Raw genomic sequence first — 144,179 nt, forward strand, 5'->3', positions numbered from 1 at the left:
CTAGAGCTTGTTCCTCTTGGGTGCCTTTGGGCCCTAGACGGTTGGTGTTGTTCGGAGCTCAATCATTGTGGTGAAAAGCTCCGGGCAATCATCGGGGTCTCCAATTAGGTTGTGGAGATCGCCCCGAGCAATTTGACGGGTACCGGTGACCGCCCCCAAGGGTTGCCAAAGTGTATGGGTTCGGTGACGGCCCCCAAGGGTTGCCATTTGTACGGGTTCGGTGACCGCCCTCAAGGGTCTCTTAGTGGAATCACGCCATCTTGCATTGTGCGAGGGCGTGAGGAGATTACGGTGGCCCTAGTGGCTTCTTGGGGAGCATTGTGCCTCCACACCACTCCAAACGGAGATTAGCATCCGCAAGGGTGTGAACTTCGGGATACATCATCGTCTCCACGTGCCTCGGTTATCTCTTACCCGAGCCCTTTACTTATGCACTTTACTTTGTGATAGCCATATTGTTGTTTGTCATATATCTTGCTATCTCATACTTTCTTATCTTGCTTAGCATAAGTGGTTGGTGCACATAGGTGAGCCTACTTGTTTTAGGTTTTATGCTTGGCAAATTAACCGCTAGGTTTATTCCGCATTTTTTCAAGCCTAAACCGTAATTATTTTAAAGCGCCTATTCACCCCCCCTCTAGGCGACATCCACGATCTTTCGCATCTTGTATCTCATTTACTCAAGACTATGCTGATGCTTAATTCTCATACTTATATTCGTCTTCTCAAGTGCTTTGACGTGACTCACAAACATCGTTTTGGTTGTGCCTATTATTAGGTTGCCTCATTTACATGTTGCTCAACCATATCTTTGTTCAATTGCTAGGCTTCTTTTCTTATCTATTCTTGCTTTCAATTGTTTTGTGTTCCTATTGATTTTGGGGGAGTGATGAACCTATTTTGTGCACATGTATCCAAATATAAAAAATCTAAATAGTACACAAATCATGGGGAGCTTCTCTATTTTCCTTAGAACACTCCTTTGCTCAAATCATAATATTCTTTTATCCTTCTTTCTCGTCGGATATTTTGATTGCTTGCGTCATTTTGTGTTATCAAATGAGATCAATTTGTGCCATGTTCTTTGTGCCATGTGCCTTGCTCTTATGCTAGGCTCAAAGTTGTATAATAGTGTATTCACCTGTGGATATCATGTTCTTATCAATTACAACCTTTTTGTGTATACGGGTTTCTTTGTGGATACATATCATGATTATTATTGGCCACTCAGAAATTTTATACATAAGAAAGTTCATATCTTTCCTTGATATCATTTATTCCTTGTCGTCCACTTTGTGTGTTCCTTTTATTTGTATAGTGGCTTCTGTAAGAGGTTGTGTCGTGAGTGCTTGTATGCATTGCATATATCCTTGGGCACTCATGTGTTTTGGATGTATTTTGGACCCATACTTGACATGATGATCACATTGGATATTCCTATTTGATCTTGTCCAAAATATGTTCTTTGGATTTTTTGAATGTTTTCATCCCATGTTTAATCTTATTTTCATATAAAACTATCTTGTTGCATTCTAGATCCTAAATATGGGTTGAGCTCCTCAAATTTTTCATCATTGAATATGTGCATTTGATTTGACTCAGATTTTCATGATATGCACACCTTAAGGAGGAACTCATACTATATTAGTCTTCTATATTCTTTTTCATCCATTTTGGCATTTGTTGCCAATGGGGGAGAAGTTTTGAGGATTTAAGATAAGTATTTTTGTAATGCTTGTTGTCACTCATGCCTATCTACACTTATTATATATTCTTGTTGCATGGATGAATATTGTATATAGAGAAATCTTCTCCTAGTTTATGTCAACCAATATATGCAATGACATTCAAAGTTCATTCACACATGCATGTATTGTGGGGGAGTTTTCTCTATATACTATGGGTGTACTATCATCAAATGCTTGTGTAGTTTCTTGATGATAGTAAAACCATCCCAAGTATACAGTTTATCCTCGGATAAATTGCATTCTTTTTTAAAAATTCATTATATAAACTCTCTTGTTGAGATTGTCATCAATTACCAAAATGGGGGGGGGGGGGAGAGATTGAAAGTACATGTAGTCCCCATGTGTGGTTTTGATAATTAGATGACAATCCTATAGGACTAATGTTTGCATTGAGATATACATTTGAAGGTTAGTCCCATTGAAAAATGATTGAAGAATAATGGAAGACAACTCCTTTGAAGCAACAATTACATCGAGATGATCAAAATGGAGTTCATTGGAGTATCTTAAGAGTTGCCATGCTTAGAGCTATGGTTTGAGCCAGAATGGATCAAGATCTTAAAAGGATCATTTGAATGATGAATTCTAGGAGTGTCTCATAGATATGATCATAATGGACTCGTGTGTTGAGTCATGATTGAGCAAGCTATTCAAGTGAAGAATTCAATATACCCTTCATGACATCAAGATTAAACATGGAGTAGAGATATCGGTTGACCAAGGTGAAGCTCAGAGATCGAACTCTAAATGGTCAACACACGAGCACAAATGATGCACCACATAGGATCTCGTGGTATGATAAGAAATTATCAATTGTACTCTATGTACTAACCCATACTATGTGTTGTCTATGTTTTTGAGGGTTAGGTGATTCTCATGGGCTCGCATCGAGAGAGAGAGAGAGAGAGATCTCAAGTGTCCATGAGAGGATGACATCAAGTGTTGATGATCATGGTTGACAAGGGCAAGTTCAAGATAGCCATCTTGAAAGATTACATGCTTGAAGCTTGTGGATGATCACATGACGAACGTATGAAGATGAATACAATGCAATGCTCCCCACATGGATTATGGGGGAGCTATTTGAAGCCCTCACCAAGTGTCATGATCAAGATCATCGTTCTGACTTGAGCCAAGCATATACTTCAACATCAAGCTTAATTGGAATACTTTAGTCAAACGTATTAGTTCCTTTGGTTTTAGTTGTGAGGATCGATGACTATCAAAAGGGATATATGCTCAAGAATGAGTTTCTGGAAGCTATCTAGTATAGTTCTTTTATGTTTCTTGAGTTATAGGGATCCCGCACTATTAAAAGGAGATCAAAGGGCTTAGTGATAGATTTGCTCAAGTCAACATATTCTATTTCTACTTCCTCACGTCATATTCCAACATAGGCATATTTCACTCCTATACATCTACCAAAGAAAATCCAAAGCCAAACAGGTTACCCAAATACATGACAAAACCTTTGCAAAATTTGCATCCTCCATTTTTGTTGATCTTGGGTGGTCCTCTATGTGAGGACCTGGGATTTTTCCATAGCTTCAAAACGAGCCCAAGATAATCAAAACCGGAGTTCGGATGTGAAAGTTATACATGTTTTAGTTTTGTGGTTCCTATTGTTTTTTAATGGCCGGACATCCGGGTCTTGGCCAGATGTCCGGGCTTTTGGGTCGCCCCGGATGGCCAGGATCCTCCTGGAAATCCGGCCCTCAAATTCCAGAACCTATTTTCAGATGTTGGTTGTGCCCGCCAGATGTCCGGCACTTACCCATATGTCCGGGGCCTCAATTTTGGCCAGATGTCCGTGCCTTGGCCAGATGTCCGGGGCCTATACTTCGGCCTCTGTTTTTCACATGCGTGTGTGTGCTTTTCTCAGTTGTCAAATGTCCAGCCCTTGCTCGGATGTCCGGCCCAACGCTGTCACTTACTCACAAACGGCTAGTTTTCTAGGCCTTCTATAAATATCCCTCTACTAATCCGGTAGAGGGTTGACCACTTCATCCCAAATCTCCCTAAGAACACAAGTGACTCCCTCTCACTTCTCCTACACAAAATCTTAGATCCCGGAGAGATTCATGAGAGTTCTTGAGAACTTTTCCAACCCAGTGATAGATCCACTCCCTCTCCCTCTCTTGACCAAAGGAATTCATGATTTGAGAAAGTCCTGAGTATTTCCCTTTTGTTATTTTTACTCTTGGATGTTGGATACTCCTAGGCGGTAGGAGTGCTCCAGTGAGGAATCAACTTGTGATTTGTCCCACGGAAAGTTTGTGAAGGTTCAGAGGCCGCCTCAAGGTCTACCACTAGTGGTTGAGAATCGCCTTCATGGTGATATCTCATGGAGAATAGGGTGAGCCTTTGTGGCATTGGTGTGACTTTGTGGTAACATCCACCTCTCTAATGGTCACTAGCTTCCCTCCAAGGATGTGAACATCGGGATACATCCTCGTCTTCATGACTTTGGTTATCCCTAACCCTAACTCCTTACTTATTTTTTTACTTTGGTCACTTGACCATGCATTCACTATATCTTGTTGTCCTAATTACATGGTGTTAGCCATTCATACTTTCTACTATTGTTCTATCTTATACTTAGTGTGAATTACTAGCTTGTAACATTCATTTCCATATCTTGTGACATAACTTGTGTAAGCTTGTAGTGCTTACTTGAGTTTGCTTGTATCATTCAATTCCATATATTGTGATACAATTTGTGTCAGCTTGTAATACTTACTTATGTTGTGTGTATTATTCATTCCCAATATCTCATGATATACATTGAGTAAGTTTGTGTGACTTACTTGTGCTTACTCATATCCTCATTGTTCTCATCTTGTTTATCCTAAGTTATTGGTGCACTTAGTGAGCCTAGTAGATTTAGGATTTGTGCTTGAAAAGTATCCACTTAGTTTATTTCCGCATCAGGATATAGCCAAATCCGTAAAAGATTTTAAAATTCCTATTCACCCCCTCTAGGCGACATCGTGGTCCTTTCAATTGGTATCAGAGCCCGATCTCTCCTTATTAGGCTTCACCGCCTAGAGAGTAACGATGTCGACTAGTGAACTAGTGCACAACAACACTTTTGATTTGGATGGCACAAATTATCACCTATGGAGAATTCGCATGCTTTCACTTTCGGGCCATGGGTCCAAATGCTTTAAAAATTATTCTTATAGGAATTTCTATTGCTAAGGATGGACATTCTCCATCTATTGTGGATATGTATCTTGATTGTGATACTTCTGTTGTCATTCATCAAGCTTTAACCTTTCAAGTGTTTAAGGCAGTCACGACTTGCAAGTCGGCTCATGAGACTTCGACCAAACTGGAAGATATATATGGTGGGTCCACTCTTGATGAAGATAATATTCTATTTGGGGAGTTGATGGAGGAGTTCTCCACATTTTTAAATCATGAAGAGCTCTCTATTACTTCCACCTCTGATTACTTGCACACTTCAATATCTTTCACTTCACCAACATGTGGCGTGCCACAAGGTAATGACATGGTTAGTGAAGAAATATCTTGTGATGATGGTGTTAAGCTCATTTGTGATGATATGCACTACAAAAAGAAGACACATCCGTGACATATTGGGCTGAACGAAATTTTTGTTTGTCATGCTTATGACACTTCTATGATGATAATTGTGACAAAACCCAGTATCATCATAGATGTGGTGGGCTCCTACTTCTATGACAAAAAAAACATGACAGAAAATGGGCTTTTCGTCCTAGGCAGGCCGGAGACACAACTGCATGACATTCTTTGGGCCGTCCATGATGGAGAAAACCGTGGTAGAAGCGAGGGCAAGGAAAATATCGGGGAGTTCTCGGTTACGGTGGGTGGTCTGGGGCTGAGCAATGTGCGTTTCTCTTGTACACGTAGGCGCATGGGTGCGAGGCATTGGGCTCTAACTGAACCCGAGCGATTGCACTGTAGGCTACGCGTAACTGAACCCGAGCAATCGATCGATGGCTGTGAACTGAACCCGATCGAGCGATTCCTTCGCTACTGCTGCTAATTGAAGCCAATCGAACACTGTTGCCTCCTTCCCTTGATGAATAGTGAGCGTTATTGGGGGGTTTGGATGAACAGTTCCCGGTGGGGGGTTGGATGAACAGGACCCGTGGTAGTAGAGGTCGTTGTCGCTGGATGAACAGTACCCCGATCGATCGAGCCGATGGAGTGCTGGATGAACAGGACCCCATGGAGGGCTGGTTGAACAGTAGCCGATGGAGGGCTGGATGAACAGTAGCCCGTGGAGGGGTGGTTGAACAGAACCCCGTGGAGAGGGCTGGTTGAACAGTAGCCGGCGGAGGAGCACGCGGTGGAGGCTGGATGAACATGAGCCCATGGATGAACATTCATAGGTGGAAGCTGGAGGAGGTCGACGGTGGATGAACAGTAGCCCATGGAGGATAGAGGAGGTCGACGGTGGAGATGAACAGTATCCCGTGGAGTCCCGTTTTGCGGTACGCCACACCCCTCCCGATGAACAGGACCCCCATTTTGACCATAGCACTCCATCATAAGTCCGTTTCCTTCGTTTTGCGGTACGCCACACCCCTCTCGATCAACAGGACTCCGTTTCCACCGTAGGAGGTCCGTTTCCTCCGTTTCACAATACGCCAGACCCCTCCCGATGAACAGGATCCTGTTTCGACCGTGGCTGGTCGAACACAAGGCCGTTCCCTCCATTGTGCGGTATGCCAAGTCTCGTTTCCATCGGCTGTTCCGTCCAAGCCGGTTGGCTCCCGATGAACACGACAGTGCATTCCGTTCCGACCCAGCCGGTTGCCTCCCCATGATCATGACGATGGTGCAGCTTCTCTATTCTGACCCAGCCATGTACATGAGCCCTGGTCGTATGTATGCGTGAGTAGGCATTTGAGACCCCGCCTGTATGTACGTACGTGGCCATATTGACTTTCTTGCACCCTAGCTGTTGTACGTACGTGTACATGCTACGTGCGCGCCTCTACTATGACATGTGCCCTACCTTACACGGCCACGGTTCATCGCTGCAGCCTACAGACAGACCGATCATATGTATGTACACGTTCACGACCAGAATGAAAACACTACATACGCTTCGACTGGGTGGGTCCCGACTGTCAGGCACTTCCTTGCGTGTGAAGATGTAGCTGGTGGGTCCCAGTTGTCAGGGGGAAATGTTTTTTGTGAAATACGATGGCCCGTCCAGTGGGTCTGTGCTGTCAGGTGGAGGACTCATTATTTTCTGTGTAATAAGGAGGCACTTCCTTGCTGCGGCCGTGGACCCAGCTATCAGCCTCTCCACGTACAGTACTCTTTCGATGGAAGTCATTCCTTGACCATGTTGACCACGCCATGTCGGGAGCACCAGGGCGGTGGACGATGACGACGCCTAGGAAGGGGACGACGAGCGGGGGAAGACGTCGTAGTGGATGCCCACGGGGAGAGGAGTACGAGGGTTCACTGGTTCGGCTTCGGTGTGAGGCTACCGTCACCGTAAAATAACAGGGGGTGTGGGTGAGTGGCGGGATGGACTAGCCAGTGGTGGGAGTAGTAGGGGGCGGTGAGGCCTCTGTGGCAGCACAGCCGGCCACGGGAAGCAGGAGCAAGCGGCACGACCGACGCTGCTTTGGGCGGCTGGAGCAAGTAGACCAGAGGTTGAAGAAGCACTGCATCCGTTGGATGGACATCGTATGGTCGCTAGAGCTAGAATCGTTCATATTGACTAAGTTGACAAAGCCCTCCGTCCCCGTCAACTTAGTAGGCCCACAAGTTAGCCTCCCACTATGCTGGGTCCCAGCTAGAAGGGAGAGTATTCATTTTTTGTGCATAATAAGGAAGCACTTCCTTGCGTGCGAAGATATAGCTGGTGGGTCCAACTTGTCAGTGGGGGGAACATTTTTTCACGAAATACAGAGGCCCTTCCAGTGGGTCCCAGATGTTAGGTGGAGGAATCATTATTTTGCGCGTAATAAGGAGGCATTTCCTTGTGTGCGGCTGTGGACCCAACTGTCAGCCTCTCCACGTACAGTCCACGTCTGATGGATGTCGTTCATTGACCACGTTGACCACGCTGCGCCGAGAGCACCAGGGCGGTGGACGACGGCGAGGCCTAGGAAGGGGACGCTGCGGAGCCGGGGAAGATGTGGCAGTGGATGCCCACACGGAGAGGAGTACGAGGGTTCACTGGTTCGCTGCAGTGTGAGGATGCCATCGCCGCAGAATAACAGGGGGTGTGGGTGAGTAGAGGGATGACCTCGCGAGCGGTGGGAGTAGTAGGCGGCGGTGAGGCCTCTGCGATAGCACATCCGTCCACAGGAGGTAGGAGCAGGCGGCACGACCGGTGCTGCTTTGGGCGGCTGGAGCAAGAAGACCAGAGGTTGAAGATGCACGACGGCCGTTGGATGGACATCATACGGTCACTGCAGCTAGAATCGTTTATAATGACTAAATTGACAAAGCCCTTGGTACACGTCAACTTAGTAGGCCCACAGGTCAGCCTCCGAAACGATGTGCCCCAGATGTTAGGGGGAGGAATCATTTTTGGGCGACTAAAGATAGAATATCCGAGATTGAAGAAGAAGCATGACATCCGTTGGATGGACATCCAATGGCCACTGCTGCTAGAACTGTGTGTTGACTATAAGTTGACAAAGCGTTGCATACTCGTCAACTTACTTTTTTATGGGACGTGTCAACTTAGTAGGCCCACAAGTGTGTGGCAGAGAACTTATAGCCCGTCGTGGGTTTGTCACGATAGATGTCCTCGTGAAAGGACTTAGTCGTGGAGCCATCGCAACGGGTTAGCTTAAAGGGGTTAAACCGGACAAGGGGACACGGGGAGTTTATACTAGTTCGGCCCCTTCGATGAGGGTAAAAGCCTACGTCTAGTTGTGATTGGTATTGCTAGGGTTTCGATGACCAGGGAGCGAATCCACTTTGACTGGCTCTCGAGTTGTGTGTCCCTAAACCGCTGCCGGTCGTCCCTTTATATACATAGATTGACGCCCGCCGGTTTACAGAGTCTCGAAGCCGGATCATAAACGTGTCCGGTTCGTCTCTATACTTCCTATCTTACAATGCAAGTTACATAATAAGGTCGGTTTACATCTACAGGCCTTAACTCGCCTCTGGGCCTTGGGCCTTCATAAAGCGCCATCATTCTTACATCTTCATGGGCTTCTAATCTTCATAAAGTTAATCCGGCTACTCCTGGCCGGTTTACGTCCAGTAGTAGTATCCCCAACATTAGGCCCCAGATTGGTTTGAACTTGTGCATGTCGATCTTCAACACTTAGAAAAATTCCTCCCTTTGCGCCTTCGCATAGATCTTGTAAACCGTCGTGACGTCATCGATCTTCCTGCTCCCATGTACTGTGATGGTCCCCTTATGACCTGGCATTTTGAGCTGTAGATAAACATAACACGGCCTCGCCATGAACTTAGCATAAGCCGGTCGCCCGAACAAAGCGTGATATGGACTTTTGATTTTTACCACCTCAAAAGTCAATGTTTCTGATCTTGAATCATGATCATCTCCAAAAGCCACCTCTAAGGCTATCTTGCCCACTGGATATGCGGACTTACCTGGCACCACACCATGGAAAACGGTGTTTGACGGTTTAAGATTCTTATCTGTCAACCCCATACGACGGAAGGTATCATAATATAGAATGTTGATACTACTTCCCCCATCCGTGAGCACCTTAGTGAACTTATATCCCCCAACTTGAGGGGCCACCACTAAGGCCAGATGACCCGGATTGTGAACCCAGGGGCGGTGATCCTCTCTACTCCACAAAATGGCTTGCTCAGACCAGCGCAAATACTGGGGCACTGCCGGTTCAACAGAGTTCACTGCCCTCTTGTGAATCTTCTGATCCCGCTTACACAAGCTAGTGGTGAAGACATGATATTGCCCACTATTTAACTGCTTAGGGTTGCTCTGATAACCCAACTGCTACTGCTGCTGCTGGTTCCCCTGATGGTTGTAACCTCCCTGGTTGCCATGGTTCCCTTGATTACTGTGTCCGGTTTGATTGCCCTGGAATCTTGAACCGGAGCTGCCGCCTCCGTAACCCGGCCCGTGGAAACCACCTCTTGAACCGCCGGGCGGGCCATTATCGTACTGAAACATATTGGAGTTCTTGAAATCCCGCATGATATAGCAATCCTTCCAAAGATGCGATGTTGGCTTCTCCTTTGATCCATGCTTTGGACAGGGTTGGTTTAACTGGCGTTCCAAATTGGGGCCTGAACCTTCGCCCCTCTGGGGCTGCTTGCCCTTACGGCACCGACCATTCTCCTAAGCATTAGTGTTAGCCACAAAGTCCAAACTGTTGTCGGCCTTGCGCCTACCATTGTTCCCATGGCCTGCCGGATTATGCTGCTGACCCTTGGTGTTGCCGTTCTTTTTCCCTTTCCCCAGTTTCTCCTCCTTTGAGTCAAGGTCTTTGGTATTATCTGAATCGGCGTATTTAACCAAAGCGGCCATAAGCGTTGACATATCATTGCAGTGACGTTTGAGCCTTCCTAACTTCTGTTTGAGCGGCAGAAAACGACAATTGCCCTCCAATGTTAGCACTGCGGTATCTGCATTGATACGATATGATGAATGCAAAATAGCTGAGACCCGCTTTACCCAATGGGTCGTGGACTCCCAATCCTCTTGGACACAAGCGGCTAGATCCACAATTGACATGGGCTGCTTACAAGTATCTTTGAAGTTCTGGATAAAGCGGTGCTTCAATTCGACCCATGATCCAACAGAGTTAGTTGGTAAGTTTTTCAACCAAGTACAGGCTGTTCCTTCCAACATCATGGTGAAGTATTTAGCACATACTGCTTCATCCACATCTAACATCTCCATTGCCATCTCGTAGCTTTCAACCCATGCCTCTGGTTGCAGATCGGCGGTGTAATTGGGTACCTTACGAGGTCCTTTGAAATCCTTGGGCAGTCTCACATTACGCAAAGTGGGTGTAAGACACGGCACCCCTAAGGAACTGAATACCACCCCTGGCTCTACTGACGCGGTAGGGTGAACCGGAGTAGGTTGACGGGCTCCGTGCAGAGCTGCTAACTCGGCCTCTCGACGTGCGCGACCATGATCCACCACATCCTGTGTATTAGCACCTCCCCCTGCCGGGTTGTGCCCTCGTGGCGAATTATGGCGACGTGCACTGCTTGATACGGCCGGTTCATCCTCAACATGCCTGCTGTAGCTCCGGCTTGGACGGGGGGTGCAATGAAGATAGAGGCCCGGTTTGGCAGATTAGGGGAGTCCGGAATACTATTGCCCTCAGAACCTCCGCTAACCCAGCCATCCTGCAACTGATAGAGCGATTCGGTCTCTCCAGAAGACTCTTCATCGGAGCAGACGACTGTTTCTCCATCGGATGCCGGTCCGTCCTCATATTCTGCTCCATGGATGACACCTATGAAAACATGCTTTGCCATGGGCTGAACCGGGGAAGGGCTTGCATGCTGAGCCGTCTCGATGATGTCAGTGCAAGTGTCTGGCTCAGGGCCCGGTTCGCCAATCTTGCCGATGTAGACATGAATCCCACCAAAGGGGACCCGGTACCCGTATTCGATTGAATCGGCCTCAGAGCCCCATCCTGCGTTGTCGATGTAGAGCTTGCCCCGACGACTCTTCGTCATCCGTCCCACAGCGTATCCCTTGAGTCCATCAAAGCTGCCCTTTAAAAACTCGAAACCATCGTGCGATAACGCCACGGTGGGCGCCAACTGTCGTGGGTTTGTCACGGCAGATGTCCTCGTGAAAGGACTTAGTCGTGGAGCCATCGCAATGGGTTAGCTTAAAGGGGTTAAACCGGACAAGAGGACACGGGGAGTTTATACTAGTTCGGCCCCTTCGATGAATGTAAAAACCTACGTCTAGTTGTGATTGGTATTGCTAGGGTTTCGATGACCAGGGAGCAAATCCGCGTTGACTGGCTCTCGAGTTGTGTGTCCCTAAACCGCTGCCGGGTCATCCCTTTATATACATAGGTTGACGCCCGCTGGTTTACAGAGTCCCGAAGCCGGATCATAAACGTGTCCGGTTTGGTCTCTATACTTCCTATCTTACAATGCAAGTTACATAATAAGGTCGCTTTACATCTACAGGCCTTAACTCGCCTCTGGGCCTTGGGCCTTCATAAAGCGCCATCATTCTTACATCTTCATGGGCTTCTAATCTTCATAAAGTTAATCCGGCTACTCCTGGCCGGTTTACGCCCAGTAGTAATATCCCCAACATAGCCCATTTGCGATTTGTAAGAATGTACATACCATTTTTGAATTCTAATGGAATTTACTACAGCCCATTTATAGTTTGTTAAAAGTACAGCCCATTTACAGTTTGTTAAAAGTACAACCCATTTTCTAGCAAGGACAACGATTAATAATTTGAACCAACCGTTCAAAACTGAATTGAAAAAAGTTCCCATATTTTAATGGGATCCAAAATATTTTTATCCCGAAATTTCCAGTAAGATTAAATACAATTTCTATGTTAATTTGTATTACGTAAAAATCCAACGAAACATTGCGCGCGCAACAATTAATGAAATTAAAATTTTCAAAATCCAAAAATAATATTTTATAAACTAATTACGTGTTTGGTCCATTTTTTATAGCTACTGCCCAGTGTTTATAATTACATCTGATTTAATATTTATCAAAGCCCATTTTCCTATTAAGCCTAATGTATCAAAGCCCATGCCTCTGGTTGCAGATCGGCGATGTAATTGGGTACCTTACGAGGTCCTTTGAAATCCTTGGGCAGTCTCACATTACGCAAAGTGGGTGTAAGACACGGCACCCCTAAGGAACTGAATACCACCCCTGGCTCTACTGACGCGGTAGGGTGAACCGGAGTAGGTTGACGGGCTCCGTGCAGAGCTGCTAACTCGGCCTCTCGACGTGCGCGACCATGATCCACCACATCCTGTGTATTAGCACCTCCCCCTGCCGGGTTGTGCCCTCGTGGCGAATTACCGCGACGTGCACTGCTTGATACGGCCGGTTCATCCTCAATGTGCCTGCTGTAGCTCCGGCTTGGACGGGGGGTGGAATGAATCCTCTCACGACTGTGTGAATATGCCTGCTGCTAGTTTAGAGCTGTTTGAAGGAGATCCCTGGCCCGTCGTGTCTCAATCGCAACTGGTGATTCGCCGTCGGTTGGGAGGGCTGCCAACCGGGAAGCAGCGGCCACAATGTTGTCCAACGGGTTGGAGTAATGCCCGGGAGGTGTTGGAACATACTGTGGCACAATGTTGTTCTGACGAGGTGGGTCCGTCGTGCGCGGCTGAACCGGCGCTCCTGTTCCTGGCGCCTCCGTTCGGTTTAATATTGGCTGGTTACTCGTTGCTACTCCTGGCGTATTGAAGAGATTTCTTGGCTCATAACTCGGTAGGAGATGCGATCGGTATCTTCTTCTCATGACTTCCTCTGAAGCATTCTGATCCAGCCTAAGCCGGTAGGCCTGAGCTTCCAACTCGGCCCGTTCTGTAGCCATCCTAGCGTTCTCTGCTGCTAGGTCCGCTTTAGCCTGAGTTATCTGATCCTTTACCTTTGCAATCTCCGCGTTGTGCTGATCTCGGGCTGCTGCGTCCACTTCCGCGGCCATCAATGTTGCCAAAGCGTCGAACAAGTCAGACAGAACTTGAGCCGGAGGTGGCGCAGAGCTCCCTGCCCCCGCCGGCGTGGTTGTTGCTGAACCGGAGAGCATTGCTGCGGCGATTGATGAGTGGGGCGCTGATTGTGTACCGGCCATGAAGATAGAGGCCCGGTTTGGCAGATTAGGGGAGTCCGGAATACTGTTGCCCTCAGAACCTCCGCTAACCCAGCCATCCTGCAACTGATAGAGCGATTCGGTCTCTCCAGAAGACTCTTCATCGGAGCAGACGACTGTTTCTCCATCGGATGCCGGTCCGTCCTCATATTCTGCTCCATGGATGACACCTATGAAAACATGCTTTGCCATGGGCTGAACCGGGGAAGGGCTTGCATGCTGAGCCGTCTCGATGATGTCGGTGCAAGTGTCTGGCTCAGGGCCCGGTTCGCCAATCTTGCCGATGGAGACATGAATCCCACCAAAGGGGACCCGGTACCCGTATTCGATTGAATCGGCCTCAGAGCGCCATCCTGCGTTGTCGATGTAGAGGTTGCCCCGACGACTCTTCGTCATCCGGCCCACAGCGTATCCCTTGAGTCCATCAAAGCTGCCCTTTAAAAACTCGAAACCATCGTGCGATAACCCCACGGTGGGCGCCAACTGTCATGGGTTTGTCACGGCAGATGTCCTCGTGAAAGGACTTCGTCGTGGAGCCATCACAATGGGTTAGCTTAAAGGGGTTAAACCGGACAAGGGGACACGGGGAGTTTATACTAGTTCGGCCCCTTCGATGGATGTAAAAACCTACGTCTAGTTGTGATTGGTATTGCTAGGGTTTCGATGACCAGGGAGCGAATCCGCGTTGACTGGCTCTCGAGTTGTGTGTCCCTAAACCGCTGCCGGGTCATCCCTTTATATACATAGGTTGACGCCCGCTGGTTTACAGAGTCCCGAAGCCGGATCATAAACGTGTCCGGTTTGGTCTCTATACTTCCTATCTTACAATGCAAGTTACATAATAAGGTCGCTTTACATCTACAGGCCTTAACTCGCCTCTGGGCCTTGGGCCTTCATAAAGCGCCATCATTCTTACATCTTCATGGGCTTCTAATCTTCATAAAGTTAATCCGGCTACTCCTGGCCGGTTTACGCCCAGTAGTAATATCCCCAACATAGCCCATTTGCGATTTGTAAGAATGTACATACCATTTTTGAATTCTAATGGAATTTACTACAGCCCATTTATAGTTTGTTAAAAGTACATCCCATTTACAGTTTGTTAAAAGTACAGCCCATTTTCTAGCAAGGACAACGATTAATAATTTGAACCAACCGTTCAAAACTGAATTGAAAAAAATTCCCATATTTTAATGGGATCCAAAATATTTTTATCCCGAAATTTCCAGTAAGATTAAATACAATTTCTATGTTAATTTGTATTACGTAAAAATCCAACGAAACATTGCGCGCGCAACAATTAATGAAATTAAAATTTTCAAAATCCAAAAATAATATTTTATAAACTAATTACGTGTTTGGTCCATTTTTTATAGCTACTGCCCAGTGTTTATAATTACATCTGATTTAATATTTATCAAAGCCCATTTTCCTATTAAGCCTAATGTATCCCTGCTAGGAAAGATTTGCAGCCCAGCAGGGCAGAGAATAAGAAGTTGACCTTGCCTTGGTATTCCTCAAAAAACAGTATAGCTGGGCTAGCCATTTTCAGGTTGAAAAAAATTAATATCTGGGTTGAATATCTGGCCTGGGCTAGATGGGCCACATCCCACCCAGTTAATACCCTACTCTCCTGTGAACAACAACGGAAACATCGCTCAAGAAAAACTCTGTAGTGCTCACACCTCAAAAACACAAATACTGCTCGGGCTGCTTGGTCCCAGTTGTCGGCCGCTCCTTGTGCAATTCTCTCATTTATTGACTACATAGAATGACAATGGTGTGAGACCGTGATGTCAGGAAACCAGGAGGAAGCAAAAAAATATATAGTTGTACATAATGAGGCACTTGCATACGTACGGCTATGGCCCTAGTGGGTCCCTACTATCATCCAGTCAAAAAAGTCATCTCCTGAATCCTCATGTTCGTTGACCATGTTGACAATGCTCGGTGCCACGACAAGCGCAACAACTCGAAGGATGACGGAGAGGGCCTCGCGGGCCCTACGGATGGTCTGATACAGCGTCCTCTACTCATTCAGGAAGCCAGGATCATCGGACACCTATGAGCACCTTCGAGAGACTGATACGGCATGAAACGGTAAGGCCGCGCTTGGGAGCTCTGGTTTATTTCACACGTATATTAGGATACAAGTGTAATTTACTCGTCATCGGAAACAACACGTAAAATACAGGCGTAATGAAACTGAGGTCCCGACGTCTGTAAGTAAAAACGGCGGGTTACGCGTGTAATTTGAGAGACTAGTGTATATTTTACTAGTTGAAATCGACCAACCAAGCGCTTCGCCCGAGACCATCTGCTTTTATTTACAAGCGTTAGTTTTACAAGAGGTTTTGGTTGGAACACGATGATCCAATCACGGCCTAAGATGATGAGTTGGTCGGAAGATCATATGATTTCACCTCCAACCTACCCGAGTTGCCCTATAGGCTATGAATGAAACATAAGACAATGAACTTCTTAAGCACAGAAACAACAGAAGAGGATGACCTTCTTAACATGCAAATCATGGGCATTAGATCAACATGCAAAACAATATGAAGCATTATTCATAGGAGGCACGGTGAACAGCTCGTGATGCCGCATGCCACAGCATTCCAAGCTCAACTTTGCAATCAAACTGACAAGGCCTGGCATTACATAGAAAACATTTAGAACAAACTCTTAAAATACCTTACATAAGTCAACATTCATGTGACTATGCATCTCACCAGAGTAGATATTTACTTCTGAACTAAAGACAGGAATAGGAAAAAACGATTGATGTTGATCATAGCAAAGGGCGTCCCACTCAAAAATATCAAATGCATATCTTTTGGCTCACATGAGTGAGAAAAAATTGACAAGGTTTTCCAATTCCAATATATTAAACTAATGTCTTCTTGATAACATCAATGATTAAACTTTGACATGCTTTTCCCATTCAAAATATGTAATGCCTATGATTGTGGAACGGGTAGGGTTTGTCATCAGTTTGACATCTGATAGTCCGGTGGCTCAAGGTGACGACGAATGATTAGAGAACCATTCGATATACTGTGCATGATGAAGTATTATGGAGGACACGAGCCATGTGAACATTTTGTGTAGTTGCACTAAAATTAAGCTGGGCATCCCTGTGGATTTCGTATTTATATGCTGCCAGAAAACAAAGACACATCAGCACACACATGAATATTGGCCCCAGTGTCAACCCACCAATCGGTGGACTAACAAACTGAAAGTACGGTAAACAGATTACCATACCCAGATGCCCCATCATTGTTTCTTAGAATGACATTGACAGATTTGGAGTCCTGTCCTGGCTTCTTGTACTTGTTTGGGCACTTTTTGCTCAGTGCACTCCACGTTTTGTAGAGTTTCCTATGCTCTCTTCAGACTAGTCATGTCACTAGCGTCTACTAATACTCTGTAAAGCTTCTCGATCGTTCCTTGTGTAATTTAGTGCAAACATCGACTACTTCTTTCTGCAAAGTGGTAAGACCAACTGGACCTACTAATGTAGCAGTTTTCCTTAGACACATTGGCTCCTTTTGTGTAGTTCAACTAAAATCAAAGTCGGAATAAAACCAAGCTTTAATTTTGATATCCTTGTAAGCAAGAATAGGTATAAGGGAAACAATTACTGAGAAATAATGGTTGATGACTTCTACTCCCAGAATAAAAACATCTACTGATTTACCTTATCTTAATGGGAAACAAAGAAGGAGAGTAGAAATTCTCAATCGGTGTGATTCATTCATATTAACTGAGACATTATCTTAACAATTCCTTGTTTCAACATGTATAAAGAACGACAAATCAGAAAAGTACCATTCATAAAACAATGCGACTGATTCATTTTAACAGAGACATTATCTTAACAATACCTTGATTAAACATGTAGAAAGAACTACAGAGCAGGATAGTACCATTTGTAAAACATTGTAACTGATATATAATAACAGAGACATTATCTGAACAATATATTTCTTAAACATGTACTCCGGCCGATCCCTAACAGAAATGGTACTCCTGCCGATCCCTAAGAAGTGTTGCCGTTTTGAACTAAGATTCAGTAGTTAATTCTAAGGAAAGTCGGTACTGACCTTTCAAGGCCAAGATTTGAAACAACTCGTTAGGAAGACCTAAAAGAGATCTCAACACATATATGGAAATCCGGTCTCCTTTTGTGCAGTTCCACCAAAATTAAGCAAAGCAAAATGTCGCAATAGCAACAAGTTGAATAGATATCCCTATTTTAACAGAGGAAAAATGAATCAATTACTAGCCAATAAAGGAGGATGAAACATGCAGCCACAAAAATGGTAATCTGCCAATCCCTAACAAGTGTTGCAGTTTTGAACTAAGATTCAGTAATTAATACTTAGAGTGGCTTTGCTTAATTTTACCAGCGACACTAGATTAACAAAAAGCATATACAGTTCTAGGGGAGAGTGGGTGCAACAAGAACATGTGCTTCCATCTACTTATAAAGGGGGTGATGCAGAGTTTGTTGTAACAAAGCAACAAGCATCATGCCTGGGTTGGTCCCATTTTTGTTCACTACTTAATGGGAAAAGACAGGAATACAATAGCTTCAATTCATCATTTATTTAAAATAGTACCAATACAAGTAGCACAGCATCTGAAAGCACACTGCACAATCATGTGGATGAAGGCCTGAACCGACCTTTCATGAGGCGACCAAGATAAAATACGAATCTACCAACATGAATAGGAAATGCAATCTCATTTTGTGCAGTTGCACTGAAATCAAGCAAAGTTGCCTGTGTGACATTTAAGTTTGCTATAGCAACAAGTTGAATAGATATCCCTATTTTAACAAAGGCAAAAAAGGAAACAATTACTGGCCAATAAAGGAGGACGAAACATGCGGCCACAAAGAGAAGCATCTACCTTATCTTGATGGAAACAAAGTATAGGACATTAGCATTTCTAAAATGGTTGCATTGATTCATATTAACAAAGAAATTATCTTAAAACAGTTCAGTAGTTAATTCTGAGAGTGGCATTGCTTAATTTTACTAGCGGCATTAGATTAAGAAAAAGCATAAAAGTTCCAGGGGAGAGTGGGTGCAACAATACCATGTGCTTCCATCTACTTATAAAGGGGGTGATGTAGAGTTTGTTGTAACAAAGCAACAAGCATCATGTCTGGGTTGGAACAATTTTTGCCCACTTAATGGTAAAAGACAGCAGTTCAATTCAACATTTATCCAAAACAGTACCAATACAAGTAGCACAACATCTCAAAGCACACTGCAGCATCATGTGGATGAAAGTCGGCACTGACCTTTCTTGACCAAGATTTGAAACAACTCGCAAGGAGGACTTGAAAGCCAACACATATATGAAAATCCATGATCTCCTTTTGTGCAGTTCCACCAAAATTGAGCAAAGTCGCTGGTGTGACATTCAAGTTGAACTACACAAAACACTCTTAAAACAAAAGAGTTTCATGTAGTGAAGCAAAATCTTGCAATAGCAACAAGTTGTATAGATATCTCTATTTTAATAGAGGCAAAAATGAAATCAATTACTGGCCAATAAAGGAGGATGAAACATGCGGCCACAAAAATGGTAATCCTTCCAATCCCTAACAAGTGTTACAGTTTTGAACTAAGATTCAGTAGTTAATTCTGAGAGTGGCATTGCTTAATTTTACTAGTAACATTAGATTAACAAAAACATAAACAGTTCTAGGGAGAGTGAGCGCAACAACACCATGTGCTTCCATCTACTTATAAAGGGGGTGATGCAGAGTTTGTTGTAACAAAGCAACAAGCATCATGTCTGGGTTGGTACCATTTTTTGTTCACTACTTAATGGGAAAAGAGAGAAATACAATAGCTTCAATTCAACATTTATTTAAAATAGTACCAATACAAGTAGCACAACATCTCAAAACACACTACACGATCATGTGGATGAAGGCAAGTACCAACCTGTCATGACGCACACAAGATCACCTATGAATCTGCCAACACGAATAGGAAATCCAATCTCGTTTTGTGCAGTTGCACTGAAATCAAAAAAAGTCGCCGGTGTGACGTTTAAGTTTGCTATGGCAACAAGTTGAATAGATATCCTTGTTTTAATAGAGGCAAAAAGGAAACAATTACTGGCCATTAAAGGAGGATGAAACAAACTGCGACAAAAAGAAGCATCTAACTAATCTTGATGGAAAACAAAGTAGGACAATAGAATTTCTAAAACGGTTGCATTGATTCATATTAACAGAGACATTCTCTTAAAACAACATTCTTTAAGAATGTAATTTACTTTTAACAGTGGCATTGCTTCAATTTTCCAGCAGCATTCTTAGATTAACAACAGCAAAATAGTTGTATGGGAGATGGGACATGGGACATGCCAGAACCATGTGCGTCCACACCTATAAATGGGTGATGCAGAGTATGTAGCCAAGCAGCATATCTGCATTGGTCCCATATTTGTTCTCTTTGGACATTTTTCCTATCTGAGGGCAGCAAATCTAGTCCTGCACAAACTACATGACCCCCTAGTTTCTTCCCCTTTTCAACAAAAAGATCGGTTCCTTACAGATGTGTGTACTGGGTTAACCCCTTTTTCCCTTTTCGACCAACAAAGCGGATGGATAGCAAGTCTATACTACTTTCCCTCCCTCGTTTCCTCATTGAACCACGTCCTAGATTCATGCTCCACCCCACCGCACCCTTCTTTCCTCTTTGATCCAAGACCTAGATTCGCCTACGGAATCGAAAGAGATCCGCATGCAGCTAGAGCAATGACGCTTTAAAAGAAACTTATACCTTAGTGTCGTCGGGATGTGGCAAGGCGTGCGGCGGGAGGCCGGACCTGCCCACAGTACGTACGACAGCAAGAAAGAAGGGGTCGGTGGCCCTCTCGCACAAGTACTGCGTCAAAGAGAAGAGCATAGCCGACAGTGGATTGCCTCCCTCGTCGAAGGCGATAGAGTGAACGCTCGGGATCCGGACGCCTCCTTCACCAGCTGTGAGGGGGCAGAGAGAGACAGAGGCCACAACACAGTCTTGTTTAGATCTGGTGAAGAGGGTGGGGAGACTGTGAATATAGCAAACCCTAGCAAAGGAATGCTGAGCCTCCAGCGTGCATATATATATGTAGCCCTAGTGAACAAGAGCTGAGGCTCTAGCTTATATAGTGTCCTACATATATACTGTATAGCGGACTGAGCTCCGGTGCCTTAATTGCACCTGCCCTTGGCTGTATGACAGGTGGGCCAGCCACATTTTGGGCCCACCTGTCATACACCCAAAGGCAGGTGCACTAAGTCAATGAAGGTGCGTCCATAACAAAGCTGCGTCCATATATAGCGGAGTGGTTTTCTTGTTATCTCCATAACAATCGTTTTAAATTGTGTAAGTACGAAACAAAACTCTTTATTTAACATACCAGTGAAGAAAACTACTACTTCCAACGAACTAACGATCCACGCGTCCTGGTCGGACTTCCTGTCCTTCACGTGCAGTACACTACCCTCCCTTAAGTGAACAACCACACATGCACCAAATTATCGGAAACATGTGAGAGTGTGTACAAATAAAGAATTTTAATTACAATTATCGGAAAGGTTTGAGAGTATGTACAGTTTTCCTACTCTCAACAATTATGGTTTGTTGTGTTCGGCCTAAACTTGGTCAAACTTTACAAAGTTTGACTTCAGTCAAATCTAATATGGAGAGTAAATAAAAATGGAGGGCTACTACGTCCATCCGGGTTTTTAGTCCACACCATTTTTTAATCAAAGTTAATAGCTGGACAAATAAAATTAGAGGGGAGCTAAAGACAAAGTTGTGAGAAGGCCTAGAAATCAATACAATTTTTATGCTCTTAGTACAAACGTCGATCCTTCTTGAAGGAAATATTTGGTTCATAGCCAATTATGTGATAAAATTGCACCAACATGAAAGACGACTGCGTCTCCAATGCAACCAAGGTGAACTGATGAAGGACATCCTCTTTGTGGGTAACAAGCAAAGAGCACTGATGGAAGACAGCTTGTTTTTCGTGGAAAATCAATCAACTTCACCAGCCGACGCAACCATGAGCATCGATGGGTCATCGTGGTGATGCGTCATCCATCTGGCATCTAGTTTGGGTGAGGAACCTATGAAGTTCGACAAATCCTCACTGTGGTCTGTTTGTTCTCATTAATCAAGCTCGAGGAAGGAAGAACCACGTGGCAGAGGACAGTGAGGCGAAACAACAATGGCCATCCAATTTTGTGCAGTTCCACTAAAATTGAGGAAGACACGCCCGGGTATGGAGATACGCATCGCTGTTTGCAAAAATATAAAGAAGGGATATAGTGTTGTTACTTTGTTTTGGCAGTGGTACAAGATTAACAACGACATCTCAATTGTCAATAAGAATTAATGAAAATTACACCAACAAACACAAGTATCATGATTATCTTGATGGGAAATAAGAGCATCTCCAATAGCATGTGCATATTTGGATGTCTATATATTCATATAGACAATGGTCTAAAAAGATTCCCTCATATACACGTCTAGTTTTGCATCAGAACGTCTATATACAGGGACCATGACAGGTGGGTCGTCGCTGGGGAGAGGAAGAAATCATGACTGCAGCCGAGTTTAGACGACGCCTTCACATTGTCCAGGCGTGGACATTGTCGAGGTTGATTTAGAGGATGTGTATATTTGGACGACCATATAAACAAGCAGTTGGACGCCTATTTTGGGATCACGTCATGGAAAATGAGTATAGACATCCATATAGACAAGCTATTGGAGATGCTCAGGATACCCGAGAAAAAAATGCTTCATTTAACCAGTGATAGTATTAGATTACCAGCAGCAATAGGAGCATATGGACAATGACCGCACAACCACCATGTACTTTTTTTTCGAAACAACATGTATACCTCCACTGAGGCATAAATCAGGACAACTTTTCGAGTGGCATTTCCTCTATAATAGTAGGTGATGTTGGACCAGCCGATGAACCCTAGCTACTATACATGGGGAGCTGGGAAGTAGTTGCATAGAAGAAAACCCGCATGCAGCGACCTAGGGAGCTGGAGCAGTACAAGAAGTTATACCTCAGGTGGGCGAGATGTTGCTTAGGCGGGCGGGCGGGATCTGCCCACACGACGGCAGGGAACAAGGGTGCGGAGGACCTTCGTCCGCGCCAGTGCCGGCTCCAATAGGACGGTGTGCATCGACTTCCTCCATCGCCGATGCCGACAACGTCAACGCTGCACCTCCTCACCTCCCGCAGCGGATGGGATTCGACCGGATCTGTGACCACCAGTGAGGAGAGAGATAGAGTGGACACTATCATCTTGTTTTGATATGGAGAAGGTGAGAGAGCGAGACACGAGAAAACCTATCAAACCAGAGGCTATATATACAATGGAGTACAAAATCTCTCCATAGCAGTGGTTTTAAATAGAATACATGCGTTCCCGGAAAAAAGAAACGAAAAGTGGCGGACAATTTTTTAACATACCAAGAAAGAAAACTCGATAAAAAAAACACGCCCCCACTTCCAGGCCGCGAGAGTCATCACGCACACACACATAGACATAGACATGCATCTCCGTGTTTACGTAAAATTCCATCTCCATCTCCATCTCCAATCATATTTGTCCAACTCGCACATTATTTACGTTGTTAATTATATACACAGCAATATGAACGTACATCATCTCTTGTTTGCGGGCATCCGGACCGCTGCCACGCCCGCTCCTGACCAACCCGAACCCTCTTCATCACCCGCACGTGCTTCCCGCCCGAAACGGTCAGTGCCACATTCATGCCCGACCAGAGTGGACACGACCTCTCACTGGCGCCGACATTGAAGGGGCGCGCCGGTCGAGAGAGTGTCGCCCGTGCCGCTTCCCGATGCACGCGACTGCTCCGCATTCAAAGGTCGCAAATAGACAGCCACAAAATGCATGTAAAAAGTTCTTGGGAGTCCGTGCTACAGCTAGCTATCCTCCCCCAACTCGTCAATCTCTTCCAGTAGTGCTAGTACTCCATGGCGCGATACATCGACAAGCAGGCGGGAAAGTTATCATATACTGGTTTGTGGTGAGTGGCATGCCGAATGCCCGTGTGGGCTGGAGCCGTGGAGGAGGGTGAGACACGAAGGTGAAAGACGGGATTTAAACGTTGGTTTTGCTCAATGGCGCGATCCAACGAAACGAAACGTTGGTTTCCCTCCGTTTCCATTTTTTTCTCCGGAAAAACAAAAACTTTCCACTCCATTTTCATTCCTACTACAAGGTTGCCCCGTTACAACATTCCATCAAATACAAAGTTAAACTAACACTCATGCTGATGTTTCTCAATGATTCACAGATCATAGCCAATATTTACTTCACAATTGAAGACAAAAGTTGTGAGAGCGTGTACAAAAGAAAAACTACTGATGGGGTCACTACGACTTAAACCCTAAACCCTAAACATGATTTAATTTCCCTGCTAGGTAGAACCTGTCAAAGGAAAGATGGCTGGCACCCTCGGATCGTACGATGCTTTTGTGCAGTTCCACTAAAATCGAGCTGAGCATCCCTGATGGCAAAGATATTGAAGAAGTGTGATTTCAAATAATAGTACTGGCACTAGTTCATGAGACATAAACTTGTCACAAATAGAAACCGGTAGAAGTAGACAAATATCGACATGGAGATGGAGTTATGTGGGGAGCTGCGGCAGTGGAGCAAGCCGGCTCCAAAAGGAAGATGTACTACCTGGGACGCCGAGCTGTAGCTAGAAGGGCAGTTGGGATGCGGCATCAGCCCATACCGCGGGGACCCCCGATTGGGACGCACCGACTGTGGGTTTTCTCCCTCGCCGATGTCGATCGCGTCTACGCAGAACATTGTTCCCTTCCCCAGTGGTGGGATCAGGATGGATATGTGACCAGCGGTGTGGCCACCATCGTTCTATGCTTGTGAAGAGAGCAACCCAAGCAAGCAGGCTTGTAGCTTAGGCTCCTGCTAGTGTATATATAGTGGTTTCCTTTTTCTCTCCATATCAACCATTTTATATTGCGTACATGTCATTGAAGAGTGAAATGATGGTTGCTTCTTCCGACTAACTTATTGTGTGATTTGACTGCTCCTTACTGGCCCCTACACGTACTCCCCCTACGTGCATGACTGTTCCTGAGTCTCATTTGTACTTATCTCTATTTTCTTGCATGACACATAGACAAGATGCGCATAGAGGAATTTTGTTAATGCACGTTGTTACGTAGTACTATACTACTAGTACCTACTCCGTCCTTCCGGTTCACTACTGGTACTACCTCCGTCCTGGCTTATTGGTCCCCTTTGTACTCAATTCATGGGCTCGTTTTCCTCAAGAAATTATCTTTACCAACATATTAATATTGGGAATGCATGCGTGAACAACGAATGATTAAACCTTGCATGCAACATTTTGACAAAGCATTGACTTATGAACATGTGAATGTGAGGGACTATGACCTCGTGCATGCATGCAACAGTCACACGTACACATGAACGCAAAAACACGCGCGACACCCTAATGCATGCATGCCCGAGCACACGACGGAACACACACGATCACGCTCAAGTTCTCAACCTACACGTGCATGCACACACATACTCAGCCAAGGTGAGCTAGTGACCGTATAAACACCAGAAAATGTATATATTGAGCGCATTGAGCGTATTATGAAGTCCACTGACCGTATTTTTACAAATATACACTGACAGACAGTGTATTTATCTCGTTTGAAATTAAGCCATATTAACTAGAAAGGAGGCAGTATGGACTAGCATTACTTTGCTGTATCCCGTCAACTTGCCGAACTAGGAGAAGCTTGCAGGACGGGAGAAGCTTACGTGCGGTGGCTCGCGGGACAAGGAGAAACTTTTGACTAATGAAAGGTCTCCCTCGCTCAGGCGGTGGACGTGCAACAGTTAATTCGGTGTTAGATTGCCAGAAGCATAAGAGGCGAACAGCCAAGCGCAAAGTTTACTAGTACTAGTACTACTACTATAGAGGTATGTACTATACTACTAGGAACCGGATAGAGGAGCGTCTGCACTCTTATTATATTTTAAAAATGTGATAAAGCAATCTTCAACACATCTGGTTCTCTTCGAGTGTTCTCGCATGTGATAATGGAAGTTGATTGCATGGAACACTCGCCACAATTCTCGCTTAATTTTGGCTCATATCTTGTTACAAATAGGAGCTCTCTGTAATATTTCCTCTTTTTTGTTATTCAGCATGTAAACAGGTCAGCAAATCTTGCGGCACATCTTTGTGCGAACCGTGCTTGCTGCACTTTGAATGTGGCCGAGAGCTGGCTTAATGAAACACCTCACTTCCTTCTTCTTTTTTGCGGGGTACCTCGCTTCCTAGTGACCAGTCTCTTGGCTAATAGTCCTAAGAATGCTTATACATGAATAAAGCTCTCTCATTTAGCCGCAAAATAGATTAAGCCATATTAACCGGAAAGGAGGGAGTATGGACTAGCACTACTTTTTGGTGTATCCCGTCAACTCACAGAATTAGGAGAAGCTTGCAGGACAAGGTGAAGCTCGCTTACGCCTTTGGACTAATGCAACCTACCCTCGCCCAGGCAGTGGACATGCATCAGTTCGTTCGGTGTCAGATTGCCAGAGGCATACACTGTAGTACCCAACATGCGGAGTACCATCAATGTTCGACTTCACTAAGAGGCGAAGAGCCAAGCGCAAGGTTTAGTAGTACGAGTAGTACTACTACTAGAACCGCATGGTGGAGCATCTGTACTCTTATTTTATTATAATCTCTCATAAAGTACACATTTATTTGGGAGAAGGGCGGAAAACGGCAGCCCAATAGTATAGTATTAAAAACATCGAACATGTAATGATGATATCGATCAACCATGCTCGAATATATCTTGGCCTCCATGCGAGCCTGTTTATGTGTTCTCGCTCCTCGTCTCTCTCAAGGAATGGCGGGTTGGCCATTTTTCCATGAATTGAGATCGGTTTGCTCACACTTCGGTCCAACATGTCAGTGATATGCTAAGAGGAGGTGCGTTGACCGACTGGCCATACGCGTACTTGGTTTGGCACCTTCATACTACTCCTCCCTCCGTCACAGTTTACAGGGCACGCTTCATTCTGATGCATTTCTCTCAACTAGTAATAATGTACGTGCAATGCACATTTATATTAGGTAGGATATTAGTTGCACGTTATATTAGGTAAGATATATCTGTTGCACTTTGGTATATGGTAAGATATCAATTACTTTTTCACGGGAATGGTAGGATATTAATTACATGGCAGATTTCACGGGATAGCGTTGAGTCAAAACATGTTTATAATCAAGGGCAGTGGTGGGTAATTAGAGCGTTAAACGTGTTTGGTGCTCAACATTGGAGCAATTTGAACCGCTAGATACCATGATTTGACGGTTGAGATGGTTTGGATCTGCCCATTTGGGTCTTTTTATATAGGTATAGATAGATATAGATATAGATGCATTTCCACGACGAGAGAGACTGTATACGCGTTTGGTTTAATGCTCAAGTAATTAGGGCGTGGTAACCGCAATCATGTCCACAATTTTCTCTTGATGTACTATAGAGTGGAGTAAGTGCATGCATGTGTGTACCCGGGGTGGAAGCACTGCATGCATGTGTGTATGCATTATTTCCTCTAGTAATAGACGCCGTGCTATAACTACCAATGCTATTTTCAGGCCGATCGCTAGTCTCCTTGGTCCCAGAGAATTTTTTTGAAGCGCGCTCTATAAAAAGTGACAGATGGAGTAGTATGCGTGGATTCAAAGAAGAGCGTATTGATGGTTGCTTCTTCCGAGCAACTTATAGTGGGAAAGGTGGGGCTTATGATTTGACTGCTCATTACTCACTATTAATGCGGTGCAACAACCGGGCAGAGTCTCCCATGTGGTTGTGCACTACTCCCTCAGTTCTTAAATATACTCCAGAGTATTTGTCTTTCTAGATATTTCAACGAGTGACTACATATGAAGCAAAATGAGTCAATCTACACTCTAAAATATGCCTATTTGAAATTTGTAAAAAGACAAATATTTAGGAACGGAGGAGTATAATTTTGTGCATGGCACATGGACCCGGATGCTAAAGAGGCTTCTGGCAATTCTATCAAGCTTCCAGCATTTTGTTTACATAATTGACGTACTATACAAATATTTTTCCAGCGACATGAAATTGTGCAATGCTCTGAGCTTTCAACTTTTCTTTCATTTGTCTTGCCATCGATGCTCTTTCAGAAACAATAAAAAACTAACTTCCTTGCTAATGTATCTCAATGATTTGCAGATCAGAGCTAATATTAACATCACAACTGAACACAAAGTTGTGAGAAGGTGTTAAATTAAAATTGATCCATGCTTTCATTGGCAGCAACGTCCCCCAGCTCTGTCTGAATCAACAAGGCATGTAGGGAAAAAAGTAGCTGTCTGGAGCATCCAACATTCCGATCATTGCTACCTCTTGAGCACTGCGTTGGTTTTCCCTTGAAGAGGAAAGGGTGATGCTGTAAAGCAGCGTAAGTATTTCCCTCAGTTTTTGAGAACCAAGGTATCAATCTAGTAGGAGACCACGCGCAAGTCACCTCGTACGTACACAAAAAAATAAGAACCTCGCAACCAACGCGATAAAGGGGTTGTCAATCCCTTCACGACCACTTGCAAGAGTGAGATCTGATAGAGATGATAATAATAAGATAAATATGTTTGGTATTTTTATGATATAGATTGAAATTAAAGATTGCAAAATAAAGTAGATTGGAAACTTGTATGATGGAAAATAGACCCCGGGGCCATAGGTTTCACTAGTGGCTTCTCTCAAGATAGCATAAGTATTACGGTGGGTGAACAAATTACTGTCGAGAAATTGATAGAAAAGCGAATAATTATGAAAATGTCTAGGCATGATCATGTATATAGGCATCGCATCCGAGACAAGTAGACCGAAACGATTCTGCATCTACTACTATTACTCCACACATCGACCGCTATCCAGCATGCATCTAGAGTATTAAGTTCATAACAACAGAGTAACGCCTTAAGCAAGATGACATGATGTACAGGGATAAATTCATGCAATATGATATAAACCCCATCGTTTTATCCTCGATGGCAACAATACAATACGTGTCGGTTCCCTTTCTGTCACTGGGATCGAGCACCGCAAAATTGAACCCAAAGCTAAGCACTTCTCCCATCGCAAGAAAGATCAATCTAGTAGGCCAAACCAAACTTATAATTCGAAGAGACTTGCAAAGACAAACCAATCATACATAAAAGAATTCAGCAAAGATTCAAATATTGTTCATAGATAAACTTGATCATAAACCCACAATTCATCGGATCTTGACAAACACACCGCAAAAGAAGATTACATCGAATAGATCTCCAAGAGAATCGAGGAGAACTTTGTATTGAGATCCAAAGAGAGAGAAGAAGCCATCTAGCTACTAGATATGGACCCAAAGGTCTAAGGTAAACTACTCACACATCATCGGAGGGGCCATGGAGTTGATGTAGAGTCCCTCCGTGATCAATGCCCCCTCCGGCGGAGCTCCGGAAAAGGCGCCAAGATGGGATCTCTTGGGTACAGAAGGTTGTGGTGGTGGAAATAGGGTTTCGTGGTGCCCCTGGATGTTTTCGGGGTATGTCAATATATATAGGAGGAAGAAGTAGGTCAGTGGAGCAACGAGGGGCCCACGATGGTGGAGGGCGCGCCCGGGGGGGTGGGCGCACCCCCTGCCTCGTGGCCGCCTCGTTGATTTCTTGATGTCCACTCCAAGTCCCCTGGATCACGTTTGTTCCAAAAATCACGCTCCCGAAGGTTTCATTCCGTTTGGACTCCGTTTGATATTCCTTTTCGGCGAAACTCTAAAATAGGCAAAAAACAGCAATTTGGGCTGGGCCTCCGGTTAATAGGTTAGTCCCAAAAATAATATAAAATTGTAAAAATAAGCCCATTAAAATCCAAAATAGATCATATAATAGCATGGAGCAATAAAAAATTATAGATACGTTAGAGATGTATCAAGTATCCCCAAGCTTAATTCCTAGTCGTCCTCCAGTAGGTAAATGATAAAAACAAATTTTTTTATGTGGAATGCTTCCTAACATATTTCTCAATGTAATTATTCTTTATTGTGGCATGAATGTTCAAATCTGAAAGATTCAATATAAAAGTTTAATATTGACATAATAATAAAAATATTTCAAGCATACTAACTAGGCAATTATGTCTTCTCAAAATAACATGGCCAAAGAAAGTTCATCCCTACAAAATCATATAGTTTGGTCATGGTCCATTTTCATCACACAAGAATGCTCTCATCATGCACAACCCCGATGACAAGCCAAGCAATTGTTTCACACTTTAGTAATCTCAAACTTTTTTCGACTTTCACGCAATACGTGAGCGTAAGCCATGGATATAGCACTATGGGTGGAATAGAATATAATGAAGGGGGTTATGTGGAGAAGACAAAAAAGGAGAAGGTCTCACATTGACGCGGATAATCAATGGGCTAGGGAGATGCCCATCAATTGATGTCAATGCAAGGAGTAGGGATTGCCATGCAACGGATGCACTAGAGCTTATGAATGTATGAAAGCTCAAAAAAGAAACTAAGTGGGTGTGCATCCAAATTGCTTGCTCATGAAGACCTAGGGCACTTGAGGAGGCCCATTGTTGGAATATACAAGCCAAGTTCTATAATGAAAAATTCCCACTAGTATATGAAAATGACAAAACAAGAGACTCTCTATTATAAAGATCATGGTGCTACTTTGAAGCACAAGTGTGGAAAAAAGGATAGTAGCATTACCCCTTTTTATTTTTTTATTTTTTGGGCCTTCCTCTTTTTTGGCGTTCTTTTTTTTATTAGGACAATGCTCTATTAATGATGATCATCACACTTCTGTTTATTTACAACTCAATGATTCAAACTCGATACTAGAACAAGATATGACACTATATGAATGCCTCTGGCGGTGTACTGGGATGTGCAATGACTCACGAGTGACATGTAGGAAAGAATTATGAATGGTGGCTTTGTGACAAATACGATGTCAACTACATGATCATGCAAGGCAATATGACAATGATGATGCGTGTCATAATAAACGGAACGGTGGAAAGTTGCATGGCAATATATCTCGGAATGGCTATGGAAATGCCATCATAGGTATGTATGGTGGCTGTTTTGAGGAAGATATAAGGAGGTTTATGTGTGATAGAGCGTATCGTATCACGGGGTTTGGATGCACCGGCGAAGTTTGCACCAACTCTCAAGGTGAGAAAGGGCAATGCACGGTACCGAAGAGGCTAGCAATGATGGAAGGGTGAGAGTGCGTATAATCCATGGACTCAACATTAGTCATAAAGAACTCACATACTTATTGCAAAAATCTACAAGTCATCAAACACCAAGTATTACGCGCATGCTCCTAGGGTGATAGATTAGTAGGAAAAGACCATCGCTCGTCTCCGACCGCCACTCATAAGGAAGACAATCAAATAACACCTCATGTTTCAAATTTGTTACACAACATTTACCATACGTGCATGCTACGGGACTTGCAAACTTCAACACAAGTATTTATCAAATTCACAACTACTCAACTAGCACAACTTTGATATCACTATCTCCATAGCTCAAAACAACCATGAAGTATCAAACCTCTCTTAGTATTCAATGGACTTATATGAAAGCTTCTTATTATGCCTAAAAGCAAATTGCCATGTCGTTCTAAAGGACTCTCAAAATAATATAAGTGAAGCATGAGAGATCAATTATTTCTATAAAATAAAACCACCACCGTGCTCTAAAAGATATAAGTGAAGCACTAGAGCAAAAACTATATAGCTCAAAAGATATAAGTGAAGCACATAGAGTATTCTAATAAATTCCCATTCATGTGTGTCTCCATCAAAGGGTGTGTACAGCAAGGATGATTGTGGTAAACTAAAAAGAAAGGACCCAAATCATACAAGACGCTCCAAGCAAAACACATATCATGTGGCGAATAAAAATATAGCTCCAAGTAAAGTTAACGATGAACAAAGACAAACGAGGGGATGCCTTCCGGGGCATCCCCAGGCTTAGGCTTTTTGGTGTCCTTGTATTTTACCTCGGGGTAACAAGGGCATCCCCAAGCTTAGGCTCTTGCCACTCCTTGTTCCATAATCCATCAAATCTTTACCCAAGACTTTAAAACTTCACAACACAAAACTTAACAGAAAAATCTCGTGAGCTCCGTTAGCGAAAGAAAACAAAACACCACTTCAAGGTACTGTAATGAACTAATTATTTATTTATATTGGTGTTAAACCTACTGTATTCCAACTTCTCTATGGTTTATAATCTCTTTTACTAGCCATAGATTCATCAAAATAAGCAAACAACACACGAAAAACAGAATCTGTCAAAAACAGAATAGTCTATAGTAATCTATAATTAACACAAACTTCTGGAACTCCAAACATTCTAAAATAAATTGCTGGACTTGAAGAATTTATCTATTAATCATATGCAAAAATAATTAACTAAACAGCACTCTCCAATAAAAAATGGCAGCAATTCTCGTGAGCGCTAAAGTTTCGGTTTTTTTACAGCAAGATCAAAAAGACTTTCCCCAAGTCTTCCCAACTGTTCTACTTGGAACAAACGCTAATTAAACACAAAAAACACAACCAAAATAGAGGCTAGATAAATTATTTATTATTAAACAGGAGAAAATAGAAAGGAATAAAAATAAAATTGGGTTGCCTCCCAACAAGCGCTATTGTTTAACGCCCCTAGCTAGGCATAAAAGCGAAGACAGATCTAGGTATTGCCATCTTTGGTAGGAAATCCATAAGTGGCTCTCATAATAGATTAATATGGTAATTTTATTTTATTTCTAGGGAAGTGTTGCATGTCTTTCCTTAACGGAAATTGGAATCAAATATTCCCTTCCTTCCTATCAATAATTGCACCAATCGTTCTAAGGAAAGGTCTACCAAGAATAATAGGACATGAAGGATTGCAATCTATATTAAGAACAATGAAATCTACGGGAACATAATTCCTATTTGCAATAATAAGAACATCATTAATCTTTCCCATAGGCTTCTTAATAGTGGAATCCGTAAGGTGCAAGTTTAAAGAACAATCATCAAATTCACGGAAACCTAGCAAATCACACAAGGTTTTTGGGATCGTGGAAACACTAGCACCCAAATCACACAAAGCATAGCATTCATGAACTTTAATTTTTATTTTAATAGTAGGTTCCCACTCATCATAAAGTTTTCTAGTAATTGAAACTTCCAACTCAAGTTTTTCTTCATAAGATTGCATCAAAGCATCAACGATATGTTTAGTAAAAGATTTATTTTGACTATAGGCATGAGGAGAATTTAGCATAGATTGCAACAAGGAAATGCAATCTATCAAAGAGCAATTATCATAATTAAATTTCTTGAAATCCAAGATAGTGGGTTCGTTGCTATCTAAAGTTTTGACCTCTCCAATCCCACTTTTATCAATTTCTGTATCAAGATCTAAAAACTCCGAATTTTTGGGACGCCTTCTAACTAAAGTTTACTCATCTCCAGTCCCATCATTATCAAGATTCATATTGCAAAACAAGGATTTAATAAGGGACACATCAATCAATTTTAGATCTTCATCCTTATTATCATTAAAACTTTCTGGTTTAGCGGCCATCTTATTAACTAAGGTGGCCTGCTTATCCGAGATTTCAGCAATTAATTTTTCAAGATGAGTAAGCTGAGACCTTAAACCATAAAATTCCTTAGACATATCATCGAGCTCTTTATTCATGAAACCAATTTTTTACCTTTAATCTCGTTTCTAAAGAAATTATTATGCTCAAACTGCAAGGACATAAAACTTCTAACGTAGTTTTCGATTTCTTCCAACCTTCTAAGGTGAAGATTAGCTCCTTTTGGTAAAGCCATAAGGGCAACAAGCAACAAGAGGTAAGCGAAAAAGAGGTGAATGGAAAAGAGAAGGCGAAAGGAAAAAGAGGGCGAATAAAACAACAAGGGTGAAGTGGGGGAGAGGAAAACGAGAGGCAAATGGCAAATAATGTAATGCGAAGGATAAGAGTTGTGATGGGTACTTGGTATGTCTTGACTTGGCATAGATCTCCCCGGCAATGGCGCCAGAAATCCTTCTTGCTACCTCTTGAGCACTGCGTTGGTTTTCCCTTGAAGAGGAAAGGATGATGCAGTAAAGCAGCGTAAGTATTTCCCTCAGTTTTTGAGAACCAAGGTATCAATACAGTAGGAGACCATGCGCAAGTCACCTCGTAGCTACACAAACAAATAAGAACCTCGCAACCAACACGATAAAGGGGTTGTCAATCCCTTCACAACCACTTGCAAGAGTGAGATCTGATAGAGATGATAATAATAAGATAAATATTTTTGGTATTGTTATGATATAGATTGAAAGTAAAGGTTGCAAAATAAAGTAGATTGGAAACTTCTATGATGGAAAATACACCCGGGGGCCATAGGTTTCACTAGTGGCTTCTCTCAAGATAGCATAAGTATTACGGTGGGTGAACAAATTACTATCGAGCAATTGATAGAAAAGTGAATAATTCTGAGAATATCTAGGCATGATCATGTATATAGGCATCACGTCCGAGACAAGTAGACCGAAACGATTCTCCATCTACTACTATTACTTCACACATCGACCGCTATCCAGCATGCATCTAGAGTATTAAGTTCATAAGAACAGAGTAACGCCTTAAGCAAGATGACATGATGTAGAGGGATAAATTCATGCAATATGATATAAACCCCACCTTTTTATCCTCGATGGCAACAATACAATACATGTCGGTTCCCTTTCTATCACTGGGATCGAGCACCGCAAGATTGAACCCAAAGCTAAGCACTTCTCCCATTGCAAGAAAGATCAATCTAGTAGGCCAAACCAAACTGATAATTCGAAGAGACTTGCAAAGATAAACCAATCATACATAAAAGAATTCAGAGAAGATTCAAATATTGTTCCTAGACAAACTTGATCATAAACCCACAATTCATCTGATCTCGACAAGCACACCGCAAAACAAGGTTACATCGAATAGATCTCCAAGAGAATCGAGGAGAACTTTTTATTGAGATCCAAAGAGAGAGAAGAAGCCATCTAGATACTAGCTATGGACCCGAAGGTCTGAGGTAAACTACTCACACATCATCGGAGGGGCCATGGAGTTGATGTAGAGGCCTTCCGTGATCAATGCCCCCTCCGGCGGAGCTCCGGAAAAGGCCCTAAGATGGGATCTCTTGGGTACATAAGGTTGCGGAGGTGGAAATAGGGTTTTGTGGTGCTCCTGGATGTTTTGGGGGTATGTCAATATATATAGATGGAAGAAGTAGGTCGGTGGAGCAACGAGGAGCCCACGAGGGTGGAGGGCGCGCCCCCTGCCTCGTGGCCTCCCCGTTGATTGCTTGACGTCCACTCCAAGCCCCCTGGATCACGTTTGTTCAAAAAATCACGCTCCCGAAGGTTTCATTCCGTTGGACTCCGTTTGATATTCCTTTTGGCCGAAACTCTAAAATAGGCAAAAAAACAGCAATTACTGGCCTGTTTGCAAAAAAGAGGTAGCAAGGAAACAATTACTGGCCAATAACAGTTTATGACACATACAATGACAAAAAAGAAGCATATTCCTTGTCCTAAGGGAAGATAACAACACGATTGTGTTTGTCTAAAATGGTGTGAGGACAATATTGCAATATCGAAAGTACGCCGGACGAGCTATGTTTTGGGCAAAGAACTATGGAAGATCCACATGCAAGATTTTCCACATGCAGCGATGTGGGAAGACGGGCAGTGGAGCAAGGCCGGAGGGGATACATAGGGGTCGTCGGGATGTAACTAGGTGAGCGGCGGCAGGCGGGGTCTGCCCATACAGCGGCAACGAGCAGGTGGCGTAGGCCCTACCGCGCCAGAGCTTGGTCAGAGAGAACGATGGGTACCACAGATCGGGACGTGCTGCCTCGGCGCCGTCAAACGGAGAAATGATGCACATCCTCCCTTTCCACCGGCCTACGGGATGCGGCCGGATCAGTGAACAACTATGGGAGAGAGAGAGAGGCCACCGCTGCCTTGTGTTAGATACTCTGAAGAGAGACAAACCCAGGCAGGAAGGCTCCATTGTATATAGTGGAGCGGACTACCTTTTTCTCCATAAAAATTGTTTTATATTCTTTGTATGTGCCATTGAGCGATATAACTTTATTTAAAAATAACGCGCCAATGCATCAAGTCGAACTTTGTTTCGTGCACGCGTGGTACACGACCTCCATAGGTAAACTACCGCTACACGTGTTCAAATTAGCACGTGGGCTGCCATTTTCGTACAGAAATGAGCTCCACCGTGTACCCGTGCGGGTGTGGCTGGGCACGAAGCGTGAGTACGTGCACCTATTCTCTTCGTGTACGTACACCACCTACGTGGGGTTGTGTGAGAGAGATACAAACGTAGAGAGATATAGTGTGTGGGTTTGGGAGTGTTTTTCTGAGGGGGGTCAATCAAAAATGTAACATATGCAATGTGTGTGAAATAGAGTCCTGGATATATCATATATATAGAGGGGGTGATCCACGAGAAGAGTATGGAGGTATCATCGGCTTGAGGTATCCATAGAATCGAAGACAGGGATGATGTGTCACTACTAGGGAAAAGCCTATACACAGAATCTTACCAGCAGCGCGCTATAAAATCAGGCACTGCTGCTAAGTAGTAGTAGCGTGGGCTGTGGAAACTCGCTGCTGAAACAAGTTTATCAGTAGCGCGCGCACTCCAAGCGGCGCTACTGCTAAAATTCCCATGACGCTGCCGCGAGACCAATTATAGCAGCAGCGCATTAAAATAGACAGCGCTACTGCTACGTAACGTAGCAGCAGCGCATTCAGGCAATAATCTCCACTGCTAAATTAACTACAGATCTCACTAGCCTCATCCACAGATCACACTCACACACACTCACGGTCTCCTCCTCACCCCCCGCGTCGCCGGTCCTCCCCCGTCGCCCCTCACCCGATCTGCGCCGCTATCGCCTCATCCTCCTCGCTGGACTCGGTACCGGCCTCCTCCTCCATCCTCCCTCCACTCGCTGCTGGCCGCCCCCTCCTCGCTCCGCCTTCCTCCTTGATCCGTCCTCCCTCCACTCGCCGCCGTCCGGTCCCTCCTCGCTCCGCCTTCCTGCTCCGTCCTACTATCTTCTCCCTCCTCGAGTCGCCCCTCCTTGTCCCTCCTCCCTGATACATTTTGATTTAGTAGGCTTTCATATGTAACATTTTGATTTAGTTGATTTAGTATGCTAGTGGATTTAGTATGCTAGTTGATTTTGTATGCTAGTTGATTTAGTCGATTTAGTTGATATGATTCAGTTGATTTAGTAGGCTAGTTGATTTAGTTGATTTAGAACATTTTGATTTAGTTTATTTAGTAGGCTAGTTGATTTAGTTGATTTAGTAGGCTAGTTGATTTAGAACATTTTGATTTAGTTGATTTAGTAAAATGGCGCCACCACCAGCACCACTATGTCGACTATGCAAGTCAAGGTGCGCCAGCAGCCTCGCAACTGGCAAGCTGTTCGGCATCTACTTCCATCCGAGTTTTCGTCATGCGGCGGTAAGAAATTAGATGAAATGTAACAACTATTTTATTTTTAGTGTTGGCATTACTGCATTGTGTCATTTTGCTTTTCTTACACAAATCGTCCCATGCAATGTGACATTGAAATTCAGCAAGTTGACAGGAGACACTGTAACATTTGAGGCTCCTGGGGGGCCGTACACTATGGAGGTCGAGAAAGGACGCAATATGTCGCAGATTGGCGGAGATGGATGGGCCCGTTTCCTCGCTCGCATGCGTCTTACTGGGAGTGAGTTGATCAGATTCTCCTTCAGAGCAGAAAGACCCAAGCTGGTTATCATTTATATCAACCTGGTGGAAGATGATGAAGATGACGAAGATGATGAAGATAATGAGGACCCACTCAATGAAGATGATGAGAACCCACTTCATGAAGCCATCATAGCTCAAAGAATGAGGCTGAGCGAGGAGGAGGTGTGCAACCTATGGGACATAATTCCGCCACGTGATGACTTTGTCAGGGTGCCATTCATGACCCGCCTAACAAGTACCATGGTCGATCGGCATGAAATGGTATGTTATACATACTGCATGTAGTAATTTGATGATATATATATATGCTTTATTGTTATACTTACAAATGCAAATTATCCGATTATATGCTTAGTGAATCCGATGATATGCTTAGTGTAGAGTCCAATGATATGCTTTGTGGAATCTAGTCGATGATATACTTTAGTGTAGAGTCTGATCACATGCTTAGGCTATTTATTAATTGATATGTTTTTCTTATTCAGAGATTGCCAAAGAACCTATCTGTGAGTTGTGGTATCGAGCCTGATGAAGAAGGCTCAGTTGGAATACGCCTTACCGCAAGGGGCTCCGTCACCACATGTACTTACCGCATGGGCACAGATGGTCGCACACACTTGAACTCGGTTGGGTGGAAGAGATTCCTCGTTGGCAAGAATCTTCGTGCTGGACAGGCCATCCTAATTACTATCAGGAACACCCACCGTCCAGGCTTGAGGATGATGATCGTCGTCGATATCATCTAGAACTACATATGTGTATGTGGCTATATCATCTAGAACTACATATGATGATCTGTAAGTGCATCTAGTGCCACCCCTAGTTGGTTTTGGAGTATTGACGACAAACCTAGTTGAGGGACTAACGTGTTTGTGAGAATTGTAGGAAAACATAGGTAGAAGTCCCTCATTGATTCAGTTTTATTACCAGAGATGACCCCTAAAAATGTACGAAGACATTGAAGACAATGGTGGTTTATGAAGATATTCATATTGAAGACAATGACATGAGAAGACTCCCTATGAAGCTTATGGAACTCGAAGACTTAGATCCTTCGTAGTTTTATTTCATTTATGTTGTGTCATAGGAATCACCGTACTGTTAAGTGGGGTCCAAGAGAACCAGTCAGAATGACTAAAGTGATGCCTAATTCAAATCCTATGTCTTCAAGCAAAGACTTTGAGAGAAAATCTTGTCCAGAGTCAGACAAGTCAGCTTTACTTGTAGCCCAAGTAAAGTTGCCGTGTGAGTTCAAAATTCGACCGTTGGTACACGTGTCAGTTCCTTAGTGACCCAGGGTCATTTCGGACAGATCAGGTCGGGTTGCCAAGTGGCTATAAATAGTCCACCCCCCACAACCATAAACGGTTGGCTGCTCAGATTTCAGCGCACGGCTTTTGTCGTTTGAGAGCAACCCACCTCGAAGCCTTTGAAAGAAAAATTCCTAGTAAGGAGAAAAGCCCTAACCACCCAGAGCCAGAGTAAATTGGGCATCACTTAAGTCTTCTTGTCTGTGTGATCTGAAGACTTATTATACTTGAGGACTGTGCATCCTCCAGACGGTTAGGCGTCGCGTTCTGAGCATCCAAGAGAAATTGTGGATTGCCAGTGAACGAAGTCTGTGAAGGTTTGGGAGTCTACCTTGAAGACTTACCCGAGTGATTGCGTGAGGTCTGTGTGACCTTAGCTCAAGGAGAAAACGGTGAGGACTGGGTGTCTTGGACTAAGTGTCCTTGACTGGGTGTCCGGGAGTGTGTGTCCTTTGGTTTAAATACCTAGCCGCTCCAACCAGACGTACAGTTGTCACAACAACTGGAACTGGTCCAACAAATCATTGTCTTCAACGTGTCACTGGTTTCATCTTCACTTCCTTTACTTACAGTTATTCATTGTGAAGCCATTGCATGCTTGCTTTATCTTTTGTCTTCACAACATGAATGTATGATCTGTTTGGCTTCACAACTTCTTCCTACCTGATCCTTATTACACTGAAGCTGTTTGTCATTGCGCTTTCACTCTATTGAATACATGACCATGGCTGGCCTAGTGTAATCTAACTTCCGCTGCACAGTAATAGGCATAATCTTCACTGTTTGTCTTCATAACTCTCACGTTTTGAAGATTTTCATAAAAATCGCCTATTCACCCCCCCTCTAGTCGATATAACGCACTTTCAATTGGTATCAGAGCAAGGTGCTCCCTTGTTCTGTGTGATTCGGTTTAACCACCTGGAGTTTTAGCTATGTCAACTGCAGGGATAATCAAAGTCTCCGCTGCTTGCCCCGTCTTCGATGGAACTGAATATCCCTACTGGAAGAATAAGATGCGCATGCATCTTAAAGCCATTGACGTCAACCTATGGTATGTCGTCGAAAACGGCGTTCCCAAGGCTGGAGAAGGTGTCACTGCTGCTGATGTCAAGAAGTTCATTCAACTGGATTCTACTGCCAAGAATATCATCTGTGGTCATCTGACCAAAGGACAGTATGGCCGTGTGAGTGCCTTGAAGACATCAAAGCTAGTCTGGGACTGGCTCTCCAAGGTCAATGAAGGCATCTCAACCCAGAGAGATCAAAGAATCAGTGTTCTTCGCAACCTCTTCAACCGCTTCAAGCGAAATGACAATGAGAATGTCCAGCACACATTTGACCGGCTCACTGACATCACAAATGAGCTTCAAGCCCTCGGCGCCACTGAGATCACCAAACATGAAATCATCAAGACGCTGCTGAGATCACTTGATAGTTCGTTTGACATCCTGGCCCTGATGATTCAAGAACGTCCTGATTTCAAGGCACTCGATCCGTCTGACATACTTGAGAGGCTCAACACACATGAGTTTCAGCTTTCTGAGAAAAGAGATATCTACGGTCCAAACTATGGGCGAACTCGTGCTTTGAAGGCAAAAGCTGTCTCCTCATATGAAGAAGAATCTGACTGCAGTTCTGATGATCCTGAAGACATTGGAAGAGAACTTGCAATGCTAGTGAAGAAGTTCCAAAAATTCACCAAGAAGAAAGGCTTCAGAAAATCTTCACGATCAAGCTCAAGGAATGATGAAGTTTCTGCTGATGACTACAAGAAGAAAACATGTCACAAGTGCAAGAAAACTGGACACTTCATTTCTGAGTGTCCACAGTGGGACAATGAGAATAGAAGGAAGAAGAAGAGCAAAGAATATGATTCTGACGACAAGAAAAAGAAGAAATACTCAAAGTCTTCTTCCAAGTCTTCATCAAAGTCTTCATCACACAAGAAGAGCTCATCTGGCAAGGCACGTGCGTTTGTTCGCAAGGAGATGGATTCAGAGGAGGAGTCCGCATCTGAGGAGGCAGAGGTGGAATCTGAGGAGGAGTCTGATTTTGGCATTGCGAGTCTGGCTACAGCATACGTCGCCAAGTCCATCTTCAACACTGAAGACAATAACTGCAACACCGACACCGACGCAAATGACAAGAACGACTCCACTCCTACCTACTGCTTCATGGCACGCGGTGCCAAGGTAAACACACGCACTACTCACTATGAAACATCTAGTGACGATGACTCTGAATGTGATTCAAAACCTAGCTACACAACACTTGCTAAAATTGCAACTGAACAACAGAAAGCCATGGAACATATTCAAAAACTGTTAGACAGAAGCGATGATCTGTTGGGTGCCGAAATGACTCGTTTTGAATCCTTAATTGAAGACATAAAAAATCTTCACATTAAGTATCAGGAACTTGAAGATCGTCTTGAGACTCTCTCAACTACTCATGAAAAGCTCTCCTATGATTATCTTCAAAAGAAGCAAGATCTTGAGAAGTTGAGAGCGGATCATGAAGATCTTCAAAAGGAAAATGAGTCACTTCGCTCCGAACAGATCAGTCCCGCTCAGGAAGGATTTGAACCACCATGTCTTAAATGCATTGAGCGTGATAATGCTAATTCTGTTGCTGAATGTTCCACTGCTACTACTGTTGCAATATCTTCAACTGTTAACGTGGTAACTAACCCCTCTCCTGAGGATACCACTGCTATTGCTGATGAGAATGCTAGGTTGAAGACATTGCTTGAAACAGGAATGTACAAAAGTCTGAAAGGGCATCAGACACTATGTGATGTCCTTAAGGAAGCAGATTCTGAACCGAAACCCTAGGAAAGAGGGTGTTGGGTTCGTGAGGAAAATTATGCAGATGGCTCTTACTGGAAACCTGAGCAGTACCCCAAAACCACATGGGTTGCTGCAAAGGAACTTTCAGCAGATCCATCCAATTTATCTGGCTTCACTTGTGCTAACCCTATTATCATTGATGAATCCTTTGATGCAAACTATAAACTGTTTAAGAATCAGAATGGTGAAGTGTTTGCCAGGTACATTGGTACTAACTGCAGGAATGGACCGCCTATGAAGAAGATCTGGGTTCCGAAAACATGTCTGGAAAATCTTCCTGTGAATGTCTTCATGACACCTCACTTGAAGAAGACAAACCTCGGTCCAAAGGCTTCATACAGACAGAGGACTCACCTGAGTCACACTAACGCAAATGTTTTGCAGGGAAACCATACTCAGGCATATGAATATGAGAGTGGTTCATCGAACCGTCATGTTCATATGACCAAAAATTATTCTGCCTATGCCTATGAGTATTATTGTCCCCCTGCTAGACTGTTTACTAAGGCTTCAAAGCCAAAATTCTCAGATGCTGCACTTAGACTTATAGCTTCTAAGCCACCCTTGAAGATGTGGGTGGTTAAGAAAGCTTAACTCTCTTTTGCAGGGAAAGGTCTCCAGCACAAAAACAAAATCTTCTGATGATATTGCTGGGGACCATAAAAATCTTGTGGGGCGCAAGATAAACTGCCCAAATGGCATCATTATGCACTTCGTTCCTGAATCGCATGCTACTCTCCCTATTATTCCTAATCTGGATCTAAGTTTTCATAATCCACTGGTTCGTCAAATGTTTATGCTTCACAATACCCTTCGTGAAGCCTATCCCCCTAACTGCACTGTAGGGTACGACACTAGTGACTTCAAAGTCTTCAGAATGGATTATTTATAGTGGGTGTACAAATCACATGACTGGCAAAAGAAGCCTTCTCATGGACTCAACTTTACGTCCATCTGACAAGAGCCACATTACATTTGCTGACACTGGTAAAAGTAAGGTATTGGGTCTAGGTAGAGTTGCAATCTCAAGGGATCAACACATGGATAAAGTCATGCTTGTTGAATCCCTTGGCTTCAACTTAATGTCTGTCTCAATGCTTTGCGATTTGAATATGATTGTAATGTTTGGAAAATATCGCTGCCTGGTGCTAATGGAATCTGACAAATCTCTAGTGTTTGAAGGGTATAGGAAAGGTGATTTGTATGTGGTAGATTTCTCAGCAGGACCACAACTTGCAGTATGTCTTCTTGCAAAAGCTTCAGAATGCTGGCTTTGGCATCGAAGGCTTGGGCATGCTAGCATGAGGAACCTCCACACCCTTGCGAAGAAAAAGCACATCATAGGCATCGTGGGCGTCAAGTTCAAGAAAGATCACTTATGCAGTGCCTGTGAAGCAGGGAAGATGACAAGGGCAAAACATCCCTCGAAGACAATCATGACCACTACTCAACCCTTCGAACTGCTTCACATGGATCTTTTCGGTCCCACTCACTACTCAACTTTTACTACTTCTGCTTGCCTCTATGGCTTCATAATTGTTGATGATTATTCTAGATATACTTGGGTACACATAATCCTTTACAAGACTGAAGTGCAGGATGTCTTCAGACGCTTCGCAAATCGAGCTATGAACAATTTTGGCGCCAAGATAAAGCACATCAGAAGTGACAATGGCACTGAATTCAAGAACACTGGCCTTGATACATATCTGGATACCTTGGGGATCACACATGAATTCTCAGCTCCATACACGCCACAGCAGAATGGCATCATCGAACGCAAGAATAGAACACTCATTGAGATGGCCAGAACAATGCTAGATGAATACAAGACTCCAAGAAAATTCTGGACTGAAGCCATTGATACTGCATGCCATACAATCAATCGTGTTTATCTTCACAAGCTTCTGAACAAGACATCTTATGAGCTCCTAACTGGCAAGAAGCCAAATGTCAGTTACTTCAGAGTATTTGGCGCAAAATGCTGGATCAAGGACCCACACCACACCTCAAAGTTTGCACCAAAAGCACATGAAGGCTTCATGCTTGGATATGGAAAGGATTCGCACTCCTACAGAGTCTTCAATCTCTTCCACTACAAAGTGGTTGAAACAGTGGATGTGCTATTTGATGAAACCAATGGATCACAAAGAGAGCAATTGCCAAATGAGCTAGATGAAGTTCCAGCAAATGAATCAATCAAGCTTATGGGAACTGGAGAAATTGTACCTTCTGAAGCTCATCCTGAAGAAGAACTTATCATCTCAGCACCCGATCCACATGAAGACAATGCTCAGCCTGAAGATATACCTCCAAATGACAACATAGATCAACAAGAGCAAAGTCTTCGCCCTATACATCCTCGTGTTGCAAATGAAGTACAAATTGACAAAATACTTGACAGCATCAATGCACCTGGTCCACTCACTCGTGCAAGGGCAACTCAGCTAACAAACTTCTGTGGGCATTTCACATTCGTCTCAATATCAGAACCCAAGAAAGTTGAAGAAGCCTTCATGGAACCTGAATGGATTCAAGCTATGCAAGAAGAGCTTCAATAGTTTGAGCTGAATAATGTATGGGAACTGGTTAAGCGTCCTGATCCACGGAAGCACAACATAATAGGCACCAAATGGATATACCGCAAACAAGCAAGATGAGCATGGTCAAGTTGTCAGAAACAAAGCTCGTCTCGTTGCTCAAGGATATACTCAAGTGGAGGGCATTGACTTCGATGAAACATTTGCTCCTGTGGCTAGGCTTGAAGCCATACGCATACTGCTGGCCTATGCAAATCATCATAACATACTTCCATATCAGATGGATGTGAAAAGTGCCTTTCTCAATGGCAAGATTGAAGAAGAAGTGTATGTTGCACAACCACCTGGCTTTGAAAATCCAAAACATCCTGATATGGTATATAAGCTCAACAAGGCACTGTATGGCCTCAAACAAGCCCCTAGGGCCTGGTATGATACACTCAAGTACTTTCTGAAAAGCAAAGGCTTCATACCTGGTTCCCTGGATCCCACTCTTTTCACGAAGACATATGATGGTGAACTGTTTGTGTGCCAAATATATGTGGATGACATTATCTTCGGCTGCACCAATCAGAAGTATAGTGAAGAGTTTGGATACATGATGCAAGAGCAATATCAGATGTCCATGATGGGGGAGCTGAAGTTCTTCCTCGGTCTTCAAATACGGCAACAACGCAATGGCATCTTCATATCTCAAGAGAAATATCTTAAAGAGTGCCTGAAGAAGTTCGGTATGCAAGACTGCAAAGGCTTCACAACACCAATGCCAGCCAAGCATCATCTGGGTCCCGACGACAATGGTAAAGAGTTCGATCAAAAGGTATACCGCTCCATGATTGGGTCTTTGCTTTATTTATGTGCACCTAGGCCAGATATCATGCTTAGTGTTTGCATGTGTGCTTGATTTCAAGCGACACCAAAGGAGTCGCATCACTTAGCTGTGAAGCGAATTCTTCGATATTTGGCTCACACCCGAACTCTAGGATTATGGTATCCAAAGGGCTCAGAGTTTGATTTGGTTGGATTTTCGGATGCTGATTATGCTGGTGACAAGGTTGATCGCAAGTCTACATCAGGCACATGTCACTTTCTAGGACAATCACTTGTATGTTGGTCTTCAAAGAAGCAGAACTGTGTATCACTCTCCACTGCTAAATCTGAATACATTGCTGCTGGATCTTGCTGCGCTCAGCTTCTGTGGATGAAGCAAACACTCAAGGATTATGGCATTCATCTTAAGCAAGTGCCACTTTACTGCGACAACGAAAGTGCCATCAAGATTGCCAACAACCCAGTTCAGCACTCGAAGACAAAAAGCACATTGAAATTCGTCATCACTTTCTCAGAGATCATGTTGTGAAGGAAGACATTGATATCATACACGTCAACACTGAAGAGCAATTGGCAGATATCTTCACCAAGACCTTGGATGAGAAGAGATTTTGCAAGTTACGGTGTGAGCTAAATATCTTGGAATCCTCAAATGTCCTGTGATCAGGCACACATCCTAACACTTAAGCATATTGATGACTTAGATGTGCAACACACAAAGTAGCGTATATCTTCAAACAATGAAGACATACATTCTAAGTGTGAATACATTAATGTGGAATTTGACTTCGGAGCGCCACGATAATTGTGCGCCGTGTCTGGGTCTAATACTTCCTATACGATGGGTAACGCCACCACCAAACGTTCCATTTTGAAGTGTTTCTCTCATGGCGTTACCTCTCAATGTCTTCACATTTGGTTTGGCTTCATTCTCAATATGTCTTCATAATTATCTTCACTGCGTTGATTAAATGGATATATATGTACTGATGTTCTGTCCTCTACAGCATTCACTTATAGCTATGTCTTCTGGGTTGAATCTTTTGAACTAAGTGAATGTGATCGGACCCTAACCTCTCTATGCTTTCTATCTCAAACTCTATCTCTCCAAGTCATATGCATTCTGTTGAAACTGTCAAATGTCTTCACCGTGTCCTTGTCAGCTGAAGACATAGTGACAACCATAAAAGTCCGTTTTTAATGCTCAGTCCTCCACATAATATCCGGAGAAGCAGGAACGACCGCCCGACAATTTAGGCGTGCGTGGGACGTGGAACAAATTCCAATCTTCCTCTAACTGGCCATGCGTGCCTCAAATGCGAACCGCCAGGGGTACCTGCGTAATAGCGCAGTGCCGCCTCTATCCCTATAAATACACGATTCACTGCGGTCATTATCTCCTTCTTCCACCCTCGCACGAACCCTAGCGCCACCGCTAGCACTCGACGACGCCGGCGACGAAGTGCTTCACTGCCGCAACCTCTCCGACGCCGTTTTCACGCCGACAGCGGACATCGCTCTCTCCGCCGTCGCCGTAGGTGTCTTCCGTCGCCAAGTTAGGGCACGGAGGATCGAACTGCTCGACCTCAACTCTCACTTCGTCTAGCAGTTCCAAGTGTGGTAAATAAAACCTCTTTTTACAGCCTCTTTTGATCCCATAGTTCAGTCACTTTCTGCCATAAGGAGTTTCTCTTCACATCAGTTAGTTATCTCGCCACATCTCATGACATGCCTAGTATATTCACTTGTGCTTCATAAGGTAGTTAGATTCCTCACTTGTACTGATCTGTGGGTTCGTACAAATCTGGAACCAACTTCTTATCTGTGAGTGAATGTCTTCGCACAATGAGGTCTATGTATTCTAAACCAATTTATCTTCAAAATCTTCTGAGAATGCATATGACCTCTTCCCCTTCCCTCGCACCTTAATGCTGTCACAGGTACATGTCCGTGGGAGAATCCTTTGGTTCTCATAGTCTGCATTCATTTGCAGAGTACTTGTAGCATCACATCAACTCTCCTGAAGCCAGTTCTTGCAAAAGGAAGCCTTTGAAGATCTTGAAGCCTTCCAAGTTATTCATGGCTTCAGAAACAGCAGCAAGGAAGGGAGGCAGACAGCGACGTGGTGAAACGTCCAAAGATCTGCCTGATGAATTGGCAGAGATGTACAAAACTGATCCTGAAGAAAGCTATGGTCAGCGCAAGACACGAATCCAATGGATTCAAAGATATTGGGCAGAGCAATGGTTCCACTACCGCTTCGTCACTCAGGAATATGCGGAGAAGTGCGCCATCAAGAGACCGTGGGGAGACGTACTATACAAAAATCTCGTACCCAGGTCCAGAGTCGAAGCTATTGCTCAAGGCTTCTATCCATGCATGGTGAGAGGACCAAAGCCAGCTGAAGCACATCCGTCATCACTTCTCTGGTGCCGCGATGATAATATCTTCAAGCGCAACTTTCAGTTTGCACAACAATCAGCGAAGATAAATAAGAAGAAATTTGGGCTTGACTTCAACCCTGGTCCCTCCTCACCAAGGGCAGATGGCACACGCGACGCCGATCCCAATACCATCGGGCCGTATGCCAATCTTGCAGGCCTCATCACTCGCATCCTAGTCCAAGGGACTACTGTGAATGACCCTCTAGCAGATACTGAGTCAGATGACGCCCCTGCTGCGCCAAAGCCGAAGCAGAAGAAGCCAAAAGCTTCAAAGCCAGCCGCTTCTCCCAAGATCGCAAGAGTGAAGCCTTTAGCAACTGCACCTCCTGAAGCCAGTATGCAGTCAGAAGGCTTATCACGAGTGTCCAAGCCCCAAGAAGCCAAGAAGCCTTAGCCACACACAGGCAAAGAGCTCACAGCTGCTGCCGTTCTGCGCTGTGAAAACATTGATCTATCAAGCGATGAGGATCTTGGAGATGACGCACTTGAGCAGCTCATCAAGAGCAAGGAGGAGGCTGAAATCTTCAACAATCTGCCTCTGTTTGATGTCGCCGTCATCCACAGCTTCATTGATGAATGGTTTGACACACCAGACATAAGCTTCGATGATCTGCAGCTACCAATAGGCCTCAGCGTTGCCTTTCAAGGTGCAATTGCTTCAGAACTTGCAATAGCCCAGCGAATTGTAGAACTGAAGCAGAAAATTGATTATGAAAAGGCTCAGTTCAAGAAGCACGTGGCCAAGCTCAGTGTGCAAGAAGTGAAAAAAAACTTCAAGATCATGTTGCACGAGCTGAAAGAGAACTTTCTGAAGACGCGTGCTGAAGCTCAAGGCTCGCGAGAGCGCATGAAGACTTTGGCTGATCGCTGCGTGCAGGCCTACAATGAGGCAGAGAAGCGCAAGGCACTTGGGCGTCCCGGCATTGACCCCAGGATGGCCGCGAAGAAGAAAAAGAAGGCTGCTGTGCCTGAACCTGAAGCGCCAAGGTCAGAAACTGCTCCGATTGTCTTCCCCGCTGCAACGACTGGCTCGAAGCCAAAGAGTCGATCAACCGCCTCACAGCACAAGAAGACACGGACTGCAGAGGCTGAAGCTAAGAAGAGAAAACATTCTGAAGCCTCTCCTTCTGAACCCATATCAAGAAGCGCAAGACCAAGAAATCTCGGGCTGCTCCCACAGAGCCCTTGACAGTTGAACCCCTCTCCGTCCGCTATCCTGACACAGATCGTCAGTTGACTGTGCATGAACCCAACACTGAAGACATTCCAGCAGACGAACCCAACGCTGCTGAAGACATTGGTCTCCAAGACAATGTGCAAGGTGATGCAGCCCTTCCTCAGCTTGAGACAAGCGAACTGATCAGTATTGGTCGTCCATTGACGCCAATCACACAAGATGCATCGTGGGCAGATCGCCCACAGGAGGAAGATGAGCCCCAACCCACTACAACTCCACCGGCGCCTACATTCCGTAGGCTTCGCAAAGGGCCAAGGGCTCAGGCTGCTGACGACATTCCGGCTGCATCAGCCGAAGAGCATGCAGAGATACCACAAGCTCCAACTCCCCCACACCAACAAGAAGCAGTTCTCCAGGAGAACGTGCCTGAGTCTGCAAATGTTGAGGCTGCCACAAACAACGCCGAAGCAAATGTGGAGCCCAACCCAACAATAGCTTCAGAAGACAATGAAGCTACTGCTCCTGAACATTCTGTGCCTGAGTCTGCTGCCGGACCACAATTCAACTATCATATTGCGTACAGACCCCAGGTCCAGAAGCCGATCCCACGACTGCCAAGGTTCCCAGGTCCTGCATCAGCTCCTGGTTCCTTCAACATCAATGGCTTCAGGGCAGATAACACATTTTTCGACCGCTCCAAGAACCCTTATTCAAGGGAACGGATTGTATCAGGTAGGTTCTGGAGCCATCAACAGCGCAGCTATTATTCATGCATCCTATACAACCAAGGCCGCATCTTTCCTCACAAGCGCCTTGAGGTTGAAGCTGTTGCTGGTCTGCCTGGTCTGGAAGAAGCACTGGATTGCTTCAAGCAAGTGGGTTTGCTGCCATTTATCACTGATGAAGAGCACTGGAACGAAGAGTTCTGCTCCAGTTCTATGCCACTTTGCATATCAAAGGCTATAACAGAGATCCGAAGACATGGATTATGGAGTGGATGACAGGCAATATCCATCATGAAGCCAATGCTTTCGACCTAATTGAGCTTACCGGCCTTCCCACTCCTGGCGAATTCTTTGAAGAAGGGTGCCAACTCCATGCTGAAGCAATTGAGAGCATATTTCAGCGTCCTGAGCCAGATATGAGTCAGATGCTCTCAATAATGAAGCCACTGCCTCCTAATGCACCCTATCCAACTAGGTTCTTCGTTGAAGACTTAGAGTACCTGCCCAGAACAATATATCACATCATAAGGCGGACTCTATGGCCTGTAAAGGGACACTCTCGATATGCAACAATTGATGGTGCAATGAAGACTCTCATCTTCTGCATTCTTCATGGAAAATGCTTCAATGCACAGGATCTCTTCATCCGTCACTTTGCAGCATCTGCCTCAGAACTGTTTGGATTAAAGTTCTATGCTCCTTGGGTTATGAGGCTGATCAAGCTTCACTCTGCAATCTCCTATCAACCCTCAGCCCGCAACCATAGGATATTTTTGCCAGATGTGGACACATCTACTGAAGCAATATATCCAGAGCCTGGCAAGCAACCATTAAGTCTTCAAAATGCAGAACACCAGAGCTTCACTCAAAATATTGAAGGTGTTGAAGCTCTCTCCCGAGTGTATCCAATGGCTGGCACCACACGTGCCCCTGCATCAACTGAAGCTATTGACAGCACAGCTACCAAGAGACCCAAGAAGCATGCTCGAGCACTCAATGACCGAGAGCTTCTTGTGGCTCTTCACCAAAAGCAAGATAGGCATCACGACTGGCTCAAACGGCAGATGAGAAGCATCATGCAAGACGTCAATCGCATCAGAAATCTGGCAACCAAGAATGCGTTTGTCGCACACGAGACCTGTCGCCGCACTTGGAAAGGCCTCACCATGATGAGCAATGAAGCTGAACTGCAAGAGGATGGCTTCAGAGAGAGATTCCAATTTGACTCCACGCCTCCAAGAAGAGCTGTGATGCGAAGCACACCATCCCTTGAAGAGTCAGAATTTTCTTCTTCTGCTGCCACCGTGTCTGCCCGGATTATTGTAGAAGACAACGACGCGACATCATCTCCACCTGCTTCAACACACGTCGAATCTGCACCAAGCTCATCTGCACCGCCACCAAACAACTCCACCGATCCTGCTGCGCCTGGGAACGCGTAGAAAACTCTATGTCTTCAAACCTTTTTGGTCATCACTGACAAAAGGGGGAGAAGCATGATGTTTATAGTCTTCAAGCGGGTCACTTGGGCGAGTGCCTTTATATTTTGCTACATTTTGCTTCGTGCTTACAACTCCCGTTTTTGCTACATTTGCTTCTTTGAGTTGTAACACTTAGCCTTGATGGCCGTCTGCTACCTGTTTGTCACTCCGTTATGCGGAGATAAATTCCGCATGTGCGACGATAAATTCCGCACTCATCTCTTACTGCAGACGTCCATTTTCCATTATGCATGTCATTATCTTCATATACTTTCACATGCATAGTGGATTGTCATCATAAGTTGAAGTGGATCTCCACAAGTACAACCTGCCATGTGCATTTGCATTCAAAAGGCAAATTACTTATATGCACATCTTTAGGGGGAGACCTTGCAACTTATGAAGACAAATTCCTTTACTATCTCACAAATTATGTTCCCCGTTGAAAACTTCAACTAGTTTGTCATCAATCACCAAAAAGGGGGAGATTGGAAGTGCATCTAGTGCCACCCCTAGTTGGTTTTGGAGTATTGACGACAAACCTAGTTGAGGGACTAACGTGTTTGTGAGAATTGTAGGAAAACACAGGTAGAAGTCCCTCATTGATTCAGTTTTATTACCAGAGATGACCCCTAAAAATGTACGAAGACATTGAAGACAATGGTGGTTTATGAAGATATTCATATTGAAGACAATGACATGAGAAGACTCCCTATGAAGCTTATGGAACTCGAAGACTTAGATCATTCGTAGTTTTATTTCATTTATGTTGTGTCATAGGAATCACCGTACTGTTAAGTGGGGTCCAAGAGAACCAGTCAGAATGACTAAAGTGATGCCTAATTCAAATCCTATGTCTTCAAGCAAAGACTTTGAGAGAAAATCTTGTCCAGAGTCAGACAAGTCAGCTTTACTTGTAGCCCAAGTAAAGTTGTCGTGTGAGTTCAAAATTCGACCGTTGGTACATGTGTCAGTTCCTTAGTGACCCAGGGTCATTTCAGACAGATCAGATCGGGTTGCCAAGTGGCTATAAATAGTCCACCCCCCACAACCATAAACGGTTGGCTGCTCAGATTTCAGCGCACGGCTTTTCTCGTTTGAGAGCAACCCACCTCGAAGCCTTTGAAAGAAAAATTCCTAGTGAGGAGAAAAGCCCTAACCACCCAGAGCCAGAGTAAATTGGGCATCACTTAAGTCTTCTTGTCTCTGTGATCTGAAGACTTATTATACTTGAGGACTGTGCATCCTCCAGACGGTTAGGCATCGCGTTCTGAGCATCCAAGAGAAATTGTGGATTGCCAGTGAACGAAGTTTGTGAAGGTTTGGGAGTCTACCTTGAAGACTTACCTGAGTGATTGCGCGAGGTCTGTGTGACCTTAGCTCAAGGAGAAAACGGTGAGGACTGGGTGTCTTGGACTAAGTGTCCTTGACTAGGTGTCCGGGACTGTGTGTCCTTTGGTTTAAATACCTAGCCGCTCCAACCAGACGTACAGTTGTCACAGCAACTGGAACTGGTCCAACAAATCATTGTCTTCAACGTGTCACTGGTTTCATCTTCACTTCCTTTACTTACAGTTATTCATTGTGAAGCCATTGCATGCTTGCTTTATCTTTTGTCTTCACAACATGAATGTATGATCTGTTTGGCTTCACAACTTCTTCCTACCTGATCCTTATTACACTGAAGCTGTTTGTCATTGCGCTTTCACTCTATTGAATACATGACCATGGCTGGCCTAGTGTAATCTAACTTCCGCTGCACAGTAATAGGCATAATCTTCACTGTTTGTCTTCATAACTCTCACGTTTTGAAGATTTTCATAAAAATCGCCTATTCACCCCCCCTCTAGTCGATATAACGCACTTTCATGATCGTCGTCGATATCATGTAGAACTACATATGATGATCGTCGTCGATGTCATCTAGAACTAAATATGATGATTGTCGTCGATGTCACCTTTTACTGCTTGAGGATGCATGCTGAGTATATATGAAATTGTTATCTAGTACTCCCTCGGTTCCAAATTACTCGTCGTGGTTTGAGTTCAAATTTGAACTAAAACCACGACGAGTAATTTCGAACCGAGGGAGTACTACCTAGTACCTATAATGCTTTATGAAATTGATATCTAGTAGTACCTAGTATCTAGAAATTGCAGTTTATCGAAGCCAGAATGGGGAAATGGTGAAAGATATAACAGTAGCGCTGGACCGGGAAATTGCTACAGCTAAGTAATAGCAGCGCGTTCCTGAAAAGCGCTGCTGCTATAGTCAATAGTGGTAGCGCGGGTACAGGCAGCGCTACTACTAAGAGTTAGCTGTAGCGCCTTATTGGTAGCGTGGGTACCCGCACTGCTGATAGGCCTAAAACATGCGCTGCTGCTAGCCTTTTCCCTAGTAGTGTGTGTGTGCGCGCGATTGATAAAGAGTGCCATCGAATTTGTGTGTGCCCATGTCAAAGATATAGAATGGCTGGCCTACTAGAACGTGAGAGGGGACAGGTGCAGTTTGTCTCTGTGGCATGGATACCTACCTACAGCGCTCAACTATCGGTGTATGGTGGGGCGAGACCTAATTAATTATAGAGGTACAATGGCTGGTATATGTGTGGAGGAGGAGAGAGGCCTACCTTATGTATTAAGGGAGATCGATCGGCATCCATGCATATGTGTAGGAGAGGAATAAGGTCGGGAGAGAAACAGAGCTAGAGTGTTGGAGGGGGTGGTAGTGGAGTTGCTTCTAACAAATGGTGGGAGACAGTGGCGGACCTAGGAATGGGCTAGGCCCCACGCGAACTGGACCAAGGCCCAAGAAGCTTAGTTGACTGTAGTATTTTATTGTAGTTGTAGTGTTAAAATATACAAAGGAGATGGGCCTTACGCCCCAGGCCACCGCCCCTTCTGACTGGGGCCTGAATCCGCCCATGGTGGGAGAGGCTTGCTAGACAAATAGAGGGCACGCCTGCAATATCAATAAGTGAGGGGATGGCTGCCTGTATGTGCACGTGCGTGCGAGAGACGGGTCAGGAGGCATGCACAAATGATGAGGGGTGACGATATGGCTGTGGTAAGCAGACGTAACTACATAGGAATATCAATTGTCCTTTGTCAGAGAAAGGAGAGACATAACTTGTGAGGTACGTCGATCGATGGGTGGGGGGAAATAGTTAAAGTCAACCTAGGTATATGTAGGGAGATCGATCGGTATACATGCATGCTTGTGTTAGAAGCAAATAAGGCCTGGGGAGAAGGATAGAGAGAGAGGGATGCATCTAGGAGGTGGTGCGAGAGGAATACTATATCGAGGTGGAAGGAGTGTGTGAGTGGGTGGGGCGACATCTCCACAGCGGCTCTCCCCCAGTGCGAGGCCCCTAAGGCTGCGGCGGCCATACTAGCCGGATCTGCTACTGCTGTTCTGGCTCTCGCTTGCTTGCTCACGCTGCTGCTGCTGCTCCGGCTCTCACAGTTGGGGGTTGGGTGCGACATATGCCAAAGGATGGCTTATCATGGTGGGAGCGAGTAGAACATCGCCGGTGCCTGGAAGCGGGATGAGGCGTAGACACGAACGCCGGCGTACTTTACCTAGGTTCGGGCCTCTCCTAAGATATAACACCGCTAGTCCTACTCTGCGGGGTCTCCGCATGATCACTAGTGTGTAAGTGGTACAATGGTACTCCTCGAGCTATTTACTAGAGGTGGAAGAAGGCAGGCACGCTCTCTCCTTCTCTAGGTATGAGTCTAGTCCTAACAGGGCCGAACCCCTGGTCGCCGGCCTCTCTGGTCGCCGGCCTCTTGGTCGACAGCTGGGGCCCGCCGCCTGGTCTGGTACGGAGCCGACAAGCCGCTCCCGCCGCTTGCGGGTCTTGCCGGCCGCTAATCACTGTAGCCGTAACGCTAATGACGCAGACTTGGTCGGGGAGGCATGGCTATAGTCCCGCCGCCTGGTGGGCGATCACTGTTGCCACTCCGTGTCTCATATGGTTAATGGCGTGTGGGGCCCAAGGGAGGGATTGGCCGCCTGCTGGTAGCCGGCTCTTCCGAGGTCCGGTTGCCCCATCATCCTCCGACTTCAGGGCTCTGGCTGCCAGGTAGGGCTCGCCGTCTGGAAGCCGTACCTGACAGGCCTTCGAGGGAACATGAATCCGCCTGTCAGGTGTGACGTGTGGGGGGGGAGAGGCAATAGTGCCGCGTCATGCGGAGATCTCCGGCTGTACGGGGCACCGTGGCCAGGCCCGTCCCAAGATTCGAGGGGAAGGCTCGCAGTGTAGCCGTACCCCGTCTTGTCTTCTTAATGGGGGCGCAGACTTTGAGGGCGCCATGGGCCGATTGCTAGGAGCCGGCCTCTCTGGAGGCCGCTTGCTAGGAGTCGGCCCGTCTTGGAGTCACCTTCCTGAGCATGGCCGTCTTCTAGCAGTTGGCCATTCTACCAGCCGGCCACCAGAAGGCGGCGCTTCATCTTGCCGTCTTGAGGAGCGCAGCTGGCCCCGATATTTTGAAAGGCTCGGTGTTGGCATTCTGAGAATGGGGGTCCCTAGACTTGCCTGCCTGCGGCCCATGGCGTGTGGGGGCCAGCAGGCCGTATGTCCCATCTTCATCAACAAAGCATCCAAGACCCTCGTGAGGGGCCAAGCCTCGCGAGGCGGGCGACGCAAGACCTCCTCAGGAGTGGCCTGGTCAGGCAGGCTCGCGAGGAGCGGAGATATCAAGGCGAGGTGAACCTCACGAGCTCTCGTGACGTGAGACATGACGATCGACACTAGGCGGGTGCTAGGCGGGCGCCAGCGCGTGCAGCGTCCTTGTTTCCTCTTTGGTGCCAGGGAGGCAAGCGTAGTCGCGGAGTACCGAGGCCTCAGGAAAAGGTTGCCATTTCGGTGTAACAAGACCAAGACCAGGAGGACTACAAGATGGAGGTCATCGTCGATCCCAAGAGGGCGTCATCACCAGAGCCTTTCACAGGCGCAGACTACCTTTTGTCAGGATAGCTTGTACTACTTGTTCCCCTTTAAATTAGCCCTCCATTGTTGGCTCCCTTCCCGCTCGATATTTGGGAAGAGGACCAGGGCCTCTATAAATAGGACTAGCCACCATAGGACGAAGAAGATGAGACCGGAGACCCACACAAGTTCATACGCACAAGAACACCTCAACCTCAGGAGGCAGTTCTTCTCTTGTACAGTCCATCATCAGCCCAAGAGGCAATCCACAACCACCACACTAGAGTAGGGTATTACACCACAACGGTGGCCCGAACTAGTAAAAACCCTGTGTCTTTCTGTGTTGCGAGTTCGTCGAGTTCGTCCGCAAGATCCTAGCGAGCTAGAGCGTAGATTGGTAGAAGGGAAAGACTTCGCATGCACCCGAGTGTTCGAACCTTAAGGGTAGCCGGAACCCCACATCCGACATTTGGCGTGCCAGGTAGGGGTGCGCCGGAGCTTCTTCTCTGCCAATCAGCTCTCCGACGTTTACCGGCTACAATGTCTGGCGACCCAATGGCCGGATCCGACCGCTGGGCAGCATGGCCAGCCTGGACGGCGCCGCCTGCCCATGAAGGTCTCGACCCTGCACCCCAAGCGGCGCGGGCGCCACCAATCTCCGCCGGGCGTGGACAGCGCGGCCAAGAATCATCCACCGTCACCCCGCGGCAAGTACGAGTCGCAGTAAGAGCAGCGAGTGACACCGCAGCAATAGTGCCGCACTCAAGGCGGGAGCAAGCGAACGTGCGGGCGGCACTCACAGTAGTAAGGGAGCTGCTGCGATGCAGGCTAATGGAGAGCACCCGAGACACACTGCTTGAGCATGTTGCTGAGCTGCTGGACACAGCGGTGTCGGGAGCGCCACCCTTCTGCTATCAACTCCCCTCCCAGACCACTGCAAGTTCGCGCGGCGAGCCTTACCACACCTGCGCGCCATCGACTACGCCCGGGGGCTTTGTCAACATCAGCACGGCCGGCGGCGTAGGGGGCTCCAACCCCCCATGCTGCCCTCGACGAGCATGAGCGTCACCCCTCATGGTCCCGGCCAGATTCCATATTGTCATCCCCAGGACGCCATCATGGGCGGAGCAACATGGAGCGTGGGGCACCACGTCGAAGTGTTCGGGGTGACGGCCCCGAAAGCCTACATGCCCCGGATGATGGACCAAGGGTACGCACCAAAGGATGACATCGGCTCATTCGTTGGAGAAGATTGGGGAGAAGGGGTGCTAGGAGTCGAAGCCTTCCAAGAGCCAGTGGAGAACCACAACGATCACGCCGGTGACGACAACTACAGGGTACCGCTAACCTCTCAGGAACAGGCTTATGCTAACCATGGGCTGCAGATGAATCAAGTTGCAGCATCGATAGGCGACCCTGGCACGGCGGCACCCGTTTCAACAAGGGAGACACGCTGGGGGCCGCCGGGAGGGAGCCAGGAGCAAGGCCCCTCTGCCGGGGTGGCTACAACGACCCTTCCCCTGGCAGAGGACCCGTGGTCGCTGAGGGAACCGCTGGCGTCCCCTTTCCCTCCTTTGTGTCGTCCTGGTCTCCGGTCGGCTCAAAGGAGGTCGAGGGTGGCGCAAGGCGGGGCCCTCGTCTGGTGATTTGAAGCAAGGACGGTACCTGTGAAGAAGGCCCGTTGCCTGTGAAGCTCGCCGCCCATGACGCTCTCATGTAATAATGAGTTTGGGCTGTACATGCCCCAGAGTCTCCGGAGCGCTGGCCTCAGGCCCTGGGGCTCCCTCCCACGCCTAGTGGACAGCACTTAGCTCCGCGCTGGTGAGAAGACTTGAAGACCCGAAGACTAGACTAGGTGCTGGATGCGGCCTTTTGCTTTGGATCTTTCTTTCTGTGGCTCTGCTTTCTGATTCTGGACTTAAGTTGAAGCTGAATTTTTATCGATGCGCACGGGGGGTGCGTTTTCTCATTCGAGCCGTCTCTCACCATCTGGATCTTGTTTGGTTTGGGACTCACGTCCGTCGCCTCTCCCTCGCAAAGCTCCTCGTGAGCCGGACCGCGCAAAGCACGCGCTAGCACTACGCCTGGTGCTCACCCCTTGCGGGGCCCCTTCAAACAGGGCGGTAAGCTCCGCAGGATTCTCAGGAACTCGTCGCCTCACGACCCAACCCTAAGTTGGCGCTGACTAAGGTAAACCACGTCGGGAGACTCACACCCAGCTTCATGAGCTCACGAGGACACATACCCACATCGCATAGGAAAGTAAAAACTGCGGTTTGCTTACACGAGGGGCTCCCCCTCTCAAAATGCTCTTACAAGTTTCCCAAGTGTCACGCCTGAGTTTTTCATGCAGAATAAAACAACAGGACAATATGGGATCAACCAGAGATATCGCTCGCTGCATCGCCCATGGACGCATTGCTCGTATCGTCATCATCTTCGTCAAAATCGTCCTCGCCGTCAGCGACACCCCCGTCACCGTCGTCAACCATGTCAACTTCGTCTGCAATGACCACCACCCCATTATTCTCCGAGGTGAAGGCCCTGACCAACGCGTCGACATGGTCCTCTACCCAACGCCCCAGGTCGCCCCGGACGGCCATGGGTACATGGGCAATGGCGGCATCAAAGTCGAAGTTGGGGTCGGCTTTCAGGACGTGGCTGAAGACACGGGAGAAGGCGAGCTGAAGCAGGCCACGACCCTTCTCCTCCACAAGCTGCCGAGCTCTGGCAGATGGAGCCTCCACGCGCGTCACCACCTCGATGTAGAAGGTCAGGTGACTGGCGTAGTCACTTGAGTGAGGGGTCGAGGCGTTCTCGTCGCAGATATAGCCCAGGGCGGTGTTGGCCCTATTCCGAAGGTCTTGAAGCATAGGAGCGTGCTCGCATTCCAGCATTCGGCGTTGAAGCACTTCCTCCCTATTCTGCCGAGCAATGGCCTCAGCGTCGTCAACTCACTCCAGAGGGAAAGCTACTCAGCGCGAGCGAAGGCCAAGTCCGCCTGCGCCATAATCAAGGCAGCGGTTGTGGCCTCCGCACGCCTCTTGGCCTCGTCCAACCTCGGCCTGAGGGCGGCGGCCGTGCCCGCACCCTCCTGACCGGCAAGCTTCAGCTTCAAGTCATACCTGCCCTCCAGATCTGTGCAAACCACGGCCACCTGGCGATTGATCTCCTCCTCGACTCTGGCCTCGCGGGCCCCGACGACATCTTCAGCTTGAGCGACTTGACGCTCCTTCGTCTCCAGCCGCTCAAGCTCGAGGCTGCGCTCCACGGCTTCCAGGGCCAGCGTCTCCTCGCACCACCGGACCTCCTCTTCCTCCACAGGCGTCCCCCTCATCGACGCAAGGGAGGCCCCGTGCGCCTTGACCTGCTGCGCGAGGGACGCGCTCCAGGCCTGGAGCTCCCATGCGCGCTCATCCGCAGCCTCGCTTCGGTGATCGGCCTCGTGAGCTTCTTCCAAAGCTCGCAAGCGGGCCTCATTGGCAATCTTGAGGGACACCTCCTCCTTCGTGTTCTCGAGGTCAGAATGATAACGACCAAGTTTGATGGCCACTCGCAGCTTGCGCCGCTCCTCCACCAACCAAAGACATTCAGCCTCAAGACACGAGTCGACGCCAGCAAGCTCTTCACCGAGGCGACTCATCGCGCCCATCGCCTCCTGGAAGAGCTCGTGGCGGACCATGCTGCACCCGCGCTCGAGCTCGAATGCTCGGCTCATCTTGTCCTCCATCTCAGGGGCTGCAGGCGGAGCATCAAGTGGCGCACCACCTCCTGGTTGGGGGCTGGGGGCAGGCTCGGCCTCAGTCGCTAGGTGACCCTCACGAGGGGCCCAAACCGAACAAGGCCCGTTGCTTGAAGAAGACTTCAGGATCAAGGCTAGCCAGCTATCAACTGTAATCAAGGCCGCGAAGGCAGGACGGCGAAGGCGCAAGCTCGGGGTGCCTTGATAACGGACCAACTCCCCTGGCTGACCCCACGCCGTGAGCAGGGTCCGAGCCTGAAGCGCTGGAGCTTGGCGGCTGCGATGGGACGAGAGGGAGCTGCTCCTCTGGAGATTTCGCGGCCTTAGCAGAAGGGGACCTGAGGGGACAATCGTCAGGAAAGGAAGGCGGCACATAGAAGATCACCTAGATAAGGTACTTACTCGTCGATAGCGATGTACTTCCATCTCTTCAACGGTCCGAACATGCTGCCGTCGCTAGGGGATCCCTTCCTCTTGCGGAGCCCGGTTGCGGCGAACAGCCCGGCTCTCTCTCACTGCGACCTCCCCAGGCTCCTGGAGCCTCGGCCTCGGGAGCCACATGCCGCATCTCATCAGCGACTGACCCCTCAGGAGGGGCGTCGCAAGCTCCCGAGGACGACACCCCTGGATCACCGCTCGGCATGTGCTCCTCAGTACCTGAGCAGCTGGCCCCCGTCGCAGCTCGCTCCCATGCACCACCACCTAGGGCGATCTCGGCACTGGTGACAAAGACGGGGACCACAATGACGGGATTCTCGCGGGGCCCCACCAAGCCAGTTGTGCGCAGCCCCCACTCATCGAAGGAAGGCGTGTTCGTGGCAGAGGTAACCTTCTTCTCGCAGCGGTACAACATGCAGGTTTTCCTGGGTATGTCGTCTGGCAGAGGGACACCAGATAGGACCGTGAGCATTGTTTGCCGCGCGGCGAGAGGAAGCCCCTCCTCCTAAAACCTCATGTTGTCATGTCCGCTGACCAAGGCCCACATCGGGCGAGAATGGCGCTGAAGCGGAGCAACTCGACGCTTGACGAACTCCCTCACCACCATGGGTGCAGTCACACCAAGGTCCTTCAACCACCGTAGCCTAGCCCAGATGGGGGTGAGGCAAGGGATCGCGGGCCTCTGGTGACCCCAGCCGGAGTTTGGAATGGCAGGCCCCACCGAAGCTTGGAGCAGAGGGTTGAGCACGCCGGCATCAACAAACACCCATCGCGTGCGGAACTCGCTCACGGATTAAGGGAGCTCAAAGTCGATCCCCATGCCTGCCGTCGCAGCCATGGCCTGGAAGCTCACACACCCTGAGCTCTGCCGGGCTTCACCGTGAGATGAAGTGAGAAGAAGTGGCGGAGGAGCGCCACGGAGGGGGTGATGCCCACCATGGCCTCACACACAAAGGCAAAGACGGCAAGAAGGGTCACAGATTGAGGGTTGAGATGGAGCATGTGGATCTGATAGTGCTCGAGCACCACGTTGAAGAAGGAGGAGAAGGGAGGAAGCAGGCCAGCCCAGAGGACGTCAATGAAGATTGGGACCTCGGTGACTGCCCGAGCCATGCTGGAGAAAGACACAGGCCAGGCCGGCGTCTCTCCCCACTCGTCGAAGCTGGAGGCGAGCATGGGGCGCACCTTTCCCATGGCCTCGTCGTTGAGCACCCGAGGCCGGCTGAGCGCTGGCTCAAAGGATGGAGGCGCAGTTGGCAAGGACAGAGGTTTCTTCCCCTTGTCGGCTTGTTTTGGCGCCATGGCGGTGAAGCGGGCGGAACACTGGTTAGATTGAGAAGGCGGAGCAGGGCATCGAGGAAGCAAGGAGATTGGAAGGGCCAGGCGTGCCGAAGGAAGAATAACTGTGTAGGCCGCAGGGGCCGCATAGCCAGGCGGATTCAAAGGCAACGTGGGGAAGCAGAGACGCCCACGTCCAATCAACCTCCACACGTCAACCGAGGCCACAGGCTTTTGGGGCCCCGCGGTGCTCCGAACTTGACCCTTGGCTTCACCACGAAGCCAAGCCCGCGCACACCTTGGGCCCGGGGGCTACTGTCGGCGTTCTAGGAACGGGGGTCCCTAGACTTGCCTGCCTGCGGCCCATGGCATGGCGGTGCCAGCAGGCCGTACGACCCATCTTCATCAACAAAGCATCCAAGACCCTCGCGAGGGGCCAAGCCTCGCGAGGCGGGTGACGCAAGACCTCCTCTGGAGTGGCCTGGTCAGGCAGGCTCGCGAGGACCGGAGATATCAAGGCGAGGCGAACCTCACGAGTCTCTCGTGACGTGAGCCATGACGATCGACACCAGACAGGCGCCAGCGCGCGCAGCGTCCTTGTTTCCTCTTTGGTGCAAGGGAGGCAAGCGCTGCCGCAGAGTACCGAGGCCTCAGGCAATGGTTGCCATTTCGGTGCAAGAAGACCAAGACTAGGAGGATTGCAAGAAGGAGGTCATCATGGAGCCCAAGATGGCGTCATCACCAAAGCCTTTCACAGGCGCAGACAACCTTTTGTCAGGATAGCTTGTACTAGCTGTCCCCCTTCAAATTAGCCCGCCATTGTTGGCTCCCTTCCCGCTCGATATTTGGGAAGAGGACCAGGGCCTCTATAAATAGGACTAGCCACCATAGGGCGAAGAAGATGAGACCGGAGACACACACAAGTTCATACGCACAAGACCACCTCAACCTCAGGAGGCAGTTCTTCCCTTGTACTATTCATCATCAGCCCAAGAGGCAATCCACCACCACCACACTGGAGTAGGGTATTACACCACAACGGTGGCCTGAACTAGTATAAACCCTGTGTCTTTCTGTGTTGCGAGTTCATCTGCAAGATCATAGTGTGCTAGAGTGTATATTGGTAGAAGGGAAAGACTTCGCGCGCACCCAAGTGTTTGCGCGCACACCACATCCGACACTCAGGCCCTCGGGTTAGGATACCCGTGGCCCGTTACTCTGACAGTAGTCCTCGAAGATGGTGAGGAGCCGCGGTTGAGGAGCCGGGGATCCTCAACAGTTTCCTCTCCTGGGATTTTGAATGCGTGATGGGAATCAGGCGGCGCGCTTGATAAGCTTCTCTGCCTGCCGTCTGTTGCGGGCATGCCACGTGGCGCTGGCCGGCCAGGTCGGCCTGCCAGCCTACGCGCATGACGGGACACGACCGCAGGCCGGGCCCGTCACCACCGGGCCTCGGGCAGCGAGCGGATCCTCGGCGGCCGAGGTAGGCGGTTGGGCTTCTCCGTGGAGTTAATGCGCGCAATATTCGCGCGATAAAGGTGGGGGTGTGGGGTCGTGGGCATAGTTAATCCCATGTTCCGATGCCCACCCCCTCGGCTTCCTAGCCCGTAGGTTATAAGTAGGGGGGAGAGGACGCAGGAACGCACGCGCGCCCCTCCGCCCCACTCTTTCTTCCACTTCTCCTTGCCGTAGCGCCCGAGCCTTGCGAAAGCGCCGCCGCAGCTTGTCTCCATCGAGCTCGTCTGTTAGCCCCTCGTTCTCATGGCGTGCTCCGGAGCCTGGGATAGCTCCAGTTCACAAGGACCACATCGACTTCCTCCGCCAGACATGGCGGCTGCCCCGCGCGGACTATGTGGGGGTTCGTCTCATGCCGAAGGGGGAGATATCACCGGCGCCGGAGGAGGGCGAGTGGGTCATCTTCCGCTCGCATTGCCTTCGCGGCCTCGGCCTGTCGGCGAGTGGCTTTCTCCGAGCCTTCCTCGAGTTCTACAAACTCCAGCCGCACCACCTTACCCCGAACACGGTGGTGCTGCTGTCCTCATTCGTCACCTTGTGCGAAGGCCTCCTCGGTGTCCTCCCCACCATCGAGCTTTGGGGGGAGTTCTTCTACACCAAGCTTGGCACCGTCGTCGCGGGGGTGCCGGCTCAGTGCGGCTCCTTCATCGCGGTGCGGAGGCTGGAGGCCGACAATCCATTTCCTCCCATCACGCTGATCCAATCGGTGAAGTTGTGGCAGCAGTCGTACTTTTACGTGAAGAGCATCTTCGCGGAGGGCGACTGGGTCAACCTGCCGGCCTATGTTGCCGACCCGCCGACTGGGAAGCGGCCTAACTGGTCATACCGGGACAAGACGTTGTCGCCTTCGTGAGCCGCCACCGTCGCACAGCTCCGCGTGATTGTACAGTCGGAGGACCTGACCGGGTCCAACTTGCTGTCCGCCTTCGTGGCTCGCCGGGTGCTCCCGCTCCAGGGTCGCCCTCACATGATAAGTCAGATGAGCGGTCATCGGGATCCAAGCCAACTATGCACCAAAGAGATGCCTCACGCAGAGGTATCTCACATGGTGAACTAACTTGCGAACTGCAAGCTCACGGAGGTGTGGCAGTTTGGCAAGGAGGCGTATTCCCGTGCCAACTCCCCGCCTATGGTAATTTTTCCTTCCTTCTATTTTTCTTCCTCTTTGCCGGGTTCCATTTGCTTAATCTGACTAGTCGGCTCTTTGGACAGAGAGCCCTCCTCCAGCCGGCAGCCGGCGCCGCAGGGCTGGAGCGCCGGTTTCTCCCCGACCCAGCGTAGAGCGACGTAGATGACTCCGACTTGGGGGCGGCGACTTTGGATGATGACGCTGAGGGTAGAGCCGGCGCCGCGGGTGGCTCGGGGCTCGGAGCCAGCCTCGAGGGCTGGCCAGATGACAACGCGGGGGAAGTCGTCCCGCGTCGCCAGCCAGGCTCCGACCAGCAGGGCGCGAGCTCGTCTGGCGCGCCGGCAACGCGAGGCGGCGCGCATAAGCACAGAGCCGCGCCGAGCCTGTTTGGCAGCTGGCCGAAGAAACCCAGGGGCTCGACTAGGGCGACCAAGCGGGACAAAGCGGCCGCGAAAGCCGACCGCTTTCGCAAGGTGGTGAAGATGCCGCCGGTGGTTTCTGCGTAAGTTCTAACCTCCTTCATACTTCCTTCTTTCTTGCCGATCTCATCTGAGTCTCCTTTACTTTGTTCCTCTTGATTTAGGGCCCCGCTCGTTCTTGAGAAGTCGGCCGCAGCCTCCATCATGAAGTCGGCGGAGACCTCCACCAGCACTCGGCGGATCGATCCGGTCACCGACCTCCGGGAGGAGATAGAGCGGAACGCAGGGGGTGCGCGAGGAGGCCGACCGCCTGGAGAAGGCGGAGGTGAAAAAGGTGGAGGCCGCAGCCCTGAAGAAGCCGGCGGAGGCCGAGGCCGCTGATGCGGCGAAGAAGCGGGCTGAAGAAGCCGCGCGCCATCAGTCAGCGACGTTCGTCACCCCCCTGAACTCTGCGCCGCCACCACCGGAGTTTGTGGCGCAGACTTGGGAAAGCGGCGGCGAGCACCCTATTATGGAGATGGAGGGCGGCGACGCTGCCATTCCAGACGTAATTGTGCCCCCACCACCACCTTCTGAGGAGGCGCGAGACAAGCAGCCGGCCGGCCCACCGGTGTCGCCGGCCAGAAATGAGATGGTGACAGGCCCGACTCCCGGGACTCGCACACCCTTGTGCCGATGACCTGCGAAGGCGGCCTCGGCGCCATGCCCACTAGAGGTCGGCGCCGCGAGCTCCTCCATCCTGGACACCGAGGCGACCAGCGCCGCGCCCGCTGGATGGGCGCGGGGAGGCGGGATGACCCAGCTGAACAAGGCGGTCCTGGAGGTCCAAGCCAAACTCCGCGACGAGGCCGATGCTCATACGCATTGCAACAAGGCGTTCCTGGAGTCGCGGGAGGCCATACGGGTGTACCTCTTGCTCCTTTGTATTGCTTCGTGGGGCGCACCAGCGCACCCACTGTGTGTAGTCCCCGAGTTCAGGGCCATCTACTGAGCAGGCGGCCCAGAACTCTAATTTGCAAGCTCCGAGTACTAATACATTTGCTGCAGGACTATCATAACCTCCGCACGCCTTCAACTCTAGAGTCCAGGAGTTGGATCAACGTGCTGCCGACTTGTCGGAGAGTCGGAGTAAGTTATCTTATTTCTGTGGGGGCGCGATGGCGCACCCGCGGGCTGTAGTCCCTAAGATCCGGGCCGACTGCTGAGCAGTCGGGCCGGATCTTCTTGGCGCTACATCTTTCTTTGTTGATTGTTGTCGTTTCCTTCTTTTTCTTATTTTGCAGAGGCCAACGCCATCCTTCAACAGCAACTGGGCGAAGCCAACACCATGCTGCATTCCAAGGAGGTGGACCGCAGCAAGCTGGCTGAAGAGCGTGATCGGATGGCCACGCAGCTAGCGGAGCAGGCAGGGCTTCTTCAGAAGGCCCATAAGGAGGCGGAGGACAAGGAGGCGGGTCTTCTCACCGAGTTCGAGATCGAACGCTCCGCCTGCACCGACAAGGAGGCGATGCTGACGGCCGGCTTTGGCAAAATCGAGGATATGGTTGACGGTAGGCGACCTTCTTTACTTTTCTTTTAAGTCGCCAGCCTCTAGGCAAGCCGGCTTCTTTTCTTCTTGTTCTGAATCTTTTGCTTAGTCCTCGCAGACTTCTTTCCAGGCCACTCTGGTGCCGCCAACCAGGCTATCGAGGCCAACCGTGAAGAACGAAGGGCGAAAGGAGAGAGGATCGCCGCCAATTCCCCTCGCACCCTTCGCGAGCAGCTTCTCAGCATCCAGGCCCGTCTTCGGCCGACTCATCGGATGCAGCGCCGTTTTCAGCATGTCGGCGCCCAGGCGATCGCCGCCTTGTGGCCCGACAGGCTGGCCCCGCGCACCCCCAGCCGGACTGCCGACTGGCTGGAGGTGGTGGCTGGCCACCTTGAGGCGTGGAAGGGCTCCTCGGCCCGGGCCGGAGCATGCCGGGCCTTGGAGTTCGTCAAGGTGTGGTACCCTGGGCTAGATCTAGCCTAGTTGACCACGTTCCGACAGGAGGCCCAGGAGGAGCTGGTGGCGGTGGAGGGCGAACTCGTCAAGCGGGTGGCGGCTATCGCCGAGTACACCGACACCGGAGTCTTCATCCCGGAGCTGGCTGAGGACAACACTGAGGCGCTACCAGAGTGGTTCGGGTTGAACCCGAAGGAGGGCGAGGACTCGGCTGAGGTGATCGACTCCAGTGACGAGGGAGAAGACGAGGAGGAGGAGGAAGGCGAAGAGGGGGCGCCAGAGGTTGGAGCGGAAAGCCAGCCCCAACTCAGCCGTGCCTCCAGCAACGATCTGCACCCGAATTAGCCGGCTGCCGTTGGAGGGGACCAAGCGGGGACCGACCAGCCGGCCGCTCGACCAGCCGGCGCCACCGACTCCACCACTCCGCTGAACCCGTCCGCCGATCTCTAGGCTGCCACTTTACTTTTTATTTCTCCCTGTTTATCAGTCTCAACGAACTTTGTTAGCTTCGCACAATTCCACCCGCGGGGTGTATTTGGAACTTATGTAGGATGTCGGCCAAGGGCCTTTGACATGTAAATATTTTATCCGAGTTCTACCTTCCCTTGCCATCTACTCTCTTGGCTTTTCCCTTTGCCGCCTTCCCTTGGTTGTCGTCTTGCCAGCCGAACAGCCGCTCTGTGGACTGTGGCTGGATCAACTACTTAGCCACTTTTGGGAAGGCAAGTACTTGGCCGGCTAGAGTTTTCTTGGCAAGCTAAGTAGAAACCGGCCGGCCGGTTGCTCGGCAACCGGTTGGCGAGGCGAGAAACCGGCTTGGACTATGTAATTGCCTTAAGTCCTTAGCCATTTTCATGCAGGCGCCCTTTTTGCCTTGACTCCTGCCGACCGAATAACTGCTCTGCAGGCTACGGCCTCTGGTGGGAGAAAGCTAGGGTGCCAAAACACTACTTGTCCAGCCGCAGGAAGCATCTCATAGTACAAGGCGGCAAGTCCCCGGGTCGACTGGTCGAACCCGGTGCCAGCCAGATTAATGAAATGACATAAATGATAGACGTAATACTTATCATACAGATAAAAGAGGGCAGTCCCCGAGCTCTTCTCGGGGAACCCGGAGTCTTCGTACTTAATACAAAAGTTGGCGTGGTACATACTGCATCAACTGTAAAACCTTCAAAGGAGGTTCGCATTCCATGGTCGCTTCATCTCCTTGCCGGAGTCATCTCTTTTGCGTGCTTGAGGCTTCTAAGCATCGATGAGGTAGAAGGAGTCGTTGCCCAACACCTTCTGATGACGACGGGGCCTTTCCAAGGTGCCGAGAGCTTGTGCTGGCCAGCTGTTCGCTGGATCAGCCGGAGCATAAGGTCTCCTTCTTGGAAGGATCTTGGCTTGACCTTTCTGTTGTAGTATCGGTGCAGGCTCTGCTGGTAGATGGTGGACCGGTTGAGTGCCAACAACCGGCCCTCTTCCAGCATATCAACGCCGTCTTGTCGTGCTTCTTCCGCCTCCTCTGCGGTGTACATGGTGACTCGAGGGGAGTCGAATTCTATGTCCGTCGGGATGATGGCTTCGACACCGTAGACAAGAAAGAAGGGCGTAAAGCCGGTTGACTTGTTCGGTGTTGTGCGCAGGCTCCAGAGGATAGCCTGAAGTTCGTCGAGCCAGCAGCCGGCCGACTGCTCTAGAGGCTCGACCAGTCGGGGCTTGATGCCGGATAAAATGAGGCCGTTTGCTCGCTCCACCTGGCCGTTTGACTGCGGGTGGGAAACACACGCTTGGTCCAGTAGGATGCCCCACGTCGCGCAGAAACGGGCCAAGGCTCCTTTGGCGAAGTTCGTGCCATTGTCGGTGATGATGCTGTGTGGTATGCCATACCGGATGGTGATGTTGGAGATGAAAGTCATGGCAGTCGGACCATTCAACTTCTTGATTGGTTTTTCTTCTATCCACTTGGTGAACTTGTCCACCGCGACAAGCAGATGAGTCAAGCCACCTCTTGCTGTCTTGAATGGTCCCACCATATCCAGGCCCAGACGGCAAAGGGCCATGCAATGGGAATAGTCTTGAGGGTAAAGGGCCAGGCAATGGGAAAAGGGTGAGTCTTTGAATGAAACTTTTGGCACCCTTTGCATTTCTGGACCAAGTCCTTGGCGTCTTCTAGGGCAGTCGGCCAGAAAAAATCCATGGCGGAAAGCCTTGGCCACTAGAGCCCTTGAGGCCGCGTGGTGACCACACTCGCCCTGATGGATATCTTTGAGGATTGCCTGTCCTTGCTCTGGCTCCACGCAGCGCTAGTAAACACCAGTGATACTGCGCCTTACAAGCTCTCTGTTGACTATGGTGTATGCTGCCACCTGGCGTTGCACTTGCCGGGCCGAGATCTCGTCGGTTGGCAGCTCTTTTTTACCAAAAAATTGAGGATGTGCTGGGCCCATGAAGGTGTTGCAATTTCTTTGACTGCCAGGACTGCCACTTGTACGAGGGCAGTTGGGCTGGGAGGCGGTGGGTTGGAGTCGGCCGCTGCTTGCTGAGTTGATGAAGTCCCCGGGCCGACTGCTGCAGCCCTCGGGTTGTCCGCCGAAGTTCTCGTGACGGCTGGTGGGGCTCTCAAGTCGGATCTGACTGCTTCAGGAGGAGGCGGCACGAATATGGAATCTGACTCTGGTGATGGCTTGACGGACGGCTCGAGGAGTCGTTGCAAGGCAATGCCGGTTGGTATTGCTTGCCGGGTGGAGCCGATTCATGCCAAGGCGTCGGCTTGCTCATTGTCATTTCTTGGCATATGAAGGAACTCGCACCTTTCGAAGTATCCGCTGAGTTGCTGTATGAGAAAGCGGTAGCAGGCCATATTTGCATCCTTGGCGTCCCAGTTGCCTGAAGACTGCTGGACCACCAAATCAGAGTCTTCGTGACACAGGATCCGGCGAATGCCGAGTTCTTTGGCAAGCCGGAGCCCGTGAATGAGTGCTTCGTATTCAGCAACATTGTTGCAGGCGGCAAAGTGAATTTGTAGCGCATATCTGAGCTTGTCGCCCTTGGGGGAGGTGAGAATGATGCCGGCTCCCAAACCGGTGTGCATTTTTGAACCATCGAAATGCATCCGCCAATGGGTGGAATCTGGCGCTGGCGGCAAGTACTGGGTCTCGGCCCAGTCGACGAGGAAGTCGGCCAGTGCTTGTGACTTGATGGCGGTGCAAGGCTGGTAGTAGATGGTGTAGGGGGCCAAATCTATGGACCAGTTGGCCACTCGGCACGAGGCATCTTGACTTCCAATAATCTCAGCAAGCGGAGCTGTGCAGACCAAAGTGATTGTGTGCTCTTGGAAGTATGCCTTCAGTCTCTTGGCAGCAAAGTGCACGCCATAACACATTTTCTGATAGTGGGGGTATTTCTGCTTGGAGGCGGACAGTACTTCACTTAGGTAATACACCGGCCTCTGGATTAGTAGGGCTTTTCCTTCTTCTTTCCGTTCCACCACTATGACTGTACTAAGCACCCGACTGGTAGCGGCAATGTACAGGAGCATTGGTTCCTGAGGAGTCGGGGCCGCTAAGACAGGCGGGGTGTTCAACATCTTCTTGAGCTGGAGAAAAGCTTCGTCCGCCTTGTCATTCCACTCGAAAAGATTGTCTTCTTCATGAGCTGGTATAGGGGAAGAGCCTTCTCGCCTAGTCGACTGATGAAATTGCTAATAGATGCCAAGCAGCCGATAAATTTTTGCACATCCAACAGTCGGGTGGGTATTTCCATCCTTTCGATGGCTTTGATCTTTACGGGGTTGCACTCTATGCCGTGCTCTGACACCAGAAAACCAAGAAGCTGGCCGACTGGTACCCCAAAGACACACTTCTCCAGGTTGCGCTTGATCTGAAATCGGCGTAGGTTCTCGAAAGCCTCCCTGAGATCCTCCAGTAGCGTCCCACGCTTCTCTGTCTTCACACCACATCGTCTACATAGACATGAGCGTTTCTGCCGAGTTGTTTGAGGAGACACTTCTGCATGCAATACTGAAAGGTGGCGCCGACATTTCGTAAGCCGAACGTCATGGTCAAGTAGCAGAAGGCTCCAAATGGCGTGATGAAGGCGGTCTTCATCCTGTCCGCCAGGTCCAGCTTGATTTGGTGATACCCGGAGTGTGCATCCAAAAAACTCAATAGTTTGCATCCGGCTGTAGAGTCGATCACTTGATTGATTCTGGGCAGAGCAAATGGATCTTTGGGGCATGCTTTGTTGAGGCTGGTATAATCAATGCACATACGCCACTGCTTGTTCTTCTTCAGCACTAGGACTGGATTGGCTAACCATTCTGGAAAGAACACCTCCACGATGAAGCCGACTGCTAGGAGCTAGGCTATCTCTTCTCCAACAACTCTTCTTTTCTCTTCTGATAGGCGGCGCATGGGCTGCCGGACTGGCTTGGCATCAGATCAGACGTGTAACTTATGCTCGGCGAATTCCGTCGGTACACCTAGCATGTCTTTGGGGGACCATGCGAAGATGTCCCGATTCTCATGGAGGAAATCGACGAGCTCGCCTTCCTATTTACTGTCAAGGTTTAGGCCAATGAAAGCGTACCTCTCCGGGTGCTCCGGGTCCAAAGGTATCTTCTTTGTTTCTTTAGCCGGCTTGAACGAGCCCTCTGCTTCTGACTCCTTGGGGTCGGGCGACATTTCCGGCTGCTTGCCTGCCATTGCCACAACCCGGTCAAGGAGCCGTTTCTCTTCTGTGATCACGAGGGACTCGGCTAACCGCCTGCTCTCCACCGCACAGGCGGACGACTTCTTGTAGTCTCCTGCTACGGTAAGGATTCCCTTAGAGCTTGCCATCTTCATCTTTAGGTAAGCATAGTGGGGAACCGCCATGAACTTGGCCAAGGCAGGTCGGCCAAGCAGTGCGTGATAAGGGCTCTCAAGGTCCACCACCTCAAACCAGACTGGCTCTCGGCGGAAATGAGCTTTGTCTCCGAAGAGAACGTCTATCTGAGTCTTGCCAATTGGTGAGTAGGAAAGGGCAGGAACTATGCCATGGAAAACAGTCCGACTGGGCTGAACGTGTCTCTGCTTGATTCCCAATTTCTCCATGGTATCCTTGTACAGAATGTTGATGCTACTGCTGCCATCTATCAGGACTCGGGAAAAAGGGCAGCCCGCCTCTCTGTAGCAAACGTGGCGTCCAGCACCAAGGCATAGGAGCCGGGGCTTGGCATCACTTCCGGGTGGTCAGCTCTACTCCAGCTAATGGGTTTCTGTCGGTGTTCTGGGAACGGGGGTCCCCAGACTTGCCTGCCTGCGGCCCGCGGCATGGCTCAAAGGGGGCCCCAGCGCGGCCCATCTTCACCAACACAAACCCAAGACCCTCGCGAGGGGCCAAGCCTCGCGGGGCGGATGACGCGGAGCTTCCTCAGGCACGGCCTCGTCAGGCTGGCTCACGAGGACGTGGAGAGATCAAGGTGGGGTATCTCACGAGGTGCCCGTGACGCAAGCCATGACGACCGGGGGCGCCAGGCGGGTGCCAGCCCGCGCAGCGTCCTCCCTTCCTCTTTGGTGCAAAGGGGGCAAGCGCAGCCGCGGAGTACCAAGGCATCAGGCAAAGGTTGCCATTTCGGTGCAACGAGACCAAGACCAGGAGGACTACGAGACGGAGGTCACCGTGGAGCCCAAGACGGCGTCATCACCAGAGCTTTGCGCAGGCGAAGACTACTTTTGTCAGGATAGTTGATACTAGCTATCCCCCTTCAAATTAGCCCGCCATTGTTGGCTCTGTCGGTGTTCTGGGAATGGGGGTCCCCAGACTTGCCTGCCTGCGGCCCATGGCGTGGCTCGAAAGGGGACCCAGCACGGCCCATCTTCATCAACACAAGACTCAAGACCCTCGCGAGGGGCCAAGCCTCGCGAGGCGGACGACACGGACCTTCCTCAGGCACGGCCTCGTCAGGCTGGCTCGCGAGGAGGCGGAGAGATCAAGGCGGGGTACCTCGCGACGTGCCCGTGACACAAGCCATGACGACTCGGGGTGCCAGGCGGGTGCCAGCCCGCGCAGCGTCCTCCTTTCCTCTTTGGTGAAAAGGGGGCAAGCGCAGCCGCGGAGTACCGAGGCATCAGGCAAAGGTTGCCATTTCGGTGCAACAAGACCAAGACCAAGAGGACTACGAGACAGAGGTCACCGTGGAGCCCAAGACGGCGTCATCACTAGAGCTTTGCACAGGCGAAGACTGCTTTTGTCAGGATAGTTGATACTTGCTGCCCCCCTTCAAATTAGCCCGCCATTGTTGGCTCCCTTCCCGCTCGATATTTGGGAAGAGGACCAGGGCCTCTATAAATAGGACCAGCCGCCCACAGAGCAAAGGGTCGACCCACCGGCAAGTAAGAGTAGGGCAGTGAGTGAGAGAAAGAGAGAAAGAGAGAAAGGTGGGTGAACTCCTCCCAGCAGTTCATCGCCCCGCCAAGAGCAGACCCTCGCGAGGCTGTTCTTCCTTGTATTGTTCATCATCATCAGCCCCAAGAGGCAATCCACCCACCACACACTGGAGTAGGGTATTACACCACAACGGTGGCCCGAACCAGTATAAATCTTGTGTCTCTTGTGCAGTTCTTTCGGTAGTCTAGATCTTTGCGAGACGGAGAGGTAGAAGGCGTAATCTCTGCGCGCACCCCAGTGTTCGAACCTTAAGGGTCTGTCAAAACCCGAAATCCGACATTTGGCGCGCCAGGTTGGGGTGCGCCGGAATTCGTCTTCCACCGCCCCGTTCTCCTCCTACCGTCGCATCCATGTCCGACGCCCGTCGGGCCCACGCCGAGCGCCGGGCCGCCATCGCTTCCCGTGTTGCGTAGACGGCGCCCGTTGGCGGACGTCCTCGTCGTTCCCCATCGCCCGCCATCAACGCTGCCACCGGCCCGGCGGGGGGCGAACAGCAAGCGTCGTCTCAGCATCCATCCGTGCTGCAAGACGGCCGTACCGCCACTTCGTCGCTCACACCAGCTGTTTATTCGTCCCACGCACTCCGCGCACCCTTGGATGCTCGAACTACGCTCGTCGCGGAAAACGAGCTCTTGCGCTACCGTCCCATCGACGACGTCTATGAAGAGTGGCTCGACCGCGTCGCCAAGCTCGTCCGCGCCGCTGGGGGCTCTCCCGCGCCATCCGTTCCGCCGCGCCGCACCCCGCCCCGCGCGGGCAACGAAGCTCCGGGGGCGTACCAGCCGCCTCCTCTCCAAGAAGATGCCATGGCTCCATGGCGCGTGGCTCCTGGGCGGAACCCGCTCCGTCAGGTGCCAGCACAGCAAGAACGGAGCTGCCAAGAAGTCCCTCGCCCGCAAGGAGCTGCCCCGCCGCTCCCTGCTCCGGCTCAGGCACGCCAAGACCCCGCGCTGCTCCTAGCTGCAGCGCGTGGGGACCCTCAAGACCGAGCTCTCCACCAGCCGAAGCCTTTTGTGGCCACCGCAGGCTGTCGCGTGGCCCGGCAAGTTCAAGCGAGACCTGCCTCCTCGTTACGACGGCACGACTGACCCTGCCGAGTTCCTCCAGCTCTATGAGCTGGGCATCGAAGCTGCCAGCGGGGACGAGAAGGTCATGGCGAACTGGTTTCCCATGGCGCTCAAGGAAGGAGCTCGCACCTGGCTCCTGAATCTGGCTCCAGGCACGATCTCTTCTTGGGACCAGATGCGCACCCGCTTCATCGCCAACTTCCAAGGTACTCGCGACTGGCCACCCGCCGTGAGCGGCATGCGCCGCATCAAGCAACAACCTGGAGAGACCCTGCAAAAGTACATCCAGTGCTTCAACAGCGCGTGCCTCAAGATCCCCAAGGTGTCTGAGGAGGCCATCATCTCGGCCTTCTCCGATGGTGTGCGCGACGTCAAGATGAAGGAGGAGCCGGCGATGCATGAAGACCTGTGCACCTCCCTAGAGCTGTTCAACTTGGCGACCAAGTGCGCCAGGGCTGAGGAGGGACGCCTCTCCCTCCTCGAGCTGCCTGCCACAGACCCAGAAGAGAAGAAGCCCAAGGCCAAGGACGTGAAGCGCAAGGGGGCTGCCGTGCTCGTGGCAGAACCAGACACTAAGCGGGGCAAAGATCTGCCTGAGTCCTCCGGGGCGGCCGGTACTGTGTGTACCACTACCTCCACACTCACAACACCAACGAATGCCTAGAACTCCGCGCCGTGCGAGAAGGAAGGATCGGCCGTCGTCCCGAACACACCGATCGGGGCTACGGCCGAGGAGGAGGAAGAAACGCAGGACGCTGGGCAGACCGCGGCCCGCACCAAGGGTGGCGCGATCAACCTCACGAGGATCGCTGGCGAGACCTGCCTTGCGAGGGGGACTGGAGAGATCAGCCTCGTGAGGATCGCCCACAGGGCCACACAGGCCTCCCTCCACTGCCGCCTCAGCCAAGGAGAAACGAGGACCGCCATCAAGATGAGGGGGCTGGGGGCTTCCAGGAGCCTCGCGCCATCGCCTGCATCCTGGGCGGAGCTCAAGCCCCAGCCTCCCAACGCATCTTCAAGCAGTTTGCCCGCGAAGTGAACGCAGCCCTCCCCAGGCTTGAAGCAATGCGTCCTCTCAGGTGGTCGGCGTGTGCCATCACATTCAGCTTAGCGGATCAACTCAAGTGTGCGGCCACAGCCAGAGTCCTCCCGATGCTTTGCTCCCTAGTCATCAGCAATGTACTGGTCACCAAGACCCTCATCGATGGTGGGTCAGGGCTCAACGTCCTGTCCGTGGAAACGTTCAACAATCTCCAAGTGCCTTACGACCAGCTTCAGCCAACCAAGCCCTTCTCCGGAGTCACCGACGGCTCCACGGTCCCGATTGGGCAGGTCCGCCTCCCTGTCACCTACGGGGCACGCGACAACTACCGCACCGAGCTCATCAACTTCGACGTCGCCCACATCCGCCTGCAGTACAATGCCATCCTCGGGTACCAAGCGCTGGCCAAGTTCATGGCCGTGACTCACCATGGCTACAACGTCCTCAAGATGCCAGGAAGTGGCGGAGTCATCACGGTGCCTTGTGAAGAGAGGGATGCAGTGTGTTCCCTGGAGCGAGCCTTTCAGGCCGCGACACTGGAAGACCCGGATCGCGGAAGCAGGAGGCTTCCCGAGACCGCCCCCAAGAAGAAGAAGACATCGTCCGGACCAGCCCCTCGGGAGGCGGGCCCCTCAGGGCCCGCATCTGCCCAGGGGGAACCTCCTTCCATCACATAGGAAAGCGCGCCCGGTGCCCTCCTCAGGCAGGGCTCGGGGGCTCTCCCCTGGAGGGCCACCGACCTGGCCAGGGTCACGAGGGAGGTGCTTGGGCACCACATGGAGGCGTGTTTCGAAGCACGTTTCCCTCACGAAGGAGCAAGGCAAGGAAGGTCAGACCCGCAGGAGTTCGTTGACAAGGCCATTCAAGAACTACAGGAATCAAGAATCATGAGAGGTTGTCGCCGTCTACCAACTGTGGCTCCCCATCCGGGCAAGGATGGTGGGCTCCGCGTCTGCATCGATGTACCAGGACTCAACCAAGCCGCCACGATGGGGCGCCTCTAGCCCTCGCGAGTAGGGCGCTGCGGGGGCCCGCCCACAGCTACGTTCGCATGCCTTATGGCTTGCCGAGCACGGCTGCAATGCGGCAGCGCCTCATGAGGGGCATCATGGAGGCTCAAGAAGACAGGCGTTCCGCAGCCTTGGCGGAGGTGGAGATGATTCGCGAAGAGCTACCAGTGCCTTCGGAGCCTCCCGAGGCCCCTGGGCCTGGGGACTCATGAGGATCGGCTTCCCGGCCTGCCGAGTCTGCTGCACCAACACCCCTTCGCCTTCGACACCCGCAGGTCACATCTTACAAGTTTCATTTCCAGCTGGGAGCGGCCTCCCCGGGCTGCATCGTTCCCAAGCCACGTGGGTCCGTCCCTGCGGTATGTATCCCTTTTATTTCATGACGTTAGCTTGCTTTGTTGGGGGCGCCCCTCGGGCTGCATCATCCCAAGTCGCTCGGGCCCGACCCAGCAATGTCTACCTTCCCAGCATCTGTTTGAATGAATCCGCTCCTTCGCGGCTAACGTGTTTGATCTAGTTGCCTGCTCAACTGACGCCAACCGATGGAATTGCTCCCACAACAGCACGACGCTTGTGCATGGGTCCGTCCCTGCAACGCTGACAAACCTGAATGGCTGAGCTCTGGCCGCGGCAGCCCCGCATGGCGCCACCTCGTCAAGCCTCCAGTGCCTCACCTCCTCCCGGAAGCAACTAACGGCAGACTGATAGTTGTCATGGCAACCTTTTCTTCCTTCTATGATGAGTTTACAGGATCCCCTAAGGGAGTTGCGCCAGGTAAGGCCCTCGCGGCGTTCCTTTCACTCTCGTCCGCACGAACCGCTTGCACGTTAAAGGGGGGTGCCTGAGCATCGCGACTCAGGGCTCCTACTAGCTCTCCAGCCCTCACCCTCTGGCCTTGACCACGGCATCGCGACCTGGCATACCAGCGATAGCTGAGACTAGCTCGAGGGCCGGGACCCGAGGACGTAGAGCAGAAAGGGGAGCAAAGGCGGGGGAGAAGGGGCACGCGAGGACCTCGCCGAGTGATTCCGCTCCTGCCGACGCACGGACCCGACGACACACTAGGAAGGATCCCCGACTCTCGAGATAAGTCAGCGCCCGAAAGCACCGGCTATCGTAGCACTACCCCTGCACCTCATGCAATTCCGTGTCAGCGACACCGCTCTCCTTTCTCACCGAGCGACGGCTGCTTGGGCGCCAAAGGGGACCTCCTGAGCATCGCGACTCAGGGGCTCTTACCGGACCCCGGGTCGCTCACCTCCTGGCCTTGACCACGGCATCGCGACCTGGCATACCAGCGACGGATGACGCCGCCTTGGGACTGGGACCTGTCGGCGCAGAGCACCAAGCCCTCGCGAGGTTCGAAAGGGAGAACTGAGCTAAGACGGAATCAGCAACTCGCACAGCTCTACAGCAAGGGCCATGTATTAACAAATAGGATTACAGGCAACTTACAAGCCCCCATGGGGCGCATTTTGATTCCTCGCAGGGAACGGATCCTAAGGGATGCTAACTAAACGCGCTCTTGCAAAAGATGCCATCATCAACGGTTGGCCGTCGAGCGCCGGCGCCAACCCCATCCAGATCAGAGTTGGCGACGGCCAGACGAGCCCGCCCTGCTCCAGGAGCGGCGCCGGCTCGCGGGCTTGTAGCTGTCGTCGCTCGTCTCCGGAGTCGCGAAGATCTCGCTGGAGTCGCTGGATCCCCCGGCCCCTCCATCACCTGCAGAGCCGCCAAGGGAGCGGTCGACGGGCCTAGCCATCACCATGGCGAGGTCCTGGCCTCCTCTCCCGGGGCAGCACTCCAGCCAGCGCCCATGCGCGTCGAAGACCTTGAAGAACATCACCGAAGCGCCATCATACTCCAAGTGGACCACGAAGACACCCCTCACCCTACAAACCTGGGCGATCTCTCTCCACCCACGAGTCATGAAGACCTCGCCCGGGGCAGCGACCGCGACCTCTGCCTCGGTCGCAAGGGCGCTGTAGCCGGCGTGCTGCAGCCAGAGCTCTAGGGGCTCCCCCGGCGGGATGATGGAGGCGACGAAGGGAGGCAGATGGATCCTAGACTAGAGAGGAATGGAGACGTGGAGCACAAACTCTTGGGAGGAGCTCTCGGCGTGGATCCCAGGAGGAACAACCCACACCTTCGTGACCCATCGGCGCCGACGACGGCGCTGACCACGGGGATCGACATCGACCCCTTCGAGACCCTCGACGTGGGCATGCAAGGGAAGCGGGAACCCCGGCGGAGCCCGCTCGCACCAAGGCCTCAACGCCACCTGACGATCCTCCTCGTCCCGGCCGCAAAGGGCGAGCCGTTTCTTCGGCGGGAGCGGGCCTGGTCCCTCTTGAGGAGCCTTTCCCTTCTCCGCTGCAGAGAACCGGCGGATCGGAGCCATCGCGGCAAGACGGAGCAAGGATCGGGAAGAAGGAGAAGCAAGGAGAGATGGACTAGAAGGGCACGCGCAGTTCCGTACTTATAGCCGGCGAAGGCCAACCGCCGGCCTCCACCATCACAGGTAATCATGACACGATTTGCATGGAGGGACTTGTCCAACTCGCGCGATCACCAAGGCGGCGTGGGGAAGCGGAGACGCCCACGTCTCATCAACCGCCACGCGGCGCCCAGGGCCGCAGGCTGTTACGGCCCGCGGCGCTTCGCCCTTGCCCTTTCGCCTCTCGGCACGGCCGAGTCCGGCCGCGCCTTGGGCCCGGGGGCTACTGTCGGCGTTCTGGGAATGGGGGTCCCCAGACATGCCTGCCTGCGGCCCGCGGCGTGGCTCGAAAGGGGACCCAGCACGGCCCATCTTCATCAACACAAGACTCAAGACCCTCGCGAGGGGCCAAGCCTCGTGAGGCGGACGACACGGACCTTCCTCAGGCACGGCCTCGTCAGGCTGGCTTGCGAGGAGGCGGAGAGATCAAGGCGGGGTACCTCACGAGGTGCCCGTGACGCAAGCCATGACGACTCGGGGTGCCAGGCGGGTGCCAGCCCGCGCAGCGTCCTCCTTTCCTCTTTGGTGAAAAGGGGGCAAGTGCAGTCGCGGAGTACCGAGGCATCAGGCAAAGGTTGCCATTTCGGTGCAACGAGACCAAGACCAAGAGGACTACGAGACGGAGGTCACCGTGGAGCCCAAGACGGTGTCATCACCAGAGCTTTGCGCAGGCGAAGACTGCTTTTGTCAGGATAGTTGATACTTGCTATCCCCCTTCAAATTAGCCTGCCATTGTTGGCTCCCTTCCCGCTCGATATTTGGGAAGAGGACCAAGGCCTCTATAAATTGGACCAGCCGCCCACAGAGCAAAGGGTCGACCCGCCGGCATGTAAGAGTAGGGCAATGAGTGAGAGAAAGAGAGAAAGAGAGAAAGGTGGCTGAACTCCTCCCAGCAGTTCATCGCCCGGTCAAGAGCAGACCCTCGCGAGGCTGTTCTTCCTTGTATTGTTCATCATCATCAGCCCCAAGAGGCAATCCACCCACCACACACTGGAGTAGGGTATTACATCACAATGGTGGCCCGAACCAGTATAAACCTTGTGTCTCTTGTGCAGTTCTTTCGGTAGTCTAGATCTTTGGGAGACGGAGAGTTAGAAGGCGTAATCTCCGCGCGCACCCCAGTGTTTGAACCTTAAGGGTCTGCCGGAACCCGAAATCCGACAGGCTCCCTTCCCGCTCGATATTTGGGAAGAGGACCAGGGCCTCTATAAATAGGACCAGCCACCCACAAAGCCAAAAGAGGCTGGAGGCTGGGGAAAAAGAGCTGGCCAGAGAGTTGGAAAGATAGAGAAGATCAGGTAGAGAGAGAGAGAGAGGGGTGACTGAGCTCCTCCCAGCAGTTCATCGCCCCAACCAAGAGCAGACCCTCGCGAGGCTGTTCTTCCTTGTATTGTTCATCATCATTAGCCCAAGAGGCAATCCACCACACCGCACACTGGAGTAGGGTATTACACCACAACGGTGGCCCGAACCAGTATAAACCCTGTTTCTCTTGTGTTGTTCTTTCCTTATTTTAGATCCTAGTAAGGCTGAGGAGTGCAGGTAGGTAGGAGGCGAAATCTCCGTGCGCACCCCAGTGTTCGAACCTCAAGGGTCTGCCGGAACCCGAAATCCGACATTTGGCGCGCCAGGTAGGGGTGCGCCGGGATTTGTCTTCCACCGCCCTGTTCTCCTCCGACCATCACGCCCATGTCTGACGCTCGTCGGGCCCGCGCTGAGCGCCGGGCCGCGCTCGCTGCCCGCGTCGCCCAGACGGCCCCTGTCGGCGGGCATCCTCGCCGTTCCCCGTCACCTGCCGTCAACGCCGCTACCGGCCTGGCGGGGGATGAGCAGCAAGCATCGTCCCAGCATCCGTCCGTGCGGCAAGACGGCCGCACCGCAACTCCCTCGCTCACCGCAGCTGGTTCTTCGTCTCGCGCGCTCCGCACGCCCATGGAGGCTCAGGCTGCACTCATCGCGGCGAACGAGCTCCTGCGCTACCGTCCCGTCGACGACGTCTACGAAGAATGGCTCGACCGCATCACCGAGCTCGTCCGCGCCGCAGGGGGCTCTCCTGCGCCATCCGTTCCACTGCACCGCACCCCGCCCCGCGCGGGCAGTGAAGCTCCGGCGGCGCCCCGACCGCCTCCTCCTCAGGAAGGTGCCATGGCTCCAAGGCGCGTGGCCCCTGGGCGGAACCCGCTCCGTCAGGCGCCAACGTAGCAAGAGCAGAGCTGTCAAGAAGTCCCTCGCCCGCAAGAAGCTGCCGGGCGCTCCCTGCCCCAGCACGTTGCGACCATGCTCCTGCTCCTGCGCGTCAAGACCCCGCGCTGCTCCCAGCTGCAGCGCGTGGGAACATGCAAGACCAAGTTCCCCGTCATCCAAGGCCTCCCGTGGCCACAGCAGGCTGCCGTGCCTTCACCGCTGAGCTACGCAACGTCGCGTGGCCCGGCAAGTTCAAGCCAGACATGCCTCCTCGCTACGACGGCACGGCTGACCCTGCGGAGTTCCTCCAGCTCTACGAGCTGGGCATCGAAGCTGGCAACGGAGACGAGAAGGTCATGGCGAACTGGTTCCCCATGGCACTCAAGGACAGGGCCCGCACCTGGCTCCTGAACCTGGCTCCAGGCACAATCTCCTCCTGGGACGAGATGCGCACCTGCTTCATCGCCAACTTCCAAGGCACTCGCGACCGGCCACCCGCCGTGAGCGACATGCGCCGCATCAAGCAACAGCCCAGGGAGACCCTGCAGAAGTACATCCAGCGCTTCAACAACGCGCGCCTCAAGATTCCCAAGGTGACTGAGGAGGCCATCATCTCGGCCTTCTCCGACGGCGTGCGCGACGTCAAGATGAAGGAGGAGCTGACGATGCATGAAGACCTGTGCACTTCCTTGGAACTGTTCAACCTGGCAACCAAGTGCGCCAGGGCCGAGGAAGGGCGTCTCTCCCTCATCGAGCTGCCTGCCGCAGACCCAGAAGAGAAGAAGCCCAAGGCCAAGGATGTGAAGCGCAAGGGGGCTGCCGTGCTCGCGACAGAACCAGAAACCAAGCGGGGCAGAGATCAGCCCGAACCTTCCAAGGGTAGCCGGTACTGTGTGTACCACGACCTCCACACCCACAACACCAACGAATGTCAAGAGCTCTGAGCCGTGCGAGAAGGAAGGATCGGCCGTCGCCCTGACCGCCGTGACCGGGGCTATGGCCAAGGAGGAGGAAGGAACGCAGGACGCTGGGAAGACCGTGGCCTGCGCCAAGGGTGGCGCGATCAACCTCGCGAGGATCGCTGGCAAGACCCGCCTCGTGAGGGAGGCTGGAGGGATCAGCCTCGTGAGGGAGACTGGAGGGATCAGCCTTGCGAGGATCGCCCGCCAGGCAACGCAGGCCTCCCACCGCTGCCACCGCAGCCAAGGAGAAACGAAGACCGCCACCAGGACGAGGGGGCTGGGGGCTTCCAGGAGCCGCGCGCGATCGCCTGCATCCTGGGCGGGGCACAAGCCCCAGCCTCTCAGCGCATCTTCAAGCAGTTCGCCCGCAAAGTGAACGCAGTCCTCCCCAGGCTCGAAGCCACGCGCCCTCTCAGGTGGTCAGCGTGCGCCATCACGTTCAGCTCAGCAGATCAGCTCAAGTGTGCGGCTACAGCCGGAGTCCTCCCTATGCTTTGTTCCCCAATCATCAGCAACGTGGTGGTCACCAAGACCCTCATCGATGGCGGGGCAGGGCTCAACGTCCTGTGCGTGGAAACATTCAACAACCTCCAAGTGCCCTACAGCCAGCTTCAGCCAACCAAGCCTTTCTCCGGTATCACCGACGGCTCCACGGTCCCGATTGGGCAGGTCCGCCTCCCTGTCACCTTCGGGGTACGCGACAACTACCGCACCGAGCTCATCGACTTCATCATCGCTCATATTCGCCTGCCGTACAACGCCATCCTTGGGTACCCAGCGCTGGCCAAGTTCATGGCCGTAACTTACCACGGCTACAACATCCTCAAGATGCCAGGAAGTGGCGGAGTCTTCACGGTGCCATGTGAAGAGAAGGACGCAGTGTGTTCCCTGGAACGAGCCTTTCAGGCCGCCTCACTAGAAGACCCGGATCGTGGAAGTAGGAGGCCTCCCGAGACCGCCCCTAAGAAGAAGAAGACATCGTCCGGCCCGACCACTCAGGAGGAAGGCCCCTGTGGGCCCGCGCCTGCCCAGGGGGAACCTCCTTCCATCACATAGGAAAGCGCGCCCGGCGCCCTCCTCAAGCAGGGCTCGGGGCTCTCCCCTGGAAGGCCACCGACCTAGCCAGGGTCACGAGGGAGGCGCTTGGGCACCACATGGAGGCGTATTTCGAAGCACGTTTCCCTCAAGAAGGAGCAAGGCAAGGAGACCCAAACCCTCAGGAGTTCGTCAGCAAGGCCATTCAGGAGCTACAGGAGTCAAGAGTCATGAAAGGTGGCCGCCGCCTACCAGCAGTGGCTCCCCATCCAGGAGAGGATGGTGGGCTGCGCGTCTGCGTCGACATACCAGGGCTGAACCAAGTCGCCTCTCTGGAGCGCCTCTGGCCCTCGCGAGTGGGGCGCTGCGGAGGCCCACCCCACAGCTACGTTCGCATGCCTTACGGTTTGCCGAATGCGGCTGACACGTACCAGCGCCTCATGAGGGGCATCACGGAGGCACGAGAGGCCAGGCGTTCCACAGCCCTGGCAGGGATGGAGATGGCCCGTGAGGAGCCACCAGTGCCTTCGGAGCCTCCCGAGGCCCCTGGGCCTGGGGGCTCGTAAGGATCGGCTCCCGCAGCCCACCGAGCTTGCTACACCAATGCTCCTTCATCCTCAACATCGTCAGGTGACATCTTTTCGAGTTCTATTTCCAGCTGGGAGCGCCCCCCTAGGGTTGCATTATTCCCAGGCCGCGTGGGTCCGTCCCTGCGGCGTGTATCCCTTTTTATTCCATGTTGTTAGCTTACCTTGTTGGGGGCGCCCCTCGGGCTGCATGATCCCCAAGCCGCTCGGGCCAGGCCCAGCGGCATGTATCCCATTTGCGTTTATTTCCGATCATGCGTTAGACCCACCATGCTTGATTATTTGATGCTGGTCCACGGCACCTCTTCTTCTCCATGCCGACCACTTGCACGTTAAAGGGCGGGTACCTAAGCATCGCGACTCAGGGCTCTTACTGGCCCTCCAGCCCTCACCCTCTGGCCTTGTCCTTGGCATCGCGACCTGGCATACTAGTGACGGCTGAGACTAGCTCGAGGGCCGGGACCCGAGGACGTAAAGTGCCAACATCTAACCAAATTTGCAGGGACACATCACAAGATAAGGCCCAGTGCCAGGCGCAACCCGCCTAGAGGTAGGGCTCCGTGAGTCCCGCGCTGGCTCACGGGTGCCCAGATACACCTCGCCAGGCCCTACCATGCCAGCCACGTGTCAGGGCGGGGCTGTACACGCCCCGGGGGCTCCTCCCGGAGGGGGGCCCCCTCCCACGTACCAGTGGAAGCACCATGCTCCGTGCTGGCTGATGACACTGCCGAGGAGGGGCTATGCCCGTACACATACGGTAGCGCTATGCTCCGCGCTGGTGATAAACAACTGAGGGTGGCCCCCAGGCCGCACCAACCTCAGGGAGCCCAGAGCTCAGTGTCTAGCCTCATCGTAACGCCTCCCCTCGGGAGTGCCGCGCGAGGGGGCTGGGCACGGGGGCTGCGCCTGGGTCACACCCAGACGCACGCCGCTCAGCCAGGTCCCCCCGGGCCTGGTTCGTCACGCGTCTCTCCCCGAGCGGAGCCAAGGTATGAAGGCCGTTTGATCGCCAAGGGGGACTCTTGAGCATCGCGACTCAGGACCCTAACTGGTCACGTAGCCCCTCACTCCGTGGCCCCGTCCTGGTTTCCGGTCGGGACCAACGCTGGGTGAGGTACGCGCGTGGCCGGGCTCTACAGACGTAGAACGGTAGATCCACCCGCATCACGCCTCCTTACTAGCTGTCCGTACGCCAAGGGGCACTCCTGAGCATCGCGACTCAGGAGCCTAACTTGTCACGTGGCCCCTCACTCCCTGGCCCCGTCCTGGTTTCCGATCGGGACCAACGCTGGGTGAGGCATGCGCGGGGCCGGGCTCTGCCGGCGTAGAACATAAGCAAGTAGGAAGGAAAGGCACAAATTTCAAGGAATTTAAAAGAAAATATTATAGTGCACACTGTTATCTCGATGCCAAACGCAAGTTTAAACGCCTCCCTAAGGCATGATACATGTGTAGGAATTAAAGGCAGGACAGGAGCCGCGACGGAGTCACATGTCGGCGATGGAGGAGCGCGGATTGGGTACGCCTCACGGAGCGGTGGGGTCGGCAGCGCCTTGCTGAAGGACCGGAACTTCCCCAACAGGGCCTCTGCGCGACCCATCACGGCCTCGGCAGCGACAGCGGCACGCTCACCGCTCACTGGCTCCAGCAGGCTGTCGAGGTCAACACCGGGATCGCGAAGGTAGATGTGGGTGAGGACCCGCGTCATTGCTGCAGAAGACAGGACACACGCCTCGGCCTCGGCCGCAGGGCCAAGGCCAAGGGCGACATCTTCAAGAGCGTGAACCAGGAAGGGAAGCAGCTTGGCGGGGTCGTCCTCGGCGCCAGCCAGTGGGCTCTCCAGGCCGCTGTCGTAAAGCGTCCTCAGTGAGGAGCGAGCCCTCGCCTCCATCCCCGCGAAGGCCACGCGGTCCTCGGCACGAACCAGGGCCTCGTCGTCCAGCTTGGCCTTCCTCGCCCCCAACTCCTGCTCCAGCACGCCTAGGCGGTCGCAGCATTTCTTGAGCTTGACATCCCTCTCCTTGAGAGCCGCCACGCGAGCCTTCACGCTTTCTTCCTGCCCTTGGCGAAGGCGGACCTCGTTCGCGAGCTGGTCCCGCAATCCTTGCAGTTCGCCCTCTAGCGCCTTGCAACGGCCACGGACGTCGACCACCTCCCCCAGGGCTGCATCACAAGCAGCCTTCGCTTCAAGGACGGCCTGCTTCTCCTCGTCGCATGCCGTCGAGGCCTGGACCAGCGCCACCCGAATCGAAGCGTCGGAGCGAACCCATCCTGAAGCCAGCTCCAAGCGTCCGGCCACCAAGCGGGGGTCGGTGCCAAGAAGATCCTGACGCAGTTAGTCCAGCTCAGCAACAGCACGATCCAGAACGGCAGAAGGAGTCGGAGAGACAGCAGCTGGTGGAGTAGGAGGAGAAGGCGCCAGCGCGGCCACAGCATCCTGAGGCGTAGTCTACCGCGCCCCGACAGCCGAAGTGGCGGCGGCAGGCAAGAGCACCTCGGGAGCCACTTGGGCCGTGGGGGCTGAGCTCGCCCCAGCCGGCTCAGCCAGGCCTCGCGAGGGCGACCGGGCAGGAGAAGCCTGTGCGTCGCGGTCACCCTCCTTCGCGGGCAGAAGCGCTACCACGGATGGAACCTCGGGACCCCCTTCGGTTTCTTTGCGGCGGGCGCCAGCCTATCCAAGAGATACGGACGTCAAGCTTTAGAAGCAGAGCAAGAGATAAAGACAAGAATCGAACGCTTACGGGTCGTCGCCAGTGAGCTCAAGCGGCCTCCGGCCAAATTTGAAGCCTGAAAGCTGGCTGGAAGGGTCAACCTCGGGAAGCTTGGAGGCGGAAGGCGCATCTGCGGTCCGCCCCGGGGCCGGGGCAGACCCGCGGGAGATAAGCCCGGTCCTATCCTTCTTAGGGATCGGGGGTGAGCTCCCGCCGTCCTACTCGTCGTTGTCCTCGTCGTCGTCTTCATCGTCATCCTCGTCGCCATCGCTCGGAGAGAGGCGGAGAACAAAGGACCGGCGACGGGGGAGGGGAGCCCTCGACTCTCCGTTAGTCGCCTCGGAGTCAGGCCCTTTTCCCCGCTCCCCTCCTTCCTCCTCTTCGCTGGAGTCGTCGGAGGGCACGTCCACCGGTTCCTCGGGAGTTTCTGTGGGCACGGGCCCATCCCCTTTGAAGATGGGCATGGACTCCACTACCTGCTCCCAGTCATCGCGGAGGAACAAGGGCGTAGGAGTGCCCGCCAACCTCGCCACATCACCCCCGACCAGAGATTGGAGGACCGCAGCCAGATCTCCGTCGGCTAAGGCCGCGGGGCTCGGACGGGGCCTCCACATCGGAAGTGAGTACTGCCGAAGCGGGGCCAGCTGGTGCTCCAGGAATTCCCTCAGCAGTGACGCGCCAGTCAGCTTCGCCGCCGCCATGTTGGCCGGCCTCAGATCCGCGTCCATCTTCTCCAACATCAGCTTCGCGCGGGGGTCCATGAGCTCCGCTCGACCCCAATCGCTGGAGCTCGTGGGCTGCTCCTTCCAAGACCCACTTGCTCCTGAAGCCCTCAATCCTTTTCCCGGGGTTTGAAATGGCAATGGCGCCACCGTACGCGACAAAGCTCGTGCACGCGGAAGCAGTACCACGAGAGTTCCGGAGGTAGAAGTAGTGGCGCAGCAAGGCCACTGAGGGCTGCACCCCTACGTAAGCCTCGCAGTAATAAGCGAAGATTGCTAGAAGAAGGACGGAGTTGGGGTGGAGATGCAGGGCTTGTAGCTTATAGTGGCGGAGGACAGAGAAGAAGAACTCGGAGAAGGGAGGCACCAGGCCAGCAGCAATGGCACTTACAAAGAGCGGATAGAAGGTGCTCCCTTGACCCTCAGGGGTAGCGGAGCCGGCTTCAAACACCTTCGCCCCGTTGCTGCCCCGCGCCGTCGCCATCCGGTGCAACCGGGCGAGGCTCGCCTCCGACACGTCCGGCGGGTCTAGGGCACACGAGTACCAAGCCACGACCGGGGGCTGACGAGGCGCCATGCCTTCCTAGGTCACACGGTCGGAGCGGATCTGGAAATTTTGGAGGAAGGAAGGAGAGGCGCAAGAAAGGGGATCTGAGCAGCAACCGGGGAAAGCAAGAAGCAGAGCCTAGGTGGACGCCGCTCCTTTAACAACTCGCACGGTTGCAAGGGCGCCCACATCCAACCAACCGCCACGCGGTGCCCAAGGCTGCAGGCTGTTAGGGCCCGCGGCGCTTCGCTCCTGCCCTTCCGCCTCCCTGCACGGCCAAGTCCGGGCGCGCCTTGGGCCCGGGGGCTACTGTCGGTGTTCTGGGAACGGGGGTCCCCAGACTTGCCTGCCTGCGGCCCGCGGCGTGGCTCAAAGGGGGGCCCAGCGCGGCCCATCTTCACCAACTCAAAAACCCAAGACCCTCGCGAGGGGCCAAGCCTCGTGGGGCAGACGACGCGGAGCTTCCTCAGGCGCGGCCTCGTCAGGCTGGCTCACGAGGAGGCGGAGAGATCAAGGCGGGGTATCTCACGAGGTGCCCGTGACGCAAGCCATGACGACCGGGGGCGCCAGGTGGGTGCCAGCCCGTGCATCATCCTCCCTTCCTCTTTGGTGCGAAGGGGGCAAGTGCAGCCGCGGAGTACAGAGGCATCAGGCAAAGGTTGCCATTTCATTACAACGAGACCAAGACCAGGAGGACTACGAGGCGGAGGTCACCGTGGAGCCCAAGACGGCGTCATCACCAGAGCTTTGCGCAGGCGAAGACTACTTTTGTCATGATAGTTGATACTAGCTGTCCCCCTTCAAATTAGCCCGCCATTGTTGGCTCCCTTCCCACTCGATATTTGGGAAGAGGACCAGGACCTCTCTAAATAGGACCAGCCACCCACAGAGCCAAAAGAGGCTGGAGGCTGGGGAAAAAGAGCTAGCCAGAGAGTTGGAAAGATACAGAAGATCAGGTAGAGAGAGAGAGAGGGGTGACTGAGCTCCTCCCAGCAGTTCATCGCCCCAGCCAAGAGCAGACCCTCGCGAGGCTGTTCTTCCTTGTATTGTTCATCATCATCAGCCCAAGAGGCAATCCACCACACCGCACACTTGAGTAGGGTATTACACCACAACGGTGGCCCGAACCAGTATAAACCCTGTTTCTCTTGTGTTGTTCTTTCCTTATTTTAGATCCTAGTAAGGCTGAGGAGTGCAGGTAGGTAGGAGGCGAAATCTCCGCGCGCACCCCAGTGTTCGAACCTCAAGGGTCTGCCGGAACCCGAAATCCGACAGTTTCTCTGACCAATGCATGTGACTCGAGGGTCTCTAATGCTACTACATTAACTTCCAACCACTACTGCCGCCTGTTGCACCTATCGTCAGCCACACTGGTGAACACGACGTAGGCCCCTTGCTTTTCGGGATAATCATCTTGCACGGCGCCGACTGGCCGAGCCGCCGGCTGCTGCGGGGGAGGAGGTGGCGGGCCGACAGGGGGAGCGGGCTGGAGTCCGTCACCCTTGGCAATCCTGGTGAGCCAATGGCACTTCCGGATGGTGTGATTGGATGGCTTTACACCGCTGTGGAACTTGCAGGGAGCATCAAGTGTTTGTTCGGACGAGAAAGTGGGCAGCCAGTTAGGCTTGTCGCCCTTCTGACGCTTGGGATGAGGCTACTCTTCTGGTTGTCGATCTTCAACTGCCGCCACCTGCTGGCTTGTGGAAGCCGGCTGTGCGGCCTTGCGCTTGTTGTCATTCGGCTGCTGCCGCCGACTGGCATCGCCAGCCGGGGTCCGAGGGGCTTGGGGGGCCACCTTACCAGACGCGTTGACTTGAATTTCCGCCTTCATGGAGGAGTCGGCTGTGGCGTACTTGTCTGCTATGATTAGCAGCTCATCAAGGGTCGCTGGCTCGTCGTAGAGGAGCCGGTGCTTGAGGAGGGTGCCCTCTCGGCACCCGGCTGTGAAGTACTCGATGGCCTGAACCTCGTGCACGCCCTCGCAAGAGTTGCGCAGCTCGGCCCAGCGTGTGAGATAGTCGCGAGTCGACTCATCTGGGCCTTGGACGTATAGGGAGAGCTGGCGAGGCATGGGCGGCCGCTTGTACGTGCTGGTGAAGTTGCGGATGAATGCTTCAATAAAGTTAACCCAGCTGTTGATGCTACGGGGCTTCAGGCTGTTCAGCCGTGTTCGGGCTGTGCCCTGGAGCATGAGGGGGACGTACTCCACGGCGACACACTTGTTGCTGTTGGCGATGCTAATGGCTGTGGAGTAGTTGACCAGCCAGTCCTCCGGCTTCACGGGGCCGGTGTACTTGGGGGTATCTCTTGGGAGAGTGAACCCTTTGGGAAATTGCTCATCTCGGATGCGGGGGCCAAAACAAGGTGGACCTAGCTCGTCCTCCTCTTCTAGCGCCAGGGACCGATTAAGGCGGTCGATCCGAGGGCGAGCATCGTTTTCTCTGATTCCTTCTCGGTGGCCAAGGCAGTCGCCGAGTGACGGGTGGTCAATAGGCGGCGGGGAGATGCGCCTCTCCCTGCGGGGAGGAGGCGGCGGGCAGTCGTCTCGCCGTCGTACTACTCTTGGGCGGCCGTCTTGGTCACGCTCGATGGTGACGTGAGTCCAGCTGCGGCTGGCTGCCGGCTCCTTGTCTCTTATATCATGGACGCCACCAGCAGCGTCCGGGATGTTGCGCCTTGGTCTTTGCGAGGTGGTGGGTCGTCATTTCGCCGGTTGGGCGCTTCAGTGCGGCAGCCGGCATCTTGCTGCTCAGCTGCCGCGTCCAGGAGCTGCTGAACCCGCTCCGTCATGTGGTGACGCTCATCTCCCTCGATCTTGTATATCTCGTCTGCTGCCGCCTGGGCAGCCCGTATGTTCTCTGCAGGCATGGCATAGACGGGACGGTCTGTCCCGAACATGCTAGCGACGGCCGCGCCATGCTTCCTGATCGGGCCAATCCGTCTAGGCCCACCAGGATCCGGAGTGCCGCCTACAGCACGGTCCATCTCCCATTGGTAGGCCTCCGAAAGGCGTCTCATGCTGGCCAGCCTGCTGGCGCTCTCAATGAGCTGGATGCGGCGCGCTTCCAGCGTCTCGGCGTTGGCGTCTTCCGGGATTGGCGCAGCTAAGTCTTGCATTGCCGTCTGCAACGGGTCCTGGTCGCCCCCGCAAGAGTGCTCGCCGTGGCTGATCACGAGAACCTCCGTGATGGCGCTGCCACCGCTGTCCGCGCGAGGGAGCGGCTCATCGTAGACCACCACATTAGAGGGGAACCTGTCGAGCGAAGCCGTGTCGGAGTCGACCAACATCGGGTCGGTGGAGAGAACCGACTCCAAGTCAGCAGCAGGCTCGCTGGCGACGTGGAGCGGATCGAGGAGGCCCATGAGGCGGCCTTCGAGGCCGTTGGTGCCCGCATCGGACGCGGGCTCGTGGGAGAGGCGAATCTCGCTAACAAGGTCGGCGAGGCAGCTCGCTCCGCACCATGCAGCACCTCGGCGCATACGCCGTCCGGCGTGCCGGGCTGGCTGCGCTCGCCAGGAAGGAACAGGGTTCCTTTCTAGAACAGGTCTCCGGGAGACGGTGCACCTCGCCCCATGGTGGGCGCCAAATGTCGGGGGTTGGGTGTGACATATGCCAAAGGATGGCTTATCATGGTGGGAGCGAGTAGAACGTCGCCGGTGCCTGGAAACGGGATGAGGCGTAGACACGAACACCAGCGTACTTTACCTAGGTTCGGGGCTCTCCTAGGAGATAACACCCCTAGTCCTGCTCTGCGGGGTCTCCTCATGTTGTTCACTAGTGTGTAAGTGGTACAATGGTACTCCTCAAGCTGTTTGCTAGAGGTGGAAGAAGGCACGCAGGCTCTCTCCTTCTCTAGGTATGAGTCTAATCCTAACAGGGCCGAACCCCTGGCATGGGTGCCCTGGGGTTTTATATAGGCCTACCCCCCAGGGGTACAATGGTAATCTGGTCGGGCATAGGGCCCGATCGTCATTCTCTCTGGTCGCCGGCCTCTTGGCCGACAGCTGGAGCCCGCCGCCTGGTCTGGTACGGAGCCGACAAGCCACTCCTGCCGCTTGCGGTCTTGCCGGCTGCTGATCACTGTAGCTGTAACGCTAATGATGCAGGCTTGGTCGGGGAGGCGTGGCTACAGTCCCGCCGCCTGGTGGGCGATCACTTTGCCACTCGGTGTCTCATCTGGTTGATGGCGCGTGGGGCCCAAGGGAGGGACTGGCCGCCTACTGGTAGCCGGCTGCTCCGAGGTCTGGCTGCCCCAGCCTCCTCCGACTTCAGGGCTCTGGCTGCCAGGTAGGGCACGCCGTCTGCAAGCCATACTTGGCAGGCCTTCGTGGGAACATGACTCCGCCTGTCAGGTGTGACGTGTGGGGGGAGAGGCAACAGTGCCACGTCATGCCGAGATCTCCGCCTGTACGGGGCACTGTGGCCACGCGCGTCCCTGGATTCGTGGGGAAGGCTCGCACTGTAGCCGTACCCTGTCTTGTCTTCTTAATGGGGGCGCAGACTTTGAGGGCGCCATGGGCCGATTGCTAGGTGTCGGCCTCTCTGGAGGCCGCTTGCTAGGAGATGGCCCGTCTTGGAGTCGCCTTCCCGAGCATGGCCGTCTTCTGGCAGTCGGCCATTCTGCTAGTCGGCCACTAGAAGGCGGCGCTTCATCTTGCCATCTTGAGGGGCGCAGCCAGCCCCGATTTTTTGAAAGGCTCGGGGCCTCGGGTTAGGCTACCCGTGGCCCATTACTCCGACACTCACTCGCTCCCTCGCCCAGCTGCTGCTCTGGCTCTCGCTCGCTCACGCTCCTGCTGCTGCTCTCGCCCTCACTCGTGTTGCTGCTCTGCTTCGTTTTAGCTACACTTCAGTCGACTGAATGGACTTTTGGGTTAGTCGATTTTCAGGGGTTGTGGGGGCGGGGGGGGGGGCTCGCCAGAGTTAAGGAAGAACCACCTGCAACGGGGAGGAGGGCTCGCCGGAGAGGTACCCCACTATCTATCTTAGTGTTCAGGGTGGGGGCGGTGGTCGCCGGTCATGGGGGCGCGGTGGTGGGGCTGTGGCGTGGGGATCGCTAGAGAAAAAGCTCGACGCCGGGGGGCTAGAGGGCTGGCCGCGGCGGCGGCAGACCGACGAGTTGTTTCAGGACGGCGGTGGACCGACGAAGGGGAGTTGTTTCGGGGCGGCGAGGTGGCGCAGGGGCCGATGGTGGCTGGCGGCTTAGGGGGTGGAGGTTTAAGATGAACTGCAGGCCCTCCCTAAACTACATGTCAAGTGCCTCTCTGCTACCATTGCGTTCAGTTTCGACAGTAACATTCAGATTCCATAGTAAATTTTAGTTTCGTCAGTTAAGTTCAGAGTCAATAGTTTTTACCTCATCTGTTGTAGTCAGGTGGTTTTTGGTGATGTAAATTTTACATCTATTTTACATCATCTATTGGAGATGCTATTAGAATCCCACTTGATATTAACGATTTTTGTCTTGTGCTGCTTCAGCCTTGACGTCTTACGGCTCATTGGATCTGCTCCAACGACAGAACGTTCCATCACAACAGATCAGTGCTCTAGACACCGTCTACAAATTCCCCAGATCTTCCTATACACCTCTGACAGCCACCTCTACCTCAACTTCTTCAGTGACCAACCCAATGATGCTGAGGTCGACACAGCTATGGCAAAGAGGTTGTACACTTGTTGCATCACTTATTACTCTACATTCATGTCGATCCATTAGGGCTATTTTGGTTCAACAGGAAAACATAGCAATAGGAAATTTTCCTATGGCACTCTACTATTCAATTATTCATGCATTTTGTTGAAAGGAATGGAGCAAAACATCCACCTGGACCTACTTTTCAAAGTCCTATGCATGAAAACAAGACCAAGTGCATTAGTGGCAAAATAACATTCTAACTGTACATGCTTTCATATGGTTTCACTTTATTTTGGCCATGTTTCTTTGCATTCCTATACTCTTCCAATTCATGTGAACCAAACACCCAAGTTGACAGAAATCCTATGTTTACAAATGCTCTGTTTAGCATGTGCATTCCTATCGTATTCCGATGTTTTCCCTATCCCTGCGTTTTCAGAATCATGCAAGCCAAATGAGCCCTTACAGAATTACTTCAGTTATAGGTAGGTGTCGAAGGACACTTTGTGTGGTTTGTCCTACTCCTGCCGCAACGTCGTCCACCTCACCTGAGCTACTCCATCAACAGAAGCATCCACCAAACCAGACATCACGACTCCTGACCGTCTTTCGCCGCCTCAGATCTCCTTCCCTGCTGCCGGCACCCACCGCAACGGCATCACCATCATCGACTCAGCATATGAACCTGACGAGTACACGTGTCCACAAGAGAGGTCGCACTCTTTTGTTTATGCTTATGTTATGCATTGCTTAAAATTACCTGCTACTTTATCGTCATGTTCACCTCTTAGACTCCAAGTCAGGTCCAAATTAATGTTCAAACTTGAGTTCTAAATTAGTTGTGGGGCACATATCGAGGCAGCAATGAATGATATCTCTGTCTAATATCTGGTTCACCTAGGGTATGCCTATGTTGTTTATCTTGGGCGGGACACAAATAGTAAAGCAATCATCATCTGTCTTTTTATTAAATTAAAGCAATCATCAGCCTGCTATCATTATTTTTGGATCCTTCCACTGGTTGTTACCATAACTCTAGATTTCTGCATGCTCTCCTTACATAATCTCACCATATTTTTTCGTATGCATGTCAGATATTGTACATAGTCATGCCGAACATGTAGAGAGAAAGAGAAGAGTTTTGCGCGGCAATACAATGTCATGCAGACATCGCTCCATGGTGGGTTCAATGACAAACCCTCCCCCCTCTCCAGATTGTAATCTAGAGGAAGATATCAGTTCTGAGGTGGATTCAGATGCAGCTGACCACTCCTATTTACCCCCCATGGTGTTTGCTCTACCTTGGCATGATGATGTTAGTCATATCATGTATATGTTGCCTTGCAGTGCCCACTTTTGACATCATATATGTCATTTGCTTAGTTTAGACATGTTTTGTAATGCCACCTGTTTACGTTCTATATCATATATGGGAATTATGCAGTCTCATGTCTTTTAGCCAGCCATAATATATGTGAAATGTGCAATGCCATCCTGTTTAACCATGCATCATATATTTGAATGATATCTTGCCCATCCTTTTCTTCATTACATTTCCATTTGTCGACAATGTTTGTACATTAAACTAGTCTTCCCGTGAATTAGCCATTTGGGTGGGAGATGGAAAAATCTGGAGTGAAAACAAGGCCTTCAAAGCAGACAGTGCTACCTGTCTAAGCAGATCTCTTGTTGGGTCCCGATAGCCCCTCAGAGATGGATTCAGAGACAGATGACCGGTCCTCTTCCCCCACTGAGGTGTATGCTCCAACTTGGCACGGTTACACTGCTCATATCATGCATATGGTGTCTTGCATTCATAGTTTAGACATCATATACACAATATTCAACACCATGTTCTTAGTTCAGACATCATATTGAATGCCCTCTGTTTAGCATATAAATCGCATATGTGAATTAAATCATGCGATCATGATTACTTAGATAACATGTATGTGAATTATGTCATGCAATCATGTTTAGTTATTCATCATATCTTTGAATTATGTTAGGCTATGCTATCCAGTTTAGATAGACATCATATATGTGAAATTATGTCATGCTATCCATTTTAGTTAAACAATATACATGTCAACTATTTCATGCCTTGTTTTTTCCACACTATCTATTGCATCTGTCTCTGATACAATGCCTGTACATTCAACTATGTTTCCTGTTTATCAGCCATTTGAATTGGAGCAGGTGATGCCAGTATCTAGCGGAGTAAAAACACGGTCTTCAAATAAAATAGTGCTACCTCTTGGTGGAGATAGCACCCCGGTTGTACATACACAAGAACTAGCCCTACCACACATAACCCGGACTCTCGCAGATTGTACCCTACTACGATGGTTAGAGAACCAGCTTCACCCAATCTAACCCCAACCCCAGTAGATAGTAACCCAGTTCCTGTTGACACAACACCATCTCCACCACAGAGCTCCCAAACAAGAGCAGTTAGTAAGCCAACTCCAGTGCCCAAAGGTCCAGTACTACGACGGCGAACCCCAACTCCACTAGTTAGTACGCCTATTCCCGTGGAGGAAGCACAACTAGCCACTCATAGTTTAGCATCTATCGCATTTGATGTTGTTAAATCTTATGTGCGTATCTTCCCATCATGGAAATATTATACTGAAGATGAAGGAAAATGCCATTTGCAGGTGTTTGTCCAGGAGTTATGTGTAAGTAATGTTTTTCATGGAAATTACTTTACTTTGTCCCATACATTCTACCTCCATGATGGTTATAATACAGCAAATTTTCCTATTTTTCTCTATAGAGAAGGACCGATTTGGAAACTCAGGATGAGGTAACTTGTGCTAATACCTCTACTATCTTCAAGAATGCCTGGTGATAGTATCGGAATTACCTAAAGAAAATGTACTTCACTGGTGAAGAAACTCATCAAATTCCCTTACGTTCTCCTGAGACACATTTACTGGACGATGGCTGGGAACGCCTTGTTCTGTACTGGTCCCGAACCAATAATGTCATAAGGTCTATGAGCTCATTTTTTTAAGTATTGTATTCTTGTGTCTTACTATACCCTGTTCATGTAGAACAAGTGCTTAAACCTAAAGAACAACTGTTCTAATTTAAGATTCGATTGCTATCGTGCATACTGCTTTGCTCTTGTATCACTATATTTACACATACAAACTTATTTTTAAATTGAAGGATCCAAATTGAAACTCCAATGGCACAATAGGTATGTTCACGCATATTTCTTTAAGAGATTTGCTCTTATCAATAGCTCTGTTGATTTAAATTACAATTGTGTATATGGTTGACTTCTCATATCATGCACATTACTACCATCACAACAGAGCCAATAGTGTTGTTGTACATGTAGACCCGTCGTACCCATCTGAAATCTTGTTGTGCCGTGTAGTTTCCCATGCTTTGTATTCTTTCACTGCTGCTTTTCTTGAACTGGCATGATTTAACCGTGTCTCTATTTTGATTTGGCAAGACAATGCAGTGACCATAGGACATAGATATATGTTTGTTTGATGCTTTTATTATGTACTAGTACTTGGAAATAGAAGACTTGGTAGTTTAATCCTGTCCACCTTACTAATGAATTGGTTCACCGAAATGAGTTTCATATACTAGTACATGCTAAATCTTTTATTTCTCTGCTTGTTTCTTCTTTTAGAATGCTGACAGAATATTGGGGAAGAGTGCCTTATTAAGCAATGGTAAATGAAGTAATGCAGATAAGGTTCAAGATAGTGTGATATCCTTGTTGGTCTCCAACAAAGCTGATAAAATAGCTAAGGAAGACTATCTTGAAGACAGTGAGACAACCCCAAAGTCCTGTCTTGGTTTAGTGTTCGAGTTACTGGCCACTACCGCTTGCACAAGCTATTCAAACTCACTGTCTGAATCAATTCGGTTTCTTGAGTCTCAACTACAAGCTGAAAGACATCGATCAGTTGTGTTGCGACAAGAACCGGAAGGACTGCGGAAATCCCTGGAGTATTCAGATGCATACTTTCTGGTGCAACATCAAGTGTTGGAGGATGTTAGCGCCAAATAGGACAAAGCTAATAAGCTTGCTAAGCTTATTGCCATCATGGTGGATACCCAATATAACATTTCTTGAGCTCTTCTAAAGTTGTTTCAGTTATGCTCTTGTTTTGCTGCCTCGTTTATTTGCACTGGTGGCCAATTTTGACGGCTAGTGTATGTAATATGCTGCTTTGTTCCCTATATTTGCACTGGTGGCGAACTTTTGTGCCCAGTGGATGTAATATGTGTAATAGCTATAATAGGCTGGCATTAGTTTCTTGCTTACTTATTTCCTTATTGTCTTGTTTAGTTGTTTGCTTGTAGTCACCACAGTTCTTTTTTCGCGTTTTTCCAGTGGCCACAATAACCTATTTTTGGTAACTAAGCCACAATAATCATGGCAACACACGGACTGTTGTAACCATGGGCCTCCTGCGGGCCGTAGGATCCATGGACCTTCTACGGGCCATAGGATCCATGGGCCTTCTACGGGCCGTAGGATCCATGGCCTTTCTATGGGTCTTCTACAGGCCATAGGGTCCATTGGTCTTCTACGGGCCGTAGCATCCATGGGCCTTCTACAGGGCATATAATCATTTCGCCAAACATGGGACATACTATTCATGGACCATAACGGGCCGTTAATAGGCCGTATTTGATAACACTATGAAAACAGCCCAACGGGCTAACGGACCACAAACGGGCCGAATGTAACCACCGGCTGAATTTGGCCTATAAACGGAACAAGCCAGTAACGGACCGTAACTAACCGAATTCTAGAAATGAGCCCAAGAATAAATGGGCCCTTAGAAGGCCGAAAATTAACACGGGCTGGAAACGGCCGACGGAATAATGGGCCGTTAATGGGTATAAAGCGATACACTGTTCATTATGGGCCAGTTTCATCTCGGGCCTTTATTGGGCCTAGAGTTACGATGGGCCTCATACGGGCCGAAAGACATCATGGGCCATACATGGGCCAGAAGTAACAACGGGCTGGAATCATATTGGACGGCCCAGATGAAGCTACTAGGCTTAATTCCGATAGGCCGTAACAGGCCAGGAGTTAGCGGGCATTAAATGGGTGATATACGAACATGCCATTAACAGGCTTTCCGTGGGCCGGCCCATTACCTTTTTCCCAAGTCAAACGGGCCGGCCTTTTCACCGGAATGGGCCTCTGTTGGGCCATGCCACGTGTCGACGCATCATAGGCGCCTCATGTCCAATGAGTGGATGACATCTATCCCAACAGTGAGCCAACACGTTTTTCCTCTAGCCAATGAGAATTTTACGCATGGAAAATCCCCATTGGTCCGGGCTGTTAACGGGTTATCGGATCCAAAACCGGACATGATAGATTAATGGCGACCTGTTACGATGGATGCTGCGTGTCGGTCACTGTCGTGGAATTGTCACGGCAGATGTCGTAGTGTGAGGACTTAGTCATGGAGCCATCGCATTGACGTTAGCTTAAAGGGGTTAATCAGGACAAAGGACACGAGGAGTTTATACTGGTTCGGCCCCTTACGATGAAGGTAAAAGCCTAGTCCAGTTTGTAGTTGGTGTTGCTAGGTTTTCGATGAGCAGGGAGCGAATACGCTTGACCCGGCTCTTGATCTTTTGTTTCTTGTCCTAAGCCGCTGCTAGGTCGTCCCCTTATATACATGGGTTGACGCCCTATGGCCCTCAGAGTCCCGGCCGGTTTATACAATGTACCCGGCTTGGTGACATATCTCTTATGCCTTACAATACAAGTTTTACATACATGGCGGTTTACAATCATGGGCCTTAAGCAGCCTTCGTGTCTAGGGCCTCTACCAAGCCGATCTATGAACCGCCATATGAACTTGGGCTTCATCGAAACGGATCGTCATAGGGATGACCCGGCCCCTCCTGGGCGGGTCATACCTAATAGTTATATCCCCAACATTAGGCCCCAGGTTGGTTTGAACTTGTTCATGTCAATCTCCAAGACTTACAAAAATCCTTCCATGTCCACTACAACAACTTTCTAACCCTCCATGACGTTATCTCCAAGAATTTCGGAAACCTGCCACGACATCATTATTAACGGATCTTTATCTTAATGTCTTCCCAAAAATCGAGGTGTCCAATTAGGTGGATAACCATCATTTGGCCTCCTCGTCTTTCGCGCCTGCCTGTTTCCTGTGTCCTTATAAATAGGACCCGAAAGCCATCTTCCATTCTTATCCTTCTTCTTTCTTCCTCCTCGTAACGCAACATCCTGGACGAACCTCGCCGCCGTCGACCTCCATCTTCGATCTCAACTCCGGCCGCTGCATTGCCCTGAGTGGACTAGAGAACAGCAGCGCCACCCCACTGTCTGAACAACATCGTAACCTTTCCGTTTCTCATCACGGATCCGTCATTAGGTTTTTTTGGTGTTCTTCGGTGTTCGTCGGTGTTCATCACTGTCCTTTGTTTTTCTTTGTTTAGATCCGTAGGTTAGATCCAAAAGCTATAGGAATCTTGCGCGGTAGCAGTTTCAATACTTTTTTTAATACTAGAACATATCCCCACTGTGACAGATCTTCTCTAGGGCTCCTCTGCTCTTCCTTTGTCACTTTTTGTAGATGAATTTATCGCCCTTTTTGGAACACCGGTAGATCTAAATTTATAACCTCAATCTGCGGAATCTATTTGTCCCTATATTTAGTAAATTCTGTTTTCGATAACTCTTGAATATCTTAATCATGGCGGCTTACTCCGCTGGCTTTACTTCATATATCATTAGCCCTTACCTAAGCCGCCATTATAAACATGCACTGTATTTGTTGACTTGCAATCCCACCAACTAACTTGAGCCGGCAAACTATTTCCTCTTAGATTGTCCTTTCATCATGCCGCCAAAGACGATGACAACTTGCAACTGGGTCCCTTTCGCAGACACCGAGAGCACCTTGTAAGATTTTGTCACGGTCAGATACTTATCAGAAAAAAGTGTCATGCCTTACCGCGCTCCTAACCCTGCTGAAGAGAGACCTCAGCCGAAGGATGGTGAAATATTGTCTTCACTAATCATATGAACCGGGGCTTCTCGCCGCCCGACTCAAAATTCTTTAGAGATGTTCTACATTTTTTCAAGCTTCATCCTCAATATATCGGACCCAATTCCATATCAAACATCTCTAACTTCCATGTTTTCTGCGAGTTTTATCTTCAAGAAGAACGTAATGTTGAGCTCTTCAGAGAATATTTCTACCTGAACCGCCAGAATGAATATACCAATGGTCCCAGCTTGGAACTTGGCAGGATTTCGATTCAACGCAGATGAGATGCCATCTTCCCTTTAGTAGTCTTGCCAAGCCATCCCAAGGACTGGAATCAAACATGGTTCTACTTCAAAGACACCTCGCCGTCTGATGAAAATCCAATGCCGGGTTACCGTGCTGAGCGTCTTCACGCCAAATACCAACTCCCTGATAAACTTACTACTGCCGAACGCAAGAAACTTGTCCCCACAATCAAAAAAGTTCAAGGCTTGTTGGGAAACGGCTTAACTGGAGTTGACTTCATCCGCTATTGGGTCGCATGGCGGATCATCCCTCCGAGCCACCGATCCGGTTTGATGTGTAATATACCAGAGGAACAGATGATCCATTACGTCATAGCTCCCTGTGTCTGACCGAAGAATCCATTGTTGAAATGGCAACCACTCTTGTCAATAGCAATTATGAAGACTGCAGTATAGTAGGGTTGAATCCTTTCTGCAAGCTTAACCCGACGCCAGAGGTAAATCTTCTTGACTTTTTTGTCCTCAGCAGTTAAGTATTTGCGCGAATTTCAACATGTTATCTTTCCATAGGCTAAATCTGATGTTTGGAAAGTCAAATATGACCATGAGGCCGCCAAAAAAGCTAGAGCTGCTGCGATAGCCGCCAAGAAGACCGTCAGAAAGTCTAAGAAGAAACCAACTGTCTCTAATTTACTTAAGTTGGATGACACCTCTTAGTCGGAGGTAGCCCTTGACTCCCTTGGCCTGTTTTTTAACAACCTTATTGACACTGACTATTGCCAGGATGACACGGGGACCAGCCAGGCAGTCGAAGAAGAGGTAACTATTATTTCCTCCGACTCAGAACCTTTACCAAGGTAGAAACTTCAGTGGAAAACCCGGAAAGTAACGTTTTCACACCCCTTGGCTTATTTAGATCCTCATTTTCTTTTGAAACGACAGCAACATGAGAGTCACCGCCAGACCCGGACCGGTGGAGATGACAATCTACCCTCCGGCTTACTGAAAACTCCTCAGAAACGGCAAAATGAGGTTCTTTTTAACCTTAACCCTTGTATTGACCAACAAGTTACTTTTATTAATCACTCAATTGTGATTCCACTATTGTAGGAGATTTCTCGTTCCTCCTCTAACGATTCTTCACAAACTCAACTGCCGACTTTTAAGACTGCCCCCAGGTAAAGATAATTATCCTTCTTCTGCACCTTTATATCTGCATCATTATACTGACTTATCCAAATTATTTTTAGCAGTCAAGCAAAGCCCAAAAAAGGCAAAGGTGACAAAGCCGGCTGAGGATCCGAAAACTGCTGAACTGGAGTAGCAAACTTTTGTACCGGAACATTCTGAAGCATCGGAAGATCCTGCTATCAACACTCGACCAGATTTACCTGAGTCGTATGTTGACGAAACCATTCTTGATCCATCAACTTTTGAACCGTCAAGCTCAGCTAACTTGCCAGAGACTCACGGCGATGATATTTTAATCACTGGCACCAGATTCGTCGAACCGGGGAATCCAACTGTTCTTGCAAGACACTCTGCCAAACAGGAAGTTATGGAAAGGAAGAAAGTGAGGTTAGACATTTCCCACTATGCTCATCTGAGTATTAGTTAAGTGCTATCTGGTTATCTCAGTCAAGTGCATTCTAGCCGTGATTCAGAAATTGAGATGGTCAAACAAATGCACCAAAAATATGAGGTTCGTTCTCCGGCTTATATAAGTTATATACCCTACCAGCCTCCAAGTCTTCTGATTATGATAAAATTGAATGATCTGTAGACTTAGAAGACATAAGCTTCTGCCTGACTCCCTCCAAGTCCGGTTTATGACTAAACCGGATGATGATAGTATATCAATTTGCATGTGTAGCCCCCAAGGGCCAGTTTAATCAGTATGAATGGGCCGGTCCTACTAGTCATTGCATAGAACTAAACCGTATAGCCCTCATGAGCCGGCTGAGACTGTTGACAGCTTATCTGGCTCATTTGTAGAAAAAAGTCAAGCAATATGCATTAGCCCCCAAGTGCCAAGTGTTGTTGCCTGCAAAACAATTGGGACTTTTAGAAAGAGTCAATTCCTTTCAAAAATTTGCGTTGACAGACATTAGCCCCCAAGTGCCAAGTGTTATTGCTTGCAAAGCAGTTGGGACTTGTTTTTTATAATCTGCCATGAAACTGAACAACCTTATGTTGTATGCAGGCTGTGACCGCAGAACTGGAATTCCAATTGTCTGAGGCCAAGACCCGGCTAGCGAATCAAGAGAATGAAACCAAGATAGTTGAATCCAAATTCCAGTTGAGTGTGTGTGAGGCAGAAAAACTGAAGACCGGCTTCACTGTGGACAAAGAGGCTCGGGCCAAGGAGAAGACTACCTTGACGTAGCGTGCTGAGAAGGCTGAGGCGGCTCTGGAAGAGGTTACCACTGAACTCTCCAGTTTAAAGAACCATGTGTCTCAGATGGTTTCTGCAATCTTCGGTAAGTCACCTTGTTGTTTACTCAAAGTAAATATTTGTCATCATAATATGGGCCACCACTTACGCAATTGTGTAAACTTTGCAGGTCCTAGGAGTAGCAATCTGAGCTGAGACACGTTGGTCAAACTCAAGGCGGTTTACATGCTTGTTGAGAAATTATTCACTAGGGCTCAGCGGACTCTTTCCACTATCTCTCCCGCAAATCAAGAACCAATCTTATTAAGTGATGTCTTGAAGAAGCTGTCTATCTTGCCCGCTAGGTTCTAAGAAATCAAGCGATCCTATGCTAGAGCCGGAGCTGTGACAGCTTTGAGCCGTGCCAAAGCTTGGGTACCCGAGTTAGACCCGACGGATGTAGCTAGTGGGTATCACAGCCTGAAGGAAGATGGAATGCTTTTTGATCAATAGGACTTCGCTGCTTGTGTCAAGGAGATTCGTCGTCATGCAACAATAATTGCCGAACAGGCCAACCTCACCAAGTACCAGCCGGGTTACGATGCAGACAACCAAAAGATGGAGACTCCTTCATATAAAGTGATGGATTTAATCCCGCCGATCCGTAAGCACACCTTCGCCCCTGACATCAATCCTCCTGGTCTGATTGATAACGAGGCTGAATTTGTCGCCCTTCGTGGCTTTGACTGGTCCAAACCCAACTTCCAGACGTTGGAGGAGGAGGCCGAACCGGCAAGGGATGAACCGCAATCTTCAGGTCAGCCGGGTCAATATTAATGAACCAGGGCCGGTTTATCAGCTGCTATCTGTGAGACTGAAAAATAGTTATCCTTTTGGGCTCCAAACGCCTTGTAATAGGCTAGCTTCAAACTTCTTGTTCTGCTATGCCCTCGTGCATATTTGGCTGTTTATGATACTTCTTTATCCATCATGTGAGTATATGCAATGTATGCCTGATGATATTATAAATACTGAATCTATTCCTTCATACAATAGATAAAAAGTGTCATGGCGGTTTACTGTTGGACGCGTTATACTGCCCCAACATGAATTTATCATGATTCATAACCAAAGCAGGTCAAAATAATAATCATATATGGTTAAAACATATCATACCTCTAATGTTTTGATCACACTTGTTGATTTTACCAAGCCGGTGTAGTAAGGGCGATAACCCAAGACTTTGGATGCTAGTAGTTATCAGAGATTGCCGGCTTATGAACAAAACCGGACCGGGTTAATAAACACTGGATATTTACGTTTATTTTGTACTGGCGACTTATAGTCGAAGACCAGGCCGGGTTAATAAACACTGGTTAATGTCATATATGACTCAGAAGGCATTATAAGCCTTATTCTTTTTCAACCATGTATTACTATGTCACAAAAGAAAAAATTGCAAAAAGACATTCAAATCAAAACTAAAGAAAAAATCTGAGGCTTTCAGAGGCCACCACGCCAAAATATCTTCTCCAAAACTAGCATTAGCCACTGGAAGGTACGCGCTCTCCGTGAGCCGGCCCTCATTGACCCAATCGACATTCTAACCTAGATAAGTTCAGTTCTTATTTAAAGATAGACTTATCAGGACTACGCGGGGTTAGAGCAGCATCGTGCATCACACGCCGATTTATCCAAGGTCCAAGGAAGGAGGCTTTTCAGCCTGAGCTTCTCCTTGCTATCCGTAAAATTGTGCCCTATCATGAAAAACCGGCGTTTTAACCTTAACGAGTTCAAGGTCTTGTTTAAAAGATTGACTTTTAAGAGTTCGGTGGGTCAATCAGGATTACCTGATGGAGAAGCATCTGGCATACAGGCAGGATAACCCGGGGTTTTAGGTGAATACACCTGGCTTCCAAGCCTGGCTTTTATAGCCTATCACAAGGTTATGAACTCTTCGTTCTTTAGAACAAAAGAGCCCTAAGTGATATTTTGAGCTGTGCTCAGGGGGTACCTATGTTTGAGTCCTGCTTTTGCCACAGACTCGCTTTGGCCCCAAGTTTTTATGTGACCTATAGGCCGGATCAAAGGGTAATTATAACTTTGCTATATAAAGCAGAAGCCCCCATGTAATCAAAGACTCATTAATTAGAGAGGAAAAAACGACAGAGGCCCTGCTTTAGCAGGGATACTAGCTTTATTATATTGATCATAATATATACATTGTCAAAATATGTACATTGGAAGAGTCGGTGGCTCAAGTGTAGTATGGCCTAAGCTGAGCAATATTCCAGGGCCGGCGGGTCTCCTCTTCCGACGTGCGTGAATCCTTGTGGTCTCGAACATCGATAAGGTAATATGACCCGTTGTTTAGATTCTTGCTTACCACAAAGGGTCCTTCCCAAGGTGGGGATAACTTGTGCATATTAGTCTGATCCTGGATAAGCCTGAGCACGAGGTCGCCTTCTTGAAAAGTTATGGTTTCAACCCGGTGGCTGTGATAACAGCGTCGATCTTGCTGGTAAATCGCCGAATGAGCTGCTGTTATGTCACACTCCTCATCCAACAGATCAAGTGCTTCTTGACATGCTCTTTCATTGTCTGCTTCAACATAAGCCACCACACGAGGCGAGTCATGACGGATGTCACTAGGGAGAACTGCCTCTACTCCATAAACCATGAAGAAAGGTGTGTATTCCGTAGATCTGTTAGGGGTGGTGTTGATGCTCCATAACACGTAAGGTAACTCCTCCACCCAACAACCTAGCGTCCTCTGCTGGGGAACCATAAGCCGGGATTTGATGCCCTTCAAGATCTCTAGGTTTGCTCTCTCAGCTTGACCATTGGACTGGGGGTGAGCTACTGAGGATACATAAAGCCGGATATGCTCACGTTGACAAAATTCTTCCATAGCACCTTTAGAGAGATTAGTGCCATTGTCTGTTATAATGCTGTGTGGAAAGCCAAAGCGAAAGATCACCGTTTTCATTAATTGAACCGCCGTTGCTGCATCACATTTACTGACCAGTTCTGCCTCTACCCACTTAGTGAACTTATCAACCGCCACTAAAAGGTGGGTCTTCTTGTCCTTAGATCTTTTGAAAGGCCCAGCCATGTCAAGCCCCCAAACTGCAAACGGCCAAGTAATTGGAATCATCCTCAATTCTTGAGCTGACACATGGGCTCGTCGTGCAAATTTCTGACATCCATCACACCTGCTGACAAGGTCCTCTGCATCAGCATGAGATGTTAGCCAATAAAAACCATGACGAAAAGCTTTAGCCACAAGGGACTTTGAACCGGCATGATGACCACAGTCTCCTTCATGAATTTCTCGTAAGATCTCACAGCCCTCTTCTGGAGAAACACAACGTTGAAACACCCCTGTGACACTGCGATGATGTAACTCTCCATTAACAATTGTCATTGACTTAGACCGCTGTGTTACCTGTCTGGCTAAGGTTTCATCCTCAGGTAACTCGCCCCGGGTCATATAGGTCAAGTAAGGGGCTGTCCAATCTGGGATTACATGAAGAGCTGCCACCAATTGAGCCTTCGGGTCAGGGACAGCCAAATCCTCCTCTGTAGGTAACTTGACCAACGGGTTACGTAAGACGTCAAGAAAAACATTAGGCGGCATCGGCTTCCATTGAGAACCCAACCAGCTTAAAGCATCCGCCGCTTCATTTTTCCTCCGATCAATGTGCTCAACTTGATAACCTTTGAAGTGACCAGCAATAACGTCCACCTCTCGTTGATAAGCCGCCATGAGTGGATCCTTAGAATCCCAAGTACCAGAGACTTGCTGAGCCACCAAATCTGAGTCGCCGCACCTAACCCAGCTTAAGTTCATCTTATTAGCCATCCGAACACCGTGGAGCAAGGCCTCAGACTCAGCTGCATTGTTAGTACAAGGAAACATCAAACGGAGAGCATAACAAAATTTATCACCTTGAAGGGAAGCAAGAATAACTCCAGCCCCCGATCCCTCCAATTGCCTGGACCCATCAAAGTGAATAGTCCAATACGTGTTATCCGGCTTTTCCTCAGGCATTTGCAGCTCTGTCCAGTCATTGATGAAATCCACCAGCGCTTGAGACCTGTTGGTCGTGCGAGGCACATATTTTAACCCATGAGGTCCAAGCTCAATGGCCCACTTAGCAACCCGACCAGTTGCTTCTCTGTTTTGGATGATATCTCCCAAAGGAGCGGAGCTGACCACAGTGATGGGGTGACCTAGAAAATAATGTTTAAGCTTCCGGATGGCCAAGAACACCCCACATACAAGCTTCTGCCAGTGCGGATACCTCTGTTTGGACTCAATTAGCACCTCACTGATATAGTAAACTGGCCTTTGAACCGGATATTCCTTTCCTGCCTCCTTTCTTTCTACCACAATAGCAGCACTGACAGCCCGGCTATTAGCAGCCACATATAACAACAAAGGCTCCTTGTCAATAGGGGCTGCAAGCACTGGTGGCTCAACTAGCTGCTTCTTCAAATCCTCAAACGTTGCATCAGCAGCATCACTCCAGACATAATTATATGTCTTCTTCATCATCTGACATAGAGGGATGGCCTTTTCTCCTAACCAGCTTATGAACCGGCTTAGCGCCACAATATGGCCCGCCAGACGTTGCACATCATTGATACACACTGGCTTAGCCAGAGAGGTGATGGCTTTAATCTTCTTCGGATTAGCTTCAATTCCTCTGTTAGACACCAAAAAACCCAGGATCTTGCCTGCAGGCACACCAAAAACACACTTGGCCGGGTTAAGCATCATCTTGTAAACCTAGAGATTATCAAAGGTTTCCTTCAAATCGTCTATTAATGTCTCTTTCTCTCTGGATTTTACCACAATATCATCCACATAAGCATGAGCATTACGCCCAATTTGGTTATGAATGCAGTTTTGCACACACCTTTGATAAGTCGCCTGGGCACTCTTGAGCCCAAAACGCATAGACACATAGCAGAAGGCTCCAAAGGGAGTTATGAAAGTTGTCTTCTCCTGGTCCTTAACTGCCATCTTGATCTGATGATAACCGGAATAAGCATCTAGAAAACTCAAACGCTCACAACTCGCCGTAGCATCAATAATCTGATCAATACGCGGGAGAGCAAAAGGATCAGCCGGACAAGCCTTGTTTAAATCTGTGTAGTCCACACACATACGCCAAGTGCCGTTCTTCTTAAGTACCAGCACCGGGTTAGCTAACCAGTCAGGATGAAAAACTTCAATGATAAACCCCACTGCCATGAGCCGGGCTACTTCCTCTCCAATGGCCTTCCGTCTCTCCTCATTAAAACGGTGAAGAAACTGCTTGACCATCTTATACTTTGGATCAATATTAAGAGTGTGCTCAGCGAGTTCTCTCGGTACACCCGGCATATCTGAAGGCTTCCATGCAAAGATGTCCCGGTTCTCACGGATGAACTCGATGAGCACGCTTTCCTATTTTGGATCCAGATTAGCACTTGTGTTGAACTGCTTAGATGAATCACCAGGAACAAAATCAACCATCTTGTTATCATCTGCTGATTTAAACTTTAAAACCGGATCATGTTCTGTGGTTGGCTTTTTGAAAGACGTCATATCTGTCGGGTCAACATTGTCCTTGAATTTTTTTAACTCCTCCATTGCACAAATTGACTCAGCGTAAGCCGCATCCCCTTCTTCACATTCCAGGGCTATCTTACGGCTCCCATGCACTGTAATGGTTCCTTTGTGACCCGGCATCTTGAGCTGCAGATACACATAGCACGGTCGCGCCATGAACTTGGCATAAGCCGGCCGTCCAAACAGAGCGTGATATGGGTTGTGGATGTTGACCACTTCAAAGGTCAACGTCGCTGACCTAGAGTCATGATCATCTCCAAAAACAACTTCTAGAGCTATCTTGCCAACTGGATATGCCAACTTACCAGGCGCCACGCCATGGAACAGTGTTTGACGGCTTAAGATTTTTATTAGTCAACCCCATGCGATGGAAAGTTTCATAATAATGGGTATTGATGCTGCTCCCTCCGTCCATGAGTACTTTGGTAAATTTATACCCTCCGACCTGCGGTGCAACCACCAAAGCCAAATGACCCGGATTATCAAACCGGGGTGGATGATCTTCCCGACTCCACACGATGGGCTGCTCAGACAAACGTAGATAGCAAGGAACTGCCGGCTCAACAGCATTGACTAATCTCTTATGAAGCTTCTGGTCACGCTTACACAAGCTAGTGGTAAACACATGGTATTGCCCACTATTCAACTGCTTCGGGTTGCTCTGGTAACCATACTGTTGCCGTTGCTGACCCCCTTGATTACACTACTGGTTGTAACCACCCTAGTTGTTGTGATTACCTCGATTTCCTTGGAAACCAGAGTTAGAACCCCCACCGCCATAACCCGGACCATGAGAGCCAGGCCCAGAACCTCCACCTGGCCCGTGGTTGTCATGGAAAAGATTTGAATTTTTGTACTCCTTCATGATGTGACAATCCTTCCATAGATGCCCGGATGGTCTTTCTTTCATACCATGTCGTGGGGCAGGGCTGATTCAACATACATTCAAGATTGATACCGGATCCGCCGGCTTGTGGGGGCGGTTTACCCTTACGACGCTGACCATTATTCTGTGCATTGGTGTTAGCCACAAAGTCAAAACTATTATCAACCTTGCGCTTACCGCTGCCTCCCGGGTTATACTACTGCCCCTTAGCGTTGCTGCTCCTCTTCCCCTTCCCCACTTTATCATCATCAGACTCGGGGTCTTTGGTACTATGAGAGTCAGCATATTTAACCAGAGCCGCCATGAGTGTCCCCATGTCATTGCAGTGGCGTTTGAGCCACCCTAATTTCTGCTTCAAGGGCATGAAACAGCAGTTGTTCTCCAACATCAACACCGCTGAGTCGGCATTGATGCGATCAGACGAGTGTAAGATTGTTGAGACCCGGTGCACCCAATGGGTTGTTGATTCACCTTCTTCTTGCACACATGAGCCTAAATCCACAATCGACATGGGCTGTTTACACGTATCTTTGAAGTTCTGAATGAACTGGGCTTTCAACTCTGCCCATGACCCGATGGAATTGGCAGGGAGCCCCTTCAACCAAGTGCGGGCCGTCCCTTCTAACATTAGCGGAAAATACTTAGCACACATAGCCTCGCTGACATCCAGTAACTCCATGGCCATCTCATAGCTCTCAATCCATGCCTCGGGACTTAAATCGGCCGTATAGTTAGGCACCTTGCGAGGGCCCTTGAAATCCTTGGGCAGGCGCTCATTATGTAGATCTGGTACTAAGCATGGCACACCCAAGTTTCTAAATGTTACACCCGGCTCCATAGAGGTGGTTGGACGAACCGGAGTTGGCTGACGATCCGCATACTAAGCCGCCAGCTCGTCCTCTCGACGAGCTCTACCTTGATCCACCATGTTTTGAGCATTTGCACCGCCACCCGTCGGGTCATGCCCATGGGGCGGGTTACGATTCCGCCTGCTGCTTGACACAGCCGGCTCATTGAGATGCCTGTTGTAACTCTGGCTCGGGCGAGGGGTAGAATGAACTCGATCGCGGCTGTAAGAATAAGCCTGCTGTTGAACCAGCGTTATCTGAAGAAGATCTCTAGCCCTCCGTGTCTCGACTGCCGCTGGCGATTCACCTTCAACCGGGATAGCTGCCAATCGAGATGCCGCAACGATCACGTTATCCAAAGGGTTGGAGTAATGACCCGGTGGCGTCGGCGCGTGCTGTGGCGGGTTATTGTTCTGACGAGGTGGATCCATCATGCGCGGTTGAACCGGCGTACCCGTCCCAGGCACTTCGACACGGTTTGCCCCTGCCGGGTTCCTGGTTCCTGCTCGTGGCGTGTTAAAAAGATTTCTTACTTCGTAAACTGACGGCAGACGGGTCTGATGCCTCCTCCTCATGACATTGTTCGAAGCATTCTGATCCAACATGAGGAGGTAAGACTCCGCCTGAATCCGTTGTGACTGGGCGTCCAAAGCAGCCCGTTCTTCAGCCATCTTAGTGCTTTCTGCATTTAGCTCCTCCTTAGCCTGTGCTATCTCATCGCGCAATCTTGTGATCGCTGCGTTATGTTGATCTTGATCCGCTGGGTTAACCACCGTTGTTAACAACGTCGTCAATTTATCCAGCAAATCAGTTAAAGCCTGAGCTGGCGGGTGCTCAGGGCCTTTTTCCTCGGCAGCCGCTGCCACCCCTGATCCAGAAACCAGCTCTGCCATAATTGATGAGTGCTGCATGGGCTGTGTACTGGCCATGAAAATTGCAACTCGATTCGGCGGCTCACAGGGGTTCAGAATACTGTCGCCATCGAAACCGCCCCCAAGCCAGCCCTCTTGCAGTTGATACAACGATTTGGTCTCACAAGTAGATGAATCGTCATCAGAATAAACGACGGTCTCACCAACAGATGCTGATCTATCCTCAGGTTTCGCTCCATGGATACATCCCACGAAGGCACGGTTCATGGTGGGCTCAACCCGGGCGGGTCTCGCACGCCGAGCCGTCTCGATGATGTCGGTGTAGATGTCCGGCTCAAGGCCCGGTTGGCCGACCTTGCCGATGAAGACGTGAATTCCGCTGAAGGGGACCCGGTACCCGTACTCAATTAAGCCGGCCTTGGGGCCCCAGCCTGCGTCATCGATGTAGAGCTTGCCGCGGCGACTCTTGGTCATCCAGCCCATGGCGTATCCCTTGATCCCTTCGAAGTTACCCATTAAGAACTCGAAACCATCGTGCGATAGCCCCACGGTGGGCTCCAACTATCGTGGAATTGTCACGGCACATGTCCTAGTGTGAGGACTTAGTCGTGGAGCCATCGTGTTGAGGTTAGCTTAAAGGGGTTAATCAGGACAAAGGACACGAGGAGTTTATACTGGTTCGGCCCCTTACGATGAAGGTAAAAGCCTAGTCCAGTTTGTAGTTGGTACTGGTTTCGATGAGCAGGGAGCGAATACGCTTGACCCGGCTCTCGATTAGTTGTTTCTTGTCCTAAGCCGCTGCTAGGTCGTCCCCTTATATACATGGGTTCACGCCGTACGGCCCTCAGAGTCCCGGCTGGCTTACACAACGTACTCGGCTCGGTGACCTATCTCGTATGCCTTACAATACAAGTTTTTCATACAGTGCGGTTTATAATCATGGGCCTTAAGCCGCCTTAGGGTCTGGGCCCTCTACCATGCCTATCTATGAACTGCCATATGATCTTGGGCTTCATCGAAATGAATCGTCATAGGGATGACCCGGCCCCTCCCGGGCAGGTCATACGTAATAATTATATCCCCAACAGTCACCCTTGACGAAAACACTTCTATGACGCGTGATTTATCATCATGGAAGTGGACACTTCCGTGATGATAATTTTGGTAATGTCATGGAACACTTCTACGACAACACATGTATGACTATCTTGATTCTATCATAAAATCGTCATGGATGTACATGCATGACAGAAAACGTGACCTACTATGACAAACACGTATCATCACAGAAGTGTATTTTTTGTAGTGATGCTTGATCTCCCATGTTGCCTTGATATAAATGCCTTGGTTTCATCTAGTTGTTCTATGACTAACCATGTAGTGGAAATCAAGAAAGATGAGGCATGCTTGATTGATGAAAAACCATCTTCTCCAAAAGAATCATCATCAACCCCCTTTGTTCACGTGCCTCATGGCAAGAGGTAATGACGAGGTATCATCTTCTCTTAGTGATAATGATGATAGTTGCAATGAGGATGATGATGACTTGACTCAAAATCTCTATGAGATTGGGAAAACTCTTCATAGAGATAAAAATAACACTTATAAAAGGTTCGAAGATGTTCTTGCTTTCTTTCAAAAACATAATAACTTATTTCTTAACGAGCAAGCGAAAAGTGACCAACTTGAACATGAACTTGCTAAGGCTCATCAATCTCTTGGTGACTTGAGGTCTTCAAAAGAAGAGATTGAAGTTACTCATTGTAAACTTAAAAGAGGATTTTGAGCACCTTGACCTTGGCTTCAAGAATGTCAAAGGAGAGCTCACCAAACTCTCTAAGTCTCATGAGGAACTTCAAGCTACTCATGCGGAGTCTCTAGTTTCTACATGCTCCTCTCATATTGATAATGATGCTTGTTCTACTAACTCTATCTTGTCTGAAGCACCGATGTTGATAAAAAAATGTTGAGCTAAGGACTCAACTTGATTTGCTAACTAGCAATTATGGGAAATTGGAAGAAAGTTATGAAAAGCTATCGGGCACTCATGAGGATCTTCTAATATCTCATGATGGGCTAAAGTTAGCTCATGAGGCTATGTTCACCAAGGTAAAATCGTGTGAGTCTCATGTGGATATTAGCACATCTTCTACTCAAAATGCCATATTGCCATGTGCTAGTCCTTGCAATTCCTCTCTACATGATATTGATGCACCTCATGATGAATTGCTCACCTTGTCTTGTTGCTCTAACCATGAAGTTTCTACTTCCACTAGTCCTCTTGTTTCTAGCCTTGAAACTAACCATGTAGAGGAAATTAATGAGCTCAAGGCCCAAGTCACCAGTTTGAAGAAAGACTTGGAAAAGTGCGATGATGGACATAGTTTTCACTCCAACAAGAAGAAATCCATGAACAAGAAAAGGGGGCAAGACCAAGCCAAGAACGAGTCCAACATTTCTTGCTTTAAGTGTAAAAAGGTTGGACATCACATGAGATCTTGTCCATTGAAGAAAAGGTCTTATAAGGGGAAGCTACATGGAAAGCGGCCTCAAGCTCAATCTCAAGTTCAACCTGAAGTTGAAGACCGTCCACTATCCATGATGAACCATGTTATTACTTCACAAGTTTAGAAAGTAAAGAAGAAGAGAAGGGGGAGTACATGTTGCTATATTTTTCGTCAGAAGGGACACATAGCTTCATCATGTCCCAAAGGTAACATCTTTAAGCCTCCAATTATCAATGATTATTATTCACTGAGGAAGGATATTGATGGCAATATGTTTGCCAAGTATGTTGGTTCCCAAAGTGGCTTGCAAGTGGAGAAGACCATTTGGGTTGCCAAGCCTATTGTTACTAACTTCTTATGACCCAACGTGGTTGGGAACCATCGAGCTCAAACTTGATCAATAGGTTTGTGGAGGGCATTGGAGACTTGGCTAGTTCATGAAGAAAAATGATTCTCACCATTCATTATGGTTCAAACCAAGTCAAGTGAATTATCATCATATTTGTCATTCCAATGCTCCTCGTGGCGGTAACTTGTATTTATATTGTCTAGATTGAATGTTACTAGCCCCATGCATGTTTAGGTTTTGTACCTAGCATGCATTTGTATATGTTGTGTCTCCTAATATGCTTGATTTGTGTTATCTAGCATGTGTAGGTTGCAATGCACGTCATATATTTGTGTGGGTAGTCTCTAGCCTTCACTGCATGTTAGTTGCATCTTATTGGTCTCTTTTGAGATATTAATGGATCACCACATTATGGTGGAGTGATATGCTTTGTGCATATCAAAATCCTTGTTAAATGTGAACAATTATGGGATGCCACTTAGAATATATTTGAGATTATCTTATATCTCTGTGGTATGCAATTCCTTGTTCACACATGGCATTCTTGTGCAGTTTTGCCCATCGCTATATTCAAAATCATATTAGGAAAATCATTTGATTAAAGCTAGTCCAGTTGTTGCTTTGCATGATGATCTATCTAATTGGAATGTTAATGGTATACTATCCAAGCATTGTGTTTATTTCCAAAACTCTCATGTCATGCTTGTGTTAGTATAGATGATCATGTACTTATGTGGTTTGTACGCCAAATGATAACTTGAAATACCATTTTGTTCGAGTTCATCTTATTGGTTTGTATGGAGTTATGGGAGTTTGTTATCTCATTGTTGATAGTATCCTATATCTACCTAAGTGAGATATTCCTATGAGTATATGTGCAATGCATATCTTATATGATCATTGGTTTTCCTTGATTCATATTTTGATTTGTCACTTTGATTTATTTTGGACAACATGAATGGCTAGTGATGTTATTGGAAGTATTAATGGTTATGTATTCATTTGTCCATTTTTATCTCCCTGGATTTTGGTAGGCATGTGCATGCATAGTTACTATGTGTAAATTCGGATGGCTTTTATGCTTTATTTGATCCCATATATATATGGTAAATCCATCAAATTCTTAATAGCTAAGATGTGCATGAAATTCAAATTCATATCGATATGCACATAGTTAAGTGGTTTTACCCTATGTGTTGTAGTTATGCTAACTACTTCGGACCCAATAAGTTTGGGGACCATATTGTACTTAAAATGTTTTAGGTACATTTGAGAAGCATTGGGTGCTTGGCTTATTCATGAAGGTGGTGGCACTATGAGAAAATTAGAGCCAAGCTTGGAAATTTTATTGATCTATGACTTCATACCAATGCTGTCTCGGTAACAAGTATTTACTTCATGCATATATATAGAAATGGGGTCAACCTTGTGTAGGTTGCATCATGGCATGAATTTCTTGACTCGTTCCTGTGATACTTGTTTCCTTTCTCAAAGAATCCCAACAATGATCTCTTGTTGCTAGTTGTGATGTCTTTGATGGTTGTGTGTGTTTGGAGTTCATTAATATACAATAAGATAATATTAATCCATGTGCTATGATTTCAAGCAAAGATCTCATTGGTATATTTTATGACTCCCATTTGGATATCTTATTCTTTCTTTTGTAACCATTTCATGTGTACACCCTTCTTTGTGGATATATATCACCATGATTGTCATCTACCTAGAATCTTATACATGTGAGAGAAGTTACATCTCTAGTTGATATCCCTATTCTTTTATGTCCACCGTTTCATTCTATTTTTATATCTTTGGTGGCTCCGTGGAAACATTCGTTGTATGAGTGCGTGTCTTACCTCTTTGCATCTTAGTGCACTCATGTTTGGTGAAGTTTGTTGTCCTTGTGATTGTCTTGACAAGCCTATAGTTTTCTATCTTCACCATTGGTTGTCACAAGATTTGAGTTTTTATTTGCTATTAGTGAGCTTGTGAACCCATTTGCTTGATGTGTGTGTGACCTGCTTAACTTCGTGTGTGTGGGAAGGACATGTCTGACACCTTGTATCTCATTTACTCAAGACTATGTTGATGCTTAGTTGTCATCCTTATATTAGTCTTCTCAAGTGCTTTGACGTGACTCACAGACATCGTTTTGGTTGTGCCTATTATTAGATTTCCTCATTTACATGTTGCTCAACCATATCTTTGCTGCAATTGCTAGGCTTGTTTTCTTATCTATGCTTGCTTGCCATTGTTTTCTGTTCCTATTGATTTTTGGGGAGTGATGAACCTATTTTGTGCACTTGTATCCAAATAAAAAAAAATCTAAATAGTGCACAAATCATGGGGAGCTTCTCTATTTTCCTTAGAATGCTCCTTTGCTCAAATCATAATATTCTTTTATCCTTCTGGCTCGTCGGATATTTTGATTGCTTGCGTCACTTTGTGTTATCAAATAAGATCAATTTGTTCCATGTGCTTTCTGCCATGTGCCTTGCTCTTATGCTAGTCTCAATGTTGTAAATAGTGGATTCACCTATGGATATCATGTTCTTATCAATTACAAGATTTTTGTGTATATGGGTTCTTTGTGGATACATATCATGATTATAATTGGCGACATAGAAATTTTTGTACATAAGAAAGTTCATATCTTTCCTTGATAGCATTTATTCCTTGCCGGCCACTTTGTGTGTTCCTTTTATTCGTATAGTGGCTTCGGTAAGAGGTTGTGTCGTGAGTGCTTGTATGCATTGCATATATCCTTGTGCACTCATGTGTTTTGGATGTATTTTGGTCCCATACTTGACATGATGATATCATTGGATATTCCTATTTTATCTTGTCCAAAATATGTTCTTTGGATCTTTTGAATGTTTTCCTCCCATGTTTAATCTTATTTTCATATCAAACTATCTTGTTGCATTCTAGATCCTAAATATGGGTTGAGCTCCTCAAATTTTTCATCATTGAATATGTGCATTTGATTTCACTCACATTTTCGTGATATGCACACATTAAGGAGGAACTCATACTATATAAGTCTTCTAGATTCTTTTTCATCCATTTTGGCATTTGTTGCCAATGGGGGAGAAGTTTAGAGGGTTTAAGATAAGTATTTTTGCAGTGCTTGTTGTCACTCATGCATATATATGCTTGTTATATATTCTTGTTGCCTGGATGAGTATTGTATATAGAGAAATCTTCTCCTAGTTTATGTCAACCAATATATGCAATGACATTCAAAGTTCATTCACACATGCATGTATTGTGGGGGAGTTTGCTCTATATACTATGGGTGTACTATCATCAAATGCTTGTGTAGTGTCTTGATGATAGTACAACCATCCCAAGTATACAGTTTATCCTTAGATAAATTGCATGCTTGTTTAAAAATTCATTATATAAACCCTCCTGTTGTGATTGTCATCAATTACTAAAATGGGGGAGATTGAAAGTACATATAGTCCCCATGTGTGGTTTTGGTAATTAGATGACAATCCTATAGGACTATTGTTTGCATTGAGATATACATTTGAAGGATAGCCCCATCGAAAAACGATTGAGGAATAACGGAAGACAACTCCTTTGAAGCAACAATTACACTGAGATGATGAAAATGGAGTTCATTGGAGTATCTTAAGGGTTGCCATGCTTAGAGCTATGGTTTGAGCCATAGTGGATCAAGATCTTAAAAGGATAATTTGAATGATGAATTCTAGGAGTGGCTCAAAGATATGATCATAATGGACTCATGTGTTGAGTCATGATTGAGAATGTTATTCAAGTGAACAATTCAATATACCCTTCATGACGTCAAAGATTAAACATGGGGTAGAGATGTCGATTGACCAAGATGAAGCTCAGAGATCGAACTCTAAATGGTTAACACATGAGAACAAACGATGCACCACATAGGATCTTGTGGTGTGATAAGAAATTATCAATTGTACTATGTGTACTAGCCCATACTATGTGTTGCCTATGTTTTTGAGGGTTAGGTGATTCTCATGGGCTCGCATCGAGAGAGAGAGAGAGAGAGATCTCAAGTGTCCATGAGAGGATGACATCAAGTGTTAATGATCATGGTTGACAAGTGCAAGTTCAAGATAGCCATCCTGAAGGATTACATGCTTGAAGCTTGTGGATGATCACATGACGAACGTATGAAGATGAATACAATGCAATGCTCCCCATATGGCTTGTGGGGGAGCTATTTGAAGCATTCACCAAGTGTCATGATCAAGATCATCGTTCTGACTTGAGCCAAGCATAAACTCCAACATCAAGCTCAATTGGAATGCTTTGGTCAAAGGTATTAGTTCCTTTGGCTTTAGTTGTGAGGATCGATGACCATCGGAAAGGATATATGCTCAAGAATGAGCTGCTGGAAGCTATCTAGTATAGTTCTTTTATGTTTCTTGAGTTATAGGGGTCCTGCACTATTAAGAGGGGATCCAAGGGGTCAGTGATAGATTTGCTCAAGTCAACATATTCTATTTCTACTTCCTCACATCATGTTCCAACATAGGCATATTTCACTCCTATCCAATACAAATACAAAATGCCTATACATCTACCAAAGAAAATCCAAAGCCAAATAGGTTACCCAAATACATGATAATACCTTTGCATAATTTGCATCCTCCATTTTTGTTGATCTTGGGTTGTTCTATATGTGAGGACCTGTGATTTTTCCATAGCTTCAAAATGAGCCCAAGATCATCAAAATCGGAGTCCGGATGTGAAAGTTATGCATGTTTTAGTTTTGGGGTTCCTGTTATTCTTGGTTGGATGTCCGGGCTTCCGGGTCCCCCCGGATGTTCGGGATCCTCCCGGAAACCCGGCCCACAAATTCCGGAACCTGTTTTCAGATGCTCGTTGTACCGCCGGATGTCCGGCACTTGCGCGGGTTTCCAGGGGCCCAATTTTGGCCAGATGTCTGTGCCTTGGCCAAATGTCCGGGGCCATGTGCTTTTCTCAGCCGCCGGATGTTCGGCCCTTGCCCTGATGTCTGGCCCGGCACTGTCACTTACTCACAAACGGCTAGTTTTCTAGGCCTTCTATAAATACCCCTCTACTAATCCGGTAGAGGGTTGGCCACTTCATCGAAAATCGCCCCAAGAACACAAGTGGCTCCCTCTCACTTCTCCGACACCAAATATTAGATCCCTGAGAGATTCATGAGAGTTACTGAGAGTTTTTCCAATCAAGTGATAGATGCACTCCATCTCCCTCTCTTGACCAAAGGAATTCATGATTTGAGAAATTCTTGAGCATTTCCCCTTTGTTCTTGTTACTCTTGGAGGTTGGAGACTCCTAGGCGGCAGGAGTGCTCCAGTGAGGAATCAACTTGTGATTTATCCCCCGGAAAGTTTGTGAAGGTTTGGAGGCCGCCTCAAGGTCTGCCACTAGTGGTAGAGAATCACCTTCATGGTGATATCTCAAGGAGAATAGGGTGAGCCTTCATGGCGTTGGTGTGCCTTCGTGATAACATCCCCCTCTCTAATGGTGACTAACTTCCCTCCAAGGAAGTGAACATCAGGATACATCCTCGTCTTCGTGACTTTGGTTATCCCTAACCCTAACTCCTTACTTGTTGTTTACTTTGTTCACTTGACGTGCATTCACTATATCTTGTTGTTCTCATTATATTGTGCTATCCATTCCCTTGAAGAGATTATTTAGGCCTACACTTTATATTCACAATTCATACTTTCTACTATTGTTCTATCTTACACTTAGTGTTAATTGCTAGCCTGTAACATTCATTTCCATATCTTGTGACATAACTTGTGTAAGCTTGTAGTGCTTACTTGAGTTTACTTGTATCATTCAATTCCATATATTGTGATACAATTTGTGTAAGCTTGTATTACTTACTTGTGGTTGTGTGTATTATTCATTTCCATATCTCGTGATATAGATTGAGTAAGTTTGTGTGACTTGTGCTTACTCATATCCTCGTTGTTCTCATCTTGTTTATCCTAAGTCGTTGGTGCACTTAGTGAGCCTAGTATATTTAGGATTTGTGCTTGAAAAGTATCCGCTTAGTTTATTTCCGCATTAGGGTATAGACAAATCTGTAAAAGATTTTAAAACGCCTATTCACCCCCAACCCTCTAGGCGACATCGTGGTCCTTTCAGGGTTCGACACTCGTACTTATTGAAAGGACTATGATTGATCCCCTATACTCATGGGTCATGAGAATGCTACCTAACATATTTATCCATGTAATCTTCTTTATTGTAGCATGAATATTCAGATTCATAAGATTCAAAACAAAAGTTTAATATTGACATAAAAACAATAATACTTCAAGCATACTAATGAAGCAATCATGTCTTCTCAAAATAACATGGCAAAAGAAAGTTATCCCTACAAAATCATTTAGTCTGGCTATGCTCCATCTTCATCATACAAATTATTTTATCATGCACAACCCCGATGACAAGCCAAGAAATTCTTTCATACTTTTGGTGTTCTCAAACTTTTCCATTTTTCATGCAGTACATGAGCATGAGCCATGGATATAACACTATAGGTGGGATAGAATATGGTGGTTGTGGAGAAGACAAAAAGAAGGAGAAAGCTCACGTCAACTAGGCAAATTAATGGGTTATGGAGCTGACCATAAATTGATATCAATGTGAGTGAGTAGTGATTTCCATGCAACAGATGCACAAGAACTATAAGTGTATGAAAGCTCAATAAGAAACTAAGTGGGTGTGCATCCAACATGCTTGTTCATGAAGACCTAGGGCAATTTGAGGAAGCCCGCCATTGGAATATACAAGCCAAGTTCTATATTGAAAAATTCCCACTAGTATATGAAGAACATAGAAGACTCTCTATCATGAAGAACATGGTGCTATTTTGAAGAACAACTGTGGAAAAGGATAGTAACATTGTCCCTTCTCTCTTTTTCTCTCATATTTTTTTGTTTGGGCTTCTTTCGCCTCTTTTGTTTTTTTGTTTGGGCTTCTTTGGCCCGTTTTATTTTTAATAAAGTCCGGAGACTCATCCCAACTTGTGAGGGAATCATAGCTTCCATCATCCTTTCACCATATGGGACAATGCTCTAATAATGATGATCATCACACTTTTATTTACTTAAAAATCAAGAATTACAACTCAATACTAGAACAAAATATGACTCTATATGAATGCCTCATGCATATGAGAACAATATGACAATGATGGTATGTGTCACAATAAAACGGAACGGTGGAAGTTGCATGAAAATATATCTCAGAATGGCTATGGAAATTCCATAATAGGTAGGTATGGTGGTTGTTTTGAGGTAGGGTATATGGTGGGTTTAATGCACCGGCAAAAGTTGTGCGGTACTAGAGAGGTTAGCAATGGTGGAAGGGTGAGAGTGCGTATAATCCATGGACTCAACATTAGTCACAAAGAACTCACATACTTATTGCAAAAATTTATTAGCCATCGAAAGAAAGTACTACACGCATGCTCCTAGGGGGATTGATTGGTAGGAAAAGACCATCGCTCGTCCCCGACCGCCACTCATAAGGAAGACAATCAAAGAATAAATCATGCTCCAACTTCATCACATAATGGTTCACCATACGTGCTGGCTATGGGAATCACCAACTTTAAACACAAGTATTTCTACCAATCCACAATTACTCACTAGCAGGACTCTAATATCACCATCTTTATATCTCAAAACAATATGCAAGGAATCAAACTTCTCATAGTATCCAACGCTCGTTATATGAAAGTTTTTATTATATCCATCTTGGATTCCCATCATGTTAGGACTAAATTCATAACCTAAGAAAATTACCATCCTTTTTAAAGACTCTCAAAATAATATAGGTGAAGCATGAGATTTCAACAATTTCTATAAAATAAAACCACCACCGTGCTCTAAAAAGATATAAGTGAAGCATGTAACACCCACAATGCGGCTATATCTCCCACATGTCGGGGCACGACTTAGAGGCATAGTCGCATGGTAGTTTCGTCGCAAGAGGGGCAATCTTCACACAATCCCAGGTACTGAATAAGAAAGGGATAAAGAGTTGGCTTACAGTCGCCACATCACACAAATACCAAGTTAAACATACATCATCCACAGTAAAATCAACGGTCCGACTACGGAACCAAAATAAAGGAAGACAACCACAAATGTTAGATCCCAAATCGTCCCAACTAGGCTCCACTACTGATCATCAGGAAAAGAAACATAGTAACGGCCCGAATCCTCATCGAACTCCCACTTGAGTTCGGTAGCATCACCTGCACTGGTATCATCGGCACCTGCAACTGTTTGGAAGAATCCGTGAGTCACGAGGACTCAGCAATCTAACACCCGCAAGATCAAGACTATTTAAGCTTATGGGTAGGATAAGGTAATGAGGTGGAGTTGCAGCAAGCACTAAGCATATATGGTAGCTACCATACGCAAATAAGAGCGAGAAGAGAAGCAACGCAATAGTCGAGAAGCTAGAAGTGATCAAGAAGTGATCCTGAAACTACTTACGTTCAAGCATAACATAAGGCCGTGTTCACTTCCCGGACTCCGCCGAAAAGAGACCATCACGGCTACACACGCCGTTGATGCATTTTAATTAAGTCAAGTGTTAAGTTCTCTACAACCGGATATTAACAAAATTCCCATTTACCACATAACCATGGGCATGGCTCTCGAAAGTTTATACCCTGCAGGGGTGTCACAAGCACTCACGGTCAACGAAGGATATTCCTTCTCCCGGAAAGACCCGATCAGTCTCGGAATCCCGGTTACAAGACATTCTGACAATGGTAAAACAAGACCAGCAAAGCCACCCGACTGTGCCGATAAATCCCGATAGGAGCTGCACATATCTCGTTCTCAGGGCACACCGGATGAGACAAGCTACGAGTAAAACCAGCGCTCGAGTTTCCCCGAGGTGGCCCCGCAGGCGGCTCGGTTTGGAGCAACACTTAGAGAAGCACTGGCCCGGGGGGGTTAAAACCAAAGGGAAAAGGCTTAGGTGTCAAATGTGAAAACCAATACTGGGCCTTCTTGGAGGAGTTTTATTCAAAGCAAACTGTCAAGGGGGTCCCATAACCCCAACCGCGTAAGGAACGCAAAATCAAGGAACATAACACCGGTATGACGAAAACTAGGGTGGCAAGAGTGGAACAAAACACCAGGAAAAAGGCCGAGCCTTCCACACTTTACCAAGTATATAGTTGCATTAAAATAAATAAGAGATATTGTGATATCCCAACAAGAGATGTTCGAACATGGAACAAACTTCAACTTCACCTGCAACTAGCGACGCTATAAGAGGGGCTAAGCAAAAGCGGTAACTTAGCCAAACAACGGTTTGCTAGGAAGGTGGGTTAGAGGCTTGACATGGAAATATGGGGGGCAAGATATAACAAGTGGTAGGTAGCGTGACATAGCGATAGAACGAACAACTAGCAAAGCAAAGATAGAAGTGATATCGAGGGTATGGTCATCTTGCCCGCAATGTTCTCAAAGTTGTCGAAAGATTGCTCCTCATTAGCATACTCAATAGGTTCCTTGTTCACATACTCGTCTCCCGGCTCTACCCAAAGAAAGGACACAAAAAATGGAACAACAATCAATCACAGTGCAATGCACAAACAATAGGATGCAAGACATTGCATGATATGCAAGATATGACGTGCAATGCATATGCGAACTCTAGAAGGGAAAGAATGGTCAAGGCATCAACTTGGAAAACCAAGTATGCCTCTGGATAGATGAGGTGATTTCGGGAGAAAACGATCGGATGCACGGTTTGCAAATGCCAAGCAAAACAAGATTGATGCTATTATGCGATTAACAGCATGATAGCACTTAGAAAGCAACAAGAAACTAAGCTACTGCACTCCAACATAGCAACAAAACAAATGGAAGTGATGTACAAGAGATGCTTGAAAAAACATGAACACTGAGATACAGCTAAATCACTCAAGAACAGGTTCAAACAAGCATGGCAAAAGTGCAAAAGATATCAGTTTCACAGACTTGGTGAAAATACTAACATGGCATAAACAACATCAGGAAGCAATGTTTAGAGCAAGCAAGCAACATGCTATGGGAACATATAATGACAAACAAAGGCATGGCATGATTCTACTAAAGTCATATAACAAAACTCCCTTACTGATCATGAGCCAAGAAGGCACAGAAGATATGATGTCACCCATGTAAACATAGCAAATTTTATTAACTGTTTCAGACTTAAAAGAAAAACAGAGCATGACATAAACAGATTCATGATAACAAATTTTTACAAGCTCATGCCACTCACCACAAGGCATTAAATGACAACATAAGCATACCAACAGTAAGAAGACATGTTCATGAAGCTAAACATGTCAAGAGAAAGTTCATAGGATGAATGGATCACTAGTAACAACCATGGCAATATTGATTAACATATTAAAAATCCGCCAGGAATAATATATAGCAAAAGTAGAGCAAGAAAAAGACATGCTAGATCACTCCATAATTTCAAACTGGGGAATGAATGGATAGAGCATAACCACATGTTCAAAATATCCTTACTGAAGTATCTCAAAATAAGCCTGTATCTCATGGTAGCATCAAGTTTACATGGCATCAAAATAACAGCAGGAAAATGATGCACACATCAAATAGTAACATCATGGAGCCTACTTTGCATGCTTGTGCTAGTCACCGCATAGATCACAAAAAAACAAGACTTGCACCCCTGTAAATATGGCATGTTGTAGTCCAAAACACATGTAGACCTCATGCCCAAAGGATGCACACATCAAATGCAACAAAAAAGACAAATCACCATGTTCTGTTAAGAACCAGCAGTTAAAATTTTGTAGCACTCTTGCAACGATAAAAATGGCACCATAAGGGACAGTAACATGCATGGAAATGCTGCCAACATGAAGAGCTCAATGAGACAAACATTTTGACATATCATATGCATGATTTGGATCCATGGTCAAGGAGATGCAACATGATGAAGGAGGCATAAAAATGTTAGGGACTTGCGAAAAATTTCAGGGTCAACGTCAACTGAATTTGGATCTAGGGTTTCCGGTGGCGCGGTTCCCCAGGCGGCCGGAGAAGCACCGGAGTTGCGCCGGAGTTGGACGGGGACGACGGCCAACGCGCTCAGGGCGGCGAAGGAGGCCAGCGACGGGGTGGTAGTGACCCGCGGGTTCGGCGACGCGACGTGGTATGGTGGCTGTGGAGGTTCGCGGTGGCGCGGGGTCGGTGTCGGAGCAGGGCGGCAACTGGCGAAGCGACGGCGGCGACGGGCGGTGGCTGGAGCGGGTGTGGGGCTCGGTCGCCCGCGGGAGGCGGCGGCACGGTGACCCGGGCCGGGGGGCCGGATCTAGGCCTCTCGGGCCTGCGCAGTGGAGGGGAGTGGCGGCGGTGACGTGGCAGCTGGCGATTGGTCCGGGCGCGGCGGCGCGGACGCGTCCTGTCCAGGCGGACATGTCCCGCGGTGGAGGAGGGTTTCATCTGCGCGAAATTTCGGGGGAAGGTGTATATTTATAGGTAGAGGGAGCTAGGAATGTCCAAATGAGGTGCGGTTTTCGCCCACTCGATCGTGATCCAACGACGGAGAACATGGAGGTGGTTTAGATGGGTTATTGGGCTGTTTTGGAGGGGTGTTGGGCTGCAACACAAAAGAGGCTTTTGCGGTTACCCGGTTAACCGTTGGGGCATCAAACAACCTCCAAATGGAATGAAATTTGACAGGCGGTCTACCGGTGATGTACTAAGGCCACTTGAAAAATCTCGACCCATTCTGAGAATGTTTAACTCCCGCTCACGAAAAGAGACAAGAGGGGTGCACTGGGTGCATGTGGGAGTGTCGGATTGTGAAACGGATGCATCAGACGAACATGAATGCAAATGCGATGCCCATGATGACATGATATGGAATGCATGACATAAGAAAATGCAAAACAAAGACAAAAAGCCAAACACGAAGGGAATATCATATCATAAAGCAGAAAATGGCAAGAGTCGGAGTTATTAATATGGAAAGTTACATCCGGGGTGTTACAACACTCCACCACTACAAGAGGATCTCGCCCCGAGATCTAGGACTGAAAGAACTCCGGATATTCAGAATGGAGGTGATCCTCGCATTCCTAGGTGGCTTCTCAGTTTGGAATGGTGTGACCACTTCACTTTCAGGAATTTGATTGACTTGTTGCGAGACTTGCGCTCGGTTTCTTCAAGAATAGCAACGGGATGCTCATGATAAGGAAAATCTTCTTGGAGATCAATCTCTTCGAAGTTGATAGTGCGCTCAGGAGTCTTGAAGCACTTGCGAAGCCATGACACGTGAAACACCTCGTGCACATTTGCGAAGTTGGACGGAAGCTCAAGTTGATAGGCGAGGTCGCCTCTTTTGCCAATGATCTTGAAAGGACCCACGTATCTCGGGGCAAGCTTCCCTTTGATACCAAAGCGACGAGTGCCTTTCATTGGAGAGACGCAGAGGTATACATGGTCTCCGATCTCAAAAGCCAAGTCACGGTGCTTGATATCATAATAACTCTTCCGGCACGATTGCGCGACTTTGAGATTTTCACGAATGACTTTACACATTTCTTCAGCTTCTGTGATTAAGTCGTTCCCAAGAAGTTGGCGTTCACTAGTCTCTGACCAATTGGGAGGAGTACAACACTTTCTGCCATAGAGAATTTCGAATGGGGCCTTGCCCAAACTCGCTTGGAAGCAGTTGTTGTAGTTGAACTCGGCATATGGAAGACAATCTTCCCACTTCATACCAAAGGAGATGACACAGGCCCTGAGCATATCTTCAAGGATTTGATTTACTCGCTCGACTTGGCCACTAGTTTGAGGATGGAAAGCTGTGCTGAAGTGAATGTTGGTGACCATGGCCATCTGGAAGGAGTCCTAGAACTAAGAAGTGAAACTGCTTCCGCAGTCTGAGGAGATCAATTGCGGAATAACGTGCAAGGAGACAATTCTGGGGGTGTATAGCTTTGCCAACTGAGCAGCTGTGATAGATTTTTGATTGGAAGGAAATGAGCCACTTTTGTAAGCTTGTCGATGACAATGAAGATAGCATCATTCCCACTCTTGGACTTAGGAAATCCAGTAACGAAGTCCATTTGAATATGGTCAAACTTCCATTCTGGAATAGCAAGGGGTTGGAGGAGACCAACTGGTCATTGGTGTTCTGCTTTCACCCTTCGGTAGACATCACATTCATTCACAAACTGAGCAATCTCTCACTTCATTCGAGCTGTGACTAGCTTCGCATTGAGGGTGTTGAAAGCAACGTCACACTCAGGCGTGCAGACATACTTGACATGCTTTTGGAGGAGGTTGGAAAGGGGCTTTGCAATCCTAGAGAAATTCTCAACGAATCTTCGACAATAGCTTCCAAGTCCAAGGAAACTGCGGAGCTGCTTGACATTCTGAGGAGGTTCCCAGTCCACTATTGCAGACACCTTCTTGGGATTAACAGCGATGCCCTTGGCGGAGATGATATGACCAAGGTAAAGAACATCATGCCAGAACTCACACTTGGAAAACTTCGCATACAATTGATCCTCTCTAAGCTTGTCGAGCACCAATCTCAAATGCTTGGCATGATCCTCCTTATTCTTGGAGAATACCTAGATATCATCGAGATACACTAGGACGAAATCATTTGTGTAAGGGTTGAGATGAAGTTCATCATGCAAGAGAATGTTGGAGGAGCATTGACAAGGCGGAAAGACATGACAGTATATTCATAAGAACCAAAGCTTGTTTTGAATGCTGTCTTGGGGATATCTTGTTCACGAATGCGAATGTGATGATAACCCATAACGAGGTCAAGCTTGGAGAATACTTTGGCACCTTTAAGTTGCTCGAATAGCTCATTTATGTTCGGAAGTGGATACTTGTTCTTTATTGTCTTCTTGTTCAATGGACGGTAGTCGACACAAAGTCGGTCTGTTCCATCCTTCTTTTGGACAAAAGAACACCACAACCCCATGGAGATGAACTCGGTCTGATCAGACCCAGACGCTCTTGTTCATCGAGTTGTTTCTTCAATTCCTTCAACTCCTCTGGTGCAAGCTTGTAAGGACACTTGCAAACGGGTTCCGTGCCAGGCTCAAGATCGATAACGAATTCAACTGGCCAGTGACAAGGAATTTCTGGAAGCTCTTCTGGAAAGACGTCTTGGTATTCACAAACGACTGGAATCTGAGAGATGGCATTCAACTCACCCTTCTCATTTAGAGAAAATAGTCGAATGGTTTCGTCCCGAGCGGCATAGATAATCACATCATCAGAAGAGTGTGTCAATTAAATTTCGCTAGCAGCGCAATCAAGTTGACCTTGTGCTTAGAAAGCCAGTCCATGCCAAGAATTAGATCAATATCCGAGTCTCCAAGAACAATTGGAGAAGACAGAAATTTATAGTTGCGCATCTTGATACCGACATTCGGAACCAACATGCTAGATCTCAAACGCTTAGCTAGAGAAACAACATTCAATGCTCTAGGTAGAACCTTTGTGTCAAAATTGTGCTTCGATGCAAATGGATATGACATGAAAGAATGTGATGCACCAGTATCAAATAAGAATTTTGCAGGAAAGTCATTAACAGGAAGATTACCCATGATCGTTCATCATCTTCACCTTTGCAAACTTGGAATTATTCTTGACCACTTCATTGCTGGATGATCTCACAGGAGGAGGAGGCGGAAGGCGCCTTTGGTTGAAGGACTTGTTTGCATAGTGCCCTTTTTGCTCACACTTGTTGCAAGTCACCTCTAAGAGCGGACGATGATAAGGAGCACTTGACCTTGGAGCTTGAGACCGAGCTTTGTTCTGATAGCCTGGGTTGGGGGGGGGGGGAAGATCCATTGCCACCTTTGCTATTCTACTGGTAGGGCTGGCGAAACAGAGGAGGAGGCGCAAGCCAGAACTTCTGTTGCTTAGCTGCCACTTGTGAGGAATAAGAAGACTGAACTGCGTCCCTCACTCTCTTCTTAGAAGCCTCACACTTGAGCTGAGCAGCTTCTTGCTTGAGTGCCATGTTATAGAATTGATCGAACTTAGTCGGCTCAAGAAGCACGAGAGCTAACTGCAGATCTTCTCTGAGGCCACCTCTGAATTGATAGATCATACTCTTTTCATCAGGAACGTCTTGTTTAGCAAAGCGAGCATGTTTCTGAAACTGGATATTGTATTGGTACACAGACATGCTGCCTTGCTGGAGATTGCGGAACTCCTCACACTTGCTCTCAGCAACACTTGGTGGAATATGATGAGCTTTGAAGTCTCGGCGGAAATCATCCCAGGTAATCACACGACCTCCTCTAGAATCTCTGTATTGTTGAAACCACTCAGCAGCTTGGTCCTTGAGTTGAAACGAAGCAAACTTGATAAAGTCCTCAGGTCTGACATTGCTACATTCAAAATGCTTGCAGATGTCCACGAGCCAATCGTCGACCTCTGTGGCCTCGACACAGTTGATGAAGGACTTGGCTGATTTGCAAGGAACTGGTTGAGGGTAGCAAACTGAGGCTGATTGTTGAAATTCCCTTGGCCTTGATTTCCTTGGTTGCCTTCACCTTGGTTGCGCTCTTGCAAGAGTTGCAAAAGCATCTGAGTGTTGGCATTGGTGGCTTCCATGACAGCTTGCCATGCCTCCGGAGGTGGAGGTGGTGGCGGAGGGTTCGACTAATTCCCATCTTTGCGTTCCGGATGCAGTCGCGTTGGAGGAGCCATCCTAAAGAGGGTGACATCCGTTAGAATCTTGATATACAAATAGACAAGTTGAATCAACAGATCAAAATTGCAACATATAGTCCTCACAATAAACATTAAAACAAGGATGGGTGAATGACTTCCAAAGTAAATCATCACATGTCCATTAAGGTGAGAAGCCACTTAGATAATGGTAGAAGAATAAAACAACAAGGTACAAATATGAACAAATAAGTGGTAAGGATTACCCAATCACAAACCAAATATCTGCGGGAAGAAATACTTGAGCTACTTGAATTCCCACCTATAAAACTCCCGAAACTTTCTGGTTATGAAATCAGGTGTTGCGTGATACGTCTCCAACGTATCTATAATTTTTGATTGCTCCATGCTATAATTTTTGCGAAGACATAATTGCTTTGTTAGTATGCTTGAAGTATTATCATTTTTATGTCAACATGAACTTTTGTCTTGAATCTTTTGAATCTGAATGTCCATACCACAATTAAGAAGATTTACATTGAAATTATGCCAAGTAGCACTTCACATAAAAAATTCTGTTTTTATCATTTACCTACTCGAGGACGAGCAGGAATTAAACTTGGGGATGCTTGATACGTATCCAATGTATCTATAATTTTTTATTGCTCCATGCTATACTACCTACTGTTTTGGACTATATTGGGCTTTATTTTCCACTTTTATATTATTTTTGGGACTAAACTATTAACTGGAGGCCCGACCCAGAATTGTTGTTTTTTTGCCTATTTCAGTGTTTCGGAGAAACAGAATATCAAACGGAGTCCAAACGGAATGAAACCTTCGGGAACGCGATTTTCTCATCAGATAAGACCCAAGAGACTTGGACCCTCCGTCAACAAAGGCACGAGGCGGTCACAAGGGTGGAGGGCGCCCCCAGGGCGTGCCCCCTGCCTTGTGGACCCCTCGAAGCTCCACCAACGTACTTCTTCCTCCTACATATACCTACGTACCCCCAAATGATCAGAGATGGAGCCAAAAACCTAATTCCACCGTCGCAACTTTCTGTATCCACGAGATCCCATCTTGGGGCCTGTTCCGGAGCTCCGCCGGAGGGGGCATCGATCACAGAGGGCTTCTACATCATCATCCAAGCCCCTTCGATGAAGTGTGAGTAGTATACTTCAGACCTACGGGTCCATAGTTAGTGGCTACGTGGCTTCTTCTCTCTTTTTGGATCTCAATACAATGTTCAACCCCTCTCTCGTGGAGATCTATTCGATGTAATCTTATTTTTACGGTGTGTTTGTTGAGACCGATGAATTGTGGGTTTATGATCCAGTCTATCTATGAATAATATTTGAATCTTATTTGAATTCTTTTATATATGATTGGTTATCTTTGCAAGTCTCTTCGAATTATCTGTTTGGTTTGGCCTACTAGATTGGTTGTTCTTGCCATGGGAGAAGTGCTTGGCTTTGGGTTCGATCTTGCGGTGTCCTTTCCCAGTGACAGAAGGGGCAGCAAGGCACGTATTGTATTGTTGCCATCGAGGATAACAAGATGGTTTTTTTATCATATTGCATGAAACTATCCCTCTACATCGTGTCATCTTGCTTAAGGTGTTACTCTGTTTTTAAGTTAATAATTTAGATGCATGCTGGATAGCGGTCGATGAGTGGAGTAATAGTAGTAGATGCAGGCAGGAGTCGGTCTACTTGTCTCGGACGTGATGCCTATATACATGATCATACCTAGATATTCTCATAACTATGCTCAATTCTGTCAATTGCTCAACTGTAATTTGTTCACCCACCGTAGAATACTTATGCTCTTGAGAGAAGCCACTAGTGAAACCTATGGCCCCCAGGTCTCTTTCTCATCATATCAATCTCCATTACTTTATTATTGCTTTAATTTTTACTTTTCCTTTTACTTTTCACTTTGCATATCTATACCAAAAATACCAAAAAAAAATATTATTTATCATCTCTATAAGATCTCACTTTCGTAAGTGACCGTGAAGGGATTGACAACCCCTAAGCGCGTTGGTTGCATTGAGCTATTGTTTTTGTGTAGGTACGAGGGACTCACGCGTAGCCTCCTACTAGATTGATACCTTGGTTCTCAAAAACTGAGGGAAATACTTATGCTACTTTGCTGCATCATCCTCTACTCTTTGGGGAAATCCAACGCAGTGCTCAAGAGGTAGCAATAAGAATTTCTGGCACCGTTGCCGGGGAGGTTCACGCAAGTTAAGATTTGACTCCCGACAACGAGCCATTTCTGGCGCCGTTGCCGGGGAGTCTGCGCAAAAGTCAACATACCAAGTACCCATCACAATCCCTATCTCCCGCATTACATTATTTGCCATTTGCATTTCGTTTTCCTCTCCTCCCAATTCACCCTTGCCGTTTTATTCGCCCTCTCTCTCTATCATGCCTCTCTTTCTCTATTTGCCTCTTGTTTGCTCGTGTGTTGGATTGCTTGTTTGTCGCGATGGCTCAAGATAATACTAAATTGTGTGACTTCACCAATACCAACAATAATGATTTCCTTAGCACTCCGATTGCTCCTCTTACCAATGCTGAATCTTGTGAAATTAATACTGCTTTGTTGAATCTTGTCATGAAAGATCCGTTTTCCGGCCTTCCTAGTGAAGATGCCGCTACCCATCTTAATAGCTTCGTTGATTTGTGTGACATGCAAAAGAAGAAAGATGTCGATAATGATATTGTTAAATTGAAGCTATTTCCTTTTTCGCTTAGAGATTGTGCTAAAGCTTGGTTTTCATCTTTGCCTAAAAATAGTATTGGTTCATGAAACGAGTGCAAAGATGCTTTTATCTCTAAGTATTTTCCTCCCGCTAAGATCATCTCTCTTAGAAACGATATTATGAATTTTAAGCAACTTGATTATGAACATGTTGCACAAGCTTGGGACAGAATGAAATTAATGATACGTAATTGCCCTACTCATGGTTTAAATTTATGGATGATTATACAAAAAATTTATGCCGGATTGAATTTTGCTTCTAGAAATCTTTTAGATTCGGCCACGGGAGGCACTTTTATGGAAATCACTTTAGGAGATGCTACTAAACTCCTAGATAATATTATGGTTAGTTGTTCTCAATGGCACACTGAAAGATCTACTAATAAAAAGGTGCATGCGATAGAAGAAATTAATGTTTTGAGTGGAAAGATGGATGAACTTATGAAATTATTTGCTAATAAGAGTGTTTCTTCTGATCCTAATGATATTCCCTTGTCTACTTTGATTGAGAATAATAATGAATCTATGGATGTGAATTTTGTTGGTAGGAACAATTTTGGTAACAACGCGTATAGAGGAAATTTCAATCCTAGGCCTTATCCTAGTAATCCCTCTAATAGTTATGGTAATTCCTACAACAATTCTTATGGAAATTATAATAAGATGCCCTATGATTTTTAATCTAATATTAAAGAATTTATTTCTTTGCAAAAGAATTTTAATGCTATGATTGAAGAAAAATTGCTTAAGATTGATGATTTGGCTAGGAACGTTGATAGAATTTCTCTTGATGTTGATTCTTTAAAGCTTAGATCTATTCCACCTAAGCATGATATCAGTGAGTCTCTCAAAGCCATGAGAATTTCCATTGATGAGTGCAAGGAAAGAACCGCTAGGACGCGTGCTATGAAAGATGCCTTTGTTAAAGCGTGTTCTTCCAATTCCTATGAAAATAAAGATGAGGATCTAAAAGTTATTGATGTGTCCCCTATTAAATCTTTGTTTTTCAATATTAATATTGATAATTATGGCACTAAATATAATCCACCTTTACCTAGAAGGCGTTCTAAAAATTCGGAGTATTTAGATCTTGATGGTGAAATTGATAAAAGTGGGATTAAAAGAAATAAAACCCTAGATGATGCTAAACCCACTATATTGGATTTCAAGGAATTGAATTATGAAAATTGCTCTTTAATTGATTGTATTTCCTTGTTGCAATCCGTGCTAAATTCTCCTCATGCTTATAGTCAAAATAAAGCCTTTACCGAACATATCGTTGATGCCTTGATGCAATCTTATGAAGAAAAACTTGAGTTGAAAGTTTCTATACCTAGAAAACATTATGATGAGTGGGAACCTACTATTAAAATTAAAATTAAAGTTTACGAGTTTTATGCTTTGTGTGATTTGGGTGCTAGTGTCTCTACTATTCCCAAAACTTTGTGTGATTTGCTAGATTTCCATGATTTTGATGATTGCTCTCTAAACTTGCATCTTGCGGATTCCACTATTAAGAAACCTATGTGAAGAATTAATGATGTTCTTATTGTTGCAAATAGGAATTATGTGCCCGTAGATTTTATCGTTATTGATATAGATTGCAATCCTTCTTGCCCTATTATTCTCGGTAGACCTTTCCTTAGAACAGTTGGTGCAATTATTGATATGAAGGAAGGGAATATTAGATTTAAATTTCCATTAAAAAAGGGCATGGAACACTTCCCTATAAATAAAATAAAATTACCATATGAATCTATCATGAGAGCCACTTATGGATTGCCTACCAAAGATGGCTATACCTAGATCTATTCTTGCTTGTTATGCCTAGCTAGGGGCGTTAAACGATAGCGCTTGTTGGGAGGCAACCCAATTTTATTTTTATTCCTTGCTTTTTGCTCCTGTTTAGTAATAAATAAATTATTTAGCCTCTGTTTTGGTTGTGTTTTTTGTGTTTAATTAGTGTTTGTGCCAAGTAGAACCGTTGGGAAGACTTGGGGAAAGTCTTGTTGAACTTGCTGTAAAAAACAGAAACTTTAGCGCTCACGAGAACTTCTGTCATTTTTATTTGGAGAGTGCTATTTAGTTAATTCTTTTTGCAGGTGATTAATAGATAAATTACTCACGTCCATCAATTTATTTTAGAATTTTTGGGTTCCAGATCTTGCGCTAGCTATAGATTACTACAGACTGTTCTGTTTTTGACAGATTCTGTTTTTCGTGTGTTGTTTGCTTATTTTGATGAATCTATGGCTAGTAAAATAGTTTATAAACCATAGAGAAGTTGGAATACAGTAGGTTTAACACCAATATAAATAAATAATGAGTTCATTACAGTACCTTGAAGTGGTATTTTGTTTTTTCTTTTGCTAACGGAGCTCACGAGATTTTCTACTTTAGGTTTTTTGTTGTGAAGTTTTCAAGTTTTGGGTAAAGATTTGATGGATTACGGAACAAGGAGTGGCAAGAGCCTAAGCTTGGGGATTCCCATGGCACCCCCAAGATAATATAAGGACACCTAAAATCCAAAGCTTGGGGATGCCCCGGAAGGCATCCCCTCTTTCGTCTAATTCTATCGGTAACTTTACTTGGAGCTATATTTTTATTCACCACATGATATGTGTTTTGCTTGGAGCGTCTTTTATGATTTGAGTATTTGGTTGTTAGTCTACTACAATCATACTTGCTGTACACACCTTTTGAGAGATCCATACATAATTTGGAATTTGATAGAATACTCTATGTGCTTCACTTATATCTTTTGAGCTCTATAGTTTTACTCTAGTGCTTCACTTATATCTTTTGAGTTTTATAGTTTTGGTCTAGTGCTTCACTTATATCTTTTAGAGCATGGTGGTAGATTTGTTTTATAGAAATTATTGATCTCTCATGCTTCACTTATATTATTTTGAGAGTCTTAATAGCATGGTAATTTGCTTAATAATAATATGCTTGGTGTTCAAGATTTGTAAAACTTTTTTTGAGTGCGTTGAATACTAAGAAAAAAATTGATGCTTGATAATTGTTTTGAGATATGAGGATGGTGATATTAGAGTCATGCTAGTTGAGTAGTTGTGAATTTGAGAAATGCTTGTGTTAAAGTTTGTGATTCCCGTAGCATGCACGTATGGTGAACCGTTATGTGATGAAGTCGGAGCATGATTTATTTATTATTTGTCTTCCTTATGAGTGGCGGTCGGGGATGAGCGATGGTCTTTTCCTACCAATCTATCCCCCTAGGAGCATGCGCGTAATACTTTGCTTTGATAACTTCTAGATTTTTGCAATAAGTATATGAGTTCTTTATGACTAATGTTGAGTCCATGGATTATACGCACTTTCCTTCCTTCCACCATTGCTGGCCTCTCTAATACCGCGCACTTTTCGCCGGTATCATACACCCACCAAATACCTTCCTCAAAACAGCTACCATACCTACCTATCATGGCATTTCCATAGACATTCCAAGATATATTGCCATGCAACTTTCCACCGTTCCGTTCATTATGACACGCTCCATCATTGTCATATTGCTAGCATGATCATGTAGTTGACATCGTATTTGTGGCAAAGCCACCATTCATAATTCTTTCATACATGTCACTCTTGATTCATTGCATATCCTGGTACACCGCCGGAGGCATTCATGTAGAGTCATATTTTGTTCTAAGTATTGAGTTGTAAGAAAAATAAAAAGTGTGATGATCATCATTCTTAGAGCATTGTCCCAAGTGAGGAAAGGATGATGGAGACTATGATTCCCCCACAAGTCGGGAGGAGACTCCGGATGAAAAAAAAGAGGCCATAAAAAAAGAGAAGGCCCAAACAAAAAAATTGAGAGAAAAAGAGAGAAGGGGCAATGGTACTATCCTTTTACCACACTTGTGCTTCAAAGTAGCACCATGATCTTCATGATAGAGAGTCTCTCATTCTGTCACTTTCATATACTAGTGGAATTTTTCATTATAGAACTTTGCTTGTATATTCCAATGATGGGCTTCCTCAAAATGTCCTAGGTCTTCGTGAGCAAGCGAGTTGGATGCACACCCACTTAGTTTCTTTTGTTGAGCTTTCCTATACTTATAGCTCTAGTGCATCCGTTGCAAGGAAATCCCTACTCACTCACATTGATATCTATTGATGGGCATCTTCATAGCTCGTTGATATGCCTAGTTGATGTGAGACTATCTTCCCCTCTTTTTGTCTTCTCCACAACCACCATTCTATTCCACATATAGTGATATATCCATGGCTCACGCTCATGTATTGCGTGAAGATCGAAAAAGTTTTGAAAATGTCAAAAGTATGAAACAATTGCTTGGCTTGTCATCGTGGTTGTGCATGATTTAAATACCTTGTGTGGTGAATATAGAGCATAGCCAGACTATATGATTTTGTAGGGATAGCTTTCTTTGGCCATGTTATTTTGAGAAGACATAATTGCCTTGTTAGTATGCTTGAAGTATTATCATTTTTATGTCAACATGAACTTTTGTCTTAAATCTTTTGAATCTGAATATTCATACCACAATTAAGAAGATTTACATTGAAATTATGCCAAGTAGCACTTCACATCAAAAATTTTGTTTTTATCATTTACCTACTTGAGGACGAGCAGGAATTAAGCTTGGGGATGCTTGATACGTCTCCAACGTATCTATAATTTTTGATTGCTCCATGCTATATTACCTACTATTTTGGACTATATTGGGCTTTATTTTCCACTTTTATATTATTTTTGGGACTAACCTATTAACCGGATGCCCAGCCTAGAATTGCTATTTTTTTGCCTATTTCAGTGTTTCGGAGAATCAGAATATCAAACGGAGTCCAAACGGAATGAAACCTTCGGGAACGCGATTTTCTCATCAGATAAGACCCAGGAGACTTGGACCTTCAGTCAAGAAAGGCACGAGGCGGTCACGAGGGTGGAGGGCGCCCCCCTAGGGCGCGCCCCTACCTCGTGGGCCCCTCGAAGCTCCACCGACGTACTTGTTCCTCCCACATATACCTACGTACCCCCAAATGATCAGAGATGGAGCCAAAAACCTAATTCCACCGCCGCAACTTTCTGTATCCACGAGATCCCATATTGGGGCCTGTTCCGGAGCTCTGTCGGAGGGGGCGTCGATCACGAAGGGCTTCTACATCATCATCCAAGCCCCTCCGATGAAGTGTGAGTAGTTTAATTCAGACCTACGGGTCCATAGTTAGTAGCTAGATGGCTTCTTCTCTCTTTTTGGATCTCAATACAATGTTCTCCCCCTCTCTCATGTAGATCTATTCGATGTAATCTTCTTTTTGCGGTGTGTTTGTTGAGACCGATGAATTGTGGGTTTATGATCCAATCTATCTATGAATAATATTTGAAGCTTCTCTGAATTCTTTTATGTATGATTGGTTATCTTTGCAAGTCTCTTCAAATTATCAGTTTGGTTTGGCCTACTAGATTGGTTGTTCTTGCCATGGGAGAAGTGCTTAGCTTTGGGTTTGATCTTGCGGTGTCCTTTCCCAGTGACAGAAGGGGCAGCAAGGCACGTATTGTATTGTTGCCATTGAGGATAGCAAGATGGGTTTTTTTTTATCATTTTGCATGAAACTATCCCTCTACATCATGTCATCTTGCTTAAGGCGTTACTCTGTTTTTAACTTAATACTCTAGATGCATGCTGGATAGCGGTCCATGAGTGGAGTAATAGTAGTAGATGCAGGCAGGCAGGAGTCGGTCTACTTGTCTCGGACGTGATGCCTATATACATGATCATACCTAGATATTTTCATAACTATGCTCAATTCTGTCAATTGCTCAACATTAATTTGTTCACCCACCGTAGAATACTTATGCTCTTGAGAGAAGCCACTAGTGAAACCTATGGCCCCCGGGTCTCTTTCTCATCATATCAATCTCCATTACTTTATTATTGCCTTGCTTTTTTACTTTTCCTTTTACTTTTAACTTTGAATCTCTATACCAAAAATACCAAAAGAATATTATTTATCATCTCTATCAGATCTCACTTTCGTAAGTGACCGTGAAGGGATTGACAACCCCTAAGCGCATTGGTTGCGTTGAGCTATTGTTTTTGTGTAGGTAAGAGGGACTCGCATGTAGCCTCCTACTGGATTAATACCTTGGTTCTCAAAAACTGAGGGAAATACTTACGTACTTTGCTGCATCATCCTCTCCTCTTCGGGGAAATCCAACGCAGTGCTCAAGAGGTAGCATTGGGGATACAGGTGAAGCATAATATCTCACCCAAACTAACAATCCCTACATCCAGCTGTATCCATCGTTCAACACATAACCAAGAAACCTTACGAAATCATGTACCTCAACCAATGAAAAGCATCTGTTATACGAGTTATGGAAATACTCCCGAACTCCTGCCCCAGTACTAGGTGGCGTCGAGGTTATCTCACCAACAACTACATAAAAGAGATTTTTGATGTCAGCGAACTTAGCTATTCGAGAACTGCAACAATAAAATTGTGACCACAACACCTCGGAGATCAACACCTCGGAGATCAACTCCCCGGGACACTGCCACAACCCCTAAATGTCAGAAGGAACCAAGAGAAATGTTCTCGGCACAAGACTATCGGAACGACTCCAAGATACCCGCGTGATCCTAAATTTTTTTTCATGAAATTTGAGGAGAGGAGAGTCAAAACTTCTACGTCAGGAGACCTCACCAGAGCGACGAAGGGACCGAGGAGTAAAAACAGTCCTACTCTCCGATATATATATATAATCCTAACACTATAAACATTTTGTTCTAGACTCAACAACGTTAGAGATTCGATCAAGCAGGGGGCTCCTAAGTCGGGGATGGCTCTGATACCAACTTGTAACACCCATAATGCGGCTATATCTCCCACGTGTCGGGGCACGTCTTAGAGGCATAGTCGCATGGTAGTTTTGTCGCAAGAGGGGTAATCTTCACACTATCCCATGTACCGAATAAGAAAGTGATAAAGAGTTGGCTTACAATCACCACTTCACAAAAATACCAAGTTAAACATACATCATCCAGAGTACAATCAAATGTCCGACTACGGAACCAAAATAAAGGAAGACAACCCCAAATGCTAGATCCCCGATTGTCCCAACTGGGCTCCACTACTGATCATCAGGAAAAGAAACATAGTAACGGCCCGAATCCTTGTTGAACTCCCACTTGAGTTCGGTAGCATCACCTACACTGGTATCATCTGCACCTGCAACTGTTTGGAAGAACCGGTGAGTCACAAGGACTCAGCAATCTCACACCCGCGAGATCAAGACTATTTAAGCTTATGGGTAGGATAAGGTAACGAGGTGGAGCTACATCAAGCACTAAGCATATATGGTGGCTAACATACACAAATAAGAGCGAGAAGAGAAGCAACGCAACGGTCGAGAAGCTAGAAGTGATCAAGAAGTGATCCTGAAACTACTTACGTTCAAGCATAACACAAGGCCGCGTTCACTTCCCGGACTCCGTCGAAAACACACCATCACAGCTACACACGCGGTTGATGCAATTTAATTAAGTCAAGTGTCAAGTTCTGTACAACCGGATATTAACAAAATTCTCATCTGCCTCGAGTCAAGGCCAAGTTCTCTACACACCATCACGGCTACACACGCGGTTGATGCAATTTAACATACACAAATAAGAGCGATGCATTTAATTAAGTCAAGTGTCAAGTCCCAACTTATCCCATCACAAGCTCTCATGGTCAACGAAGGATATTCCTTCTCCCGAAAAGACCCGATCAGTCTCGGAATCCCGGTGACAAGACATTTCGACAATGGTAAAACAAGACCAGCAAATCCACCCGACTGTGCCGACAAATCCCGATAGGAGCTGCACATATCTCATTCTCAGGGCACACCGGATGAGACAAGCTACGAGTAAAACCAGCACTCGAGTTTCCCCGAGGTAGCCCTGCAGGCGGCTCGGTTCGGACCAACACTTAGAGGAGCACTGGCCCGGGGGGGTTAAAATAAAGATGAACCTCGGGCTCGCGAAAACCCAAGGGAAAAGGCTTAGGTGGCAAATGTGAAAACCAATGCTGGGCCTTGCTGGAGGACTTTTATTCAAAGCGAACTGTCAAGTGGGTCCCATAACCCCAATCGCGTAAGGAATGCAAAATCAAGGAACGTAACACCGGTATGACGGAAACTAGGACAGCAAGAGTGGAACAAAACACTAGGCAAAAGGCCGAGCCTTCCACCCTTTACCAAGTATATAGTTGAATTATAGTAAATAAGAGATAATTTCATATCCCAACAAGATACGTTCCAACATGGAACAAACTTCAACTTCACCTGCAACTAGCAACGCTATAAGAGGGGCTGAGAAAAAGCGATAACTTAGCCAAACAATGGTTTGCTAGGAAGGCGGGGTTAGAGGCTTGACATGGAAATATGGGAGGAAATATATAACAAGTGGTAGGTAGCGTGACATAGCGATAGAACGAACAACTAGCAAAGCAAAGATAGAAGTGATATCGAGGGTATGGTCATCTTGCCTGCAATGTTCTCAGAGTTGTCGAAAGCTTGCTCCTCGTTAGCGTACTCAACAAGTTCCTCATTCACGTACTCGTCTCCCGGCTCTACCCATGGCAAGAATACAAGCAATGGAACAACAATCAATCACGGTGCAATGCACAAACAACATGATGCAAGACATGGCATGATATGCAAGATATGACGTGCAATGCATATGCGAGCTTCGAAAGGGAAAGAATGATCAAGGCATCAAATTGGGAAACCAAGTATGTCTCTGGATAGATGAGGTGATTTCGGGTGAAAAAGATATAAATATCACCGGAAACGGATCCACGGTTTGCAAATGGCAAGCAAAACAAGATTGATGCTATTCTGTGATTAACAGCATTATAGCACATAGAATGCAACAAGAAACTAAGCTACCGCACTCCAACATAGCAACAAAACAAATGGCAGTGATGTACAAGAGATGCTTGACAAAACATGAACACTGAGCTACAGCTAAATCGCTCAAGAACAGGTTCAAACAAGCATGGCAAAAGTGCAAAAGATATCAGTTTCACAGACTTAGTGAAAATACTAACATGGCATAAACAACATCAGGAAGCAATGTTTAGAGCAAGCAATCAACATGCTACAAGAACATATCATGACAAACAAAGGAATGTAATGATTCTACTAACAACATAGAACAAAACTCCTTTACCGATCATGAGCCAAAAAGGCACAGAAGATATGATGGCACCCATGTGAACATAGCAAGTTTTATTAACAGCTTTAGACTTAGAAGAAAAATATAGCATGACATAAACAGATTCATGATAACAACTTTACAAGTTCATGCCACTCACCACAAGGCATTAAATGACAACATAAGCATACCAACAGTAAGAATACATGTTCATGAAGCTAAACATGGCAAGATAAAGTTCATAGGATGCATGTATCACTAGCAAAAACCATGGCAATATTGATTAACATGTTAACAATCTATGAGGAATACTGAGGGAGTCCTGGATTAGGGGGTCTCCGGATAGCCGGATTATATTCTTTGGCCGGACTGTTGGACTATGAAGATACAAGATTGAAGACTTCGTCTCGTGTCCGGGTGGGACTCTACTTGGCGTCGAAGGCAAGCTAGGAAATATGGATATGCATATCTCCTCCTTTGTAACCGACCTTGTGTAACCCTAACCCTCTCCGGTGTCTATATAAACCAAAGGGTTTTAGTCCGTAGGACAACAACCACAACATACAATCATACCATAGGCTAGCTTCTAGGGTTTAGCCTCTCTGATCTCATGGTAGATCTACTCTTGTACTACCCATATCATCAATATTAATCAAGCAGGACGTAGGGTTTTACCTCCATCAAGAGGGCCCGAACCTGGGTAAAACATCGTGTCCCCTACCTCCTATTACCATCCGGCCTAGACGCACAGTTTGGGACCCCCTACCCGAGATCCGCCGGTTTTGACACCGACATTGGTGCTTTCATTGAGAGTTCCGCTATGCCGTCGCCATCAGGAAGGATGCCTCATCCCATCTTTAAAGACGGCACTGTTGCTAAGGGAGCTTTGGCTGTCGGCCAAACTCTCCGGCTAGGTGGTTTTCTTATGACCGCCTGTTCGCCCGCTGCGCCAACGATGACTTCTCGGGTCATCGAAAGCAATCTTCTCGTTAACTCGGAACTCGCCGAGTAGTTAGATCCAATGGAGCTCTCTTCCCTAAACGAGCTCTTGGATCGCATCGCCGCCCTGGGAGTCGCTACAGACTATGATCAGATTGGGCCTAAACCTGATCTGAGAGAGATCAACTCTCCCCAGGTCACCCATCACGTTGTAGTGGTGGAAGAACAATGCGGCAACCCTTCATCTATCTTAAGGACTAGCTATGTCCAGATTCCCGATCCCTCCAAGCCGGATACCCGCGGAGGGGAGGACGTCACTCAAGACCTGAACCTAGAGTCAGGCAGCGGGCTAGATTTATTGGAAAACATCCAAGAATCCAAACTTCTGAGTTCGGAAACTCCCTGGCCCCTGAGTCCCAGATTGGGTGAGGATTCGGATTCAATTCCACCCACCCACCCAAACATAAGCGATCTATCCAAAATTAGGCAAGAGCCCGAAGAAACAGTACACCATTACTGGGCCAGATTCCTCCTGGTCATGAACAGGATAAAGGACTGCCGCGAGGAAGACACAATTTTATTCTTCTGCAATAATTGCACGGACAAGGGAATCCTCAACGCCATAAGTCGCCGCGAAATTACATGCTTTGCCGACTTGGTGTCCATAGTACGATAGTACTGTGTGATGGAAAGCGCCTGCAAAACCAAAATAAAATTTTGGGATAATCCGGCCCTGATTACAAACCCAGTCCAAAATAAAAGGGTGCATTATCACCAGACACCCGGGTCAAACACCAAAAAGCAAAAACCCTCTACAGGGTATGGAACTGTACTAGAGGGATGACTCAATGGACCCTGTAAAATTCACAGTGCAGAGGGCGCCACACCAACTCATAGCCTTAGAGCATGTTGGATACTCCAGCCGGTGGCTAAAAGTGGCGAAGATCTTCTAACCCGAGAAGCCACAGAGCAGCAGCCCGGGGATACTAGTACGGTATTAACAGTCTTCGAGACTTTCGCATCAAATAATACGCGAAAACAAACACTCCCCAGCCTTGCTGAGGTCTACCACGCGGCAACAATAAACCCATGGAGTGACACGGCTATTACTTTTAATGCCAGTGACGAACCTAAATTCCGAATAGCTCGAGCACCAGCCGCATTGGTCCTCAGTCCAATAGTGGACGGCTTTTGACTCACCAAGGTACTCATGGACGGTGGCAGCGGATTGAACCTCATTTATGAGGAAACCCTTCGAAAAATGGAAATAGACTGGAACCGCATCGAGCGAAGCAGCACAACCTTTAGAGGAATAATCCCCAGTCAGGAAGCACGCTGTACAGGAAAAATCACACTAGATGTGGTGTTCGGCACGCCGGATAAATACAGGTCTGAAGATGTCACGTTCCAAGTGGCTCCGTTCAGTAGCGGATACCACACTCTATTAGGGCGGGCGGCGTTTACAATCTTCCAAGCCATACCCCATTACGGGTACATAAAGCTCAAAATGCCCGGGCCCAACAGAATCATCACTCTTGCTAGTGATCCGGACATAGCACTCTGCGCCGAAAATAAGACAGCCGCACTGGCCCTCGAGGCACTATCCGAAGCCCTAGCGGCCGAGGAACTGACTACGCTGCGCTCCAAGGTGAACAGGGACAACGTGATACTCGATAAAAGATCCAAGTTCACCTCCTTTAAACCGGCGGAAGAAATAGTCAAATTCCATGTCCATCCAACAGACCCTACAAAAACAGCCTCCATCGGGGCACAATTAAACCCTGATGTTGACGCCGCACTACGAGAGTTCCTACGCGAGAACTGGGACATTTTTTCCTGGCACCCTTCAGACATGCCAGGAATCCCACGCAGGCTGGCCGAGCACAGCCTAAATATCCTCAAAGGATTCAAGCCAGTCAAGCAGGCTCTTCGGCGTTTCTCCGAACCTAAGAGACAAGCCATGGGAGAGGAACTAGCCAAGCTATTGGAGGCCGGATTCATCAGAGAAATAAAACATCCAGACTGGCTAGCAAACCTGGTGATGGTACCAAAGAAGGACAAAT

Source organism: Triticum urartu, chromosome 6 (genome assembly GCF_003073215.2).
Source record: "Triticum urartu cultivar G1812 chromosome 6, Tu2.1, whole genome shotgun sequence".
NCBI classification, from domain to species: Eukaryota; Viridiplantae; Streptophyta; class Magnoliopsida; order Poales; family Poaceae; genus Triticum; species Triticum urartu.